Below are 143,387 nucleotides of genomic sequence, written 5' to 3'. Positions count from 1 at the left end.
CTTGGATGGAGTTGAAGGTAGCAGAGCATACCTAAAAGTAAATAACAGGTAATGTCAGGTTCTCAGGGATACATCCCGGCTCCCTAAAAGGCATTGCTGGCCAGCAAAGGCATTGCTGGCCCTAGATGGGCCACTGTGTGAAGCAGGATGCTGGACTGGATGGGCCTTGGGCATGATCCAGAAGGGTTGCTCTTATGTTCTTCTTATAACTTCTAGGGGTGTGCACAAAAATGGAAAACCCAGTTCAGTTCAAGTAGAACCAGACTTGAACTGAACCGGGTTCGGTCAGGTTCTATGCACACTACAGGCGGGCCTGGTCCAGCTTTAGTCTGAACTGGTTTGGGCCTGACTCAGGGAAGAAAATTATTATTTTTTTAAAGAACAAAATGGCAGACTTACCACTATTGTCTGGCTCTGGAGCGGGGTGCTGCTGCGGCAGCCGCAGAGGGTCCCCTGATGTCCCCCTGCTGCCCCCCCGGTCATTTTCAACCCATTATGGCCCTTTTTTGGCCTGTTTCAGCCAGTTTTCATGCCATTACAGTCCTCTCTGTGGTGGGTCATGACTTGGCCACACAGATGGCCATTGGGCATGTGCAATGGCCTCCAAAAAGGCTACCACCACTGCCGAGAGGCTCATAATGTGCCAAAAATGGGCCAGAACAGCCCAAAAAAGGCCCACAATGAGCTAAAAATGACTGGGGGGTGGCAGGGGGAAGGGGACATCAGGAGACCCTCCCCTGCAACTGTGACAGCACCCCCTAGAGCCCAGCAATGGTGGTAAGTCCACCATTTTTGTTCTTTAAAAAAAACCAAACAAACTGGCCCCAGACTGGCCTGGTGGGTGCGGCTTGACTTGAGCTGAACTGGGCCTGGTTCAGGTTGAGGGTGAGCCCTCAGTCCAGCCCAGTTCGATGTCAGACCGGCTCGAGGTCTGACATCGAGATCCCTAATCACTTCCACCTCCAAGCTGGAAGGTGCCAATTGGTTGTCTGCCAACAATTAGATGGCCAGGTTTTCTTGCCCTAACACAACTTGCTTGTGGCACAAGCACAGCATAAGGGAGAATGCCTGCCACTCTGTTCACGACAGAATTGCTGCAACTCCAACACCTTCAGCAACATATTATCTAGATAGGTTGTTGTGGGGCCAGATGGAAGGGAAGCAAGTGAAGATGAACAAGATGAAAAGTTCTTTTGAAAAACATCCCTAAAAGGCATAACAGGGACAGGCACCAAGGAATAGAGACAGTTGGAGCTTCTGCTTATGATATGTCAGTCCTGGCCTATTTTTATACAATCTGCTCCAGTCATTTCCAATAGCAGGTAGTGCAATCAACACTTAATACCCAATTTGCACCACACCTGCAGACTTGTTAGCTGTAAATTTAGTATTTCATTCAATCAGGGATGTAATGGGGAGGGGACATGAGGGTGTTTGCCTCTTGCCAGAAGATTCCTGTCACTTTCCCTGAGACTTCAGCTTTCATATTTGGCATGTTCAGAGTTAAATCTCTTGCCCAATTACTTCAAAGGTGTAGGGGAACTTGCGACAGAAGTATTGGATGCTGGTGCACACTAAAAGTATTTCTGCTCATTAGGACTTTAAAAAAAGGGAAATTCCAAACTGCACAATGGACATTTGGACGCCTACATGGAGTGGGAGAAAATCCTCAGAACTGGGAATTAGTTGGTACTTCTGTGGAAGGGAGTTTTGGTGGGGAGTAGAAGTGGAGTCTGCAGGAAGCGTCTTTGGCAGAGAAGGAGAAATAGGTACATGTGATCAGGGTCTGTGTTCTAGAGGAGCCTGGGTAACTCACTGTTATTAGTCATTGGTCACTTTTTAGATCATCTAACACAAAAGCCTTCTCTGTTTTTCAAGCGGTGGTTACTTTGGCAAAAAACATTCAGTTGGAGAGCCATTTCCTACTGTGCTGACCCCCACACAATACCACCGTTTTCTCCGTGCTGGGAGGGCCCTTTAAGAGAGACAGAGCACTCACTCGGGAGCTCTAGGAAGAAAGCCCTGGGAAGGGCTACACTTCCCAGCACTCTGTGTACACCTTCCAGGATGGTGCAGAGGCTCAAGAAGGCTCTGTTTCCCTTAAAGGAGCCCTGCTGGCACTGTGCAGCACTGTGAGAATGGCCATCTCTGCATGGGGCCAAGGGGACTCTGCAGAGTATTCAGCTTTGGCCAAAGCTTCACACAGTTCTAATGAACAGCCAGGGAGCCACACTTAGGGCTGATGTGGGCCACCACTGTCCCCGGGGCCTTTACAGTGAAGAACTTTTTCATGGCTTGAATTTTTGAATTGCACAAATGGTCTTTTAGAAACACACACACACACACCCCTTTTTTTTTTTTTTTTTAGAACAGCACATTTTGTGTCTGGCTGCACATTAAAAAAAAAAAGCCCTGATGCTTTGGGTGTTCTGATCCAGGAATCAAAAGGCATCGGGATAACTGAGAGGTGTTTAGAATGTTCAAATGTATGGAAATTTTGTGTTGTTAAAATTATTTGATCAAATAAAGATTTCTGTTTCCAGAGATACTTTGATTGGGGATTGAATCTGAGACCTTCTGCAGTGCTCTGCTGCTGAGCTAATGGCTCGCAACCGGGGTGTAGCTATAATTGAGCAGATGGGTTCAAAGAACCGGCGGGACCCAGCTCCTGAGGGCCCCCAGCTCCACGCCTCCCTATTTTCTTCATTATCTCCTTCACTCCAAGGGGCCACCAGGGAAAGGGGTGAACACAGGCCCCTTCTCCCCTAGCTATGCCCCTGGCTCGCAGTGCCCCCTGGTAACTAATAAAAAGTTAACTTACGAAGTTATCTGACTAATGAAAAGTTAAGGATTGTAACTGAGATGTATTGAGAGCAAAAAACCTTTCATTTGTTCTTTGGTCTAGCTTGTTTGTATAGCCTTCCTGTGGTTTTGAGATAGGGATGTGCGAACAGGTTCGACATTGAACCTGTTCGGTTCGACAATCCAATGTCAGCCCTCCCAAGCCCCAGCCTTGATGGTCTTGTGAACGACCTTAGTGTGACTTGCGGAGCCGCTGATGCAGAGATGGAAGCAGTGGTAGAGAAATTTGTGAGAATGGGAAGAAATATAGTGACGGTGTTAATGCTGCTGCCCATTCTCAACAGTGGTGGTGCTGCTCCCATTCCTGTAGCAACGCCTCCATGAGTCGCTCTTGTCGCTAAGAACTAAGCATTATGTCAGCGAGTCTGTCAGACACTGAGGTCATTCTCGTGACCATCCTTTTGTGGGTAGTGGAGGGTTAAGCCTAGTACAGAGGCTTGACTGGAGCCACAGGAACCTCTCGTACCCAAGTGGGTATCCTAGCTTTTGGATCCGCACTTTAACCGAAGTAAGACAGACCCCACCCACCCCCACTGTCTTACCTGGCTTTTGATTGGGTGAGTGATCAGAGCTGGCGGCCATGTTTACAAGAGAGTCCAAAAGGAAGCAGGGCCAAGGAGAGGCATGCTGCTGTGTCCTCTCTGCAGCCTGGGTGGTTGTCATGGGCATGCTGGAAGACTCCAAGGAGGAGTTGGAGGCGGAGACAGAGCTGACAGCAGAGGAGAGTGGGCAAGGACCAGAAGTTGCAAAGGAGAGTGGGTCCAACACACAGGGAGTTGAAGATGAGTTAGAGCCGGGTGAGGCAGCTCTTGTGGTGGAGGCGCGACCCGTCTCAGCTGTGGAGAGGCGCCGCTCCAAGAGACAGCAAGAGTTAAGGAGCCACATGCGTAGAACAACAGGCAAAGCTGCTGACTCAGCAACTCTTAATTAACAGCACCGGGGGTCAGCCTATTCAAGACGCCTGTAACATAGCTACCCTGCTGATAACAACAACAGTTTCCTGTGAGCTAATCATCTGTGTTCGTGTATTACCTTGACCGTGTTTGGACCCTGGACTGTGCTGACCTTGCCTGTGGATTTCGCTTTGGACTCTGTTGGATTTACTGGACTGACTTGGACTGGACCTGGTTTGGATAATTTATTCCTGTTAGACTTTGCTGTTCTGCTTCTGCCTCTGTTACTCTTCGTCTGGCTAGCCTGACAGATTTACGACAGTGGTGTATTGTGGGATACAGGAGGACTTCCATCTCCCGATCCCACTTCAGAACTCTGCCTCTGCGCCAGTCGTATGGGTACACAAGCTGCAGAGCCCAGAGGATGCTCCGCTCAGCTAAGAGAAGGCACGTAGGATCCTGCTTTCCTGATTCAGATTCATATTCCCTGGGGGTTCCCTTCACCCATAAGGCATGTTCTGGCATAGCTCCTCCCAGTTTCCTCAGGGCTGGGTGCAGGGCAAGCCTTGCCTCCTCAGAGCCTCCTTGCTATCTCACATTGCAACAAGTACATGGGCTCCTCCTCCTCCATCCGGAGCACAGCAGTTACAGGTGGGCCCAGCACAAAAGCCATCTCTTCACCTTAAAGTGTAGAGTTTTAACAAAAGGGAAAATGACCTGCTCCTTGCTTTACTAGTAACGGGCCCTAAAAGGGCCCTAAACAACAACAACAAAAGACTTTTTCCTGGCTAGTTGACAGCCTTACTTCTTCACTACAGTAATTCAAAGAGAGAGATGTATTTACTAACATGATTATTTTCCTTTTCTTTCATAGCAGCCAGTGCTGTTATATTCTCCACCTAAATCTTGAATGCTCATGATGCCATTTCTGAACTCAAAAGAAATTATGGACATCGTAAATTCTCCATACTAGCAATGGCTCCACCGACTGACAGTTAAGGAAAGAATAAGTGCAGAGTGTATCTTAACGTTGTCCATTTATGGCCAAAGTCTCTTTGTTAACGACAATGCATTTTTAACAAAGGTAGTGGGTGCTTGCACTGTCAGTGCCACTGAACTGAGAATACTTTCCAATAGGTCTTTAATTACAGCATGCTGTTATGAAGTGAGCTTCATCATGGCAGCATCATAAGCCTCGCAATACAAAATGGAAACAAGAGGAACAAAACAAGGTCCCATTAAGTAGAAGAGGACTTGCACTTTGCAGGAAAATTTCTGCTGCGCAGAGGGATATCACAAGGGGGATGAAAAAGAGGGGTGTTGCTAGAAGGAGAGTATTCCATTTTCAGGCATTCCGGTAACCAGAATGCATACCTTTATTATGACCACATCTCTTCCTCCCTGGGACTCCCATCTTTGAAGCCAAAGCTGCTTAGGAAGATTTCCCACCATCTTGCATATTGCCATCTCAGTGCTTACTGAGATGCCATCTCCTCCTGACTTACACTGAATCAGACCATTGTTCCATCCAGCTCAATATGATCTATTCTACAACAACTGGCAGGAGCTTTTTAGGGCAGGAGTAGGCAACCTTGGTCCCCCAGCTGTTGCTGAACTACACCTTCTCTCATCCTCAGACACAATAAATGCTGGTTGGGGGTGATGGGAGTTGTAGCTCAACAACAGCTAGAGAGCCAAAGTGACCCAGCCCTGCTCTAGGGTTTCAGACGGGGCTCTTTCCTAAGCCATATCATCTACAATATCTTTGGGAGGGCTCTTGGATAGGGATGCTCATGAACTTTCATGAAACCATGAAATTTCACGGGCCTCCAAACAGGTCCAAACACTGGGAGGTTCGAAGGTGGGGGGGTGTCAGACTTCAAGGGCAGGGGAGAGTGCACTTACCCCTCCCTCCACTCTCCTCTGCCCTGCCAGCACTCAGTTTTTGTAAAGTCCTTTGGGGCGGCAGCATACCTCCTTGCCGCCCCATTCCCTTCTTCAGCCGGAAGCGGCCAGAAGTACGCTGCCGCCCCGAAGGACTTTACAAAAACCGAGCGCCAGCGGGAGGAAAGTGGAGGGAGGGATAAGTGCATCCTCCCTCACCCTTAAAGTTCCACCCCTCCCCACCTTTGAACCACCCGCACCCGGTTCTATGCACATCCCTACACTTGGAGGTTAACTTCACAATATATGGTTGCACTTCCCTCAAATCTCACACACTCTGGCTATAAATAATAATGACCCATTTCATATTTCAATCCATGGAGAATGTTTTATTGACCCAAACATGCTGCTCACCGTACTAACATCAGCATTAGACTTTCACAAATGAATATGTGAAAATCTCCTAGAAAATACTGGGGAAAGCCCAGCCCTCCCCCCCCCCGCACTTGACTTTAAGCCCTGATCTTTGATCTTTCCCAGCCCTACCTGATTGTTCTGGAGCCTTCTATGTGCAAAGCAGGTGTTCTGTCACTGAGCTCTGGCCTCATCCCCTTTGGAAAGGCAAATTCTCCTTCTCAGCTACATCCGCCCATCTGAGATCCAGCCAGTCATGCAAACATTGTGGCATCTCTCAAATTCACATGACGCATTGTGACATTATGATGGGAGCAGCATCAGACTGGGATGCTGCCTGTGTCACATTTCAGCTGTATTGCGGGCGTGATGGAACCACAAGACTTCACTTTGGAGGTTCTCCTGGGTTGGCAAAACAACTGCAAGAGCACTGGAAAGTTTGCAGCTGTAATGGTGATGGCAGTTTTGGAAGCAAGCCGAATCCAAAAATTCACCAGATATTTTTGCAACATCCCTGGCTCTGAGCCCCAACTGTTCAGATAAATTTTTACACAAAGCAAACAGTGAAGAACCAAAGCAGGGCTCATTTTGCTGCACTGAGGTGGCACGCTGCTACCTTTTGGATATGCTCAGTCAACATGACATCATTTCCTCTTGGCTGCTCTTGGGGCAACTTCCCAGAGCTCCAGACAGGCTTGGCTGAGCTGTGGGAGCTCTGCAGTGCAGAGATCACAGGCCAGTGCTGGGATCACAAAAAGCCCTTGGATTCAGTCTGTTCTTGACAGAGAGTATAACGCTTTCTGACCACATCATGTCCACAGCCTTCACTTCTCCAGAAGGATCATTTACAGAATTTCTTCTGGTTTTTATCCAAGCCCCCGAGAACAGACTGTCACATCCTGAGAGATCAATCATCAGACTGCAACTGGTCAAAAGCCATTAGAAAAGAAAACTCTCACTCAGTGAAGTGCAGGACCTTAGTTCAAATATCCATAAGAACATGGGCTTAAATCCCCAAAAAGGCAGACACCTACATTGACCAGCTTCCAGTATCCCTACCTTTTAAACAATGAACTCCACTATTGGAGGTTCTAGACATCTGTAAGATGGAATAAAGTTTCCAATGTACAATATGCTATTTGCATACTGAGCTTTCCAATGCACAATCTGAATTTTCACTTTCAAAAACCTCCTGAGTTTCCAGTCCTCAGTTTTGTGTTTTGTTTTTTTAAAAAGACACCACACCACACCACCACCCCCGGGTAATTCCTGCATATTGGAATTTAGCTTACAATTTTGATTAGGGCTTACAGTAGTCCAGGAGGGTTATTTTCAAAGCTATATATACCGTTCATACTCTTTTCTACAGAATCCAAAAGGGAAAATCTGTATAATCAAAATTAACAATATGTAGCAGACTTATATAAGATGAATATTGTACATGTGTATTGCATATATCTCGGTGTAAACCGCCTTGAGCCATTTTTGGAAGGGCGATATAGAAATCGAATAAATAATAATAAAAAATAATAATATGTGTGTGGAATAGTTTATATAGTATAAACATACACATGTCTGCAATCATTATTACTTACTTATTATTATTGTTGTTGTTATGTTATAATAATAATAATTATTATGTTATAATAAGGAGAGACTGGGGCAGGAGGGTGAGAGGGAGGGAAGGGTGAGAGAGAGGGGTGGGAGGGGGAGGGAGGGAGGGCAAGAGAGAGTGGGGTGGAAGGGAGGGGAAGAGAGGCAAAAGTGTGGGGCAGAAGGGAGGGAGGGAGAGTGGGGCAGGAGGGAGAAGGGAACAGCCAGCCCCAAAGAGCGCACAGATGCTCTGTGTGGGTTGGCTAGTAAGATCTATTTCATTAAACTGTTAATATTCCTGATTCCACTCCTCTGCCTTGTCCCTGCATACCACAACTCTTTCCCTTGGATTCAACAAGTATCTTGAGATGGGCATTTAAGTAGGGGTGTAGTAGAGGAGGGATGTGCAGGGACAGGGCACCAGTATGTCTTGGCTTCTCTGGCTGTTGGGAGGGGCATGGCCATGGGGGCTGGCATACAGAGCACCTGCACTTGTGAATCTGCAACTACATCACGGCATTTAAGGTCCAAATACTTGTAAAGGTTTACTAAGGAAATTACATATTTGGACAGAAAGCCTGTGTCCCTGAGCTTTAAGTCTTCATAGTGCAAGAACAAAACGAGGAAAAGTGGAAAGGTAAAAATTCAACAAGCAGGTACATAGAGGAGAGAGGGAACTGGAGACTATCAGTCTACTAATCAGAAGCTGGGGGGTGGGGTGGGGGGAGAGAGAACAAGAGTGGTGAAACAAAGAGGGAGAGCCTTGCTTACTATCTCTATTTCCAATGCCCCTTGTGGTCAATAGGATAGAAAGTGTAAAAACTCAAAGCTGCTGGAGCTGTTTCCCCAACAGATTGGCGTATCACCCAAGTGGTTCTTTTACTGGGTCGCTGAGCCAAAAAACATCACCAGCGGAGAAGTTTAAAAGACTTTATTTGCCCTATAGAATCAAGGGTTCTGGTCAGCTACTGCCCGATTCCCAGAACCCCGATCATCAGTTACAATAGGCTTTTATACATTACACGTCACGTATGCAGGCAACACCCAGATTATCAAATAAAGACTAGCACTTTCCCTGCACATGCGTAAGCCTAATCATACTTTCTTTCTGCTTGCGTGGCTGTTTCTGCCAAGGAGAAAGGCAATTCCTTATCAGAACCAGTTTCATCTCGCCGGTTCTTTTGATATATCCCTAGGTTAAACATGAAATTAGTATGGCTAAGCTAACTTAGTTTTATTAATTGTATCAAGATGATGTGCTGTGTGACATACTTCCATTTCCTACCAATCAGTTTCATTGGATGACTCATTTTGTCTTAATCACAAGCAGTGACATGCTATATAACCAAGCAATGTTAATTAGAATAGCAACCATGGATGTCAATGGAGTGACATCACCAGCCGGCATGGTGTAGTGGTTAAAGTGCTGGACTAGGATCGGAGAGACCTGAGTTCAAATCCCCATTCAGCCATGATACTAGCTGGGTGACTCTGGGCCAGTCACTTCTCTCTCAGCCTAACCTACTTCACAGGGTTGTTGTGAAGAGAAACCCAAGTATGTAGTACACTGCTCTGGGCTCCTTGGAGGAAGAGCGGGATATAAAATGTAAAAAAAACCAACACAAAAACTGCAGCTTCTTCATTAATCAGTCCATCAAGACTTTCCTCGCAAGCTTTTAATTAGCATTTTAATCATTTTAATAATTTGTTTTATATTGTTTTTATTGTGTTTTAACCTTAATTTTTAATATTAAAATTTGTACACCGCCTAGAGATTTATATATCAGGCAGTATAAAAATATGATTAATTAATTAATAATTAAACATTAATTAATTAACAGATCAACATGTAACCTCAAGACATATGGGAGTGGAACAGTTAATCAAATACAGCCTGTAAAACTGACTTCCTAAAAGAAGCATGCTTGTGAGCTCTAACATCTAAAGCATAATACTTTTTGAACGATGAAGGCGATGCCCAAGTAGCTGCCTGGCAGATCGATTCCAGTGATAGACCTCTGTCAAATGCAGTAGATGTTGCTACAGCCCTGGTAGAATGAGCACATAGCTGACTCAGAGAGGTCCATCAAGCCACTTGGTACACTAATTTATGGCCTGTACAATCCAAGAGGAGATGGATTGCGAGGAAGCTCTACAGCCATTATGCGGCTCTCCGTAAGTTATAAACAAGGAGGTAGAGGTTCTGAAAGACTGTTCTATCAAGATAAAAGGCCAGAACTCTCCTGACATCCAGCATATGCCACCTATGTTCCAAGGCTGTTGAAGGATTGGGAAAGAACACAGGCAATGACAGGTTGGGATCTGTGAAAGGAAGACACAACCTTAGGAAGGAATGAAACGTAACACAACCTTCTCCTTCTGAAATAGGAGGAATGGTGGATCACATTGTAAAGCTCTTCATTCTCCCACCCTCCTGGCCGAGGTGATAGCAACCAGAAAGACCATCTTAAGAGTCAGTAGTCTAATATCACAGGTCGCCATCGGCTCAAAGGGTTTACCCATAAGAGTCATGAGCACACACTGCAGGTCCCAGGAGGGTGCTGTCAAGGGTGCATCAGGGTGCAGGTGAGCAAGACCTTTTAAGAATCTCTTAACCCTCAAGATGAACAAGGAGGGGCTATGGTCGGCAGTCTCCTGGTTGGCTAAAACAGCCGCCAAATGGACCCTCATCAAGGACACAGAGAGTCCTGACTTCTTCAACTCCAGTAGATATGCGAGGATTACTGGAAGTTCTGCATGTGCAGGGTCAGGTAATTCTTGCCAAGCAGTGAATGTCGAAAAACGTTTCCATTTTGCTGCATACGATCTCACCGTAGACGGCTTCCTACTTGCTGCTAAAACTTCTTTCAATTCCAATGACCAGACAGCCATATTCTCCATGCCGTCAGCCGCAACATTTGTATGTCAGGATGGAGAATTCAACCGTCTTGTAACGTCAACAGGCTTGGGCTGAGAGGAAGACATAAGAAGCGACCCCTCGAGAGGTTCAGGAGGCATGGCAACCATGGATGGCATGGGCACCAAGGGGCTATCAGGATGCAGTCTGCCTGCTCCAGGTCCAACTTTTGGAGAACTCATGGTAGAAGGGGAATCAGAGGAAACAAGTACAGTAGCTCCCCCAACCATGTTGACACAAAGGCGTCGCCCAGAGAACCGACACCGATGCCCGCTCTGGAGTGGGAGTGGCAACACTGACAGTTGTCCTCACTGGCGATAAGGTCGACTTCTGGAAACCCCCAGTGTCTGAAGATGGCATGTAAAACGTCCAGATCTATTCATGAGACATATGGTTGGAACGGCTTAAGGAGTCTGCCAAAGAATTGTCTAGTCAGCATGGTGTAGTGCTTAGAGTGCTGGACTAGGACTGGGGAGACCCGAATTCAAATCCCCATTCAGCCATGAAACAAGCTGGGTGACTCTGGGCCAGTCACTTCTCTCTCTAACCTACTTCACAGGGTTGTTGTGAAAGAGAAACTTAAGTATGTAGTACACCGCTCTGGGCTCCTTGGAGGAAGAGCGGGATATGATGTAAAAATCATCATCATCATCATCATCATCCCTTGACATGGACAGCAGAAAGGACCATGTGATGTTCCAGGGCCCAATGCCACAGATCGAGTGTTAGGGCCAGCAGGGCACGAGACCTGGTCCCTCCCTGCCTGTTGATATAGGCCTTGGTTGTAGTATTGTCTGTTAATATTTGTATGTGACGGCCTTCCAACTCTGGCAGAAAACCTTTTAAGGCCTTGAATACAGCTAAGAGTTCCAGATAGTTTATATGATGGAAGGACTCCTCTTTGGACTCTTGGCCATTTAGGCAAAGGTCTCACAAATGTGCCCCCCAGCCTTCTTCTGAGGCATCCGTAGTCACCTGTTATTGTGGAGAAGGTCTCTGGAAAGGTGTAGACTGTTCCAAGTTCCTGACAGTCATCCACCTCCGCAGCAAACTGCGTTTGCATATCCATGCAGGGACCCATAACGTCTTGGAATTGTAGTCTTTCCCTGATCGAAAGACATCGAGGAACCAGCGCTGAAGAGGTCTCATACGAAGTCTGGCTGTAGGCAAGGTGGCCGTCGTAGAGGCCATGAAACCTAGCATTCTTTGTAAGTTCCTTGCAGGGTGGAGAGTAGTGATGTGCAGTTCGGTTCGGATCCGAACTGGTTCGGATCCGGCGGCTCGATCCCGGACCAAATCCGGACCGGTTCAGATCCGAACCAGTTCGGATTTTCCGAACCTGTTCGGATGTCGCAGAGGCTTCTATTGACTGTCTTCAGTGTCTCTTGTAAGTTAGAAGTGTGTCCTCCATTTTGTGGCTCCTTCCCGAAACTTTTGCTCCTGGCATCCATTTTGTGAGGCTATTTTCAGGCATTGCATTGGCTGCACTATTGATCCTTTGATTGGCCAGAATGAGTCCTTTGGTCTGGTAGGCTGCTTGGCTGTTGTACTGTTGAGAGCTGGCACCCTGTTGGCCGTGGGGGGAGTGCAAAGGTGGGGGCTCCCAAAGGAGGGAATTTCAAAACCTATATAAACCCAAGCCTCTTGTCTGGAAAGTTCTCTTGGCTGCAGTTGTGGGATCATCTCTGAGACCTGCTACTTGCCCTTTGCTGGCTGCTGGTGTCTCTGTGAGTCCTGTCCCTGACTGTGTCCTGTGTCTCTCTGTCTGTGTGCTCTAATCCTTTGTCCACCTGCCCCTTGTGACTCTCTGTGTGTCTCTGTCTGTCTTTTCTCTGTACTGTTACTTTACTTTACTTTCTTCTTAATTTTCCCCAAATTTCCCTGTTTCTTTGTCTGTCTGCTTTTCTCCCCCCCTCCCCCCCTTTCCCTTCTCATTCCTCCCTTGGGCCTACCCTCCCCACTCCCACCCACTGCATTCTCATTGCTTTAAAAGTTCTTCTATTTATTATTGCTCTTTGTGTCCTGCCTTGTTTTTGTTCAACTTTTTGATTTTCACATTCCATTGGTTTTTCATTTATATATTGCTTGCTGGTTTTGCTTAAATTGTGTAGTAGCATTTTGTTTGTTTCTGCTGCTGCCCTGCGAGTTGGTTCCCTTCCCCACACCCCAGAGGATTCTGTTGTTGTTTTTTGTTGTCCCATATAATCAATTTTGGTTCTCTTGTTGGTTGTGTGCTCCTCCATTGCCTTGATTTGATAATATTGGTTCTGTGTGTTCAGCTTTTTAAGTTGCTCCTTGTTCTGTGTGGTGCCCCCCCCACTCCTAACTTGCCCCTCCAAGTCCAAACCAAACACACCTCACCCCAACCCCACCCCATCCAGCCTTCTCCCAATCGCTGCTGCCCAACAGAGTCCAGGATTTTTTGCTTGCAGTACCACTTATTTATTTGCTATTATTTGCAGCAATTGTTGTTTCGTTGTTGTCTCTGTTTAATTAGTGCCCCCCCCCAGTCAGTGTTTGGTTCCCCTCCCCCTCCCCACACCCCCACCCACGAGTTTCTTTCTGCAGTGGTTTTGGTTTAAAGAGTCAGGCTTTCTTATTGTGTTTTTTAAAACTTGCATGTGTTCTTGATAATATATTGCTTTATACATTTTGCTCCCCTCCTCCTCCTCCCCCCTGTCTGCCCCCCACCCTCCCTCCTCCAAGACCCTAGCCCAGCTCCTCCCCCCCACCCCATCCATCCAGCCTTCTCCCAATCGCTGCTGCCAAACAAAGTCCAGGTTTTTTTGCTTGTACCACTTATTTATTTGCTATTATTTGCAGCAATTGTGGTTTCATTGTTGTCTCTGTTTAATTAGTGCCCCCCCCACAGAGTCAGTGTTTGGTTCCCCTCCCCCTCCCCACACCCACGAGTTTCTTTCTGCAGTGGTTTTGGTTTAAAGAGTCAGTCTTTCTTATTGTGTTTTTTTAAACTTGCTTGTGTTCTTGATAATATATTGCTTTATATATTTTGCTCCCCTCCTCCTCCTCCTCCCCCCTGCCTGCCCCCCCACTCTCCCTCCTCCAAGACCCTAGCCCAGCTCCTCCCCCCACCCCATCCAGCCTAATCGCTGCTGCTACCCGCCCGAGTTGTTCTAGTTTCTCCTTTGCTGTTTGTTGCCCCCTCCCCTTCCCCCCAACACCCCTCTGCCACACACTAGCCCCCCAACCCACACACCCTCCGCTCCCCCCACCTTTCCTTCTTCTTGCCCCTGACTCCCTCTACTTACCCCAGGCCCCCTGCCACACACTAGCCCCCCAACCCACACACCCTCTGCTTCCCCCACCTCTCCTTCTTCTTCCCCTGACTCCCTCTACTTACCCCAGGCCCCCTGCCACACACTAGCCCCCCAACCCACACACCCTCTGCTTCCCCCACCTCTCCTTCTTCTTGCCCCTGACTCCCTCTACTTACCCCAGGCCCCCTGCCACACACTAGCCCCCCAACCCACACACCCTCCGCTCCCCCCACCTCTCCTTCTTCTTCCCCTGACTCCCTCTACTTACCCCAGGCCCCCTGCCACACACTAGCCCCCCAACCCACACACCCTCCGCTCCCCCCACCTCTCCTTCTTCTTGCCCCTGACTCCCTCTACTTACCCCAGGCCCCCTGCCACACACTAGCCCCCCAACCCACACACCCTCCGCTCCCCCCACCTCTTGGGACCGCTGCTACTGCTGTCCTCCCCCACACCTGAATCCCCCCTCTCTGCTGCGCTGCACTCCTCCTCTCTCCTCTCTCTCTCTCTCCCTGCCCCCCTTTTTTCTCTCTCTCTTCTCTCTTTCTCCGCTCTCTCTCTTTTCTCTCTTTCTCTTTGTCCCTGCCGCCCCCCTCTCTCTTTTCTCTCTCTCTTTGACTTTTCTCTCTCTGCTCTCCTTCACTTTCCACCTCCTCCCACAGCTGCAGCCGCACACAGTAGCCTACCCACCTGGCGGCTGCCATCGGTTTTTTTTTTCTTTTGAAAGTTTTTGGTTGATTTGTCTCTGCTTGGGGGTGAGTTGAGCGACACAAATAGTGTTGTCTCCTCACTTCTGCCCCCCTCCAGCGTTGACCTACCCCGGTTGCCTGTGCCTCGTGCGGCCGCCCTGCCTGTGTTTCAGCCCAGGGTGGCTGGCTGGCGGTGGCGCATCCGTGACCAGCAGTGAGTGGCAGGAGAAGGACCGGAAGAAGAGGGGTTAGTGCGTGTGCAGTTGTGCACCTTTTGTTGCCCCCTTTCCCTCCCTAGTTGGCGGTTTTAAATAGGGACACCCCTATTTTGAAATGCATTTGGGTGTGGGGAGGAGGGAGGAGATGTACTGTTGGATACTCCTTGGAGAGGAGATGTACTGTTGTAACTTGTGTCTTTCTTGCTCAATGAAGAAATTGCTGCTGTGTGCTGCGTTGCATTGCATGCGTCTTGCACTGCAGTTGGTTTTTGAACAGGTGCCTTCCAGAGAGTTTCCTGGCCTCTGGGTGGGGCAGAGTGGGGTCATGGGTTCTGATCTGATGCTTGCTGCTACTACATGGCTGCTGTGCCAATACACATATATGATGATGATGTTCCATCCATGCTGCCATCACGTGTTTGCTGCTGCTTGCTTGCCATGGTGGGCAGAGTCACAGTGTGGGTGTGTTCAACTTCTGTGCAGGTGCGACTGGGTTCTGGTTTTTGTTGTGTGCAATTTAAAGTCACTAAATAGGCTGCATTGAGGTTGATGCTCCCCCCACAGGAGCATTACTTGAAAACCATTCCCCAGAACCATACCACACTGTGTGTTTCAGTTCACTAAATAAGGGTTTCCTCCTTTGATCTGCAGGTGCCCAAGCTTTGACTGCGTCCCTCCCCCCATCCACTCTCCCCAAAAATAATAAAAAGACCTGCCACCCACACCACAACTACTCCACCCAACTGCCCGTGCCACCCACACCAGGGGTCCACCCTTTAATCCCCAATTTTAAAAAAAACTTCCCAGCCCCATCTCCCCAATTGGCTTGAAACCCAAATTCTAAAAGGTCACCCTCCCCCTCACTTCAATTGGCTTCCCCCCCATATCAAAAAGTCTTCCTTTCCCCCCTAATTGGCTTACTTTTTCAAAACAGACTCCCCCCCCCCCCGCCGGCTCCCAATCGATTGGGGTTTTTTTTGCCCCTTTCAACCCCCTCCAAATTATTTTTTTGCCCCTTTCTGGCCTTACTCTTAAAGTCTCCCTCCCTCCTCCTAGATAACAACTAGGATGCCTGGCAAAGGCGATCGCCATGTTCCGGCCAGGCCTTCCGCTAGCTTGCCAGGCAGAGGACGTGGGAGAGGCCAGGTGCAGGGTGCGCCTGCGGCACTGAGAGGGAGAGGACGCGGGGAGCCTGAGGACACCCCGCTCCTCCCCATTGGGCAAATCTTTGCCCCGGCTCCGAGTTCTGTCCGCAGGATGAATTTGCCCACGCCGCCTGCTGCTGGCAATCGTGGCAGAGGTGTTAGGGCTGTGGCGGGTCCCTCCTCGGCGGCGGCACCAGGTGCTGCTGAGGTACCGCCTGTTGTGGTGGTGGAGGAGACTGAGGGTGTGGAAGAGCAGGAAGAGGGCAGTGAGGACCGTGCAGCCAGGTTCTCCCTCCCTCTGGGGCCCCTTCCCCCAGCCCTTTCGCCACTCAGTGGGCCCCCCCTCGTGAAGCCCGACACTGGTGGGGAGCGGTCTGGTGAGCTGGTGGAGGAGAGGCCTGCCTCTCCGATGCCAGTGGAGCCAGGCCCTTCCTCTGGTGTGGAGGGCGGAAGGGGCGGGCTGGGTGGCAGCAGTGGGCAGGCAGCGGCGGCCCCCCCCCAGGACTGCAGCCACCCATGGAAAAACGGCCTAGGACGGCGCCCAGGGCACAGGAGGCCAAGGGCAGTGGTGTGTGGGTGCATTTTGAGGTCCCTCAAGATGACCCATTCCACGCCCGCTGTGTCCACTGCAGGATGCAGGTCAGCCATGGCAGGGACCCTGCGCACCTGGGTACGACGCCTATGTGGAGAAACATAGAGCGTCACCACCCAGGTCTCAGGGGACAGGCTGGCAGCGCTAGCGCGCCTTGTGCATCTGCCACTAGGCCGGGCAGCGGAAGTGTGCCAGCCAGCAGGCAGGCTACACTGCCAGTCCAGCGGTGGACGCAGTCGTCGGGCAGCCAGCGTACTGTTCGTGTGGACCATCATCACCTCACCCGCCTCATAGGGGAGATGATTTCCACCGACGACCAGCCATTTCAGGTGGTCGAGAACTCCGGCTTCCGCCGGATTATCCAGTACATGGCTCCCGATTACGTTATCCCCTCAAGGACCACGTTCAGCCGGAACGTGGTCCCCTCCCTGTACCGCAAGTGCAGGGAGCTCGTGTCAGCCGGGCTGCGTGCAGCTCCGCCGGGCACCGGCGTGCATTTCACGACTGACCTCTGGACCAGTGTCAGTGGGATGCACGCTGCTTTCCTGACCCTCACTGCCCACTAGTGGGGACCGGAGAGTGAGGGGACCTCCTCGGGCGATGCTTCCGGGTCCTGCGCGGCTCCCGCTGCACTATGGCACAGGTGGGCCGTCCTGCACATGGAGACGATGGACACGAGGCACACCGGGGAGGAGGTGGCGGCCGTACTCGACCGCCAGATAGAGGAGTGGATTGGCGGGTGTCTACACCTCTCCCGCGGCTTCATTGTCACCGACAATGGAGCCAACGTTACCGCCGCTGTCAAGACAGTCATGGACTGTGTGAACATATGGTGTATGGCACACACGCTCCATCTGACCGTCAGGGACGCCCTTGGCCTTAAGGAGCTGAAGGCGTCCCAGGAGAGGGGTGGCCACCCCATCCCAGTTGCTGTTGCTGCCACGGCCATGCTTGTGGATAAGTCTCTCAAGCTGGCTGCCCACTTCCACCGCAGCAAGAAGTCCAGGAGACTGCTTCGCCACAAGCAGTATGAGCTTGGGCTTCCTCGCCATCTCATCCCTTCAGATGTTGAGACGCGGTGGAACTCCACCTTTCTCCTGTTCCAGCGCCTGTTGGAGCAGGAGAGAGCCCTTGTCGCCCTGGCGAGGGATGAGTCCTTGGATGTCTGCGACCTCTCAAACGCAGAGTGGAAGCAGATGTCCGAGGCGGTGTCGGCACTCCAGCCCTTCCAATTTGCCACGAAGGGCTTGTGTGCCGACACCACTCCCTTGAGCCAGGCGCTGCCCACAGCTATGGGTCTGGATAAGTTGATGGGTGAACTCCAGATTTCTATGACCACGCCAGAGGGTCGTGCTCTGGCTGGGAGGCTGAAGTCTGGGGTTGACAGGCAGCTCATTGGGGTGCTGGGAGAGAGGGAGGAGTATGTCCTCGCTTGTCTCTGTCACCCAGCCCTCAAGGGCAATGCCGTGAGTGCCGACGAATTGCCCAGGTGGAGGGGCATCCTGGTAGAGAAGGTTAGGGAGGAGGAGGCCGCTAGGGCCCGCAGAGACCAGGATGTTGGTAGTGGTGCGGGGGCAGCCCTCGCGGCCCAACCCGCACCCAGCAGCAGCATGGGCGGCCAGCCAGCGTCAGCTTCCCCTTCCTCTTCCCAGTCCAGCAGCGCGGCATCCCAGGCGGCGCCATCGCAGCAGCCACTTGCTACCGACTCGGGATCCGCCCAGTGGTTTCAGCGGTTCTGCTATGGCGCCATGCCTGGTATGCGGGAGGCTTGACCTGCCAGGCCCCCCTCCAGTGCTAAGCAATGCGTTGCGCAGTACTTGGAGGAGCCTATGGAGGAAGACGGCATGGACTGCACACAGTTCTGGGCGAGCCGCCGCCAAGTCTGGCCGGACCTGGCGGTGGTGGCTGTGCGCCTCCTCTCCTGCCCCCCAACCAGTGTCCAGAGCGAGCGGGTGTTTTCACGTGCCGGGGACATGGTGACACCCGCTCGCTCCCACTTGGACCCTGGTCTGGTGGAGCAGCTGGTCTTCCTTAAGGTGAACCTCCCCCTGTTGGGCTACCCCAAGCTGGAGTTTGAGCCGGGCGAGTGATTACCGTGGGTTGCCCTATGGTTGGTCACCTGCCTGGCTTGACCTCTGTGCTTATCCCTCCCCTCCCCCCATCCACCTCTAGCTGAGCTGACGTGACAGATGCTGAGTCATGCCAGCCAGTCGCAGCGTGTAGTGTGCCCACACAGAGATGCATTGGTAGTAGTTGTTGTAGTGCTGCAACTGGCCAGACGTTTACAATGCCCACGCCCACCTAAAAAGAAAGCCAATGCTGACCAGCAGCAGCACAGGCCCTTATCTCTCCACCTGTCAGCATTTGGGGACCTGGCGTGGGCACGGCACACACCCCAAAAGTAGCACAGCCCAAATAGTACTAGACTCAGCGGCAGCGGCGGGTATACGTTCTAACGCAGTGTAAATATTGTAAATACTTGTATGTAAATAAACATGTAAATATTTTTTTCTTTAAAACCCCATGTTAAAATCAACCCTCAAAATTGTCCAAAAGGGGGGGGGGGAAAGGTAACAAAGGGAGAACAAAATGATGAATGCCAAATGAATTGATTTTATTAAAAATGTTACCAGAAATCATGTGTGGGGGACTTGGTTTACATGGAGAAAATGACTGGATGATTTTTTTCTAATGAAACGAATGAATTATTATCATCTTATGTTCATCTTGATTGTGGTCACTGTTGATGTTGGCTGATGGCAAAAAAACAAAAACCATCAGAATAATAATGAACTGGCTGCCAACACAACATATTGATTGATAACTATGCAGGGGGGGAATTGGGTCTGTGTGTGTGTGTGTGGTGCAGGCTCAGTCTGTCTCTCTTCCTGTTGTCTGTCTGTCTGTCTGTCTGTGTGAATGGATGCCTAGCACTATCTGTGTGTGTGGATGCTTTCTGTAGTGTGCTGTCTGTCTGTCTGTGCTGTATGTCTACATGTTGTGTGTGCTGTGTGTCTACATGTCTCCAAGACTCCCTCCATCCCTCCCTCCCCCCATCCTCCCTCCTCCCTCTTCATCACCCTCCTCCATCCTCCCTTCCACACCCACCTCACCTGCCCCCAAACCCCGGTCTGGCAAGATGATGAGAATCTGGTCTCTCCCACCGAAGCACACACGTGACCACGTGTGTGCATAATATGTGGCTGACCAACTCTGAGCCGGACCCTCCTCCCCCTTCAATCCCCTCTGCTACATCCCTCTCCCCCTCCAACTCCCCCTCCCCTTTCCTCCCCCCTTCCCTCCCTCCCTCCCCCCTCCTAGCTAGCAGCACACACACACACACACACACACACACACACACACACACACACACACACACGCACCTGGTGGCAAACACCAGCACACATGCACTCACACTGGTGCCGCCACCACCACCTGCCTTGGGCCTCTCTGTGTCCTCGAGCAAATATGTGGTGGACCAGAGAACCATTTCTTTTCAAGTAAGGCAAAAGGCATGCACTCACTGCGCACACACGAAGAAGAGGTGAAGACAAGAGACAACTACTAGAACCAGCAGCAGCAGGTGAGTGTTGTCGTGTTGTGTTGCTTGCCAAATGCCATTGCCCATGCTCAATGCTATCAGTCTGCTGAAACTAACTAACTAGTATCATCATCCTTCCTCACACTCAAGTCAGCTGCACTCAATGCACTCACCACACTACACTACAGCTGGTGGTAGAAGATGTACTGGATTTCAACTTCAAAATCTGTGCTAGGATTGCCCCGCCTCCTCCTGCCTGTAATTGTACCCTGCCCTCTCCTCTTGCAGTTGCGCGTCGTGACGGGTTGGTGTGCGTGCGCTGTCTACTCAGCTCTCCTCTTGTTGGCTTGGCTTGCTAGGCACTGGCTGGCAGCAGCTGTTGGCTGTGTGCCATGCTCAGGCTGTGGTGCGTGTGACTGGCAATGTTGGCGTAGCGTAGCAACACTGGTTGTGGGGGTAGTAGTAATAGTAGTACTACTAGTAGTAGTTGTTGTTGTTGTTGTTGCTGGCCGGCCTCTGGCCAGGCCAGATGTGGGGTGTGTGTGCATCATCCATGGGGAGGAGGAGCAGCAGAGCAGAGCAGGTTGGCTGGCTTGGCTTCTGTCTGTCAGGCCTCAGTGGCAGGCACTGAGTGAGGCGGTGGCTTCTTTGGGCATCATCACATCACCCATCATGCAGAGCAGCAGGTCTGCGGCTCTGCTCCGCCTCCTGCTTCTTCTCTGTGTGTGTGCTTAGTGTGCTGCTCCACTGCTGGCAGGCAGCAGCAGCGGCGGCAGTGGCCTTTTTGTTAGATCAGGGAGTTGGTGTTGTCTCTCTGAGTGTCATCTTAGTTGCTTGGGTAGGTGGTAGGTAGGTATTAAGGTGGACTGACTGGGTGTTACGTGTAGGGCGCCCAGAGAGAGAGGGGCAAAGAAGCTCGGGTGGCAATTGATAGGTGCCCCTAGCATTGTTGGTGGGTTTCTTGAAGAGAAAAAAAAATTCCCATTGGCTAGAATGGGGATTTGGGGCAGCCCCGTGTACCCGCCTCTGTGGGGTGGCAGCACCCCCAAAGTGGGTCCGGGGCCATGGCAAAAATGGCCTCAGTCCCTCACGGCAATCCCCGGAGAGATAGGAGTGATGGTTTTTTTATTAGGATTTCCTAAGGCATTAAATAACTGTCTCTCTATGTGGCTTTTACCTTTCACCCAGTGACACACATTCTATTCTTTCCAATTAGATATTATTTAATGCCTTAGAAAATCTTAATTAAAAAAAACCATCACTCCTATCTCTCCGGAGATTGCTGGGAGGGACTGAGACCATTTTTGCCATGGCCCCAGACCCACTTTGGGGGTGCTGCTGCCCCACAAAGGCGGGTCTGGGGCAGCCCAAAACCCCCATTCTAGCCAATGGGAAATTTCCCCCCCAAAAAATTCACCAATAATACTGGGAGAAACCAATTGCCTTGGGATTGTTGGGGTGGAGGACACCCATGGGTGGCTACCACCCACCCCAGCTTTTTGCCCCTAAGTGCTCCACCTAGGGAGTTACGGGCAAAAATTGAAAATTTAAAAAAATTGTAAAAAAACAGAGGAAGGTGCAATTGTCTTGAAATTTGGGTGGCAGGTAGAACACAAGGTCCCCTTTCAAACCAGCAATTTTTTGAGATCCGAACCAGTTCGGTTCGGATGCGAACCAGTTCGGATCCAAACCGGACCGGGGGGTGGTTCGGCAAAACCAAACTGAACCACCCCGGTCCGGTTCGGACCCAGTTAGGATCCGAACCGAACCAGGAGAACCGGTTTTATGCACATCCCTAGTGGAGAGCCCGATCATAAATTTGGTGAGCTAACCATTGGATGTTCCAAATACAGTCATCTGATAGACACGCTGTTGTAGAGATGGAGTCCAACATGACACCCAGGAACCTGATACGGCGTGAAGGTTGAAGTTGTGACTTTTTGTAAGTGACCAACAGTCCCAGATCTTCTAGTAGGGCTGTAGTCATGCGGAGGTCTTTCATGAGGCGGTCTGGGGACCCTGCAGCCAGCAACCAGTCATCGAGATATGGAAATATCTGCACACCTTTCTCTTATAGATGCCCCACTATGACCACTATACATTTTGTGAAGACCCTCGGTGCTGAGGAGAGTCCGAAAGGCATGGCTCTGAACTGGTAAGTTTCCTCGTCTACCTGGAAGCGGAGGTATTTCCAGTGTTGAGGGCAAATAGAAATGTGGTAGTAAGCATCTTCCAGATTGATGGACACAAACCACACAGTCCCTTGGACAAGAGGGCCATAATGTCTGAAATCGTGAGCATCCTGAAATGTTGGTACTAGACGTAAGTATTTAGTAAACGGAGATCCAGGATTGGCCTCCAGCCTCCGTCCCTTTTCAGGATGGTAAAATAGCGGGAGAAGAAGCCTCTTCTCAGTAGGGAGGCACATGTTCTATTGCTCCTTGGCAAAGAAGGGCCCTTTTTTCCTCTTGGATTATGGGGTTCATAGGGGTAGATCTCTTGCCTGAGTCTGGAGGTCATTGTAAGAACTCTATGGCATAGCCCATTGTGATAATGGTGAGGACCCAGCGTCCATAGTTATGTCCTCTCATCAACTCAGGAAGGGCCTCAGTCTTGAGCCAAGCCAGGGATAGTCATGCCCTTTTCTGGAAGGGCATGGGCTTGGACTTCTGGTGGGCTGGCTTGGTGTTTTGATACTGTCGCTTTTTGAAATGTTGGTTAAACTGGGAGTAGCGCTGTTGATGAAAGAAGTGGTCGTAACCTTGAGGCACAGATGGATGATGTTGGTAGGCCCGCTGTGCACAAAAGGACCTATTAAACCTAGGAGCAGAAGAAGTTGATGTGACGCTCATGGACTTCGCTGTTTTTTGTAACTTCTGTACATGCTCCATCATTTCATCTGTCTGAGCACTGAATAAGGCTAAGCCATCGAACGAGAGGTCTTCAATCCTGGTGCACACTTCTGTATGCAAGCCCGACGATCGAAGCCAGGCATGACGACGCAGAGAAATCAATGTGGCGAGAAACCTGGCAGAGGAGTCTGTCAAATATTTGGAAGTATGGAGGAGCTGTTTACTCAGCTTGTAACCCTCCTTCTGCAAAGAGATGATCGCCTCACTCTGTGGAGACTGGAGGGACCCCAGATGCTCCAAAAGTCTCTCCCATAAGAGATGATTATATCTGGACAAACAAGCTTGATAGTTTGCAATCTTAATCTGCATTGCAGCACCTGAGTAAACCCGTTTGCCCATGGCATCCAATCTGCAGCCCTCCCTGTCAACTGGCATAGACAGGAGCTTATTTTTAGATTTTGTTTGTGCCACTTCTACTATAATAGAGTTTAGTATTGGATGTTTATGCAAGAACACAGAGTCTTTGGCTTGAATCTTGTACAGATTCTCCATCTTCTGAGAGACTGCCTGGACAGAAGACAGTTTCCCCCCAAAACTCTGGGCGATGTCTAATAGAGCTTGATTCATGGGGACTGCTATAAATTGAGACAAACCCTCCTCTAAAACATCAAACAAAGGGTTAGTGGATGGCTTAGGTACTTCTTGTATCTGGATGCCAAGGGTGCTAGCCATCTTGAACATGTAGGTAGGAATTGTCCTATAGTCCCCAGGTGGAGAAGAGGGATCTGATGGCTCCTTCAGCTGGTCATGCTTTGAGTCAGGGGCACCTTCACTCGAGGAGGAGGTATTTGAGTCTGGTTCAGAGTCACTTGAAGAGTCTGTGGATTCCAGAATTTTTTCTGGTGGGACCGGACATACCAGGTCCAAGGACAATTCAATAACCATCCCCAAAGGCTGAGCCGAAGTTGGAGCAGGTTCAGCCCTTTTGCCTGCGATCGGCAATACAGCTGGTGAGCTCTCATGCTGAGCAGGGACAGTTGGAGCATCCCGAGAATAGTCATTGGTCAAGGCGAGGTGGTCTGAGCGGGACCGAACTTGGGAGGCTGCAGCATCTGCTGCTTCATAGGAAAAGTAACGTCTTCTCTTGGATGGAGGAGATTCCCTTCTAAGATGAGAGGACGACCTACCCTCATATTGATAGAGAGATTCAGAGCCAGAACCATAACTTTTTCCTGGTGTCCTGGATCGCCCCCTATAGCCCCCATTTCTATAGTCTTGGTCTCGATAGGAGCCCCTATTGTGACCTATATATTCAGCCTGAGGGTCATTCTCATCAGTGAAATCATAGTCATGTATTAGGTAGTATTTTATTGAGTGGTATGGAGAACGTGTTTGCTCTGGGCACATAAACATCGGGACTACAGTCCTCCTCAGAGTAAACAGAATGCCAGCGCTCTGATCCTGACTCCAAAAAATTGGACTCATAGGCAGGAGCGGTGCCGAAGTGAGCGCTCCAATCCCGACGGGAAACTCTCCGTCTTCCGGGATAGGAGGAAAGGGGCTTCGCTGACTGCCCCCACCACCCGCTCATGCTCTCGGACGTGGGAATGAGAAGGTACTCCCAACCATTCAGTGGCAGGCTGTTGCTCCAGTTCTGGACGGTCTCGACCAGGTTTGCCGTGCTTCTTTTTGTCTGGCTCTGTAGAAGGCTCGGAGCATATCGGCATGGCAGTGGTTGGCACATGCGTGTCTGCCGACACTCGGCCCTTCACAGCAGGAGTCGTTTTTGCTTTTGGAGCCAAGGTAGCCCTTGCCTTTTCTTTTTTCTTATGTTTTTTGGGGGGGCTGCAGTAACATCAGAGGTGCCAGCAGGGGTCGATGTCGCAGCCGGGATGGCACAGAGCACTGGAGTCACCTCAGGAGCTTTTTGTAGCACCGTGACAGGACCCAGTATAACGGAGGCAGAGGGAGTCCCCGAGGGAGTCCCAGGCCCTCCCAGTGGCTGAGCCAGCGCCACAGCCAACACAGCCTGCTCGGTATGGCTAAGAGCAGATCCACAGTCAGACGGTTCCATGACTTCAGCTGACATGGCACGCTCCCACAAATATAAGTGAAGTCGAGATGCCCTGTTCCTCCTTGCCTGTTTGGAAAATTTCTGACAGTGTGGGCAGGAGGCAGTAACGTGAGACTCCCCCAGACAGAACAAACACAAATTATGTCCGTCTGAGGAGAGAAAGGCTGATCTGCACTGTTGACAGCCTTTAAAGGCCAACCTACAGGCCATATAGTGCTTTAAGGCCCCTCAGCATTCGCTTCAGTAAGAGGAACGTGAAGCGAAATGGGGACACTAAACTGAATAAAAGAAAAACACGCAAAATGATAAAGGAAGAAGTATAATCAAAGTATTGCTGAAGAGCAGAAAGAATACATTTAAAATCATAAATCCTGACAGAATAAACCAGTGAGGTATCTGAAGATGTCTCTCCTTAGGCAGACAAAAAAGAACTGAGGGTGAGAGTCAGGTGACTAAGGTGTATGGGGGTAGAGCCTATCTATCTATACTAAGCAGAAAGATAGAAAGAAAGATCAGCTTGTGAGGGTTCTGGATGCTTCTCGCGCTGCGTGGAAGCCCATCTGTGTGATGGACAGAGACCACTTAGAAGAACCAAAGTTACAGGTAAGCAACCTGTTGTTCTTTGACGTGGGCTCTGTGCTCTACATGAATGGGCGCATAACAAGTTGAACCCTGTGGTAACCCTACCTGGAGGTGGGAGTCAGGCGAAGAGTGAGTGTAACACAGCCGTGCCAAAAGCAGCATCCTTGCGGGCACGGATGTCCAAGGCATAGTGTTGCATAAAGGAGTGAGGAGGTGCCCACATGGCGGCCTGGCAGATAACATCCAGTGGCACCGCTCTATCGAAGGCTGTAAATGCTGCCATGGCCCGTGTGGAATGAGCCTTAACTGAGGACAGCAAGGGCCTTTTTGCTATCTGGTAGCATAAGGTGAGAGTCCTAATGATCCAACAAGAGATAGTTTGAGGAGAGGCTTGAGAACCTCTATTGGGTCCCAAGTGCATGAGGAAAAGGGACTGGGCGGTGCGGTGAACATAGTATGCCAGTGCCCGGTGGACATCAAGGGTATGTAGCGGTCTGGTGAACATAGTACAGCTGTGCCCGGCAGACATCAATGGTGTTGGGCATTGTCCAAAGGATTGGCGAAGAACACTGGTAAGGTAAGAGGTTGGGATTGGTGAAAAGAGGAGACCACTTTAGGTAAAAAGGAGATGTCCGTGCGAAGAACCACCTTGTCCTTTTGGAACGTTAGGTAAGGTGAGTCTATCCTAAGAGCCCTGAGCTCACTAACACATCTGGCAGAGGTTATAGCAATGAGGAAGGCAACCTTACAAGAGAGTAAGTCCAAGGAGGTGGAGGCTCGAGGCTCGAGGCTCCCCATCAGGCAGGTGAGTACCAAGTGAAGATCCCAAGCAGGGGCCATGATGGGGGCAGCAGGGTACAGGTTGGATAGACCTTTTAAGAAGTTCTTGACAATAGAATATTGGAACCAGGAGCATGAGCAAGGTGGGGAATGGGCAACGATGGTGGCTAGGTTGACCCTGAGGGAAGACATCTTCAAGCCAGATTCCTTAAGTGTGAGGAGGTAAGTATAGACTTGTTGAGTAGAAACTGCTTCCAGAGAAACCATCCGGGAAGTTAGAAACTTGAGGAAGCAGTCCCCCTTGTGACGATAGGATTTTATAGTTGCAGGTTTTCAGGCCACAAAGAGGACTTGCTGGAGTCTGTGGGAAGGAGGTCTGATCCACCAAGCTGTGAGGTGGAGCTGAAGGACGTCCGGATGAAGGAGACGCCTGGATCGCTCGGTAAGCCGGTGCGGGATTTCTGGGAGATGTTTGTAATGGCTGTTGGAGAGGTGGAGGAGGTGAGGGAACCAGGGACGTCTGGGTCACCAGGGAGTGATAAGAATGCACTCTGGCCGGTCCTGAAGAATCTTTAGTAGGATCTTGGGTATTAGAGGTATGGATGGGAAGGGGTACACCGAAAGGCCTGTCCAGGGCACAGCGAAGGCATCGCTGAGGGAATGGTGACCTATCCCTGCTCTGGAGCAGTACTGTGGGCATTGCATGTTGTGTTGAGACGCGAACAGGTCTATTGTTGGTGCAAACCAAAGCGGAATAGAGATTTCAGCATTGCTCGGTCCATCTGCCATTCATGGGAGATTCGGCCTGTTCTGCTGAGGGCATCTGCCTGTATGTTGGACTTGCCCTGGATGTGGATGGCTGTCGGAGTGATGGCATGTTGGATGTACCATAGCTAGAGCTTTATTGAGAGGTGGACGAGAATAGGGGAGGATGTAACACCCTGTTTAGATAGGCTTTTGCTGTTGTATTATCTGTCTGAATTGTTACAGTAGAATGAGCGATGAGGAGGAGAAAGTCTTTCAGGGCCTTGAAGATAGCTAAGAGTTCCAGGAAGCTGATGTGATGAGAGGCTTTGATCCTGGACCATAGACCGTGTATGTGAAAATCTAGCATGTGAGCTCCCCAGCCCGTCTCCGAGGCATCGGTGGTGATGATGAATTGAGGTTGCTGTGGGTGGAATAGTGAGCCTACGATCAGGTCGCTGGGGTCTACCCACCAACGAAGTGAGTGGCGTACGTGTGTAGGTATGCGTAGGCAGCAGGACTGAGAGTCTGTCTGAGGGTGGAAGTTCTGGAGGAACCATTGTAGTAGGCTCCTGGATCGGAGTTGGGCGTGAGCAAGCACATGGGTTGTGGAAGCCATGTATCCCAGGAGTTGTTGGATTCAGAATCAGAATCATTTTATTTGTGGCCATAAGCCAAACAAAATTAAAACTATTGGCTATATACAACATAAAATAACTAAAAGATACACAATTGGTCTCATAAAACCCCATGACGAGAGGTCAATTTCATAGCCCTATATCTAACCTTCTGAATTTATAAGACACAACTCCTTCCAACTCCACATAGGAGGAGATTGTCGCCTCATCCGACTGAGCCAGTAAAACTGTGGAGCGAAGAGCAATACCAGGAGAAGAGGAATATAAGATATTCAGTTCATTCTCCACTGCTAGAGACCACTTCAACCTTCCCCACGCCCTAGGAGGAGAGGAGGAAGTAAAAAATGGTCCAGCCTAGGCTGGGGCAAATTGAGGAATGTATGAAGAGGTAGATGGTCACTAAAAGCTTGCTCCCCCACCACAAACCCCCCACCCTAGAAAAAAGCTGGGGGGAGCCCAAAATGTAGTCAATCACACTACAGCCATGGGAGGACAGATACGTGAATTTACCCGGGATATCAGGAGAGATGGAGCCATTTAGGAAACTCAGGTTATGTGAGCGAACAAGATGTAACAAAAGAGACCCCACCTTATTGATAACTGTATCTTTGGAAAGACGAGTGGAAGCCTGGGGGCCCTCAGTGAAATCCCCCCCACACCATAGGGAGGAGGAATATACAGAGGGATTGTTGGGGCCACATCTTGAATTAAAATCACCCTCAAGCAAAATAGCTGCATGCGGGGAGCTCAGGGAAATATCCAAAATATAGCTATCCAGTTGCTCCCATATATGAACACGTGAACTATGCAAGGAACCAGGAGATAATAAACATTGATCAACACTAGTTCCTCGTGTCGAATTTGAATGACAGCCATAGTGTAATGAGAAAAGTCAGGAAGCTGAGTGGAAAACATGTTTAAAGAAAGGGAAATACAGCAGGCCAAGCCTCCTTTAGTTCTCCCTCTAGAACATTCAACATAGGCGGCCAGTTGGTAAACCACATACCCATTAATATATAAATCGTCTTTAGCCCAGGTTTCTTGAAGCAATGACACATTCCATTTGCATAGAAAGGAAATAAATGCGGGATCTGAGCTTTTCGCAGCCCATCCGTCAATGTTCCAGCTGGTCAAAGACCACTTGGGATGGCTGCTGACCCGAAGACAAACATCCAAGCTCTTAGTAGGGGGAGAGACCAAAGACAGGGGGACAGACAGATACTCATGTGAGTCATATGGAGGGACTGTTTGGGGGATGGGAAAACTATGTGGATTTGCATAAGAAAATAAACGGACAATAGGGTCAGGGACGACACAAACCCGGCCGCTACCAACAGCCCTCCAAGGTATCAGAGCTGATTGGGGTGTGTGTGCGGCTGGATCAGGGCATCTGGATGGTCATGGCCTACAAAGAAAAATCTGGTAATTTTAATTTGAGTTAGATGAGAAACTGGGAAATTAAATTCTGTACTAGAATAGATCATCCCACAAGGGAGCAAAGCTGAAGATCCTTCCAAAGCAGAGCCTGGGAAGGAAATTGGGCTCCCAGAAGAAACAGTGAGAAAATCTTTCCTCTCCTGAGTGTGGACTCTGTGGAAGTTCTCAAGTTTCTTGGTAGGGTGCGGCAAGGAGGATGGTTTTTGCCAACACAATCTAGAGATGTCCATAAGAGCTGAGTTCCTGGGAAGAGACACCGGGGCACACAGGTCTGCTTCAGTTAGGCTGAAAAGAGGATCAGGATCTGTCTTAGATTGTTGAGATAATTTTACTCCTAAGGAAGTGGCCATACGGGAGATGTAATCAGCATAAAGTTTATAGTCCTCTGAGGGAGAGCCTGGCTTTTGGTCAGACATTAGGTCCTGAGGGGATGATCCAAAGGAGGTTATGTGAGGACTTGGCCTCTGGGTCTTCATAGACTGATTCCTGATCAGAGGAGCTCCTCCTCGGGGCCTGGTTGAGCCAGGTCTTTTCCAGCATCAGGGACCTCTTGATGAATAGGAGTAGGTTGTGTGGAAGATGGGGCCTGATTTGGGTGGTTACTTGGCAGGACCTTAGGTGGTAAGAGCGACATGGACTGCGGTGGTGGAGGCGATGCCCTCTGTGGGTTGTTTGGTTGTACATGGCAGGTCAGTCTAGCGTCTCTAGGAGCGGGAGGTACCCCTCTTGCTGGTTGCAGAGTCTGGCGGCGGGGTGGATTGGGGAACGGGAACGGTTTCTGGGAAGTCTTATATAATCCCACTGGTCCAGCTGGGAAGAGTGGGGATGTAAAAACTGGTCTCTAGGCTGAGGATGCCCCGCAGGGTCATATCGATCCCCTTGTCTGGAGTAATAACACGGCTCGATGTAGTTTAGTGAATTTAGCCCAATGTGTGTAAGCATCCACCTTGTGAGCCTCGCCGAGGCAGAAAAGGCAAAGTTTGTGCCCGTCAGTGGAGGCGATCTTAGCCCTGCACCGGACACACCATTTGAATGTGGCCGTGCTGGCCATAAGCGGCAGGGAACAAAGCAAAAACGCTGAGCCCCGAAGGGGCGTGGGGAGACTAAAGAAATAAACATGCTGCCTAATAGAGGAAGATTTTTTTTAAAAAACTGAAAATAGAAAGAGGGAGAAGTAAAATAAGAAGGGGAGATTATTTACAGTTCACAGTGAATTTAGCTCGGAGTCATTCAGAAGAAGTTGATCTGTCTGCAGACGAAAGATTGAGGAGGGAATCGCACACAGCCGCATATCACCAAAGGAGGCGGGGCTACTGCTAGAATTCTGGAGAAACAATTTAGCTTGGAAAAACTCCAATGAGATTTCTGCACAGGCGCAAAGCCCATTCGTGTAGAGCACAGAGACCACATCAAAGAAGGAAAATATCTAGGTATCCTTACAAATCCACACAATACTGTAAGCGTTGATTTTAAAATGAACTCACCCCACCACACACACACACACACACACACACACACACACACACACACACACACACACACCACCTTTATTTCATACAACGCCAACTTTCCAAGAAAGCAGGTGAATGGAAACATGATGCCCTGTGCCATTACAAGACAAGCTGTGAAAAAACTGCAGGCATCTCAATGTCTGCAGTTTGGCCAAAATCCAACAATAAGTGCAACTATTTCCAGGTGCCTAGAGGGAGTTTGGACTTGTGTTTCATGAACAGCAGTTTCCCATTCCACACAGTTAGCTGGTTTTCAAAGAGAGGGAAATTTCAAAAGCAGCTGGAGATGCGGCTTGTGGATCTGTTTTGCCGAGTCAAAAGCAACTTGTGTCTTAATCTTTACTGTTGGTTAGCCATAGGATACTACAGCTCACTTGAGATCAAGCAGCATGCAGAACATCCTGTACTTATATGACAAACAGGCCAAAGACTATCTATATATTTATTTTTCCTAGGCTTACCCATTGCTAATCCTATGTGTGGCAGCTCTGGTGAGAGTTCGTGAGCAGTTGCCAATTAGCGACGGGACGGGGGAGAAAACTGGGATGTGGCTGCTGGTGCGCTGGGAGCAGGCGGTGACGGGCTGGGGGAGCTGCCGGGAATTAGCGGGTGGGCAGGAGGAGGTGGTGGCGGGCCGGCTTTCCTACCGGCCAGCCAGCCAGCCAGAAACCACAGGCAGGCAAAGAGGCAGGCTGCTCCCACCAGTGGCCAGCTGGCCGGCAGGAGCAGGTGGCGGGAGCAGGCGGCAAACTGCCAGGAGCAACAGGTGGCAGCGGGTTGGGCTGGCCACCGGGAATTGGCGGGTGGGAGGACGGGAGTAGATGGCAGGCTGGCTTTTTGGCCGGCTCGCCAGTCAGAAACCGCACGGGGGTAGGGGAGGAGAGAAGCGGGTTGAGGGGAGAAGCGGGCCAGAGGAGGCACAGATGCTCTGCGCCCAGCCCAGCTAGTTATTATTATCTGTCTAGCAGCAACCATGTGCACAGAGCTTTACAAAGTATGAAGTGTGGTGCAGTGGTTAGAGTGCTGGACTTGAATCGGGGAAACCCGAGTTCAAATCCCTGTTCAGCCATGAAACTCATGGGGTGACTGTAGAATCCAAGGGAAAGAGTTTTGATATGCAAGGACAAGGCAGTGGAGTTGAATGAGGAATATTAACAGTTTAATAAAATATGTACAGAGAGGCAAGTGCAGACTGCTTTTCAGTGCTCTTGCTGCAGGCTGCTTGTTAGTCCCACCTCTACACCAGGACTGGAATACAAGTTTAAAAAGCCCCATTCAAAAGTTGGGATCAAGGAATGGGTTAACCAAAAACACCACAGTGACCATGGGCCAGTCACTTACCTTTCAGCTTAACCTATCTCACAGGATGGTTGTGAGGATAACCATAATGATGTACACTACTGGCGGTTCCTTGGAGGAAGAGCAGGATATAAATATAGTAAGTAAGTAAAAGGCAGGTCTTTGCTCTGAGGAGCTTACAGTCTAAAATCTGGCATTATCCTTAACTCTAGAGCATTTATAAACAAGTTAAAAAGCACCAGTCCCCCTTCTTTCCTCGCTCCATTCTGAAAATTGTCCACTTATTCCTACCCTTTGTTTCCTGCCCTTTAACCAGTAAAAAGATCTGTCCTCTTATCTCTTGACTGTTGCTTATTCAAGTGTCATTGGTGAGAGACTTTGTCAAAAAACTTTTTGAAAGTCCAAGTATACAGTATCAACCAGATGACCTCTATTCCCATTCAAAGAACTCTAAAAGGTTCGTGACGTAGGATTTCCCTTTTCAGAAGCCACTCTGATTCCCCTTCAGCAAAGTTTGTTCTTCCATATGCTCAATAACTTTAATTATGCTTTCCACAAGTTTATTCAGAACATACATTGTGCTAATGGACCTATACTTTTTTGGATCTCACCTTGTAAAAATCTTGTGCTACATTGGCTGCCTTCCAGTCCTTTGGCACAGAGGCCAATTTCCGGGATAAGTTGTATCTTTTTTGTTAGAAGACCAGCAATTTCACATCTGAGTTCCTGAATAACTCTTGAGTGGATGCCTTCTGGACCCAGTGATTGTTCATTTTTATTTGATATACCCTAGATTAGATCATCATCTCTTGTCACTTCTGTTTCACTCAGTTCTTCAGACTCACCCCACCCCTTAGAACATCAGTTCATGTGTGGGTATCTGCCCTGTTTCTTATGGAGTAAATAATGATGCAAAGATTTCATTCAGCTTCTCTACCCTTGAGCGGGGCTGCACATCTTCAGCCCTCCAGCTATTTATGGACTACAACTCCCATCATCCCCAACCACAGTGATGAATATCCAGGGCTGATGGGAGTTGTAGTCCATAATCTGCAGGAGGGCCAAAGTTGTGCAGCCCTGTCTTTGTGCATCCCTTTCACTCCCTTGTCTTCTAATGGTCCAATCACTGCCCTGGCAGATTTCCTGTTTCTAATATATTTAAATATTTTTAAATTGTTCAGTTTTATGTTTTTAGCCATAAAACTGTAGCAGGTGGAAGCCATAGGTTATTTTCAAGGGAATCTGAGGAGGAGACTAAAGAATCCAAATGAACGCTTGGATGAAACCAGAAACTACATTTATATTTTAAGACTTTAGGGTTGTTGTTGTTTTTACTATTTTTTCCTTTCCCTTGAAACCAAATATACTACCCCATTGTTCACAGCACTCGGTCCAATAGTGTACATTATTTATTTATTACATTTATATCCTGCTCTTCCTCCAAGGAGCTCAGAGGTACATGGTCATTTTTATCCTCCCAACAACCCTGTGAGGTAGGTTAGGTTGAGAGACACATGACTGGCCCAGAGTCACCCAGTGAGTTTCATGGTTGAATAAGGATTCAGACTCAGGTCTTCCTGGTCCTAGTCCAACACTCTAACCACTACACTATGCTGGCTCAGTTGGTCCCAGTTGGTACAGAACAGCAGTTGAAAGTTTCACCACCTGGGTCTATTAAGGTGCTTCTGTGGCAGGTCTTCTGCCTGCTCCTCACAGCCATTCTGTTCCCTCACTGATCTTCTGATGCTCCACCAAAATGCCAGCTCTTCACTTCACCAAGACATTCCTTTCCCCCTCTTCCTCTTCTCTGAACCCAGCTGTCCTGATCTCCCTCCATCCCACACCTCTTGGCGATGGTTGCCTAGCACCTGTTGCCTGGACTCTCCCTCCAATATCAGTCACACAACCCTCACATTCTCCCCCCGCCCCACATCTCTTTATTGTCAGTTTAAATTTCTTTAACCAGGATTTGTGTTGCTTTTTGTTCTCCCCATTTGGGCAGGACTTCCAGTTCCTGACGGAAGCCTTCTTACCTTTTATAGCTTCCTTGATTCTACTCTTTAGCCATGCTGGCATCCTCCTGCACTTTAGTGACATCTTTCCTACTTGGTGTATATGTTCTACTGTAGCTGAGTTTCTGTCATAGTGGTTTAAATAACCTCCAAAGTCAAGAGAGATTTGGCCCTCTTGACTTTCCCTCTCATGCTTCATTTTTACCAGTCCTCTCAGGAGTGATTGATCTGATCATATCCAGTGCAGAAAGACAGCAAAATTACCCACTCCCTCGCTGACTGAAATGAGGCAACGCCAGTATAATGAATCACACAGAGAGGCAGCAGGCATCCTCCTCTGTGGATGGGTACTTCAGGCTCACAAAAGCCTTTAATTATTTAAAGGTACACTAACAGTTCTTTCACAGCACACAGTTGGGAAATGCCTGCCTCAGGCCTTGTGCTGACCTATTTGTAGGTGGGGTGGGGAAACAATGTGAAATTGTACTACTCCAGTAAAGCGATTCTTTCTGTTACTTAAAGGTGGTTCTCTGGGAGTTAATTCAACCAAGGAGCATATTTTTCACCTGTGATTATTCTTGTCCCAGATAACTAGTTCAATTTGTGTCCCTTAGCCTAGCAGAGACACAGATTACATATATACATAAGTGGCACCAAAGAGGTGGCGGAGGGAGAGAAGAGCATCCTCCTTTGCTCCCCCTACCTGCACCCCACCTCGTTGCTGGACTCATTGCCTAATTGTACACTAGAAATTACAATAAGGCTGTAATCTTAAGCAGAACAATTTGAAAGTAAGTGTAATCAAAATCAAATGGATTTTCTTCAGAGAAAATATATTTGGAATGGGAGCATTAACATGAAATACACCACCACTTCTTTTTCAGAAATTGGGGGAAGGTTCAGCACTGCTGAAACATACTTCTGTCTCTTATGTGCCACTTCTCCTATTTTATTCCAATGCCACCACTGCATTTATGGTGTTAATATGTAACCTGAATGCTGACTCATGTGTTTCTAAGGATATCTAGGTCTGCATGAAATGCTTCATTCATTTCATTGCATTTTTGATGTTACATACTGCTTTTCTACATTGCTGTACTCAAGATGGTTGACAGCCCACTGAACCCTTAGGAACATGTGCCTTCAATCCCTAGGGCAGACTGTTTTGAAATAAAAACAAACCAAGTTTTATCTTACCACCTAAAGTCGTTCTGTTAGCGCTGCTGCCTTTCCAATTGACTTCTGTTCCTTGATGTGCAGATATTGAGAAGGAGATAATGCTTATCTCCATACCATGAAAAGTTTCATTTCCTGATTTCTGTAGATCACCTGTGATTAACGCGAGGGACAGTTCTTGGCTGCAGGAGCTCCTGGGAAACTGCCTTTCATGGGCCCCCTCCAACCTGCATGAGCCCCAAGAGAGCCACTCTGCCCCCCCCACACACACACACAAAGGCTATGAGCAAAGAGATGGTCTCAGGGCTCAACAGCTCACCCTTCTGAAGGTTCTGGGCCCTCAGCAGCTGACCCATGATGCCAACTCTTTCACTGGATGTGGTTAAAGGTACAAAAAAGCACACCAGACCATTATTTCCTGCTCAGTTGGCAACTCTGCAGGGGAAATCCTGGGAGGCTTGGTTGGCCATTACAGCAGCTGTAACGGCCAAGAGCAACACTTGAGGAGTCCATATTTATGATGCCATAGCATTAGTGGTTTTACGGACATCACTCCTCCCCAAACCTGAACCAAGGAGGAAGTCCCCGGTACTTCTAGTGCATCTAAAGCCAAATACAAGGTGGAAAGTTGCACCTTATGCTCTCTGCAGAATGTGCCCACGTCTCAGAACAGAACAGAACCCCTTACACATGAGGAGGAGGAGGAAGAGGAAAGCTCAAATAGCAGCCTCTCTTAAATCCTGTGGATGGAGGTCACAATCCTGTAATAACTCACAGTTGGTGATCACACCTGTAGCCTTGTTCAATGCGGATTTGATGACATGTAATGGATAACCTCTTGGATGGAAGTGACCTAGAAAACAATTGTGCAGAAAACTATACTGTTCTCCCTCTCTGCAATTCTGCTAGAAACACAGACAATGTCCTACTGATAAATTCCTCTTGATGTGTACTGGATGATGGCTATCACAATAAAAGTATAGGGTTCCTAGTATGATGTCTGAACCTGCCAAAACATAAATGTCCTCCCACCACCACCTCTGAGTTTCATGGCCACAAATAGCAAGAGAGATTTGTAGAAGTGTTGCTAATCGTAACTATTAATGTAGGTCATAAGTCTGGTCTGAGGGATAATTTTTTAATGTCTAGTCTGTGCATGTCTGTACTCTTATTGCACAAGCCTCTGTTATGTGCTGGAAAAATCCTTTTATTTCTTCATATTGTATGTTGATATAAAATTGCAAATAAAAGACATTGAAAGTATAGAATTCCTTTGTGTTAAGTTGCCATACACCCTGACTTCATACACAATAGTACTTTGAAACAGGATGGAATCTGTTATGAAGGCTGTGTTGGATGCCGCAATTCCAAAGAATGGAGCACAGAATGTGGCTGCAGGTACAGAATAGACCAACGTTCCCGAGACTCTCAGCTTTCCATTTAAATGGCTGCAAAGCTGTGGATGGGTAATGCCTACTGAACGCTCAGAAGCCATGCAGGGCTGAATAAAGGTTTTCAGTAATATTCAGGTGGGTCAGTAGACTCAATAAAATACACAAAGCAGCAATCATCACAGCATTATGAAGAGGGGATATTATGTAAATTTGTTTTGCATATTTTATATAGGGCACAGAATCCAGCTTTTATTTTTTTAGTGCAGAGTTTTATATACAATTCTGTACAGAAACATGAACCAGATAGAATATATTCATGCATTATGGTGTCCAGATTTCTCCCAGCATGATTTGTTTGGATTCCATGTAGGCTTTTATCCCTGCAACCACAAGGTCTAGAAACTTCCCTTTAAAGTGAACCTTCAAAAAACAAGCCTATGAAATCCTCAAGCACCTGAATTCTGTCCTATGAACTGAAATTATTCTAGAAAGCCCAGATTTTGAGTGACTATCTAAAACCTTGGATCCTAAATTGGACAGTAGCACTTAAGATTTGGATGAATATTTAGTGTGTCTCTATGGGAGGAAAGAGTTTTAGTTTTTGACGACTCTTGGGACAATTAAGAAACCGAGGGGAAATGATCCAGAGAATGGTGAACACAGGAAGCTGCCTTATCCCGAGTCAGACTATTGGTCCATCTAGTACTGTGTTTACTTCGACTGGCAGCAACTCTCCACAGCCTCAGTGAGAGGTCTCAACCAACCCTAGTGGATAATGTACTTCTGATTGCAGTTAAGCAGGCCTGGCCCTATAGGCTGCCTTGATGCTATGAGTGAGTAATAAGCAGTACAGTGTTGAGCAGTGGTGGCAGAAAAGGTGCCTGCCCTTTCTAGGGACAGAAATCCAAGCATCTAGGATTACATATGTGAACAGGCTGGGCTGTAATAGAGCCAACAGGTTCAAAGAACCTGCCATGCCCTGCGTCAGGGAGCAACTGGCCCAGCTCTGCTCCTCCTCCGCCCATCAGCCAGTAGCCCCAATGGAAGGAGGATGGAGTTCACATGCACACATCGCCAGCAGGGGGGGGAAGCATGGTGAGGTCAGCCACTGGCATAGTGAACATGATGGGCCCACTCTCCTCTTCCTAAGCCCCTGCATAGAAATAAAACAAACTGAGGGGAAAGCGTTGGAATGCTTCTCAAACGTCTCCTACTCAAGCTCCATTGACACAAATAGCTTCCCAAATGGATTGCCAGCCTTCCAAAGCTTTCACTTGTGTCAACAGAGCGTGTGCAAACCCCTTTTGCTGCAGTATGCCTCATACTTCTATATACAGCGGTTTGCGCCCAGCCAGTTACTTTTGTGTGAGGGAAGGAGAGTCCTGCAATCCTGACTTGGTCAATTCAGTGGCCAAACTACTCCCTTGAAATCCGACAAAGCTAAAAGCTATGCTCCAAGCCTACTTCAGGAATTAATCTGCCTGCCAGTACTTAAACCCAGCTCATTTTTTATGAAGAGGTTACCTCCACTTCCCTTTCCCCTTTCATCCTGTTTTCACATCAGTCATTGGGGGTAATTTTCCTTTCTTCTGCATTTCACCTGCTTGTCACCCTGCAGCCAGGAGATTTATATTTTAAAAAATAAAGAAATCAATGTGTTGCTATGGAGACAAACTTTCATCCAGTATGCTGCTCTAATTTTCCCAACAAGCTTGGTGCGAGAGAGAGAACATGAAGATGAAAATGTGTGATGTATATGTCCCTCTTTGCTTTGGCTGACCATCCAAAAATCTTCAGTTGGGCAGCTCTTCCAGTGACTTCTATGCAAGGCTCTAACAAAGTTAGCAAGAGCCATTTTCAATCAGTGAATCGAGAAATTGATATGAAAGTTCTGGATTCAAGTCTTATCCCAAAACCAACTTGGGCAAGGGACACAGAGTTGGCTCATTTAGGACAGGAGTAATTAGAACACCAACATTAACCAGGTGGATGTCAGGAGACGAAGACCTTCACAGGTACAAGGATCTAATTGGATACCATAGGGTGGAAAGCAAACAATGGCCTTCGAAGATACTTTTAGGAGCTACACAGTTTTTCTAAGTGGCACCTAAATGGTCCTCCTAGTCCACCTCATGCAAAACAAAGTTCTATTTTAGTGTAAATGCGAGAGTAGAAATTACCCAAGAGGCAAAAAACCCCTATGTACTGCATTATTTGACCGATTTCGGTTAATGAAAAAGGCACACAGACTTTTGAGTTCTGTGAAGCCTTGCTAAATTCAAGGAGCTGGCAGATGTGTTAATCTATTTAATACAGGTTCTGGGCTACAATACCAGGAAAAAGCAGAAACCCTGGAAGTCACAGAACACATGCAAAACAAATTCTTCCTCCACATCACTTGAGCAAAAACAGAAACATGCACAAATTGAAAGGCTAATTTTGCCAACCATTCAACTCCTTGGAAAATTGAGTTTTAAACCACTGAAGGCGCCAGAGGGGCTCCAATGGGTGCATTAGGTCCTTAATTGCTTGTGTTCCCCCCTTATTTGTTGCACTGTTGCCTGGATTATGTGGGCCACTGGATGCGAGAAGTGGCTGGGGCTCTAAACTTGGGTTTGTTACTTCCTGCTTTATTCAGTTCTCAACAATCCAAGTCTTACTCCCAAAACGCAAGCACTCAGAAGTTAAATGTTTAGTGGCAGTGGTCAATTTAATGTGTCAAAATTTTATATTTTAAAATTTAGATCTTGAAATGCAGATTTGTTTGTAAATTTGAAATAAGAATGTATTTCCACCCCCCACCTCAAAATTAGTTGAAGCATTTATTCTAAGAGTCAGAATTCATAGGACTAGTGAGAGGGCTTCTCCCCTTATTCCACCACATTGGAGAATGTATTTTATATGGGGGGGGGGTTTAAATAAAAAAAAATCCATGTTTTACAAAGCTGATTGAGGTCTGGCCACATTAAATCATAGGGTTTAGAACCCCCAAAGTCTTCCCAATAACAAGCCATCCAAATACCTGGACACAGGCCCGTGTCAGAACTTCCATTAGGCTGGTGCAGCAGTGTCCTGTACAACAGGAATCCAAAGAAATTTTGTTTCCAGGGCTATGCTAAAGATACTGCTACACCAGCACCTGATAAGGTGCCGATCTGAGGCCTTCCCATCACCCCCAAAGCTGCCAAGTATGTAGACTTAGGGAAGTGGAAGGGGGCAGCTGCAGTGGTGGTGATGAATGGTTCTAATCTAGAGCAAACCAGCTGTGAATCTGCCACAAGTTCAGTGGGCTTGCAATGCTTCCTGCTTGGGCTTGGGGGCAGAGAGGGAATGCTTGTCTGCTGTAGCGAAACACACCACCATCACTACTCAGTGACCCAGTATGAGGCAATAACCTCTGCAGTGTTGGTTGCTACCTGTTGGCTCATGTGTCCAATTTCTTCTAGTTCCTCCTGAATCCCAGTTACACTATTTGACAAAACATGACCAGTCCCAGGCATGTGACCATCCTAAAAAGGGCCCTCTTACCTTTCATTCTCCAGTGAGTTGGTCATTGACAAGTGGGACAAACTGCTCATTTATTCAATTGATAGCTTCAGCCTTGCCTGTTCAAAACACTATGGTGAGAAGTCCCATAGGACAACACTTAGACTCAATTTTTTGCTTCTCCTTTGCACCAGAACTCTTCCCATCAATTTTTATTTTTATTTTAGCATCAGCCTGCACAGTTTGTAACCCATCAAGCTGAACGTAACCCAGCAGTCCGGTATGGTGGTCCAACAGTTTCAATCAACCCTGTTTTTGCAGCCTGCTCCATGGTGTAAAAAGGGCGAAGGGGTTGTTAAGCATCTAGCAGACCACAGCTCACGGGGGAGGGCCTCCATTGCACTTGATGGGTCACAGGTCATACAGGCATGCACTAAAAACTTGAGAAGTCCTATTCACAACAGAGTTCCATCTTATGTAGAAAGCTTTCAGAAGGAATATCAAAGACAGACATGTACCATCAAGCAATAAGAAAAAAAGCTCAACACTCTGGTGGTATTTCATTGGCGAGGGCTTTTTTTAATTTCTTCTTGCATAAGAGAACTGGAACACACTCTCTCTATACATATATATATACACACACAAAGCTTGCTTGCATCCGACCAAAGCAGTTAACTTGGTGGGAATCTTATTGATTTTACTAAACAAAGCAATGCAGCATAACTGAAAGAGTGACTTTACAATTTTAAAACCACAAATGGATCATGTCCTGCCTCTTCAGGAAACAAAAACAAAAACCTGGAACTCTAATAGCCCTCCCTTGGGATGGCACTTCAACATCAAGAACCACACACAGGAATGGTCAACACACAGTTTATCCTAAGGTAATTTTACTTGTACAAACTTTGAGGGTGGGGAGAGCTGCATGGGAAGGGTACCGATAGTTAACCTCTTTTGCTTGTCTTAAAAAAGGCATCTTCAAGTTTTAAGTCGAAGCATATTGGAAGCCAACAGCAGGTTAAAAACCAGACCTCTGGATCCAGAGTCCTGGGTGTGCTCCGATACGCTAAATTCTTGTTCAAGGCGACCTTAACCATTCACTTCCACAGAGAGGGCAGGGCCACCTACGCATCCCTTTGCATGCACACATAAAAGGTCCCCTCTGCGGAAGTAAACACAAGAGCCCTGTGGGCAGTGGGCTCCGTGTATGCATTGTCACGGCTCTGTATGTTTTTTGAATTATAATAGCTTTAATCTGCCAGGCGATGCTGAAGGACGGCTCTTGTTACATATCCAAGAGCAATTTAGCAGTGATTGGCCAGTTAGAAAACTGAATACCCCTGAATTCTGGGCAACCAAGCTGTGGAGTGGGGGTTGTAATTACTTTTTAACCTAAACACAGATGGACACTGGCAGAACAAATTTTCATTCTATCTAAAACACCAAGAGCTACATTTTGCCATCAGCAGAGCGGAGGCCTGTAATAAATAACTCTATTATAAGTTGGATGTGGAATGAAAGCGTTGAAGTATGACCCTGTAGCACAGACGCTGTCTCCTGAACTGGAGGAATCGTCAATATCAAACTCAAGCGGCTGTGGATTTATTTTTTCTTTAAGACCTCCTCCTTGCTGTGCCCTATGAAAGATGCTAGTGTCTCTTCATTTCGATTGTGTTTTCAGCCTTGGCTAACCATGCATCTCTACAGCTGGGGAAAAACATTGTGTCAAGGTGCCAAGGAAGGTACTGAGATATGAAATTAGGGGAGGTTTTTTATATAAAAAATAAAAATTAAAAAAAGCTAGATATGAAGTTTGTTCAGGGATAGAGAGCACACAGAGGGTTGGAAAAAAGGTTCTCTTGTTCCTTTGTCCCGCCACCCTTTCCTTTCCAAGCGTGTTGCCAAGGCACTTTCACTCCGTACGTAGGATGATATGGATCCCTGAATCTGTGAATACTGGACCACTCATCTCACCAGTCCTCAGCGCAAATGAGGCATCTTCAAAAGGTTTTTGCATTTGACCTGCCAGATGGAAGAGATTTCAATTAAAAGTTAGTTCAAGAGCATCTTGGACCAAGCCACGGACACACACATTAAGAGCTAGCAGACCTGGCCCTCACTGGTTCCTCAAGACACCAAGAGTAACATAAGAAAAGAGTCAGATACATGGTTACTTATTGCAAAGTTATCAATCAGCTAGACACCAAAAACATGGATAAAGAGGTCCATGGAACGGGATTCTGAATATTTATAGCACAAAGTAGAGTCTGCTTTGGCTCTGCTCATCCCATGGAGGAAAAATACCCCTACATTTTCCCCGTAGAATGAGTGCAAACATTATGACAAACTGGATAATAATCAGGAAGGACAATTCTTCCTCAGTGTTTTGCATGCTCTTGCTCAGCAAATCTCCAGCTGTACCATTCTACAACACCAGACAACATTTTCTCTCTGCAGTCACCACTTAATGCTCCAAAGACCATTTCAATCACCTGAGATAGAAAATCTGGCCCCTTTCTCCTCCAAGCACATGCCAGTCCTCCGTTTCTCCACCTCAAATGCCCTCCCCCTGCACAGAAGGAAATAAAGCGTGCGACACTGTATGTTTCCAGCACAGTTCAAACATTTATGAGGCATGAAGGCAATGTTAAAAACCTAGACAGGGTGTGCATTTTAACACTCTGGCTTCTAAATTGAGCACTCCTAGTTTAAAACAATGGAATTCTGGATCCTTGAACCACACGTGTCAGTTTACTTTGCCACCTAATCCATTCTTGCTACTCATTGGTCAGACTAAGTTTACAAAGGAAGTAGTAGTAAGTAGCCGAATGGACTGTATCACTTCAGTCAACAGGTTGCGGATTCCGCTTTTGAGCATTCCCCTAGGGTCCCCACCGCCACACACACTTTTTGGTGTGTGTGTTTCCCCCCCCCCAAAAAAACACAAGCCACCTCCCTACAAGTAGAAAGCAGAATTCTAGCCCAGCCCACTTCTTGCCGTGCTTTTTTCTAGTTACAAGGTGTTTTTTTTCAAGAGCAAAAAAATGTGCCCCCCAAGCCTGCATTTAGAAGTGGTACCGTCCATTCTACCATCTCTTTCTGCTGCACGTGTAGAGCAGGTCTCAGTTGCTGACCTATCCCACAACTGCTTTGCTTGCCTAATATCAACAAGAAATCCGACAAGCAGAATGCAACATTTCTTCATTCCATACAGCTAACACCTTGTAGACTAAGTGGCAAGCAGTGGTGACAACATGCAACATCCAACATCTGCTGGACACATGGAGTGGGAAACTCATTCTGCTCTAGCTCCCCTGGCAGGCTGATGATTTGGCCCTAGCCATGACTGCCCTTGATCAAAGTCCATGGGAAAACTGTCTTGGGGTTAGTGGCCTGCCTGACACTCCTTTCGGTGCCTGGGTCTCAATGGCCCCCATCCAGACAGCAGCAAAAGAAAACAGGAATAGGTTACTGACAGGGTGATTAACAGTATTACTGAATGCATCAGACACAGCTATCACTCACAGCACCTTCCGTTTACAACTCTGCTTCTCCTTGCCCTGCCCCTTTGGCAAGCTTTTCTTAAAGCCAGTGTGCCTGCCCCAGATCTAATCAAACCTCCAACCTGCTCTCTCTCACCCAGTTTCTGGACTCATGGCCCTGTTCTATAGATGCTACTCCTTCCTCAGCCAGTCCTGGAAGCAGAGGATTTGTTCTGCAAGGACAGACAGACCTAAGGAACACGTGGGAAAAGGAAACTGCGGCAGCAGAGCAGAGCACAAATGGTATATGCATCCAATTTAAGGAGGTCCACGAGTCTGCAGCTCCCAGCTTAAAATAATGAGGCTCTTGACTATTGCAAAAGGGCACCACCTCCACAGGAGACTCATGCGCCAGGAGTCAGGAGTCGAGGAGGAACAAGCAAGGAGGCAGCTCTGCCTCCTGCACTCCACATCAATGGTCTTTGCAGGTACTTGCTGCCTCGAGATGCCTGCCATGGCATGGATCAGCCTGGAAAGACCAAGTAAATCTCATGGAAGTTTATGACCCTTGTCTACAGGCTGCAAGCCACTGCTGTAGGAGATGAGTGCAGAAAGCTTAAAAACAACATGATGGATTAATTTCCGACAATATATCCCTGCTCTCCATCCACAAACCCCCCTGCCCCCCCTACGCCATTTTGGTGATATATTAATTGCAGATGCATTGTGCGCCTGAGGAGACTGGGCAGAATTTCTGTGTTTTATTTTAAGTTTTAAATCAATCTGCACTTTTCCGACTGCATCTCTCCACTTCCTCTCCCAGGATTAGTCACAATGGCTTTGGCCCATTTCCCACAAGCCTTGACTGAAAAAAATGACATTGATACATACCACAGAATAGGAGTTCTATTTTTGTTTTAGCTTTGGGGGCAGGCAGCACTCAAACTATGAACACATTTTGCCTCCCCCCACACCAATATATGGGAGTGTGGAATATCAGTTCAGTCCCCCAGTGTCTGAATCCAGCTCCATTTGTTCCATGTGGGCTCACCCAAGAGTAGACATCAGCAGTTGGTCTATACAATTGTGCTAACCCAATACCACACCCCAAGTTAGAATGATGCTGTGGATTAAACACTGGATGTGGATTAGGGAAACAAGAATTTGTGCCCTTGCTCAGTCATGAAAGTTGCCATGGTCTTGGGGCCATGGCTTTGCATAGATCTATGGTGGGACCATGTTGGACACCTCATCTAAAAAAAAGACAAAAAGGGACTTCAAAAACTATCAAGGGCAGTGGAACAGCTTCCTTCTGAAGAAAAGGCAAAGCATTGGGGTCTTTTTAGTTTAGAGAAAAGACTAGTAAGGGAGCAGGCATGATGGAGGTTTACAAAGTTATGGGTGAGTAGAGGGAAATTTTCTTCCCTTTCCCCTAAAGCTACAGCTTTCTTCTGCTACTATTTCACTCAGCACAGATCTCAAGGAATTCATAAGACATGGCAATGACCACTAGATAACATGGCTTTAAAAAGGAGACTGGATAAGTTTATAGAGCAGAGGTCCAGGGTAGACCAATTTGAATCAATCCCATTTAAATTGCTGCCAAAAAAAGTTCGACTCACTAATGATTTATCTCTCTTTTTATGGTGATTTATACTGTCTCACATTTTGTTATTGAGCTTGTAATTAATTGTAATTAAGTTTCTCATTTTGTAATTCACATACGTGGAACAAATATGGATATTAATGGGTTGCCATAAACAAAATATATTAGTTTGCACTGAGTGGATGGATTTCTTTGTACACATGCACTAAGCAAGGTAACTTAACTGAAGACTTGGGCTGCAATCCTCTGCATGCTTAGCTGGACGCAAATCCCATGGAATACAATGGGACTTACTTCCAAGTACACATGCATAGGAATGTGCAAGTGCCTGGAACTTTCCAAAAGTAACTACATGTAGTTACATGCCAAAAACAGCATTTCTCAATGAAAAATATCCAGGCCATTTGGTAAACTCCAGCATTCATAATCTGATAAATGAACACATTACTATCCTCTCTAATAAAACGCTTGGTGTCCGTCCGTGGACGGACACCAAGCGTGTGTCCGTGCCTCCCTGCCCTGTTCTGCGCCTGCGCAAAGCGCAGGCCCAGAACAGGGCAAGGGAGACACGCTCGCCGGTACCCGGCAGCCATCTTGGGCAGCCAGAAGCGGCCGCCCCGAAGAAGCCGGAAAACCGGCGCCGGGGTAAACTGAGCGAGGCAGCGGCAGAGCCGCTGGCAGAGCCGCTGCCTCGGCCAAAAGAGACGGAGGCCGGGGGCAGAGCAGAGGCCACTTAAATATTTTTTAAAAGGCACCCGCAGCCGACGCCGCCGACCCTCCCTCCCAGCTGACCCCCCCCCCATTAAGGGCCAAATCGGCCCAGCCACTTGCCCCCGCAGCTTCCGCCGCCGACCAACCGGCCGCCCACCCAGCTGCCGATACCTCCTTACCGCCAGCACACGTCCTCTGCTTGATCCGCTGATCAATTAACAGAAGGAGAGAGGTGCTTGCATGCAGAGCTCTACTCTCTTTAAAGTCTCTTCCCGAACTGGCGCTTTGCGTCCTTGCTGCCCAAACCGCCAGTTCGGGAAGAGACTTTAAAGAGAGTAGAGCTCTGCATGCGAGCACCTCTCTCCTTCTGTTAATTGATCAGCGCATCAAGCGGAGGACGTGTGCCGGCGGTAAGGAGGTATTGGCAGCTGGGTGGGCGGCCGGTTGGTCGGCGGCGGAAGCTGCGGGGGCAAGTGGCTGGGCCAATTTGGCCCTTAATGGGGGGGGTCAGCTGGGAGGGAGGGAGGGAGGGAGGGGGAATAGCAGCGGGGGGACAGGAGAGCCGTTACTAGGGCCCGTTGTTCAACGGGCCAAAATTCACTAGTGTTCATAACATAAGCACAGAAGATCAACTTGGTAGCCTTAGGAACAAACTAGACACAATATCCATCATCCCACCCCACTTTTTAAAAAAGCAGTCCCAGGGCTCCGGCAATTCAGATTGGGACTGCAGAATGGAAGGAAGGGGTGTTTTTTTTTAACCCTTTGATACGTTTGCAGCCCCAATCCAGTCATAAGACCCCACAGCTATTTGCTCTGGGAGGAAAATTCCCACAGGCACCAACTGATCCAGTAGGTGGATCATACCTACATACATATTTGCAATGCCTAACCGCAAAAGTCACGTGTTTCTCCATTGTTTATTCTTGTGCACAAAACAGCAGTCTCCAATTCAGTGCCTTTGACAGGGTGTCAGGGATTCAGTTTAAGAGATTAGAGTTATCAACTTCGACATGTTTGTTTATAAGTGTAGATTTTATTTTAAAAACGCATTTGAATGCACTATAGTTGAAACATAAAAACATCTGATATAAGCACATTGTTTTCCATTGTAGTTTTGGAAAACAAAGCTACAATGGAAAAAACATCATCAGTCATGATATCTAACTGGACCATCTTCAAAGAAAGGGTACTGCTTGCTGCATTTCTGTTACTGGGGGAAGGCCTTCTTGTGTGCTTCCCAGAGGCAACCGGCTGCCTGCTTTTGGAAACTGGATGATGGACTGGATAGATGGCTGATATAATCCATCAAGGCTGCTCTTGTGTTTTATTTCTCTCTCAACCTAGCTTATCTTGCAAGGTTGTTGTAAGGAATAAAATGGAATAACCTCATGTACACTGCCTTAAGCCACCTAATGGTGCAGTGGGGAAATAATTCACCTAGAGAGCCAGAGGTTGCCAGTTCGAATCCCTGCTGCTATGTTTTACAGACTATGGGAAACACCTATATCGAGCAGCAGCAATATAGGAAGATGCTGAAAGGCATCATCTCATATTGCGCAGGAGGAGGCAATGGCAAACCCCTCCTGTATTCTACCAAAGAAAAGCACAGGGCTCTGTGGGTGCCAGGAGTTGACACTGACTCAACTGTGCAACTTTACCCTGCCTTAAGCAGCTTGAAAGAAAGGGGAGATCTCAATATAATAAAACTATTGTAGGGATGAAATGTTTAGCCTAATTGGTTGGATTCATCTATGAAAAGTATCCCACTTAAACTGAGCAACACATTTTCTACAAAGAACTTTAGTACAAACAGATTGTGGCCACCGTCTCAGAAGAACCAGTATGCTCCCCCTGCCCTGCCAAAAAAATCATGCAAATATATGAAGATTTACAACTCATACAACTGACTAGGAGTCTTCAACTTGGAATACAGCCCTATTTTAAGTAGTAGGGCTTCTCAAAGGAACTTACAGTTAACACCCCCAAATCAATGGGTTGGTTTTGGGGTTTTTTTTAAGAGTCTGCAGTCATAAAACAGGGGATACCAACACTACAAGAGCATATATATTTATTATTTATTTATTTTATTTAAAATATGTCTATACCGCCCAAAACATGCGTCTCTGGGCAGCTTAGAGTAAGCTGCCCCCTTTGCTATGGGTCCCCAAAAGATGCCTTAAAAAACTGCTGCTCCAAACAAGATTCTCTGCACTGTCATGAAGTCACAATTCCCAAGATTCTCTGAAGGAAGCCATGGCAGTTGCAGCAATTTACATTGTGACATTGATGTGCCTTCCAAAGTCCATCTGTGTTCTCATTCTTAGAGAAACTGGCAGCTGCTGCTAAGGATTCCCAGGAATTGTTTTTGGTTCATCCTCCTGTATTTGAAGCACATCTTATATCCTCTCATGATCTGACGAATGCTGGGAAAATACAAGTCTGATTGGCAACAGATTTATTGAAGCACTAGACTTCAGGGTTTCAAGTGAGTGGGTTATAGGGTCCTCGACTGTTGTAGACCCAGTTAACAGGCTGGAAATGCATAGGGGGAAATGGTATGCCAGAGCTGGCAAGGAGAATTAGTGTATATACAGGAGATGAGAAAATTGAGTCAAAGTGCTCAGGGGGAAGGGACAGATATTCCCCATGAGGTTTGTAGTGTGGGTATATATATACATCCATGTGCAGAAGTTCTTTAGTTTTTATAACTCTCAGTTTTTAGCTTTTAAACTAATTTTTAATTTGAAACTTAATACTGATTGTGGTTTCTAGCCTGATTTTCAACTTGTTTACTTAATCTGGTTAATTTTATTACTTTTATTTTACATTGTATCTACTTTATTGTTGGGAACTGCCCCGAGCAGTAGTGTACTGGAGGGATGGGGTATAAATATTTTAAATAAATAAAATCTATGGGGGAGACCCCCTTTTAGAGGAATGGGGGAGGGAGAGACCATTTCATAACATAAAACACACAATGCCTGAAACTCTAGCAGTACATGTTTCTCTGTCTTCCTTTTCTGAGTTGGATGATTGGGTTTTAGACAAATTTCACCCTCAAATCAGGAGGACTTTATTTCAGGATGTGGAAAACACAACTTTCATCTCCCTGCCTGGGTTTCAAAATTGCTGAAGAGGAAGTGTCAATTACTTGGGGATTTTTGAAGAAGATAAATTGCAACATTCGAGCTGCTTTGCCTCTAAATGTAACCAGGATTCATAGTTCTAATAAATTACGCTTTTCAACCCACCAAAAAATGAGTGCAGAGAAAAAGCCGGAGACAGAACGTGGTGGTGCTGTGTCAGAAGAGCAGAGCAGCTGCTTGTGCTGCGTGTGTGCCACCTAGTGGAGAGAGAGAGTTCAGCAGCTTTGCATTACTGGCCCATCTCAACCATCTCCTTCCCTAAGTCACCCAGGATCACAGCTGAGCTGACAGTTTCTAAATGAGACCAAACTACCAATCACTGGCAGCACAAGATTAATGGCCGTTTCATTACTTCCCAATCCATAGAGTGCCAATATTAGCACCATCCTTTAAAACAAAAAAAGAGGAAATATTTGACTGAGGAAGAAATTGCTGCCAGTGATAGCAGGGGAGCGCTCTCCATGGAAATGAAGACAAAGAGCAATTAAAGCAGCGCCTCCATGCAAATCAAGATCTAAATTCCCCATGACATGCAAGCTGAAGCGAGATAAAGTTAGCAACCCTCTCTGCTGAGGCTGAACAATCCTTGCTACTCATGAGTAGTCAGGTCTTTTATTATTTCAAGTGGGAATTGCATCTTTGGAGATGTCCAAGAAGCGTTACAGCTATGCTAAGCTACCCGTGAGTCAAGTCCCTTATTCCCTATCCTGCAAATTGATATTAGGTACCAGCACCAATGCAGATCTGCTTATTCCAAGCAAGAGCTGCAGAAATCAGAGGGCTCTATTCTGAAACTATATGTGAAGGCTACAGATTCCATAATGGAGCTGGAAAAGCCTGAACACTCTTCTAGGTCCCAGAGCATTTCCTATGAAACACCAGAAGCACGCTTGGGATTAGAGATCTCAGTTTCCCATGCCCCTCTCAGGGAAGATCAGCACATCCCCACCCCGTGTCTACTCTTCACTGCACATATGCACCCACACACATGCCCCTCCACTGGGAAGTAATGCAACATGGCAATGTGCAGTCAAGTCAGGAGAGGGTGCAGGTTGAAGAGATGTCTTTAGACCTCAGCATGCTCCTTGATATCACTGGGAGTGTACCTAGGCCTAGAGAAGCCCTACCCACCCAGAATTGGCCTATTAAAATATTTAGATGGCTCCCAAATTAACCTGGTTCAGTTCCAAATTGGGTGCACTGAGTTATCCCCCCATCACGATTCTAAAACAGGTAATTAAAATCTCTAAGCTTGCCTGATAAGAGGCTCACAATCCGAGGCTACTTTAATATTCCATAGCCTACAGAAGAAGAGAGTCTGTTTTCTTGGAGAATCACATTCCAAACGACAAACAGACAATTGCTCCAGAGCCCAATGGTCAAACTGCAGCTGCTTGCCTGTATGAACAAGGGGACCTAGGTTGGAGGAATGCAGTTTGACTGCAGAGCCAGGAATGATGCAGCCTGATTTCATCATCCCCCCTTCTCTCTCTCTTCTCATAGTTCCAAGGCAGGGGAGGAAACACTAAGGAGCTGACGAGAGAGCAGCTTCTTGAGGGCAGGCAGGTAGAAGATATCCTTCTTTGTCCTATCCGCAACCTAACTGTGTCCATCAGATTCCCAAGGTTTCCTTTTCATAGGTCATTTTTGTGAAAGCAAGCTTCAATGTATGAACACAAAGGCTCCAAGGAGAGGTGTAGTCCAGTGTTAGAGAGAGGGAGGGCTATTCACTCAACAGCTCCCTGGCTCTACCTGTTGATCATAGTTCCAGCTCACCTGCCCAATGTCCTCTCATGGCCTATTCTCCACTTCTGTATTCTGCACCTGCGATGTGAGTGTCAGGAAATGGCATCAGGCATGACACACTGCATCCTGAGGATGTCTGCTTTTTAGTTCGAGCCCTTAGGGCCATCATAAAAAAAACCTGAAAAGGCAAATACTTGTGGAATTCAGAAGCTTTGGGGGAGGTGAGAACTGGCAAACTGGGAGGGATTCAGCGCTCCTGCTCACACTGAGCAGAAGCGGAACAGATGTGTACAATAAGTTAATGTGTGCGATCAGCATCATTTCTATAGGTAGCAGAATTCAGATCCACCTTGGGGAACATGTGGAGTTAGGGGTTCAGAGTCAGACCACTCGTCCACCTACCCCACTACTGTTTACTTCAAGTTGAGCTATTCTCAAAGTCTTGGGGAGGGAGTGGTCTTTCCTAGTCAGGCTAACCAGAATTCCTTTTTACTAGAGATATTGGGAGTGGGGGAGTCCATGGAAAGGACATGCTCCACCACTGAACTACTGCCCCTTGTAAATTTTAAGCATAAGATAATTCCAGACAGGAAGTTATTAGAGAGCTGAGCAAAGCAGTGAAGCCCCATCTATGAGCAACATAAACCCTTATTCACCATCTCTGGATACTACTCTATGTTCCAAGCTTCTCTCTCTAATCCTGGACAAAAGCAATGAGAAAAGGAAGCACCCTGACACACTCAAAGTATCAAGTTTCTGCATTTTCAGGATTAAAAGCCACAGAAATGCAGGACACAATAGTCCTAGCTAGCATTCCTAAGGGTAGGGTTAGATGACCCACAACATCCCTTCCAGGTCTATTAAGCAATGTCAAAGGCTAGGGTGGATGTCTAATACAGAAGGAGGAATAATCTCCATGTCTAATACAGAAGGAGGAATAATCTCCATGAAATCATTAGAGAGCAGGTATCCTTTCACAAAATACACACAGTGGAAGGCAAGTGGAGAGGGAAAGCCAGGCCTCAGCTGGTGCGATACAGCAGAAAGAAAGCTTAATCATATGGAATGAAGCAGAGAAAGGCCTTAAGTTGTAACAGATGGAAAATACCAGTCACTTCTCTGATCCTTTTGGGAACAAGAGTCCCAGCAACACTGCACTCTGCCTACAATGCCCAGAACACAATAAAACTTCTGCATTGCTTTGTTCCAGAGCAAAGACCCCAGAAGGCATGGGCTGAAGTCAGCTAAGGGCCCCTCTTTTGAAACGGGTCCAAACTCTTTCCAATTTCAAGAGCACACAAATGCACAGCAAGATGACAGAGTCTGGAGAAGAGCCTTTGAACCAAGCAAGCATCACAACAGTGTGGTCTCAGAACAACACAGTGTACTGCTCCTTGATTTAGTCACTAAGTAAGACATCACCAAGAAGGAATGGAGGAGAAGGGAGATCACAAACTTGCAATACCCACAGCAGACTGGGTCGATATCCCAAGGTGCCCTTCTTCTGCAAGCAGCCACATCAGAGGGAGCTTCCTGTTGACTTGGCCAAAAATGATATAATGCTTCTGGCACTGGCACCCGAGCATTCCAATACCCTCCTTCCCCTGCCTCTACAGAAGCAGAGAGCCAAAGGAGAAGACAACTGTGACAGCTGTAAAATGCGCAGAGAGCTGAAGAGTGTGGACAGAGCCAAGGTACTGTCTAGGGACAGGAACAAATAGCCATTCCAACAGATGTGAAAAAGGATGCGTGGGAAATGTCTTGTATACCCAGGAGTTATCACCAACCAGGACTGTGTTTGGCAGCGGGGAGGGTTATCTTTAAGGAGCAGGGAGGGTGCACTTACCCCTGCTTCCACTTTTGGTACTACGCTGACTGGGGCAGCAACAAGGTATGCTGCCACCCTGCACCAGCGATTTTGGCAAACAGCGCCGGTGGGAGGGGATAAGGGCATTCTCTCTGCTTCTCTAAAATGATTTTTAAAAACCTGCCGCCAGACCTCCGAACTGGTTCTGTAAAAGGACCACCAAACTGGTTCGTGTACATCCCTACCTCATATTTCAAGTAGGGTAATAAGGAGACTCCTTTCTCAACACCATATGAGATGCACCAACTGGGGGAGCGAGGAGGTCTGCTGCCCAACATCAACTGCCCAGCATCTTCCAGTAATCCTCTCTACCCATGCAGGGTATCCAGTAATCTAGCTATCCATTTAGTTTGGGTTTCAGCACTGAGTTGTCTTCAGCCAATATGTACCTCTTCAAAGGAGAACCCAAAGTTCCCAGGCTTGCCTAGAATGTGAAAAAAGGGACGCTAAAATTCCCTTTTTGATTTATATTTGGGGATTGCCTCCACCAGAGAATCCCAACTGTTTTAGTTTCTTGGTTTAAATTTGTTACATTTGCTGCTCAGGAGGTATTCAGACAGAAGCTTCTCTCATCGAAGGGAAAGACTTCTTGTCAGTCCCTGCATCCTCCCTCGGGAGCGGGAGGAAGAGTACAACCATGTAAAACCCTTGCTTGACTCACCTCTTCCAAAAGTACCCAGGTCTCCTCCTGCCTTGGCTGAGCTGCAGTCGCTGAACTGCGATGCCAGGGATTCAAAATCTTCCTCCCCGGATTTAATTTTCTGAATGTAGCCTGTTGACAAGAGAAGAATTTAGAAGAGTCATGACAACAGAGCCAGGAATCTGAGAGCTCTAGCAGAGACAGATAGTTGGAAGACATTTTAGGTTACACATACACAGGAATTTTGGGTTGTATATGGCTAAAATGGAGACCTAAAAGGCACATGAGCAGTGCTACCCAGGTTAAGGAACCTACGTGGGTAGGGCTAAATGTGTGCTCCGCCGGGATCGAGCCCAATTCCAGCACTGCCCTCATGCTAAGCCCAACTTTTAACCCTGGCCTTTAGCTAGGGTTAAGGGCGCGAGTGTATCCTTAACCCTGATGCTGGGGTCATGTTTCTCCATGGGCTGCATACAGCCAGAGCATACACCGAGCAAGAGCACCCGGCTGAGGGATGATCCCTCAACACACCATGCTTGTGGTGGTGCACTGTGGGATATCCAGAGGCCAGGACGCATTGTCCTGGCCTCTCAAGATCTGTACTGCTCCAAGAAGCATGTGGGAGCATAGTTAGCGTGTTCCCACCAACATGGAAGAATCATCCGGGGCGGCAGGGGGGAGCGAAGTTCGACGTAGCCTTTCCCCTGCCTGCCCACCCTCCCCACCTCCTGGTCGTGTAAACAGCCTTCTAGTTTTCACAGATACAGTAAATCGGTTTCTAGGCTATATCCACTGCCATCATTTATTTCAGTAATTCTATAATGTCTATTGCCCTCGACAGCAGAGGAATGCTATAGGTAAAAGGTGTGTGACTTTACTATAGAAAGTCCGAATATTTTTAAAATTTTATGTTTCATAAAGACAGACAAAATGAATACAACCAGTGTATCCTTTCCAAGAAACACAGAGGTGTTTTTTGCTTTAGATTGTGAGCCCTTTGAGGGACAGGGATCCATTTTATTTATTTCTCTATATAAACTGCTTTGGAAACTTTTGTTGAAAAGCGGTATATAAATATTTGTTGTTGTTGTTGTTGAAGTTCACTATCTTACAGACCAAGTGTCTCTTTGTCAGCTACTCCCTCAGCAGTGAGCTTCCAACTGACTCTACTTCGTAGGCTTCAAGATCCATGGAACTCTCCCTACCAATCCCAGAACCTAGCAACAGTTGCCATGTTTACCTCACTAACCCCTAGACCAGGCAAGATATAAATGCATACACAATTCTTGACCAGTCGGTTATTCATAGGTGCTACTACTTCAGACTGCAGGTAGGGGCTCACATCACTAGTATGGAGAAGCATTCAAGTATCCTCCACATGGGAAGCTTGATATGTGACAGAAATGTTCTAGTCTATTTTCCTCCTCAGCAGTGCTCCCTCTCTAAAATGATTTTTAAAAACCTGCCGCCAGACCAATTTATTTATTTATAATTTATTTCATCTGTGCACAGAATGAGGTGTGCGGTTTTTTTTGCGGTGGGGGGGGGCGTAGTATCAAGGCAGTGTGTGCACATGCACATTCAGAAGGGGGCCTTCCTGATTCAACCTGAGAGGGATCTAAAATTAATTGAGCGGACATAAAAAATGTGTGTCCGCACACACACACACACACACACACACACACACACACACACACACACGCCTTAGAGGGAACACTGCTCCCCAGCCTATCTGGAGGAAGTTGGTTTTGTTTTTTAAACAGAGGAACATTCAATCAAGACTTCTGGTCTTTCTGTAGTTGTACACATGAGAAAAGGCTTACCATCTAAGTGGGAACCTGATCATAGCTGTCAAGTGTACTCCAATCACACCAAGCCCCCTAAAAAAGCATTCATAAATGAACCTTCATAGACCAAGAATGCTTTGTTGACTTTTGTGCTCTGTCACCCAAACCAAGCCTCTGCAATGGGGTGGTCTTTATCTTGGACACAGAGCCGATTAAGTTGTATTACTTTGAAACATGAAGTGAAAAGGAACATTGGTACTCAGCATGGACATTTCTTCGTGCTGGCGTAACGGAGATCACCCATTATGGGTTATCCCCACACACATGGTCCAGAAGGCAGGATTGTGTAAATGAGGAAAACTTTCATAGACCCCTGGTGGGCAGTGCCCTCCAGTTCCCTTGAAAAACTCGAAGCATAAGCAAGCACCACACACAATACAGTAAAAGTCAAACATTAAACAAAGAGGACATGATCAGAAAGACGACAGGGAAGGGCGGAGCAGAGCTACACCTCTAAGGGTAGCCCAAGTGACAGACCAGCAGTATACCCAGAAAAAAACCACAGGAGGGCATGGGTGACCTCCATTTCACCAGCAAAGAAATCTTCAGGGAGCGTACTGACGTTCCTTTCTCTGCTGGTGTGGGTGGTCACCCATCATGGGTAAATACTGCAGCAACAGGGTGGAAACCGATTTCCCCAAGTCTACTGTTGGAGAAGCACCTGCTGAATAACCCTGCGGAAAATGCCATCCTCACTGCTGCAGCAATATCCAGTTTATAGTGCTTCAAGAACATGGATGGAGACTTCCACATGGCTGCCCTGCAAATCTCATCCAGAGGTGCGGTGGTAGAAAAAGCTGCTGAAGTAGCTGATCTCATAAAGTGCACTGTGACCCTGGAAGGAGGTGGCAAACGTTGCAATTCATACACTAAGGTACATGCCTTGACCCAGCGTCCTATAGTGGCGGCAGACACTCTTGCCCATAGTAGGTGGCTGGAATGAGACAGAGTCAGACTTGTGGAAAGCAGCAGAATGTTAGATGCAGATACGTAGTGCCTTCTGAACATCCAGCTTGTGCCACTATTGTTCCTTTGAATGGCTGGGTTGAGGGCTGAACAAGGGAAATATATCTCTTCTGACCTATTGAAAGTGGAATTTACCTTCAGGATGAATGATCAGGTATGAGCCTGAACACATCCTTGGAGAACATCCTTAACAGAGAGGACTTATAGCTCCGAAACCCATCTGGCCAATGTAACAACAACAAGGAAAGCAACTTTATGAGAAAGTAACCTAAGGAAGGCTTCACTCAGAGGTTCAAATGGAGACTGATGAAGAACCCTGAACACTGTGTGCAAATCCCATGTGGGAAAGCAGTGGCACACTGGTGGAGATAGATGTGTGGCACCCCAAGAATGTTTTGCAGTAAAGAGTGTCTAAGCATATTCCCTTGGGAAACATCTGAGCAAGCAAGTGGCTTGCCGTCATAAGGTGTTGGCCTTCAACCCCATGGAGAGACCTTCCTGGAGAAAAGTCAACAGCTCTTTCAGTTTACATGCATGGACTTGCAAGGAGCAGCGAAATGCTGATATGATAAAAGTCTTCCACCTAAGTGATAGAAACAGAGTTAGTAGAGGGTTTATGAGAAGCCAGAATGGTGTAGACTTCAGGCGACAGACCCTGGAGGCTCAGGCCATCCCTCTCAGCCTCCAGGCAGTCAATTTTATCCATGTTGGGTCTAGGTGAAATATCAATCCTCGAGACAGGAGATCTACCCTCTGCCGGAGGAACAGTGGGCCTTTCACAGTCATGACCATGACATCCAAGAACCAAGGCCTCCTGGGCCAAAAGAGAGCAATCAAGATTGCCCTTGTTACCTGCAATTTCCTGAGGCATCTGATTAGGAGTGGAACTGGAGGAAAGATGTAGAGAAGTGAAGGTGGCCAAGGCACGGACAGTGCATCCGATGCCTCTGCCCCTCATTCTGGAATTCAAGAGAATAGCAGCAGTTTTGTATTGGTGGGTGACGCAAACAGGTCCACGTGGTTACCCCAGAAGCTGCATTATCCAACAGAATACCACCGGATGAAGACTCCATTCTGCCAGATGAACTAATCTGCCTGAACGTTTGTAGTCCTTCTGACGTGGTGTGCCACTATCGATCCCAGATTTGCTTCCACCCACTGGAGCGGCTCTGAAGTTGGACATAGAGACCAAGATCTTATCCCTCACTGACATTTTATGTGGTCATGTTGTCCATGTGGATCATGACGTGGGAATCCCTGACAATGTCCTGAAATACAAGTAGGTCCGGGTGCACTGCCCTCCATTCTAGCCAATTTATACTGTGGCATTGTCAGTTGGCATCCACCTGCCCTGAGTGTGGAATTAGAGGCAGTGGGCTCCACAACCAGAGAGGATCACATCCATGGTCACCCTGATGCGGCTTGTCTCTGTGAACAGTTTGCCCCTGGACATGTTCACTGGTAGAATCCACCAACTGAAGGAGTGTCTTAGGGGCTCTTTGATGGTGATAGACAACTGACACAAGCAATGTCCATCTGATGTGGAAGCATGGAACCTGGTCCACAGAACTGAATCTATAACTGCGACCATCAGGCCCAGTAAATGTGCTAGATCAAAGCAGGTCCATTGATAGGCTCTGCAAGACTTCCTGAGCCAATCCCATCAGGACTCTCAGGTGGGCCCGAGGCAGAAAAAGCCAGTCCTTGGATGTGCTGATGGCCATGCCCAGGTGAACAATCTGCTGAGATGATATAAAGTGGCTCTTCTCCCAATTGACCAGAAACCCATGTGCCTTGAGGCATGATAGAGTCCTTGTCCAGCTGCCATGGACGACCTCATGCAGATCAAAAGATAGGTGAATCCCCTGGGAGGCAAAGGTGGTGCCAAGATTTTGGTAAATATTCTGGGTGCCAAGGATAGGCTGAAAGGCAGAGCTCTGTATTGGAAGTGATGGTTTGGGTAGGTGAACCAGAGAAGGTGTTGGCTGTCTGGGCAGATAGTTGCCTGTAGGTGTCCTTCAGGTCTATGGACACCAAGTAATCCTGAAGTACCTCTGCAACTGGTCATAAGGTTTCCATCCAAAATTTTATTTTCACTACGAATTGATTCAAACGTCAGATCCTGGAGGGATCCATCTTTCTCGGATAGTGTAGAATATGGAGCACATGCTCTTCCCCCTTTAGTCAGTGGGTACTGTTTCTAGAACCTCTGTTTGAATGAGATGCTGAATGGCTTGGAGTAGGCCTACTTGTTTTAAAAGACTGCAATCTTTGAGTGGGTAAGAATTTGTCCCTGGAAGGATGGCTAAGCTCTATTTTGTAACCTTCTGAGACCAGAGAATACCCATTGGTCTGAAGCTGAAGAATCCCAGATGTACCAGATGTCCATGATACAGCCTCCCACCTTTAGCGGTTGACCATCAGGACTGCTATCTGGGTCTCTTGGCGCAAGATGGAAAACTAGATCTGGGCTGGGGCTGAAACACCTGTCTGCCCTGATTGTGTGATCTGTTCCAGTACTGCCCGTTTCCTCTAGAAGCCTCTCTGGATGGCCGGAAGGCCTTGTAGGGTTGGCTAAGTTTACATGGACTTTGTATCTTCCCTTTTAAAGGAAGAGGTGAGCGCTTTCCTCTTGTCCCTTGTTTCAACTGAAATGTTTAAGTGCTTCATCCCCAAAGGGCTTGGAGCCCAAGTAAGGCACGGAGGTAAGGTTGGACTTAGAAGTGTTATCTACATACCAGTGTTTTAAACCAATTTTCCTCCTGACTATGATTTTGGCGCTTACAGCCCTGGTGGAAAGCCTAATATTGTCTAGGGTAGCATCAGCCATAAAGGTTGCCACTCTCTATAGCCTTAGTAGTCTACCACCTCAGACGCACAGGATCTGAGGGGTTAATTATTCAGTAGTTCATCAATCCATGAGAGAGCCGATGGACACCAAAGAGGCCATGGTATCTGCCTTAATTGCCCTGGACTCTGCCTCATGTGACCTGCATATAACTGCCTCGACCTGTTTATCTGTAGGTTATTTAAGGGTGGAATTCCCATCCTTCAGCACCACCGTTCCACTGCGAAGGGCTATGACGGGGCATCGGTAAGAGGAACTCCAATGAAGTCCAAAACCTCATCAGATAGGTTATACAACTTATTGGCTCTAGTATTAGGTCTCTTACTGAAAGTGGGCCTATGCCATTCCTGTTTAAGAGCATTTCTAAAGAAAGCCCTCAGACATGGGAACCTTCACCTTGGGGTATTTTGAAGTTGGTAGGTCCGGAGAACCCTTGGATTGGGTTCCTGGGATTCAGCCTGTAAGTCCTCCAACTCTGACGCTGAAATGGCCTGTGATATGGGGGACTGAAAACCTTGAAGGAAAGGTGTTGATTGGCCAAAGCAGTGAAGGCCTTATCCGAAATCTCTCCCTCCTCTGACTCAGATATTTCAGGCATAGAGTCTGGACAGGCACTAAAAGCATCTAGGTCCCCAGGTGGCAATTAGATGTCAGGAGATTCACCCCAACAGTTCAGAAGCATGGTGAAGGGAAGATATCCTCTTCTTATTGGCCATTTTCTTAATAGACTTTTAACGCTTTTCCCTAGGTGCTGGGGAGGAAGAGGAGACCTCTTGCGTTTACAGTGAGCCTTGTGTGCCTTATGGCTCTCCTGCACTGACTGGTAGACCAAATGCCTTATCTATTCCTGCCAGTCAAATGGGTTACCTGGCCTGGGGTGAGTGGGTGTAAAGGGCCTGCAGGAGGTGATGGCATAGATGCAGGGAGGGAGGGGTATTAGGCTCCAGACCCAACCCCCTCGTCTCACATGCCCAACATCTTGTGAGACGTACTCAGGGACATCTTCCCCACTTTCTGGGCACTCCATGTCATCTCTCACTGCCTTGGACTCCAGTTACAGCTGCAGCCTCAGTCGCCTGTGGTAGCAGGGTGGGTTGTTTAGGTGCTGGCCACGTGTTCTCCGTGGAGGACTGTAATGGTGGAGGGCACGGCTGCTTCAGAGAGGGGGCAACGAAACTATCAGGGAGAAATGCCTCACTGGAGACAGATTGGTAGTGGCAGTAGTACACCTCTACCAGATGTGGGCACTTGCTCAGCACACCCAGAGTTGTCCTCTGATATTGGGCGCTTCCTCTTTGGTAGGGCACTCCTCCTTGCACTATAGTTGGTTTGCCAACGGGCTTTGGTGGCTAGTATCATGCCAGGAGCCATGGCTACCACCCTCTGTATTCTCAGTGGTCGTGTTGGGGGGAAGCAGCTCAGGCCTAATGGAGCTTGCGGATCTCCCTCTAGAGGCTGAAGATGTAGAGGCCTGCATGACTGATGGGCAAGAAGAGCACCCTTACCTGTTTTACCCTAACTGCTAAAACTTTCATCCTTCCCTGCTCCGAAGCCATAGAAAGAAAAATGGAGAGGTGGGAAAGGATAGGAAGGACTGAAATACAAACATAAGTTTTTTTCCCCCAAGGAAGAAAAAAAGGAGAATACCAGAACACAGAAAAGGATAGTGCAGATGAGAAACAAAAACAGATGTGGGTCCAGAGAGCAAGGTAGGCCCTATGAAGCTTAAGAGCAAGTAGGTGCTATCGGAAGTGAGGACAGGACATGAACTGGAGGGAACCGCCCATGAGGGGGGTCTATTAAAGGTTCTCCTCATTCACATAATCTTGCCTTCTGGAGCATGTGAGTAGGGATAACCCATGACGGGTGACCTCCTACACCAGCAGAGAATGTTTTTCTTCCTGCCTCCCTGGAAAAATAGTTGCAGCACAAGGCCTACATTGGCCATAAGTGAGAAACTTATGCAAACAGATTTCTACAGGAGGCAACGGCCTTCCTTGGAAAATGGTAGCTGCATAAGCACCAACTTTCACTCTATTGAGGTACCCAAATAGACAAAGCAAACACTATGCCAGTACAATATCAGGAATCACCATTTGGAAATCATTAGAAATCATCCTCAATAAATTATCACTGTCCCTGTAGTGGAATCCAGTTTCTTCTACCCCCTATAAAGACCTGTTTAATTTTTTTTGTATTTATATTTTTATTAGTTTTCTGTATGCCAATGTGACTTCCAGTTCATCTTTCAACATAGTTATACTGTAACATCCATGTTTACTCTCATATAAATATTTTCTTCATATTTATATATCTAATTATATCCTAGTCCTTATTTTCATCACCATAATAATCCTTTAGTTTCATTACTAAAACGAATTCCCCAACTGTTATTTTTACATTTCAAGCCCCGTTGATAAATCCAAATTCACATTGTTTTTCATGTACCACAGAAAGGGTTTCCAATCTTCTAGAAAACTTTCTATAAAGCCATCTCAGACCTGTTTAATTTTCAGTGATGTGTGCAAGTATGAGTTAACTTAATGTTCTTTCATACCAAAGGGCTGTAAGACAAGCCCAGTTGTGGGTAGTTATGGAAACTCTCACCTGCAATGTGCAGTGGTAGAGCCCAGAGCAATGTTTATCACCTCAGTGAAAACTAAACTGAAGCAGAAGGCTAAACTGTTGTATGTTTCAGTTATGGGAGTTACAAACAGTTAGGGTTTGCAAGCTTATTTACTTACTACATTTATATCCCATGCTTCCTCCGAGTAGCCAAGAGCGGTACACATGGTTTATCCTCACAATCCTGTGAGCTGCGTTAAGCTGAGAAAGCAATGACTGGCCCAGCATCACCCAGTGAGTCTCACTGCTGAATGGGCATTTGAACCCGAGTCTCCTTGGTTCTAGTCCACTCTAACCACGCCACCACATTGGCTTCCCTTTTGAACAGGAGGTATAATTTTTGCTCAGTTCTGGTAGTTTGCTGTGCTTTAAGTTGCTTTTACCTTTATTTAGCATGCGTAGTATGATTTGACTAGCATTGATGAGGTTCTTTTGATTGTATTTCTATGTTTACATTCAGTGCCATTTGTGTTTTGTTACCTTTGGGTCCACTGGGATCTAAAGAGCTATTTTAGACATTACCCAAGAGCCCACATATGCCCACTGGGATGAGGTTCTGTGTTTTTTACTTTTCTTCGAAAAGCAGCAGCAGCACACCTCTGGTCCATATTTTCTAAAAGCAGTTTGCTCTGCAACCGGAGGAGCCACTGTACAAGAAGTACATGTCTCCTTGGAGTGCACAGAAGTAGTTGTGCAGTTCTTTAGCTCCTGGATCCTATATTTCCTACGCACAGCTTAGCATGAGTAAACTCACTGAAATTCTAGTCTACCAGCTCCCACTGGTACATTTGTGTGAACACAGAAGTTTGACTTTTGTTAAAACATTCTACCTATCAAATTTGTTTCCTGCCATTCATCCAAGGAACTCAGGGCAGTGTACAGTTTTATCCTTACAGTTAAGAGAACTTATGTTCAGATACAATGACTGGCTCGAGGTCATACAGAGCAGGATTTGAACCCAGGTCTCCCCAGTCCTAGACCAGGACTCTAGCTACTACATCACATTGGTTTAGTCAGACTTTAGGAACTGAGAAGTGGCTCCCTTTTCTGCACTCCAGCAGAATGCTTGCAGTCTTGCCCAGACCGCCAGCCATAGACACTCCATGGCAAGGGCTTGCTACTCAAGTGGACAAAGCTATGCTTCATCTGAGTGCACTAATTGATGCCAGCAAGTCTTGCCAGGCATCCTAGTACAGTGCAGGAGAGATGGCAAAGACACGCACAGGGAATCTTCCCAACGATCTGCAAGCATTCCCTTGGCACTAGTGAGTAGCAAGGTTACAGAGAGCATGTTAGAGCACAATTGGCAGAGTAACAGAAAGCATTGAATACTTCAAAGCAGCAGCAAACTAGTAACCAAGGTCTACAAGCTGGATTTCACAAACATCTATTCCAGAAGCCAAGCTGGAATAGCTCCCCCACTTCTTTCCTGCAGTTAGGAGTGTTTGCCCAGATCAGCATCACTTGAACAGAAAGCAAATGCCACCGTGATATTTTGTGTTTACTAAGAACACTTGTTTTGAAAGAGATGAGGCACTTAGTAACCATGTGCTTCAAGTGGATCACATGTGCAAGGACTCGGAAGCTACATGATATTTTTCCATAGCGTGTGGGACCAAGATCTAGGGTAGCCGGATATGAAGCTGCCTTATACAGAATGTCAGTCCACTGGTCCAAAGTCTCTGGCAGAGGTTTTTCCTAGCTCCAAACAATACTGGACAAAATACGGAAGTGACATTCTTTTGTACTTCATTAACTCCGGCTTTAAAATAAGGTTACACAGGCCTTAAAATGCCACTTTCTGGGAGGTGGCAGTCTATGGTACGTAGGACTTCAGCCACTTATATGGCTTGAGAGTTCAATACCCCATGTCTTGCACTGCTGCTGGAAAGTTACAGGAAGCTAGCACACATACTAGAACGTTGGTGGTGCTATGTGTTCTCGATAAGGCATAGCAGTCAGGAGGCAGGGAGGGGGACACGCATAGCTCAGCAATGGGGTCTTCTGCAGGCAAAGCATGTGTTCCAAGTACAACCCTTGGCTTTGCTGGTAAGAAACCCAAGAATCAGGGCTGGGAAAGACAGCTCTCTGCCCAAACACCCTGGGAGGAGGGAATATAGCGGGGATGCTTGTGAAATCTGCAGATGACACGAAACCAAGGGGAAGGGGATGACAGCTAACACCTTAGAAGACAGAATCAAGATTCAAACTGATATGGGCAGGTTCAAGCACTGGGCCAAAACTAACAAGATGAAGTTCAACAGAACTTCAGAAAGTCAACACAATGCACAAGTCCTGCATTTGGGTAGGGTCTGGAAACCAAGTCCCATAAGGAACTGTTAAAGACACTGAGTAAGTTTATCCTGGAGAAGATTAGGCAAAGGGGAGATATGATCTTCAGCTATCTGAAGAATGGTTACTTAGAAGGTGGTGCAGATTTCTTCTCAGTTGTTCCTGAGGGAGAGAATTTAAACCAACAGGTTTAAATTAAAAGGAAGCAGATTCAGGCTAGACACTAGAACTCTCTGACAATGGAGCAGTCTTGCCTTGTGCAGTGGTGGGCTGTCCTTCACTAGAGGTTTTCAAACAGAGGCTGGACAACTGTCTGTCAGGCATGATGTAGCAGTTTTCTGCCCTGGGGAGGGAACTGGACTAGCAGACCTCCCGTTTTAAGTCCCTTCTTATTTTAACATTCTATGATCTGGAGAACAGCTGTCAGTAAAGGCAGACAATACTGGGCTAGATGGTCTGACTTATATAAGGTAGATTCCTACAATGGTAAAAACTTATCCCATGATAAACAGTCTTGCAAACAAGTCCACAATAGCAACTAGCCCACAAATGTGTTTTGTTTTTGTTTTTTAAACTAGCACAGGCATGCATTTATGGCAACTCAGATCACCCCACAAAATGATTTTTAAAAATGCTTACTTGCCTGGTCACCTGCAACTGATGATTACTTGCCACAGGAGATCAGGCAAGTAGCCGTTTACAAGCCTGGATAAATGCTGCAAAAGAATTTCATATGCTCATAAGCCCTTGAACAACTCCCAACCCTCACAATGGTGTTTAACAAAAACAGTAATACTGGAGTTAAAATTCTCTAAACAAAAATGAGAGAGGTGATGATGATACGCCTGTCAAACTGATGCTTCCCAAGGGATCTATTTAAACAATTCTGGGCTATAATTATGTTCATCAGGTACGGTATGTCTGTTCATAGAAATTCAATGAGGCTCAGCTGTTTGATTGTGGCTAAGGTGGGCATTCATGCAATAAATTCTTTAGTGCTTTCTTTGTTTATAATTTCACTTGCTCATTTTTGGGAAGATAATAACAGACTGTTCTCACCAAGTCAACAGTATCAATCTCTCTTCATACCCTTATCGAGTCTAAATGCACACTGCCAATTTTAAATAATTATATGCACGTTCTTATGACCTTTACCGCAAATGGTGTCTATCAAGGACAGATGGAGGTGTTGACAGAAAATAGATTTCCCCCCACTCCTGATCATGGCATTTCATACTTGGGAGAATAGAAAAAAATAAATGATAATAAAAGTGACAAATGAATGAATTCCTAATGGGCTTTATCAACCCCACAGCAGGGTAGTTAAATGAAATAAGTTTTAATCACGTCTTTCCCTCTGTCCTTAAGGTGACACAAAAGATTGCTTTAACACAGAAATTATCTGATAGCAGGAGGACTTTCGTCTCAGGGGCTATCAAACCGGTACTATAATAGATTTTAAACATCACTTGAATATAAGAATTACATCTGGATCCCATACGGAAAAGATTAAAATGTCTCTCTCCATAACCGTATCAGATGACGGAGACCTTCTATTGCTGCACCCAACGACAACTTTTCATTTACTTGGCCTTCTATCGGAGAAAGATAACATGCACAGAAAAGCTGGTATCAGAACTTTAATTGAAGATGAGGTTCTGGGACATCAGTTGGCAGATAAGCATCCTTGTGGTCTGTGTTCACATTAAACTTCTAATGATCTTAAGCTACTGAAGTTTGTTCAGTAGAGAGGATGTGATGACAATATGTCCTTCCTTTACGAAAGCACAGCCTTATTCTATGCTTAAGGAGTTCAAGAAAATCCAAGTTCTACAACACCTCGACACTAGAACTGAAGCAGCCCTCTTTTGCGGGGTGGGTGGGTGGAGTTTTGATGAGCCTGAGTATACATTAGTTATAATTAATAATATCTGGCCTGAATGAAGCCATTTTAAAAAGTATAGTTCTATTTCCTGTGTATGTGTGAGGGTAAAAATAGTGTCTTACCAAGAATAGGGATGTGCGAACCGGTTCGAATTCGAACCAGGGTGGTTTGATGGTTCGAATTCGAACAAACCAGCCATCAGGTTCGAGCTGCAGGTTCAAATTCGAACCAAACTGGGGGTGGTTCAATTTGAACTGGTTCAAACTGGTACGGACCTCCAAAAATGGGTGGGGTGGTAGCTGGCACCCATGGGTACCTACCTTCCAAACCTCAAAGCAATCGGACATTCGTACAATTTTTTATGAATTTTTGAAATTTATTTTTATTTTTCTCTCATAGGGTATAATGGGACTCGAACCAGCCCATTATTCCTTATTGTGGAACACCCATGGGTGCCAACAACCACGCAAACCCCGAAGCAATCGGACACTCCTACGATTTTTTATGAATATTTGAAATATTTTTAATTATTTTTCTCAGAGGGTATAATGGGACCGAACCAGCCCATATCCCCTATTGTGGAGCACCTAGGGGCACAAAAGTGGGGTGGGTGGTAGACACCCAGGGGTGCCTACCACCCACAAAGCCCCAAGGCAATCGGACACTCCTCTGATTATTGGTGAATTTTAAAATTATTTTAGAATTCCTCATAGGGTATAATGAGGATTGCAGCAAATCTATAGCTTCATGTCAGGAGGAAAGGGGTGTTCTAGAGCGGAGTGTGGTGGGTGGTAGTGCCCAAGGAAGGCCAGGCAGCTAACAGAATTATTTGAAAGGAATTGGGCAAAAGGCTGATTTTTAAGTGATTTTTGAAGTTTATGTGTCTTTAAAGTTAGCAATGAGAGTGGATTCATGGTTTGTCATTGAAAATCTTATATGCTACCAAAGAATCTACACTCAGAACACTTCAGAAACAAAACCCAGTACCCCATGGGTTAGTAACCTATGGGGGTGGTTAGCACCCTCTGTTCACTATACCACCACTCACTCTGGGCCACCCCAGCACCCCACAAGTAGCGTTACAGTTTTTCACCATAGGGAAAAATGGAGGTTTCAGCAGCCCAACTGCACTTGGGGGGTGCTGGGGTGGCCCAGAGAGAGGGTGCCAACCACCCCCATGGGCTGCTAACCCATGGGGTACTGGGTTTTGTTCGAACTGAACCAGGGGGAGGTTCGAGCAAAACCAAAATCGAACCACGCCCTCATGGTTCGAACCTGGTTCGAATTTGAACCGAACTGGGCAAACCAGTTTTGTGCACATCCCTAACCAAGAAAGCAAAATCTAGTTTTCTCTGTCCGTCTTGTTTACACCAAATGACTATGACCATTCAGTCATAACCATTCAGTTTTAATGTAAACCGCCCTGAGCCTCTTGGAAGGGCGGTATAAAAGTTTTAATAAACAAACAAACAAACAAACAAACACTTTTAAAGTGTTGACTAGGATTACCATGGTTGACCGGACTACTTTGAGGAAATTAAGGTTATATATTTTGCCCTTTCTGGAATTGCTAATAATCCAAGACAGATTATTTAAATAGGCTCAGTTAACGTGGAAAATGAGACACTCACCTTACAATAAACTTCTGATTGTTTTTCCACAAGCTCTATCTCTTGCTATCATTATGACTTGCAAGCCCTTAACTGGTTTATGTAACAAGGGGCAGTGGGCTCTCTATGCTAAGCAAGGAGGCACCTTTTAAAGTGGTGATTCTCTTATATTTTGCAAGGGGAGAGCAACTGTACCTATTCAACCCCAGCACAGCATCCCTCCAACGGCTGTTGCTGGTGTCTACCTTAGGTTTCCTTTTAGACTGTGAGCCCTTTGGGGACAAGGAACCATCTTGTTTATTTTTCTACACAAACTGTGCTGAGCATTGTTGTTGGAAAGCAGATTATAAAATATTCATAGTAACTACCTCAAATCTCAAACATTTTTTCCTTTTGAAATATGGGACTGAAGTTAGCCAGTTCTTTTAGTAAGGCAAGACTTTGCTATCTAGTAGATTCCAGTTTTCTTTTGTATTCTTCTCAAAAATATTACAAAGGGAAGGGAGAGAAACTTTTGGTTCTTGGATCTAGCTTTGGAAATAGATGTGCTAAAAAAAAAACCTGCCACACATACATGGACCCTATCCCATGCGCCAAAACACAATTTAAAGATAGGTCATTATGGCTTAATTAAAAATGATCCAATTCTGGTTTTTAAAAACATCATTCACACATTGTAAGCCTCCTCCAGATTAGAATATGCATCTACTCACTTGCTTTGATACACTGCGATATAAACTATTGTTATAAGCAACATTTTATTTGTACAAGTTTAATAGATTTCCCAAAGACAATGACAATGACCTTTTCTTGGAATATGATGGAAAACAAAGAGGAAAGAATTGCCAGAGTGGTGACAGAGGGTCCCAGTTGTTATTACCTGCTAGTACAAGTGGCATTTGTTTGAATCCTTTTGAACTTTCTGGGAATACAAGTCATGAGATATAAAGGAAACTGCTGGTTAAGAACAACCTTGCTTGGATACAATTCCTAATAAGGACTCTTACAGCGCTTGGCCTAGCAGAGTTCCTTAACTGACAAGATTGGTGGGGTGGGGTTGGAGGTCAGAGAACAATCCTAACTGACGAACAGAAGGGAGCAGGGCATGCATTTAGAAAAAGTGTCCAAGAGCCCCCAGGGATGTTACAGGTCTCTGGCAAATACTCAGAATCCAATAGGTGTCAGTTCTACAGCAGAACGGAAGTTCAGACTATCTCCGATATGCCCTTTGCGTTGATCTACCACAAAAACAGAGTAAGGCTGGGCAGGAAGCAAAATGGTGACAAGATCTCTGCAGATTCTTGTACTTCTGGTTCTCATTTGTGCAATACAAGCTCTGCCCATTTATGGGCAGAAAATAGTTAAGAGGGACAGCCAGCAAAGTGCTATTACTTTTCTTGTGCACAACATTTGTATTACAGAATCCCCTGGCACACTTATGACAATCAGGAATTATGACAATCAAGAAATTCACCTCAAGCATTTAAATTACATCTTGCTACAATTCTGCATGATATCCAATTACAAATTCCTTCTTCTAGAATGAGAGGGGAAGGAGGCGAAGGATTCATTTGTATTGCCTTCACTGGCAACTGACAGGTACATTGGGAGAAGACTGTGGGACTACTGGAAGGAAAATGTGCTGAAGACCAAATATTTGGGTCACCGGAAGTTGCTCCCAAATGCATACACGCTTCATTTTCTGAGCCTTTGGAAGGTACGAGGGTAGGTGTGGGGGGAGGTCTCAAACAAGGGCTCCCAGCAACTATGCTCAAGCATCTTGCCTCTTGCGCTATGCCAACCCCCAGGTCTGGCAGAGACTGAGCTTTCTGCTTCAAAGGCACCACTGAGGCTGTAGTACTGGCCCAACCAGCCGAGTACTCAACCAGCTAAACCCGCCCCCCTCCACCAAGGACCAATCTCTGTCCACCAGGTGCTGTTAAGCTCCAGCCTCCAAATTTACTCTTCAGTTTGAGCAACTTCTCTCACCAGAGAAGACCTTGCCTGGTGAAGCACCTGCTTCCAGAACCACCCACCCACCGCTTGCCTCTCTTGGGCTATGTTACCTGCCTCTAGCCCCTTTGTTTCCTACCTCTTAAATTTGTCCTGTGTCTGCTCTAGACCACCTTACTCACTTGTGGCCCTTCAGGGGACCACCAGTATTCCGCATGAGCTCTGAAACCAGACTGATTTATCTTTCATCTTATCCACTTTGTATCATGGTGGCTAGCAAAATACTGACAACACTACTGCAATCATTAAACACATAAAGCAACACACAAGAATCAAACGACAGCAGCCAAGAACACTGTAAAACCACTAAAAACCAGCTGATTACAACCATTAAGCAAAAACAAGGCTGCTGTTCTAAAACCCCCAAGAGAACAGGACAGACTTTGCCTAGTGCTGGGTGGGGGTGGGGTTGCAAAAATGCTAGGCATATATATCTTGGGCTGAAATCGAAGTTTGGGCACTACTGGAAAAAAAGTCTTTTCCCCAGTTGCCACCAATTTCACCTCCAAGGCCATGGGCACTCAGAGAAGGGACTCAGAAGAAGCCCTCAACTGTCAAACAGTTTATCTATTTGGGGGCTGTTCGCACTGGGCTCTGACACCCTGAGCAGAACCCATTGGGGCCTTTTAATACAGCTCTCTGCAATCATGAGGGTTGGAGAAGTGTACCTTATAAAGTTAAAAGTCTCAGAAAGATCCATCAGCCAAGCATGATTTCTCCCTTACAACCCCTAAACCAACCTTCCCTCCATCTATATTGCAAGCTTGTACTTGGGGAATGAGGACTCTTTGCTTTTTAGCCACTCCTCTGTGAAGCAGCAATTTCACCTGACAAAAATCGAAGACATATTGCTTAGCTATGTGGTTTTAGTGAACCATTTTTCAGTGTTCAAAGAAAAGGGGAGAAGACTGCCACAATGCCATTCAGTTATCCCCTTGCACATATGGAAATACTGACAAGCTGCAATCTTTCTAAAGATCAAAAGTTTATGATAAAGTATACCCACGCCACAAGAGATAAAGGGTACTTCATATGCCGCACCTTTAAAAAAAATGATTTCAAAAGGCGTCTGTGGATGGAAGTTTTTAAAAGGTAGAATTCTGTGCTTTTAAAAAACATATCAAATACAAAGCTTAGAAGTTGTAAAGTAGCGCACCTATGAGCAGAGCTGCTTGTATGCCAGAATTCTGCGTGTGCGCAAAAAAAGTCATGGAACTCAGTTTCCTAGGCATCTCAGCAATCTTTAAAGTGTAGATGTGTCTGAAAATGAGGGTGATGCCTGGTGAACTCTCCAAAAGCAAAGAAGTTGCTGAACAGGTTTTCGGGGGTCGGGGTAAAGTTTCCAGACTTTATATAGTTGCTTGCACCTTCTGCTATGCAAGCAGAACACAGTATTACATTTGCTGTATATTACGTCTGCTGTAATCTATTGCAGAATTAGGCAAGTTTATTTTGATTTGCATAACTTATATGGATTGTAGAACTCTCGCTTTTCTTTTCACAAAGATTTAAGTTAACTTGGTGGAAGGTTTCCGTTCTTTTTCAGCTGCACCACTTCAGCCCTTCAGCTATTGGACTACAACTCCCATCATCCCTGGCTATTCGCCACTGGGGCATGGATGAACAAAGTTGTATTCAAACAGCTGGAGGGCTAAAGCTGTAATGCCCTGACAAGGTATGCATCAGTGCCTGCAGGATTCCACAGAAAATGCAAGCTTCTTCGAAGAGTAGCTTTAGCATTACCACCAAGCACCAACAAAATGCACTGACACTTCCTCATTCAGCTGGCTGAGCTTCTTGTAATGCTTATAAGGCAACACAAGCATTGCAACTAGAGCAAATCTATTTAACACAATATGTTCCTTTGAACTGGTTGCTATAACAATTTAAAGATTTGTTTGTGACTTAGAACCTTTACCTACAGCCCAATCCTAGAAAGTCAACCCCACAGAGTACCATGAAAACTTTCTTTCAGACAAGTGTGCACTAGTTTGCTGCTCCAGAAGCAAAATGTAATCCATATATGCTATAATGCTGCACTACAGAATTATAACTATTTGACTAAATCCTATATTCCTACTAAATATTCAGAGCTGTCTTTGTATATGATTACTGCAGCCAGGATTGTATATGCTGCTAAATGGAGACAACAAATAAGCCCGACAATAGATGAGTGGTTATTAAAATTATGGGAATATGCCTCAATGGCTAAGGTTACTGCTTATTTACGGAATATTTCAGATGCAACATTTATTTCTATTTGGGAGCCTTTCATAATTTACAATTTAGCATGGGGTCAACACCTTCATCCAAGATTTGGTTTTTCTTCTAGAATATGCAGTTAATTAAAGTGGTATTTCTGTGGTGTTTTTTTTTTTTAAATATTTGTTTTTACAATTCTTGGCAAGGGCGGTTTCATGTGGGTGGGTGTTTTTTGAAAGGTGGAGAACAGAGGGCTGTTAAACCTCCTGACTGATGTATGTTGTTATGAGATGTTTAAGAACTGCTAATTGTAAAGTTACTTTTATCTTTTTTCTTTCTTTCTACGGTTCTTTTCTATTTCTGTTACCTTGTTGAAATACAAAAATATAATTAAAAAAGAGTTATATCTATTTAGGAGACAAGGGATGTCAGGGAGGCATCATGAAATTAATGAATTATGGTTTGAATTTCTTACTGTCCTTGCAAGTGGAAATACATGTCCTAAAGTTTCCAGAAGCAAGGGCTAATAGTTACAGCCAGAAAAGCATTTCTCCATGAGGTGAAATTAGGTTTTTCATATTGAGTTGGCAGAGTATGAGTGTGTGGCCCTATGCAAAAAAATGCCGCCCCCACCCCTGCCACAACACCTCCCCATAGAAAGCTAGTACCATTGAGGAGGAGGTATTAAACCTAGCCTTATCCCAAACATGTTTGCTTTTCAATGTGCAGGGAATCTTGTAAGGGAACAACTTGAGCTTGTACTCAAGGTAAAAGAAATCAAGTTTAACAACTGATTTCTGTTAAATCAATTTATTTCAATAACACATGCTTAATTCTCTCCCACAGAGATCTGTGGGACCACAAGAGTAATTCATCCAATTTCAGAGGGAGTGTGTTCAACATAAACAAGGCTCCAAATCAACGCCACGTGCCACTCTTGTGGGCTGAAGTATGGGAGGCTTGGCTCAGCAGCTGTAACTCTTGTCCTCCCTGCTGTGTGCTGGTAACATGCAAAGGTTGGCACCAAGCTAATCCCATGCCTCTATCACCTCAAGCAACCTGGAAGAGATTTTACCAAAAGCCCCAGGGGCTTTGTTTGCCAACATAAGCATGCCTACTTTCACCAGGAACGCCACCCTCACCCCCTCCACTGCCAAACACATCATCATGCAATACAATCATTCTCCATCCTGATGCTGGGTTTCCAACCCAATTCTCCCCTTCCCAAATAAGAACTTTTACTTAAGAACTTCTACAAACTTCCCAAATAAGAACTGCCCCATACCAGCTTCCTTTGTAGCAGCACCAAGATGCTCTGTCAATCCCTGATGAATGTGCAGATACCCCATACCATTTGCATGCTTTGTCATCTTTGACTATTTAAAGCTTTGCTAGAGAGGTCCCAAGAGGTAATGTAATTGTATCTAATATGAGTGCAACTCATAATGCAACTGAAAGGCACATGGGAGGAATGGGTGGGGTGGGGGAGATAGAAACTCTGCCCACTGAATCCTGGCAGCTGATTTGCAATCAATTTTGCACAGCAATCGATAGAGGTTTCTACCTCTCTCCAAGAGAGATGGCATTGATGAGCAGTAGATGGCTGTAGCACAAGGCTAAGGTACGAATCAGGAACTCCTGGTTACATAGGAAATTGTCATATACTGAGTCAGACCTTTGGTCTATCTAGCCCAGTATTGTCTTCACAGACTGGCAGCGGCTTCTCCAAGGTTGCAGGCAGGAATCTCTCTCAGCCCTATCTTGGAGAAGCCAGGGGGGAACCTGGAACCTTCTGCTCTTCCCAGAGCGGCTTCATCCTCTGAGGGGAAGATCTTGCAGTGCTCACACATCAAGTCTCCCATTCATATGCAACCAGGGCAGACCCTGCTTAGCTATGGGGACAAGTCATGCTTGCTACCACAAGACCAGCTTTCCTCTCCTGAGGAGAGGTTCAAATCTCACCTCTGCCATGTTTCAGCCTCAGTTCTCCATATGCAAGATGGGGTTACTATCTTACAGTGGGTGCTGCAAACACACCACATGCAAAGTACTTTGCACAGTTAAAAGGACCATAACAGATGCAAGGAGAGGATGCAGGATGTGACCACATAACTAGAAATGGGTGAGTAGCATCTGCAACCAAATGAGCAGAGGGAGAGATCAAGCTCCAGAAGAAAAGCAGCCTCATTCCTTGGCTGAGGCAGAAGCCCTGATCCCAACTTCAACCTATGACAACTGCACTGAAGAAGAAGGAGGAGGAGGAGGAGAAAGCAGGGCGTGTTTCTTCTCTACTCTTCCAATCCCAGCAGTGTCACTTCTGCCACACAGCACTCAAGCTTGGATATGGGAGGGCCTATCTGATGCATGCAAAACATGGAACGTGCCCCAAAAACACCAATAAAACGACTGGAATGGTAGGGAACACTAGACTAGGCATACGAGGAGCAGCAGGAGGATGGGAAACCGAGAGCCCAAACCGTTTGCCTTTGAAGGGGTAATGCTATGGCTGCCCCAATGAGATTTAAAGCCACTAAGCAATTCAAGGGCTGTGCTTTAGACACACTGTTTACTGTCCCCACAAGCCTGACTGCATTTCTGTTCACCTCTTGCATATCAAATGCTGCAGAGTGTCTAGCTAAATATCACTGTTCTATTCCTTCTACAAATGCAGGTGCAATGGAAACACCATGGATTTTCTCAGTCCTATTAGGAGCTGAGTTGTAATGCTGGCAGGTAACACAAATGAGGAGTCCAGAGTTTTCAGTAGAACAGGTTTAGGACACTTAACTGATTTAATCGGATGTCTGATTAAGTTAAGCTGAGAAATGTTAAGTGTCATGGGCTACACCAGATTCCATAAGGAAGATATGCAAGCCTACAGTATCCTGCTCTCCCATGCTACTACCCTGTAACTTCTGTTCTCCCTCACCACACACTCCCCCCACCCTCATTCCACTGGTGAAATGAAATATTCAGCAAAGGAAGATGTGTTGAACATTGGTTTCGGCTTCAAATAAATTTTATTTTATTTTCAGTATAAAAATACACATTTTAAACAAAAAATACAAGCAAACCCCTCACATGGCTTTACAAGTTAAAATGCTAGAGTAAGAGTGAGGCAAGAGAACAAGCTAGGAACTGAGGCAACTGATATTTCAGTCCCCACCTCACCCAACAGCGATTGAAGAGCTTTTCCCAAGTGGTTGTGGTGCATGAGTCTGCAATCAAATCCTCAACTCCGAGGACATTCTTAATCAGTGGTCCCTCTAATTTTGTTCATCTCTGTGTGGAAGTGTTTTGTTCTGGGTGGCAGTATCAAGGCAGTGTGCGCGCACATGCATTCAGAGTGGGGCCTTCCTAATTCAACCTCAGCGGAATCTAAAATGAACTGAGCAGACATCCAAAAACTTGTGAGGGTGCACACCTTAGAGGGAACAATGTTCTCGATACCAGTAAATGAAGGCTCCCTCTTGTTTGTTCAACTGAGTCCTAAAACACACAGTCTGGCATTCTAACAATGGCTGTCCTTTTTTGGAACTCTACAGACTCTTAAAGGGAGTCAGGCAAATTGTATTGGTAGCACACCACTTTCTGCCCTCCCAACAAAAATCTAGGCTTTTGGGGAGGTTTCCAGAAATTAAGGTAATTCTACCCACTTCCAGCGGATTCTACTGACAATACATTTTGGTCATCATGGCATACCAGCTGAAAGTGGATGGGTGACATTACAGGTAGTATATTGGGAGTGAAAATGTAGTTGTCTCCATAGTACATATCAGAGTCCAGAACTTACGCTGGTGGTTCCAAAACCGTGTGTGAAATGTTTCCACAACATGAATTGCCCATTTCTTTTCTAGCCAAACCAAATAAATATTTGCAGAATTGAGGGCTAGATCATGCAAACAGCAAGCAAGGACTGAACACTCATTTTCACTCCCTGTAACTAGAAAACTAGATGCTGGGTGAGGGGTGGGGAAAAAGAGTTCTCATCTAGGCTCCTTATCATTATGTTAGGTTTGTATGAGCTATAAATTACACCACCACCCCCACCCACCCTCACACACGGGCAGGGGAGGGGAAAAGTTAATCTTTCCCAAATGAGTCAGAAGCAGGTTTCACCACTTCCTCTGCGTGAAGCAGGCTTTAAAAGCTCTAGAGACCCAGATTCAATGCCTCACTCCACCATGAATTTCACTTGGCAACCCTGGGCCAGTCGCTCTCTGTGCCTAACCCACCTCATAGGGATGCTGAGGATAAAAAGGGAAGAACCACCATATGCATCACCCTAAGCTCCCTGGAGGACGGGCAGGATATAAATGCAGTAAGATAGAGCTCTTGCTTTAAGCAATACCTTTCATATTTCGTACTAAAGCATCTATATATGATGTCCCAAATCATGCAAATTAACTTGGCCTTCTATAATCAAAATCCACCAACCTATGAATTCAGCGTCCCTTGCCAACTGTGAGGGTTCCGTTCTGGGAAAACCTCACGGTTGCCAAATCTGCAGTGGAGAATCATTGCAAACGGGGTTAGGGGAATCACGGGCAAAAAAAGGTAAAATAAGAATCCCCAGGCCCCCAGAAATGCCCCCCCAAATCATTTTTTTAAAAGACACCTCACCAAACCACGAATACTGGGGGCACAGTTGGTGAGGGCTGTGACAATTTCCCAGTCACAGATACTCATATCCGTGATTGGGGAAACCGCAATCAACAAGGGACAGTACTGAACACAACATTTGAGGGTGGGTGTTTTTTTGTTTTTTGTTTGCAGTTGAGATTCTTGGTAAGGAATAATGAATGAAGTGACTAAGTTACATGAACTGAGAAACATGAATAGCTGGCAATGAAGGGAAAGATAGCCATGGACAGTTTGAAAAAGCATTTCCAAATATTATTCCACAATTCTAAAGGCTAGAATGAAAGACAAGTTGTTCAGGAATCCGAGTCCTCTGCTACAGAATCAGAAACCTACCATGCACAGAAAATTTGTAGAAAAACAAAATGGCCTTAAGAGGCAGCTGCAATACCTAGACTGAGATCCCTGAAAAGTAAGACAACAGATCTTTTGGGTCTACAGGTTGCTGGGCTCCACCAGAAAAAGTGAAAGGAAACCATTGCAACATGTGCTAGACCATCTGGTGTGAAAAGGAGAGCTTCAGTGTATTAAGCTCTCAATTTCCCTTGCTTTTTACTTGCCATTAATTAGTTCCAGGGCCTCCTCCTTGCTCCGAGTGATCTTATCCTCCCTCCACGACGCAGGTCTCCTAGACTGGTTGTGTTTTACCAAGAGGTGTGAGCATCGCACTTTCGTCGGCTCCCCTTGGCCATTCTTGCTGTTTCCAGTGGGGCGCTCCCACTGGCTAGCATTTGTGATGTGGTTGAAATAATAGACACGTCCTGCAAAAAGAAGGAGAAAGGTTTGAGTTGTAAGACAGGGCAGGTCCCTGAGAGATCCAAGGAAATCTCAGATTACCCAAAGGTATTACTCACCCATGCCAATATTTCACTTTAGTATCATACTCTCTCACACTTCAGATATAGGAGCTTATTGTACTTCCTCTCAACCCTCACTCTTCCAAGGGCAAGCCCCTCCCATGTCTGTGCCATGCCAATCCAGACAGTGTGCTACCTTGTGATGTCACAGACCAGATATGACACACAGAGTTACAGCCAAGACTGAATAGATCTCCAAACAGATATCAACCACCACTTCCTCAAATAAGCCTTTGAGTACTTTTTGACTTCAGTAACTTCAGTTATTGGTTAATGCTAAGCTGAAACTCTGGCAGTTTTATAGAGTTCATTCCAGCACACAAAAGCCTTCTTCCCCTTTCCTTTATACACTTAAAAAAAAAAAAATCTTACAAACTGTCAGGCTGGAATTCTTATTATTTTTTAAACGCACAGGATTTGTTTTTTTTTAACCATTTCAATTCCTATAATTTGCTTTAAAAACTAAAATTAGTGATTGTTTATAGTTAAGTGCCTTCTCTTAAAAATAAAGCGAATGTTGAGGTTAACACACTTTTTCTATGCAGAAGAACTACAGAAGGAAATACTAGACTGAGATCAAACTTACAAAGATGGCTATAGCTGCAATTCTATGCAACCTATCTGGGAGTAAGTCCCATCAAACTCAGAGGGACTTAATTTGTACTGGATAAGGCAACAAGTCCTGTGGAGTTTTTTTTAACTTATTGTTGTGCACTTCTACATGGCTCTGAGACACAGAGGTCATCACAGAATTGAGACCAAGGAGGTGCCATCCTGTACCTCACCAGGACCATCCACTGAAATAACATAAGTAACCTTGTAACCTTAATTCATATTCAGAAGTGCATAGCCAACTTTTCAATTACTTCAATTCAAGCAGGTAAGAGCAAAGCAACACAATTCATAAAGATACAATGTGTTGCGAGTTAAACCATCGCAGTCTACAGAAAATATCAGATAGTACTGAAACAACTTCCCAACCTCACCTACAGACCAAAGTCTTATCTAAAAAGTAAAATCTTTATAACTCTTCTATAAAGCTCAAGCAGACAGATCTGGGCGCTTTCCAGACTAGACCCTACAAAGGGGTCAGGATGTGTCTCGAAAGTGTGCTTCCACACTTTCTGCGTCGTGACACTGCAGTACCTACTGGGACCGCAGGGTGCCACTCACATTTCCAATGCCTTGTTGCAAATTTAATAGCTGCGTACATCCAGCGTGAAAAAGTTGCTGTTTTTTCGGGTTGTTAGCTGCTGCAAGACTGCTCCCCCTGCTGTTTACATCCCGAATACGACTTGCCACAATTGAGGCATTTTGGGGCTGTTCCAGCAGCTAGTCTGGAAAGCACCCTGCTGTACTTTAGATAAAAGTTAAACTTTACTTCAGACAGGAAGTGACTTCCCCAGTCAGGGAGGCACTATTGAAAAAGCTCAATTACACACAGAGGTCAAGTTTATCTCTGAATATAGCAGTGCTTGCAAAGAGATCTCATTGCAAGATCTCAATGAAAAGGCATATATGGGAAAAGGCACTCCCCCAAATACCTTAGACCCAAACCATTTAGAGCGTCAAGTCAAAACACAGCACTTTAAATTAGCCCCAAAACAAATTGACAGTCAAAGCTTTTGCAATCTGATCTCATGCAAATAGCATTGGTCACCAGCCAGGCTGCCATATTCTGGACCAGCTGAAGTTCCCAGACAGTCTTCAAGAATAGTCTAAAGAACAGCACATTACAGTAGTTTCTGCTAACTACTAGAGCTGCGCAAAGCAGCCTGTACAGATGTTGGGCAGAGGCCACTTCACTACTTCGGCATCAGCCTCGTTTCAGTGGCTCAGGCGGTCAGGTATATTCAATTTGCCCCCAAACTGAAAAGCCACTTTGATTCAGGGCAAGAACATTAGTGACTCGAAAGCTCTCTCTCCAACGTATGTACCAGGCAGGCCTCATCTTTTTCTCTCCTGGCAGCAGGGGAGTAGCAGCTGTCAAGCACGAGTTCTATTTTAAAAGGACTGCTGGATGACTTTTTGTTCTTGATCCTTTGCAATCCTAGGAATCGTAGTCTTTTCAGTTACTGCAGACATTACAGAAGCCCCTAAAAAAATAAAATAAAACCATGATTCCTAGGACTGCAAAGGACCAAGAAAAGTCTTCCAGCAATCCTTTTGAAATCAACGCCATGCTTGGCAGCTGCTGCTCCTTTATCCAGGAGCAAAAAAGGTTAGAGAGAGAGACCTACCTGGGAAATACAGGAATTGGAGGCTGTGCAAAACTTCAGAGGCCAATTTGACCCAATCTGATTTCAGCTCAGGTCCAATTAGAACCAAATGTGATGGTGCTTTGCTTCAAGTCTAACTGTGTCTAAGTGGGCCCATTTGCTTCAGGGCTGAATGGACCTACAATGTTTCACACAGTCCAACTAACTACACCTTTGCAATGCATCCTGTTCTCAGATATTTGTGACTGCCAACTGCATAGGCATTTACGTTCCATCTCGGGCAAAAACACTGCTCTGTCAAGTAATTACCCACTCTGGCTTCTGACTAGTTCTAGGCAATTGGTCTTCAGATAAGCAATCTTACCTACTGTCTCTGAATGTGGACAGAGGGAGCCAAATAAAAATCAATTAAATTCACAGTTGTCCTTCTTGCCCCAAGACATACACACTTCTAGAATGAACAAATCATTGGGGCGGGTTGCATGACCAAGTATTTTGGATTACATTCTTAGGTAGAATGAAGCCTATTTAGCTGCAAACAAATGGATATAAAATGGTTGTTATAAAATGTGTGAAGAGGCAATACATGGATTGCAAAACAGGAAACCCAGTTTAAGGTAGTGCCGCCACCCCCCTTAATTTAAGCCAACAAACCCTGCAACCTGTACAGTGTTTATACACGTTGGACTTGGATTTGTGGTTTTCAACATGTTCTAGGGAACACTTGGGTTTTATGGAAACTTACTGGAGGTTCTCACTAAAAACAGTAATGGAAGACAAGCAGCCCCGCAAGACAGCTAGCTTGTCATACATATCTCCCCCTGCAAGAAACAGCCACAAGAAAGTTCTGAGTGTGTTTTACGGCATATTTTCAGGAAACTAGGATGACCAACAGCCTAATATCCTAGGCTAACTAAACTAAAAATTAGCACACAGCCCAATGTGAGCTGTGTGCACCCTAGAATCCCTTGCGAACCAAGCAGAGGCACCTTTCAAAATGGTGATTCTATTTATATTAAGCAAGGGGAGCACAACTGGTCCTATCCAACACCAGCACAACATCTTGCTGGTGGCTGTTGCTGGTGTCTATCTTATTTCTTTTAGATTGTGAGCTCTTTGGGGACAAGGAACCATCTTTGCTTGTTTTTCTATGTAAACTGCTTTGAGAACTTGGTTGAAGAGTAAAATATAAATAACAGTAGTAGTACAATACCATTCAGAATCCTCTGCAATGCACAGAGGTTCCTTGGCAGACACATTGCTGTGGAAATTGTTCCTTGAATGTAGAAAATTTGAAACACACTGAACGAGATATATTCTTACATCTTTCAGTGATAACTGTTAAATCAGTGATAGCAAGAACATGGTGATAGGCTTACTCAAAGCCTTTTCATCACTATCAGACAGTTAAAAGCTTCCTTCTGGCTAGGGATGTGCACGGTCCGGAGCAGTCCGGACCGGCACCGAAGGGGGGCCTTTCTTTAAGGGCGGGGAGGGCTTGCTTACCCCTCCCGCCTCTTTGCCCCCTCCAGCGCCCGTATTTAACAGACTAACGGGGTGCTGGAAACCAGCCGCCCCCGCCCCCGCCCCGAGCAGATTTACCCCCAAAACTACCAATACCCCTGCCGTCGCCCGCCAGGCCTCCCTCCCTCCCTCCCAGCTGCCCGCCCGAGTCCTCACCCGATGCTTTAGTAAAAAACGAGAGGAGCTACCGGACAGAGCTCCTCTCGCTAGGAAGGCCTGCTGCATACTGAAGGTGCTTTACGCGCACGCGCATGCGCGCGCTGCAAAGGACGCCAATCGCCGGAGGCCCGGTCTACCCGGCCCGGCAGGTAGACCGGGCCTCCGGCGATTGGAGGCCCGGTCTACCCGGCCTTTTCCCGGTGGGTAGACCGGGCCTCCGGCGATCAGCGCGCGCATGTGCGCGCGCGCAAAGCGCCTTCAGTATGCAGCAGGCCTTCCTAGCGAGAGGAGCTCTGTCCGGTAGCTCCTCTCGTTTTTTACTAAAGCATCGGGTGAGGACTCGGGCGGGCGGGCGGGCAGCTGGGAGGGAGGGAGGGAGGGAGGGAGGGAGGGCTGGCGGGCGACGGCAGGGGTATTGGTAGTTTTGGGGGTAAATCTGCTCGCGGCGGCTGGTTTCCAGCGCCCCGTTAGTCTGTTAAATACGGGCGCTGGAGGGGGCAAAGAGGCGGGAGGAGTAAGCAAGCCCACCCGCAAAAGCAATGCCCCCCCACCCGGACCCGGACCAGCAAGGGCCGAACCGGTCCGGCAGTTCGGCCATTCTTTAGAATGGCCGCCGGACTGGTTCGGACTCACCCCTACTTCTGGCCCCCTGCTTATCCTAGCAATCTAAAAGACGGCAGATTACTGCAAGTGAGAGCAACTGCAACCAAAACTGCTGCAAAGCCTGGAAGCAATTCCGTAAGAAGGCAACATCATGGCAGTGCCTGTGCAAATTTTGTTTGCAGACAGCTCCTTCCTCATCCCAATTATCATAGAAAGAGAAGACACAGAGGATGCTTACACATTTCACTGTCATCCAAGCACAATTACATCATGACCTGGAAAGAGGAATGCCCACTTACAGTGAGGGAAATAAGTATTTGATCCCCTGCTGATTTTGTCCGTTTGCCCTCTGACACAGAAATGACCAGGCTATAATTGGAATGGTAGGTTTATTGTAGCTGTGAGAGACAGAATAACAACAAACAAACCCTCAAAAGCCCAGTGCCCAAAAGTCAGCGATGGATTTGCATTGTAGTGAGGGAAATAAGTATTCGATCCCTTCACAAAAGATGTCTTAGTACTTGGTGGCAAAACCCTTGCTGGCAATCACAGAGGTCAGACGTTTCTTGTAGTTGGCCACCAGGTTTGCACACAACCCAGGAGGGATGTTGTCCCACTCCTCTTTGCAGATCCTCTCCAAGTCAGAAAGGTTTCGAGGCTGATGTCTGGCAACCCTCACCTTCAGCTCCCTCCACAGATTTTCTATGGGATTAAGGTCTGGAGACTGGCTGGGCCACTCCAGGACCTTCATGTGCTTCTTCTTGAGCCACTCCTTTGTTGCCTTGGCTGTGTGTTTTGGGTCATTGTCATGCTGGAATACCCATCCACGACCCATTCTCAATGCCCTGGCTGAGGGAAGGAGGTGCTCACCCAAGATCTGACGGTACATGGTCCCGTCCATCGTCCCTTCGATGCGGTGAAGGTGTCCTGTCCCCTTAGCAGAAAAACACCCCCAAAGCATAATGTGTCCACCTCCATGTTTGACGGTGGGGATGGTGTTCTTGGGCTCATAGGCAGCATTCCTCCTCCTCCACACACGGCGAGTTGAGTTGATGCCAAAGAGCTCGATTTTGGTCTCATCTGACCACAACACTTTCGCCCAGTTCTCCTCTGGATCATTCAGATGTGCATTGACAAACTGCAGACGGGCCTGTACATGTGCAGCCTTAAGCAGGGGGACCTTGCAGGCACTGCAAGATTTCAGTCCTTCACGGCGTAGTGTGTTACCAATTGTTTTCTTGGTGACTATGGTTCCAGCTGCCCTGAGATCATTGACAAGTTCCGCCCGTGTAGTTCTGGGCTGCTTTGTCACCGTTCTCATGATCATTGCAACTCCACGAGGTGAGATCTTGCATGGAGCCCCAGACCGAGGGAGATTGACAGTTATTTTGTGTTTCTTCCATTTGCGAGTTATCGTGCCACCTGTAGTCACCTTCTCACCAAGCTGCTTGGCGATAGTCTTGTAGCCCAGTCCAGCCTTGTGCAGGTCTACAACCTTGTCCCTGACATCCTTCGACAGCTCTTTGGTCTTGGGCATGGTGGTGAGTTTGGAAGCTGAGTGATTGCTTGCTTCTATGGACAGGTGTCTTTTATACAGGTACTGTAACAAGCTGGGATTAGGAGCACTCCCTTACAGAGGGTATTCCTCATCTCAGCTCGTTACCTGCATATAGTGAAAAGACACCTGGGAGCCTGAAATCTTGCTGATTGATAGGGGATCGAATACTTATTTCCCTCACTACAATGCAAATCCATCGCTGACTTTTGGGCACTGGGCTTTTGAGGGTTTGTTTGTTGTTATTCTGTCTCTCACAGCTACAATAAACCTACCATTCCAATTATAGCCTGGTCATTTCTGTGTCAGAGGGCAAACGGACAAAATCAGCAGGGGATCAAATACTTATTTCCCTCACTGTATTTATTACATTTATAAACCGCCCTGACCAGAAGCTCTGGGCATTGTACAACAACTTCTAACAAGTCATTAAAAACACACAATTCAAAACACAGTGCTGAAAACAATATAAAACCAATTCAAACACAATTAAAACCATTTAAAACCAATTAAAATACTTTTAAAATAACAACAACACTTTACAAGCCTTGGAAGGTCAGGCCAAATAAATAAGTTTTTAGGGCTCTCTTAAAGGCCAAAAGCGAGCCTCCTGGAGGCCTGCATTACTCTCCCACCTGGTGCCCTCTTTCTGCCCAAAGATGAACGACTAGGGGCTTGCCTCTGCCCCAGCCAGAAGAAGGAAGTTAAAGTAAAAAATGAACAAAGAACAGAGCGACTGGAGTGGACCCTGCTCGAGATGGCAAGAACTGGAGACTGAGATCGCCCCGCCCTCCTAGGAGAGCAGTCTCTGATTGGCCCTGTCTCAGCAGGGGTTCGTAAGTGATCCCCATGGTCCACGGATACAACCCTCTTCTGAGGGAGAAGGCACTCTCAGCACTTTGTATTTCTCCCGGAAACATATTGGCAGCTAGTGCAGTTGTTTTAAGACAGGCATAATACGGTCTCTCCGGGTTACCCCAGAGACCAATCTGTTTGCTGCATTTTGAACTAACTGAAGTTTCCAAACTACGTACAAAGGCAGCCCCACGTAGAGTGCATTGCAGTCATCAAGCCTGGAGGTTACCAGCTGCTGTACCACTGTTTTGAGGTCGTCCTCTTCAAGGAATGGACACAGCTGTCGAATCAGTCAAAGCTGATAGAAAGCGTTCCTGGCCATAGCCTCCACCTGAGAAACCATGGTGAGGCCTGGATCCAAGAGCACTCCCAAGCTGCGTACCTGTTCCTTCTGGAGGAGTGTAACCCCATCCAGCATAGTAAGATCTAACTCATCTCACCTGCTGAGAACATAACAGCCCTGCTGGATCCAGCCCAAGGCCTATCTAAGTCCAGCAGGCTGTTTCACACAGTGGTCCAGCGGATGCCTCTGAGAAGTCCACAGGCAGGAGGTGAGGGTATGCCCTCTCACCGGCTGTTGCTCCCCACAACTGGTATTTAGCAGCATCTTGCCTCTGAAGCTGGAGGTGGCCTATAGCCACCACGCTAATAGCCACTGATAGACCTGTCCTCCATTACTCTGTTTAAATGCCTTTTAAAACCATCCAAACTTGTGGTCATCACCACATCCTGTGGCAGAGACTTCCAGAGGTTAATGAAGTAGCTACTTACACAGCACATGGTTCGTGTTTAAGCAAGGCAGCAGAGCCACCCAAAATCTGGCTGCTATAGAAGAGCAATCAGTTGTGCAGCAAGTGTTCTGTGCTTGCGAGAATGAACTAAAGGGTATCAACAACAGAGAGATGGCACTCCACTCTGAAATCAACAGCCCTTCGGACCTTCATCCCAGCCATGTCCCACATTCAGGGCTGTATTAATCCAAAGTGTGAAAGAGGAGGCATGGTGAGAAAGTAAAGTGTACAACTGCAGCTTATTATTGTCATGTGACCACAGCCCATCTTTCAGAATACAACCACACAGAAAGACTATTTTAGACTGGCATTAAAGATGAAGGGTGCTGAGTTGTTTGGTACAGGGAAATTGTATTTCCCTTAACCCAAAGAGATCAGTCAAAAAAGAAATGCATACAGAGGGAAAATGAAAAACCTGGATGTTGCAGAAATTGGTACTACCTTTTAAATGCACTGCAGTCATGTACAGATCTTTGGTGGGGGGGAGCCAAGGAGCCTAATCAATAATGGAGAAATCCAAACCACATCCATATATAAAAAAAGGTTAAGCTAATGCCCAGGACTTTAAGATTGCTGGTTAGCAGGGTGGATTTGATTTAAATCAAACTGATTTAAATCATGATTTAAATCACGATTTAAATCACTAGCAGGGTGGATAAAAATAAAAAAAAATCCAATTTAAATCAAAAAAACTGATTTAAATCAAAAATCCAATTTAAATTAAAAAAATCTGATTTTTTTTATTTAAATCGGATTTTTTTTATTTAAATCGGATTTTTTTTATTTTTATCCACCCTGCTAGTGATTTAAATTGTGATTTAAATCGTGATTTAAATCAAATCCACCCTGCTGGTTAGGGATTTCTACCTCAACATTCTTTGATGGTTTGGAACTGTAGGTGAGATAGTAAATGGACCACATGGACCAGGTCACTGGAACTTCTGGGCCTAGTGATGCCTCCTTTTCCACCTCAACTTGTTCTGCAACCTGAAAAAGCTCTAAAGTGGGCTCCCTCCCACTATTAACATTTCCCATAATAGGCTACTTGCAGGTTCTTAGTTTAGGCCCCACTGGTTAACTCATCTGCTCTTTTCATGACTGATGAGATCATTTGCTTAATACTTAAGCCAGGCCCTGACAAGCTCTCTTTGGATCTACAAGCCAGCACACAGATTTAGGAGCCAGACAATAGACACTTGACAAAATTACCAGACTAAGTGACACACATTATGGGGGAAGATAAATGACCTTCCCTTTATCCACTTTATAAGTAACATACTTAGAGCAGAAACAGGGCTGCCTTGAACAAATAAATATTTCATTAAATAACTCTACCACTGAATAGCCTAGTCTAGGTGTCATAGTTGTGTTTTTAGGCAACATGGCTCCCTGTTGCTTGGGACTTGTCAAGTCCTTACTTAAGTCCATCCTGCCTCCCTCTAGCCTCTTTGCTCGAATCAGTACTTTCTATTCCTGAAGCAGCAGCAATGTGTATGTCAAATGGACCACCCTTTCATTCCTCAGGCACCTGCATATTGTAAGGCTAGTCCTGATCTACATTAAACCAGGTTTGTGACACAGTCACTTGCCTGGCCACTTGTGGCAGTAAGAACTGACTGCAGGCAACTAAGCAGGGAAGCTATTATAAACTGGAAAATAATTTGTCCGTTTTTCTTATGAGCTATCAATGTGCTGTAAGTTACTAACATGTTTTTGTTGACAAGTGGTTATTAAAATATGTTGGATAATAATATTCATGGCTTTGCAGAGCCACAAAATATCAGGATTTCAGCTTCCTTTTAAAGCAGTTCTGCTTTATGGTAGGCATATAATCAACTAGTGGCAAATGGTCTGCCAGTTAGCAACTCATCCACTTGCCCTACTCATGTATTGGCTGTCATCTATCTGCTCACCAGACCATAGCTATCCCAGTTATTAATATTTATATACCACATTTCTAAAAAGGAATAGAAAAAGGAATACAATAGTTTCCATCCCAGAAGGGCTCACAATCTTAAGAAACAACACAAGATAGGCACCAGCAGGGTGGATTTGATTTAAATCAAACTGATTTAAATCATGATTTAAATCACTAGCAGGGTGGATAAAAATAAAAATCCGATTTAAATCAAAAAAATCGGATTTAAATAAAAAAAATCAGATTTTTTTGATTTAAATCGGATTTTTGACTTAAATCGGATTTTTTGATTTAAATCGGATTTTTTTTATTTTTATCCACCCTGCTAGTGATTTAAATCAGTTTGATTTAAATCAAATCCACCCTGGGCACCAGCCACTGGTGGGCTGGATAAGGACAGTTCTATCCCTGCTAGATATAAAGAGCCATCACTTTCAAAAATGACTTTGGTTTTAAATAGTTCTGAACCTGAACCATGAATTACCTTTTGCTTTGGTTTCCAACTTGGAGACATATCAACTCATCAGCTGAGTGGCTTCCCTTCTGCTTTAAAGGGCCAACAGTCCTTCAAGGAAAGAGACTACCCTACAGCATAGGGTACCTGCAGTTACAATAGCACTATACAGAGCACGACCTTGCTTTGAACAGCTGGGGCAAGATCCTGCAGCAGGGAAAGAGGCAAAACAGCAGAGCAGGCAAATGGAGCAAAGGTGGGCAACTGCCCTGTGAATTTTTACTGCAAGGTTGACTTATGACTTGCATGAATCCTATAATTATAAAGCCCAAATTGACAGTTCTATCACTCAACTCCATCAGAGTGGAACAAGATAGAACATTTTGTTTTTCTAGCCAAAGAACCAAGATACTCTCCCAAGGTCAACTCAGCAGGTCCACAACTGCAATGAAATCTGCATTGTACTACTAGCCTTGGCCTACACTGTAGTCTTTCCAAAGTACAGGACAACCCGTTAAATGTACAAAACGCAACTAACAGGGAATAATGAATAGCTTTGCAACTTTTGGGGTAATCCGAGCTTCTAAAAGCTTTAGGAGAAACCATATATTTCAACAGCACATACCATATAAATCATTCTCCCCAGTGTTCAAGAAGCCAACAAAGCTGAACTTCCTTTGGGAACCCAGCAGTAGATCTAAAGTTGCAAAGGAGACTAAAGACTGAAGTTAGACAGCCTGTTACCTAAACAAGTTCTTCCTAGATAAAACTGCATCATCCTCACAAATGATGCAATACCCAAGAAGGGTCATGTGCCATATGAAGAATGGGACTGGACTGAAAAAAAGAAAAAATGGGTGGCCACAGCAAACATGCACGGCCCAGATATCATCCAGAAGACCTCTCTGGTTACCCTAACAAGACACCTCATTATCCAAATATAGTTAAGTGAAATTTGAATATAGGTGAAAGAAGATCATAACAGAAAATGCCTACCTCCTATCATGTCAAGGTAACATGTTCTAACATGATCAAGTTACGTTTGCACTGAGCAAACATATGAAAGTAATTCAGATTGAGGCAGGATACTAATGAACATGCTTTATTTAGTAGGCAACTGGCTTACATACACAGCTGCCTGCCTTTATACCTACTCTGTTACAGTAACTTACCAACTCTGTGCAGTCTTCAGGCTTAAAAATAAGTAGTACTAATGCAATCACTACAATATGAAGCTGAGTTACACTTACAGTATAGTCAAACCACTGGTCCCTATAGGTCAGTACACTACACTAGTGTGTACACTAGGGCTGCACAGCTTCAACCCTCCTGCAGATATTGGCCTACAACTCCCATCATCCCTGATAATTGACCACTGTGGCTAGGGATGATGGGAGTTGTAGTCCAAAAACAGCTGGTGGGCCAAAATTGTGCAACCACGGTCTACACTAACTGGCAGTGGCTCTCCAGGGTTTCAGACAGTAGTCTTTTCTAAGCATATCTAGAGATACTAGAGACAGATTCTGGAACCTTCTGCACACAAAGCAGAAGCTCTACCACTGAGCTACAGCCCTTGCCCAATGTGAAAGTGGATTCCTGTTAACAGCAATTAGAGCTACATTGTCACACAGCCCCACTTAAACAAGGCAGAAAACTCTCATAATGGGATAATACCATCAGCCAGTGACCTATTCACTTGCTCATTTTTCAAGAGCCAGTTCCCACAACACTAACTGCCAATGTTCAAAAACATGGTAGGACCTGTCCCCATCAAACTGTGAAGCAAGGGAACAAAGAAGAGGAAGACATTTATAAATATGACTGCAGTCCCAGATAACTTACACTAGAATCATCCCCAGAGTAGAAATTTTTACTTCAAACAGATACGAATAAACTATTCCACTTCAAGCAGATTACTACAGTTAGCAAGGACTGCAACAGTATCTGCAAGTTCCCAGACAAGGCAGCTGTATCAAGTGGTAACTCCCCTGCCAACTGGGCAAAGAGGCACCTTTTACAGTGGTGTTTCTCTTTATTTAGCAGGGGGAGAGTAACTGGCCCTATCCACCCCCAGCACAGTACCTCCAGTGACTGTTGCTGGTGTCTATCTTGTGTTTCTTTTTAGAATATGAGCCCTTTGGGGACAGGGAGCCATCTTAATTGCTTATTATTTCTCTGTGTAAACCACCTTGAGCCATTTCTGGAAGGGCGGTATAGAAATCAAAATAACAACAATAAACTTTTGCAAATGCTATTGGTGTGACTGGCAAGCTAACCTAAATGCTGAACACCCCCCATCCCCATTTTAAGAGAAAATATTAAAATAAGTATATGATTTCTTGTGCTGGTGAATATGCTAACCATTTTGCAAGGACAGGACACCCCACAACTGCAGAAAGGAAGGAAGAAGTGGTTATCAAATAGAGAAGTGCACTAATTACATATAAGCAGAGCAAGTAAAGAATTTCTCCCCTTCATTTTCATACTCTTTCATGCACATTCATAGTAATGTATAACATAGTTTACAGCAATACTTAACTCCTCAATGCAAAGGACACACCCAAAATAATATTTCCCACACTATACCCTGCAGCAGTAGAGACCTTCACAGATGGCAAGAATGCCATTCCCATCATTTCAGAGCTCACTGTAAGGAAACTCAAGAGTTTCAAAGCCATCCTTCAAGGTATCAGAGGACCAGATTGTCCAACTCCACCCATACATTCCATGAACTCCCAACACTATCTAGCCTTGCTTTTACACATGAGATGGAATCTGTGGAGAATCTAATATTCAAGGGTGTAGCGATGAAAGAACAGAAATCTTTTTAGGACTTTGCTACTTTCACACTCATTTTTGACATTGTTTTCAGGTTTTAAAAAAACCTTAGTGTTTCAATATGTTGCAACTCACCTGGATCTATTAAAGATTAAAAAGGGATGTTGTTGACTAGCCATTGCTGCTGGGGATTCTGGGAGTTGTAGTCAACAACATCTGGGAGTCCCTGTTAGAGGGTACACTGAACTGCAGGCCTACCTCTTACTAGCCACTCAATTCTACCTTTTTAAAGCTAGGCCAAGTGACTCCAGCAATGGAAGCATGAGGAAGCTCCAGCAACTAGGCATCGAGGCCTAGTTTGAGTACCGGTACAATTTCAGCAGCAGGCCAAGAAGGTCAAAGCAGTGAAGCTCCCCCTCCCCCGCAACAAAGACAGTAAGCTTAAATACAAACTGCATACTACAAGACTTAGTTGTAAAAAGAACACTGAAGACAAAACATAATCATTCAGTCAGGATACAGCAGGGGTTATTCAGGATTTTGCTTAGAATATATATGTACAATTACCTGTTTGCTGGCAGAGATCACAGAGAACTGCTCAGTGCAGTGAGTAGGGGTGGGTCCGGACCGGTCCAGAGGCCATTGTAAAGGCCTCCGGACCGTCCGGACCTGGTCGGTCCGGGTGGAGGGGGTCCCTTTAAGGATGGGGAGGGTTTACTTACCCCTCCCGCCGCTTTGCCCCCTCCAGCGCCCGTATTTTCTGTAGAAATTGGGGTGGCAGGATACCTACCCGCCGCCCCTTCTGCCTCCTCATTCCAAAAGGCTGCAACAAGCCTTCTGCGCACGCGGCGCGGCAGCTTCATGTTCACCCGACGCAATGGGTAGACCAGGCCTCCGACCGCCGGAGGCCCGGTCTACCCGTCACGTCGGGTGAACGTGAAGCTCGCACGCCGCGTGCGCAGAAGGCTTGTTGCAGCCTTTTGGAATGAGGAGGCAGAAGGGGCGGCGGGTAGGTATCCTGCCGCCCCAATTTCTACAGAAAATACGGGCGCTGGAGGGGGCAAAGCGGCGGGAGGGGTAAGTAAACCCTCCCCATCCTTAAAGGGACCCCCTCCACAGTGCCGGACCGCAACTGTGCGGTTCCGTGCACACCCCTAGCAGTGAGTCCCTGCAAATTGGCAAGATTTGTTTCAAAGGTGGAACACTTGGAGAAGCAATGTAGATGAGACCCTCAGGAATGTGGTAGACAGGACCCACCCGCATGTCAACAGATCCTTCACAAGAGTGAAGGTCTTTGGGTCATGGCCAGTGTTCTCTCTAATTTTTTTTCATCTGTGTGCAGAATTAGATTTGTTCTGGGCAGCAGTATCAACGCAGTGTGCATGCACATGCATTCAGGGTGGGGCCTTCCCGATTCAACTTGAGCAGGATCTAAAATTAACTGACCCAACAATTTAAAAAATGTGTGAGCGCATGCACATGCACACGCCTTAGAGGGGACACTAATCAAGGCCACACAGTAAGAAAGCTGAAAACAGCCCTGTGAAAAGAACCCATTTGGGAGATAGTGACCTGATGCCCTATTGTACCAAGGGCAAAGCTCCAGAATGGGAGCCTGCTTGTAGTGGAAGATTTAATAGTTAGGAGCAGAAACAAATGAATATTTATGATGACTAGTGTGCTGCATCATGACGAACCTGGCTGGTGTAAGAGCGTGAGTATTATGTACTGCCTTGCAGAGAGAGCTAGTGTAAGAAGGAAGTGTTTACACAAAGGCACACATTGATAACAACAACATTGAAATATATAATAATGACGTCCTCAATTAAAAATTGACATAAAATTTTAGGATGCTAGATAGTAAATCCAGGACCTTCAAAGCAATCTTCTATCTATATAATCTTCTATATGATTAATTCTCTTAGCCATCTACATATTTATGTGTGTGTGCGTGTGTGTGTGTATTATGCACACACACATTGCGCCACCATGTCGAGAGGAGCCCGGCTGGGCGGGCAGCTGTGCTGTGCTGGGCAGGGAGGGAGCCAAGGAGGAGGATGGAGGGCCGGGACAGAGGAGGACAGAGGAAGGAGGGCAGGAGAGACTGAGGCAGAAGGTAGGGGGAGTGTATTGTCACACAGATGCTCTGTGCGAGGTCAGCTAGTGTTTTTTGTTTTTTTAAATGCTACCTGTTCCACACAGTACCAGCTAAACAGGCACAGCTGTGAGATTTCAATTTGCAGATGATACCATGGCATCAGGTGGAAGGATTTGGGAGTTACTAGGCACTGGGCCATAATGGAACTCTATTACGGCCCAGTGCTTAGTATACAGTATACATATATCGTATACCTTTGGGCCATAATGGGACTAAACCGTGGGTGCTTAACATCAAAAAGGTCTATTTTTACACTGACTTCTGGCAAGAGACAAGGAAGGTTTGATTTGGGATAACACACACCAATAAATGTATATTCAGGTCATAGCAAAAAGGCAAGACAACACAAGTGGAAAGTTACTCAAGGAGTCCAACAGGTTTACACTGAATGTCAAGGGAGGAAGCTTCAAGATTAGGGGAGAAAGTGCTGGTAGGAGAAGGGGTCACATTTCTTCAAGATGCTTGGAGATTATTTAAGAAAATGATAAAAGCTCATAAAATGTATACCACAGATTAGGAAAAATAACAAAAGTTCAAAAGGATACCAGTTTGATTAATAAGCATGAGGAAACTACAAAAGGCAAGATGATTTCCTTTTTTTAAAAAAGGAGAAATCTAGCCCAAACAAATGTAAACTGACCATAAGGCAAATGGAAAAAGAACGAGAAATATATTGCTAGACAACCCATAATAATACATCAGAGGCAAAAAAAGCTGGAAGGCAAGTGGTTGGACTGCTAGAAATAGGAGGAAGGAGAGGATTAAAAAGGATGATAGTGAAAGTGCAGAGATGCCGACTTCTTTTTTTGTATTGGCCTTCACTATGGAAGATGTTGGACAGACAGCTATGCCTGAACCATTCCCTCCCACCAAAGGGTTTTTGGAAAAGCACATTTATTAAAGTGATTATGTTCTAGACCTAACTGGCAAATTCAAAACTAATCAGTCACTGGATATGGATGGAATACATGCAGCAGTTCTAGAGTGTAAAATGGTTGGTCTTCAAATATGCAATTTGTCGTTACAAATGGCCCTTCCCAGAGCACTGAGAATAACAGTTTTTTAAAAGGGGACACAGGAAAATACAGGAAATCGCAAGCCTGTTTGCCTAACTTCTGTCCAAGAAAAAATGGTGGAAAATATTATTCAAGCTAGTAATAGAACAATATAGAAGAAAAAGTCTTGTTGAGAAAATCAGCATGGCTCTGCAAAGGGAAATAATGGCTCACTAACCTTTTAGAATTCTCTAAGAGCATCAACAGACATGTAGACAGGATATCCAAAAAGCTTTTGACAAAGTCCATTATCAAAAGCTCTTGAATCAACTTAGCAGTCAGGCATGAGAACATGCCCTTTTATAAATTGAAAATTGGTTCAGCAGAAATAAAAGGCAAGCATAAACTGACAGTTTTCACAAGCGAGAAGCAAGCCATCGTCCCCACCCCCCACCACCACCACCCTCAGCATCTGCAATGGGAGGACTAGTGCTATTTGACTTACTCATGTACTATTTAACGGCTCATGACCTGTAATAAGGAATGAACAGTGAGGTGCCCAGATCTGACAATTACAGCAAATTATTCAGAATAAGAACTTGTGCAAATTGTAAAAAGCTCCAGAAAGTTCTCTCCAAACTGGATGAATGGACACAAAATATAAACATGTAACCTTAGTGATGAACATGGGAGGAAAACTCCCAAATTCATATATACACTGATAGATTTTGAACTGTTCAGGAAAGATCTCAGGGTTGCAGTGGATGCAACAAGACCTTCAATTCTAAGTGCAGCAGCAAAAAACCACAATTCTATATTGGCAATTATTAAGAAAAGGGTTGAGATATTGGCAATTATTAAGAAAAGGATTGAGATATTGGCAATTATTAAGAAAAGGGTTGAGAACAGCCAGCATCCATTAACATTTACATAAATCTATGATGTGGCTGCATTCAAAATATTGCATACTGTTCTAGTTGCCTCTACTGGAGAAGATCACACAATATGCACAGAGAGCAACCAATATTTCAAGGGTTGTAGTACCACCTTTGTGAGAAAAGGCTAACACACTGAGTTTGAGGTTTAAAAAAATGAAAACTAAGGGGGGGGGACAGTAGAGGTTTATAAAAGGTATACCGCCCCCCCCATTTCTCATAATACTAGAAGATCACCCAATAAAATTCAATAGATTCCCAATAACCAGAAGAAACATATTTCTGTATTTTATGGTTTCATTTGTGCATGTTCTTTAATTTTTTAAATTAGATTTGTATTTTTAATGATTCCAATTTGATATTGTTGTTGTGTAGCTGTTTTAGTTTTATATTGTTTTAAGTTTTATAAACTGCCTTGAGATTGTTTTAATGAAAGACGGTATAACAATCCAATAATTGAATAAAAATAAACAAATAAATAAAATTCTTGAACACCCAATGCATAACTTTGCTGTGATAAGATGGGGTGAAGTCCACTAGCTAAGATGGTCTAACAATGGATTAGACACATTCATGAAGAGTGGTCTATCAACAGCTATTAATATTTACAGCTAAAGTGAATCTTCATCCTCTCTCTGACTAGCAGGCGCTATGGTCAAACAGCAGGAGATTGCTCATGCCTTAATACAAAGCAAGATCCTTTTTTTAAAAAATGCACCACCCCTCTCATAGGTTTCTCCGACGCTGCTAGCTAGCTGCCCTCGGAAACAAGATGCTGAATAAAAATCCTTGATCTAATGCAGCAGGGCTCTTATACTCAACCAAGATTTTCAGGGCAGTGTTCTTTAGGTCTCTACCCTGTACCTCAGGACTATTAGCTCGATTAAAACTAAAACAGATTTACAGGAATAGAGGTTATCAGCAGAAATTCGGAGCTGTGATGTTGGAAATAGGACACACGTTAGATGGTCTACTGGAACAGATGGGCTCAGAGTGATTTGCTTATGGCCAACAGCGTGGAGCTCTTCATCTGAGAGGGGGCAACAAACGATGGGAAGGCCTGCACTTGCGCTGACACTATTTTTTGTTGTGTACAACTATCAAAGGCTTGGAAGAGGCTGTCGTAGGAAGGGCAAGAAGACGGTGGGGTGAGGGGGAGACAAAGCACCCCAGGCCTTAAGGATGGGGAGTCAAATCGAGACACATAAACGTGGGAAAGGGACGGAAAAAATAGCCATTCTTTTTCCATGGAAACGCACAATATTTGGAGGACGACGCATCTGGCTTTCTCCTCTTATTCTATAATCCTGCAGAGAAGAGTCCCTCGTCAGTCACAATGACCCAATTTCTTCCCCTACTCCCCCACAAAAAGACCCCATAACCCCACATTTAAAGAAAATATACCACGCAGAAGCCCGCCCCTCCGAAGCTCTGCATTCTCCCGGTGGCTGCCACTCCCTCGGGCTGAAGGGCCTGGCAGACCCCAAACCACGGGCAGGCCCCCTCTTCCCTCCCGCCACCCGACGCTTCCCTCGGGATTAGTCTCAATTTTCGAGTCTGACGAGATACACCACCCCCACCCGCGCGGGACCTCAGAGCCCCCAGCCCCACTCCCTGCGCGGGGGTACCAGAGCTGCGGCTCATGCGCTTCTCCCAGCCTGCGGGGAGCTTCTCCTCCTCCGCCATCTTTCTTCCTCTCACACAGCTGCAGCGAGCGGCGGCAAAGCGCAGAGCCAGCCACGCCCACTTATCCTGGCAACGCCGCCACCGCTGCACGCGCACAATGGCTTCACCAGCTCTCTCGCGACACCAGTGCTCCTCCCGCTATTGGCCTTCCGAGCGGCGAAAGCGTGCTTCTATTGGTTAGCCTTTCAAGGAGGGCGGGAGGTCCCGCCCAAGGAAAAGGCGTCCAACCCGCTCGCGTCCCGAAACTATTGGCAGGGGAAGGGCAGTATGGAGGCTGCGGAGGGACTAAGAGGGTGGGGCTTGGAGAGATGGTTCAATGGAGAGCATACAATTTATTTGTAAAGTGTGTGAACACGCACAGTAAACCGCGCAAACCCTCTGCACGTTTACTGGGAAGTAAGGCCTATTGGGTTCAAAGGGGATTACTCCCCGATAAGAGCGCTTAAGACTGCAGCTGTGAGTGGGGAGTTCTCGTCAGGTCCGCAGTGCATGCAAGGAAATCGAATGCGTTGCAATTCAGATCGATTTGCCAAGTCACGGAATTAAGGCCTGCGGCTGCAGTGCAGGTGTAATAGAATCTGGTGTCATGCAGGCTGCAATGCTACTCGCGCTTAGACGGCAGTAATAAGCCCCATTGGGAGGGTCATGGGCTTCTGCTGCCTTACTGAAAGGATAACGTGACAACTTCAACTGTGGTTAATTTACAGCAACATATTAAACTGATTTATACTGCCAGTTCATTGGTCCATTTAGTCCTGTATTATCTGCCCAACTAACTTGGACTCTCTTCTGGGTATCTGGCAAAGCTCTTTCCCTGCTTGGGATACTTTTAGCATAATATACCAAGGGATAGTCCGCAAGTGTGTGTGTTCTCTGATAATTCTCAGAGAAAGAGGCAACGGCCTTCTTTCAAATGCCCAGCAGAGCATGTGTAGTAACCACATTCACATACTTCCATTTGTATGCCTTAACTCCAGAGGTGTGTGTAAACTTAGGTCATGGCTACCCCCACACAGAGTCGTAGAGTTGCAAGAGGGCATCTATGCCGTCTCTCGCCCATGCTCCTCAATGCAGGAAAGCTAGAGCATCTCCAATAGATAGCCATCCAGTCTCTGCTTGAAGATCTCCAGCAAGGCAGGAGATCCCATCACCCTCCTAGGGAATTGGTTCATATTTTGCTCTTAAGAAGTTTATCTAATGTTTAACTGAAATCTACCCTTTGGTAACTTGAGCCCATTAGATCTAGACCAGCCTTCTGGGCAGCAGAGAAGTCTTTCCCCTCTTCTATAAAACAGCCCGTCAGGTATCTGAGAAGTGTCATCATCTATATAATTAATTCTCTTAGTCGGCATGCATGTCCAAGATTTGGCAGTGGAACTCTCGCGACACGCTGCAAGAGTTCTGGCGAGAGGCCCGGCTGAATAAGGAGGGAGGAGGAAGAAAGTGGCAGCGGTGGGCAGAGGAGGGGGGAGAGAAGAGCAGTGGGGGCGGCAGGCGGGCGGGGAGAGAAAAGGCGGGTAGGGAGAGAAAAGAGGCAGCGGTGGCAGGACGATGTGAGGGAGAAAAAATGGCGGAGGCGGGTGGGCAGCAGGGCCCTTTTTGGTTGCCCGCTGCCAGGTGAGGCTCTGTGTGGGGGGAGGAACAGGAGGGGGGAGGGCTGGAGAGCGCAGGGCTAGAGGGAAGGGGAAGAGAGGAGAGACCAAGGGAGGGGGAGGGGGAAACAGCCAGCCTCAAAGTGCCGCACTGATGCTCTGTGCAGGGTCGGCTAGACTCGGTTTACTTATTTTCTTACACTTATAAGGGGTGGGAGGAGAGAACCCTAAAACACCACTCTGAAAGCAAATTGTGCACGTCACGAAGTATTTTTGCTTGTATGATCTATACAGTACTCCCAAGAGAGCCAGCGTGGTGTAGTGGTTAGAGTGCTGGACTAGGACCGGGGAGACCCGAGTTCAAATCCCCATTCAGCCCTGAAACTAGCTGGGTGACTCTGGGCCAGTCACTTCTCTCTCAGCCTCACCTACTTCACAAGGTTGTTGTGAAAGAGAAACTCAAGTAAGTAGTACACTGCTCTGGGCTCCTTGCAGGAAGAGCGGGATATAAATGTAAAAGTAGTAATAATTCTGAATGCAATTACTGAACTTTAAAACCTTGGCAATGAAGTCCTGTCAACTGGGCAAGGAGGCATCAATTGAAAGCGATGGCTCTCATAACTAGCATTTGACTAAATTCAGCCCAGCATAGTATTGCCCCCAGTGATTGTTGCTGCTGTCACCCTTTATTTTATTTTAGACTGTGATCAGCTTTGAGACAGAAAACCCATTTTCCATTCTCTTTGCTGCTATTGCAGTCAAGGAAGAGGCACTTCTTACAGTTAAGCAAGCTGTCCAACTTATACCTGGCTTTGTTTTGTTTTTTTATAAATTTACAAGCCTTGTTATAAGCTAAAGCAGGTCTATAGCTAAAGATATACCAGCTTTTGTATAGCAAAATGAGAATCTTCTCCAGACAACTAAGATAAACCTTCCCCAATTAAAAGAGTTGGTTCCTTTCCTCCACCCACTCTGGAAGACCACTGATGTACAAAATATAGCTATAGTATACAGCAGTTGGGCTAGCCAAAGTGTTTTTGCAGGCTCTTTCTGTCAACTTATTTGCAAAGCTGATCACCAATATCACTTTTTAAGATTTCTTGGTGCTTTAAAGACAAGCTGGAAACATGTTGTCAGGTCCATTTATTATAAATATTCATAGCTTAAAAAACAATCGGGGGAAACAGCTCAAAAACAGGTTTTTCTCATTTATTGCCATTGGGATAAAATTTCTTAACCAAACCTCATGCCACAAAATAAAACTATCAATATTTTCAGCCAAATAAGAAATTAAGAACAGTAATACCACATTAGAAAAGGTAGCACCTCCATATGGAGTTTTAGCCAAGACTACTGGTAATACAATTCCAGGTTCATGCCATCATGAATTTCATCTGAAAGGAAGGAGTTAAGGTGAGTTCCCATTGGAAAAGATTCAAGTGTAATGGTTATACAGGTGCTAAGTGTTGGACAAAATCTACCATAATGCCAGAACAGTGATAGTTTAGGAAATACCACAGGTACTGAAATTTGTATTTCATGTAAAGCCTTGTAATTAAGTCACCAAATTCATTTACCACCAAAATTCTGTTTTCATCTGCATTGGGAGGCTTTTCCCTCTTGCTGGTATGGCTTTGTTTTTTGTGCTCCATGCCTTTAGTGGGTAGCAGCAGCTTCAGCAGCACTTGAAGTACTAATAATATTCATAATGGCTAGATTGTGTGGGTTGTCATCCCACCCCCACAAGAATGCATCTAGAAAGAATCCCGAGTCACATCTTGGTGTGTTCTGGGCCGGCGGGGATGGTGACTGGCAGGAGCTACAGTAGCTACCAGGAATATTATGACAATTTTAAAGAAGAATTCTTCTCTGACACCACTCACCGCAATATAAATTCCAAATCGCTTGTTGTAACCAGGCTAACAGAGACAAAACGGTCTAAACATACACCCATCCCTACAGAGTCAGTCTAAAAACTAAATAACACAGTTGAGTAGAGACAGTCCGGGAGAACACTATCAGGGCCATTTCATCCATTTTCTGACTTGCTATTCCAAATTTTCCCCAGCTCCCACTGGTAAGTGGGAAAGAGAAATAGCTGTGCAGGGATCAAGCTCAAGGGGTGGACAAGTCCTAGAAGCAGGGTTCCACATTTCTGCTTGCCATAGCAAGTGTGCTATTGCCCTCTGCCAAACTTGAGAACCCTCTTAACTTTTCTCCCAACTGTGGGGGTGTAGGGAGCATCCCTGCTATTACACAATGATTCTCATTCCCACCCCAGCTCCAAAGTTTGGAGGAAGACTTAGGTATTGCCGAGGTGGTCAGAGCAACTCAGAAGTACAGATCCAAACCAGGATGGTGCCATCCTTTCCAGTCTCAAACTTGGATCTGGGGCGGGGGAAAGAGAATGGTCTCCAACTTTGCACAGAAACACAGAGTGAGGTCAGGGAACAATGGATGGACAGGTTCCTGAAAACAGTTAATTTTTGGCTTGGCTATGAAGGGCAGTCAAGACGCAGCAAACCCTTGCAGAGAAGGAGCAGAAAACAGGGAGGTGGGAAACATATAAACAATCTGCATCTCAAGGGCTTGTCAATTAAGGTCATGCTTTATCTGTTTAAATAACAGCAAGACAAAAAGATTTGTACTGCTGAATATTCTGATACCTAGGAACCACAATGCCTACTATACTGCCTGAGAGGGGTAAATACAGGAGACTCATTGGCCCAGCAGCTGAATGTACTTACAGGCCTGCTCAACTGTGGCCCTCCTGCAGATGTTGGCCTACAACTTCCATAATCCCTGGCTATTGGCCACTGTGGCTGGGGATTATGGGAGTTGTAGTACAAAAACAGCTGGAGGGTCAAAGTTGAGAAGGCCTGGCCTAGAACTATATAACAATGTCAACACACAATTTAATGCATATTTTAATTCTCACTGGATTCAGTGAAACTTCCTCTCCAGTAAGTATGCATAGGATTACAACAGGTAAGGATTCTGACAATGCAGACAATTTTAAAGAGTACTGTCCTCCAGTGTTCCCTCTAAGGCGTGCACATGTGTTTTTTGATGTCCACTCAGTTACTTTTAGATCCCGCTCAGGTTGATTCAGGAAGGCCCCATTCTGAATGTACGTGTGTACATGCTGCCTTGATATTGCCCCCCAGAACAAAACTCATCCTGCACACAGATGAAAAAAAAATAGAGGGAACACTGCTGTCCTCTTCCTCTCCCTACGCAAACCCCACCTTTTTACTGCCAAATACCAGGAGTGTTTAAGGATACAATCTGCCAGTGACACATGGTCCTTGAAAATTGTGTACCTGCAGGTTTTAAAAAGAATCACCATTAACTTTTATACAATGCAAAACAAAAACACACACAAAGCACTTGCAACCAACATGACTGTTACAAAAAAAAAAAAAGGTTTTCATGGGCCAATGGAGACAGAAGTCAGTAAACTTAAGGTCAGTAAACCAAGCAATGCAATGCATGCCATGGTTTGTAACCATGTGCAGTGTCCTGGGGATCATGTGCAGGCACCAGGATCCAAACTGGGTCCTCTTGCATTCAAAGCATATATTCTGCCACTGAGTTACGGAACTTTAAAATAAGCTGAGAGGGTGCCTGCAGGAATCCAATACTATATGAGTGTTGTTCATTGTAAGGCCCAGGGTTCAGTGGCAGCCCCCATCAACCCTATGTGCAGTTTCCTGACTAATTAATTAATTCAATTAACAAACACACACACACACACACACACACACACACACACACACACATATTTGGGCGGGGGTGGATGGGCGTTGGTCTCCGCAAAGCTTCGGTTGAAGATGAACACTCTGCACAGGCTCCCTGGCACCATAAAGAGACTACCATTCTCACGGTGCAGTGCTGTGCATTGTCCAGCACCAGGGGGGTTCCCTTAAGGAAAATGGAGTCCTCTTGAGCCCCTGCACCATCCTGGAAGGAACGCATAGATTGCTGGAAAGTGTAGCCTTCCCCAGTTCTTTCCTGCTAGAGCTTTTAAGAGGGGGCTCCATCTCTCTTAAAGGGCCCTCTCAACACTGAGAAAAATGTTGTACTATGAAGAGAGAAGCACATTCAAAGGTGGTTGGTTTGTTTGTTTGTCTAAAGTGGCCCTTGCTTGAAAAATAGTGAAGATCATTGCTACATGAGAGTCTGCCTTAGAGAATGGATCTCTTTGTTTGAAGACAGACCTTCCCTTTTATTGTTATTAACAATACACACTGCATTTTTAAAATTACAAAGCAGTTTGCATAGCAGAAGGAATGAAAACAAGAATAAGAAAGTGGATCCCTATCCCGAAGGGGCTCAGAATTTCCTCACTTCTACTCACCATTTCTTTAGTACGATCTTGTCCCATCGAGTGCCAGTCTGGGCGGCGATGAGCTTTTTCAGGTCCCTAATGGTGTCATCAGGGCTGAGGAGCAATACCAGTTAAGGAAAATGTTTTCAAATGGGGCCCTGTCTATCATAACAATTAAGCAGACTCTGCTTTTTTTCGTTTCTTTTCTTTAAATATTTCTATACCGCCCAAAACCCATGTCTCTGGGCGGTTTACAATTAAAATCATTCAAAACATTAAATCAATTAACAATTAAAATAATGTAAAAGATTAAAAACATTTAAAACCCAGTAATAAAATTATTTAAAACTATAAATCTAATTAAAAGCCTGGGTGAATAAATGTGTTTTCAGCGCCTTTTTAAAAGTTGCCAGAGATGCTCTTATTTCAATAGGGAGCACATTCACAAGTCCAGGGGCTGCAATGGAGAAGGCCCGTTCCCGAGTAGCCACCAGATGAGTTGGCAGCAGCCGCAGGCGAACCTCTCCAGATGATCTTAGTAGGCAGTGGGGCTCATGGCGAAGAAGACGTTCTCTTAAATACCCAGGGCCTAAGCTATTCAGGGCTTTAGAGGTAATGACCAGCACCTTGTATTTTGCCCAGAAACGTATCAGCAGCCAGTACAATTCCTTCAAGACAGGAGTAATATGGTCTCTCCTAGATAATCCAGAGACCAACCTGGCTGTCGTGTTCTGAACCAACTGCAGTTTCCGGACTACGTACAAAGGCAGACCCACAAAGAGCGTATTGCAGTAATCCAGCCTAGAGGTTACCACCAGATGTACCACTGTTTTGAGATCATTTATCTCAAGAAACAGATGCAGCTGGTGTATCAGCCAAAGCTGATAAAAAGCACCTCTAGCTACCACCTTAACCTGGGACACCAGGGAGAGGTTTGGATCCAGAAGCACCCCTAGACTGCATACCTGTTCCTTCTAGGGGAGCGTGACCCCATTCAGAACAGGCAGTTCAAACTCGTCTCCCGAGTTTCGAGCCCACACAATAAGTACCTCCGTCTTATCTGGATTGAGCCTGTTTGTTATCCCTCAACCAGCCTATTACTGCCTCCAGGCAGGCGTTTAGGGAGGTTATGCTTTCTCCTGATGATGCTGACATGGGGAAATAGATTTGGACGTCATCAGCATACTGATAACACCCTGCACCAAATCTCCTGATGATCTCTCCCAGCAGTTTTATGTAGATGTTAAACATTGGAGACAATACGGAGCCCTGAAGGACACCATACGAAAGTTCTGATTTTGAAGAACAGTCTCCAAGAGACACCATCTGGCATCTTCTCATGAGGTAGGAGTGGAACCACTACAAAGCAGTGCCTCCCAACCGCAACCCCCTCAGATGTTTCAGAAGGATACTATGGTCAATAGTATCAAAAGCCATTGAGAGATCCAAAAGGATCAACAGAGTCACACTCCCTCTGTCAATGCCCAATTGGAGATCATCCATTAGGCCAACCAAGGCAGTCTCCACCCCATAGCCTGCCCGAAAGCCAGTTTGAAATGGGTCTAGATTATCAGTTTCCTCCAAGACCGCCTGGAGCTGGGAGGCCACCACCTTCTCAATCACCTTGCCCAACAATGGAAAGTTGGAGACAGACCTGTAATTATTTAACTCTGTGGGATCCAAGGCAGGCTTCTTCAGAAGCGGTCTAATGATTGCCTCCTTAAGGCAAGGAGGCATCCTGCCCTCCCTCAGCGAAGCATTTATAATATCTACTGGACCCTCTACAACAGCCTCCCTGCCAGATAGTATAAGCCATGTCAGGCAAGGATCAAGAGGGCAGGTGGTACACCGCACCATTCCAAGCAACCTGTCCACATCCTCAGGAGTCATGAACTGAAGCTGATTCAAGGTCATCACATAAGAGGAGCTGCTGGACACCTCGGCATCAGACTCTGTAACAACTGTGGAGTTTGAATCCAAGTCGGCCTGAATACGAGACATTTTGTCCATAAAGAAATTATTTTAAAAACATCTCAGCGAATAATTATTGGTTCTAAGTACTGATTAAAGGGGGAAGGGCACACAATAGCCCCTTCACGACCCTGAACAACTCCACCAGATGTGAACTTGTGGACACAATATGGGAGGAAAAGAATCACTTCTTTGCCGCACGTATCGCCTGAGCATTGGTCTTCAACTGCTCTCTATGTAATAATCTGTTGGATTCGAGTCAAGTTTTCCTCCACTTACACTCTAGTCATCTACCTCGCCGCTTCAGCCCCCATAGTTCTTCCACATACCAAGGGGCCAGTTTCGAAGTGGGTCAGAGAGGATGCTTAGGAGCGATCGTGTCCACTGCCCTGTCCAATTCTTCACCAGATTGTCAACAGGTTCACCAGCACAGCCAACACTAAATCCCCTCAAGGCTTCTTGGAATCCTATTGGATCCAGTAACTTTCTCAGGCGGACCATCCTAATGGACCCTCTGCCCCTGCGGAGGTGGGACGTGGTTGTGAGTCCAACCTTAACCAGATGGTGGTCCGTCCATGACAATGGGGAAATCACAGGAGTCTTCACCCACAAAACACCTCCCTGTTCAGAGTGAAAGACCAGATAAAGCATGTGACCAGGAATATGTGTCAGTCCCGAGACCACATGGGATAGGCCCATAGTTGTCATGGCCACTATGAATTCCTGAGCCACCCCAGACAAATTGGTCCCAAAGTGAACATTTAAGTCCCCCAACGTCACAAGACTGGGAGACTCTAAAACCAAGCCAGAGGCCAAGTCCATCAGCTCAGTTAGGGACTCCGTCGGGCAGTGGGGCAATCAGTACACCAACAGAAGTCCCAGTCTATCCCTGGTCCCCAGATTTAGGTACACACATTCAATATGGTCAGACACTTCGACAATTATCCTGGCAAGGGAAATATTGTTCTTGTAGACCACAGCCAAACCACCTCCCCGCCCACTTCCCCTCCCCTGCTCCTCAATAGAATACCCTGGAGGAAGAAGCCAAGACCAACCAAGTCTCCGTAATACATACCAGATCGGCCCCTTCATCCAGAATCAAATCATGGATGATTTCAGGTTTATTCTGGACCAACCTGGCATTACAAAGGAGCAAGACAAGGCTCTGTGGGTGGTTAGCATTGCTTTCCAAGGTCAACTGTCAGGACAGCCGGAAGGGGAGACAGCAATTAAGTTTCTGATTTCCCTTCCCCTGCAATGGCCTGCTTACCAGTCTACATTACTTCTTCTATTCCCTACCACCACTGGAATAGCTGCCCCATAATCAGTGGATACACCCCGTCTCCCCATCTCCAGACAGACCCAGACACATTAACACAACTCACCCAGGATTTCAAAAAGAAGCAGAGTTCAAATACCCACCCACCTTTACACACCCACAAGGGACCTTGAGCCAAACAGTCTGGCCCTTGCCCTCATCCCCCAAAGTGGCTCCCCCAAAGGGGCCACAGGCAGCACCCCTATAAAGGCCCAAAGCTGGGCAGGTGACCCCAGGAACTGCTGAGTCATTCCAGAGCTGGTCCCAGTCCTGCACGCACTCCCCACAGATGTTACACAGAGGCAGCAGGCCACAGCCCCAAAGGGGAAGCAGGAGCAGGCACATAACAGCAGAAGGAACCAGCAGCACCCACCTGGCCTCTCACCCCAGGCAGCACTGAAGGGGGAAGCAGCTGGACATTTCCTCAGCTCTGTTTGGCTTCTAGCAAAAACAAAAACAAAAACCAACAACACAACTGGCCTTCACAGTACCAACTTCTACCAGTTTCCAAGCAACGGAGTACCCTGGAGAAGGATGTGATGGCATTGTTCACACATGTACATCTCTCACTCACTCACTGGTCTGGAATAATTTCATCTCCAAAAATTTCAGAGAGAGGGAGGGGGGCGGGCGGGTACATATTTGGATGTTACAACCTATCCTCAAAAGCTCAGAGTCAGTAATGTTTAGATGTGCATAATCCAAACAGTTCATTAATTTTAAAAAATCCTCTAATTAAAATAATGATTTTGCTAATCTTTGGTCACAAACCTTTTGCCCCAATTAAAGGAAAGCAGAAAGCATCAGTTCCAAAAGATCTTCAGGCTTGTACTCCTTTAGACTTGTTCTTCAGCCACTCCAGATTTCCTGCTCCCTTTAACAATTACACCCTTTCTCCCAGAAATCCCTCTCTTCCGATTCAAATCCCTCTTCAACATCCATCTTTTCCATATGACCCTTGGCTTTAAAGAGTGAAGCCAAGGGTGATATGGAAAAGATGAAGAGAGATTTGAAGACTTTCATACACAACAGAGCTCCAGCATTTGTAACTGCATCCATCCCTGATTATGCATTACTTGTCTCATTCCTCCCTCTATAGTTGTTCCCATTCCTCTTTTAAGCTTCCTATTATTGTCTCCCTACAGTCAAAACTGTCTTAAGGCAAAGACCCGTCTTCTTTGTTTACGTTACTCTATAGTAGTAGAGGTGGGCAGAAAGAACATCATGGCCTGCTTAGTGAACCACTGTCCAACTTCTAGCAGTCCACTTAGCGGCTGCTTGTTAGAATTCGTGCAAAGAATACTAGACCTTCATTTGTCCAGGAAAACACTTAAGCAAGAGTGCAGACTCAGGATCATTCACCACAGAGGAGTCATGCCTTAACTGCTAAATAGGCACTCTTGTTTTGTACATTTAACATTTCAGTGGACCATGGGGATTTTAGAAGAAGAAAAGAGAAACCGTACACATCTGAAGTCAGCTCACCTTTGGTGCAAAGCACCATGTACATAGTTAACTATGTAAATTGCCACCACCATTTCTTCAGGAAGTTCCAAGCCTAGGGAGCAGTCACTGAAAAATGCCCCTTTATGCAGTTCTCCTGCCATTTGAACTTGGCTTACAAAAAGCATCAACAGCAGACTATGCTTCAAGACAAGAGAGTATGATGAGATCCAGAAGTGGGTGCTCTCAAAGATGTGTTGCTAAAAGATATTCTCTCACCAGCTAGAAGATAGCAGCAGCATATTTGTGCATCTATTCTCTCTTTTCCTCACCCAGAGAGGCAACTACAACTTTTTCTGCAAACACAGGCACCCACACAAGATGAGGGCCCAGGGAACGCAGAGAAACCTGCTTTCCCCATTAATCATTTCACTTTGACAGTGTAGCCAAAGTATCACTGGACACTTCACAGAAAGAAAGAACAAACAGTGTGATGAATACACCAATCTGATGAAAAATCCTACCACTTCCACAACCACTCAGAAAGTGTCCTGGATATACAGGGCAAATATCATTAATATCAGCCACAGCTACCCAAGATGGTGATTAATAGAGACTATAACGTGTTCCCCACTCACCATGCAGAGCACTCAACAGAAAATATTTGTGGTCACACAACTCGTTTGTGGGACATCGATTGTTCCCAGTCTCCTGCCACCTCTGGGAACCAAGAAGAGTGATATATAGTGTCAAAAATGAGAAAGACTTCTTTCCCATCATACTCATATGCCAGGCAAACAGCACCTATAGCAAATATCTCCCCTGTCTTGTACCCTTTTCTGAAGCATCAGAGGCCTTACACACAAGACGTAAAAGCTGCCCAGGAAAATACCACCCAGCTTTCCTCAGGTAGGCAGACTATACATCATGGATACTTGCACTTCACTCTCACTTTCTTGCCCAGCCGGTCATTGCAAACCACTTCGATCATCCCGATCTGGCGTTAACACCAACCTGAGCACAACTGACTGTTAAGCACAGAGATTTCTGGCCTCCTCCCTCTGGAGGTGCTGTCGAAAGAGAAAAGAAAGAAATCTGAAGTCACATGATTTAAAAGTAAAATGCTTTTATATTAGAAAAAACAAAAGGTCATATAATAGGCTATCATAGATAAGAGCTCAAGATAAACTTTATCAACAGAAGCATGTGAAATAGCAATTTATCGCATAATACAGTACCTAAACATTTGCCAGCATGTACTCTATAATCATCTGTTCCCCACTCAAAAACTTCTGGAAACTCAGGTTTAGATCTCAAGAACACTAGCGATAAGACATGAACATGCACACTTTTTTTTTTTAAAACCCCATCCCCATCATTTCCCCAAAAGCAAAACAAACAACTAGGGGCAGTGAGTCACTAGCATGAGGGGTTGTTCAAGTACATGTCTGGGTATGTGCTTCTTTTCAGCCATCACCATTAACTGTTTATCAGCTATTCAGTTCCAGAGGATGCAGCGATAAGAGATATACAAGGTTTCCACTCAAAGACAAATAAAGATTGGGGGCACAGGCACTATACGAATAGTGAGAATAGGGTAAGGGAAAAGTTTGCAAAACACGATCCTTAAACGCACGAAAACCTTTTGCAAGACCAGTCTTTTGCAAACGAACGAAGTGGTGGTGAAAAACGAAGGAAAAACTGCGTTACTTCAAATTAGTTAATCTGGAACAAGCTAAAGAGTTCTGGCGCATGTGCTAAGAATTCCCTGACTCTCGTGCTCCTCCTTCCCAACACAAGTCACTGAAAAGTAAGTACCCGCTCCAGGGATAGGAAGGGACACCAACCAGCATTACCCACCCCAACAGACCCTCACTGAAGCAGAGAAGCCACCTGAATTCAACTAAGCCTTGTCCTAAAGGGACAGGCGGAAGCGGAGGTCGCTGAATAACACAGGAAGCGGAAGTTCTTCACGCCTCCAAAGGGTTCCTTTTCAGAAGAAAAAAGAGGGTAGTAGAGGAAACAGTAGGGATGCCGACTCAGACTCTCGCCGCTCTCCCGGACTCGGTTCTGCTCCAGATTCTGGCTTTCCTACCGCCACGTGATCGACTGGGCGGGGCCAGGTGGGCGCATTGACTTCTCTCCACTCTTCCCCTAGTTTCATGATTCCCTCTCTCCTCCTATCTTCTCCACGCAATGGTTCGGTCCATCCTTTGTCCCTCCCTCCCTCCCTCCCTCCCTCCTAGGACCGCTGTATCTTAAAAACTGCAATAGTTGCAGTTGCGAGGACGATTTGGCTGTCATGGTACTGCCCCCATTATTATAATTGTTATCTACCTAGTGTCATCGTTGCGCCGTTATTATAATTGTTGTCTATAATGTCATCATAGCAAAAAAGCCAAACCCCTTATTAAAGACACGGGAGCGGGGCGGGAGAGGAGTGATACCTACCCACTCTTGTATCTATTTATTTATGTCTTCCAAGGGGCTTATTCTCCTTTTACAGATGGCAGGTCTTCAGCGTAACGGTTTTGCGCTAGTTTTTCTCGCAGCGATTGCATATTTGCTCAAAAGCAAGTGTGCCTAGAATTGCCGCCAAAAAGATACAAGGGGCGGGCAGAATAGGCTGAGATACAGCCCAATAGCAAAACATGTGAATCCTCTTTATGGTAGAAATATGAAACCGCCTGTCTTGCTGGCAGATCTTGTAGGCTTTCGGGAGTTCGGCAAGACAAGCATTGCCCCGTCCATTAACTATTGTTTCTGCAGTGTGTTTGGGTTGCAAAGTGCTTTACAATCGACAATTGCACTATGATCCAGATCGGGTCTCCCACTTTTTTAAGGGTTTTTTTAAGGGTTTTGTTTTTTTTAAGGGTTCAAAAAGAAATGCAGTGATGAATTTCTCTTAACTAGTTTCTCACTATGATATAGTGATTTGCCCAGGGCAAGCAATGGCTGGTTCACTCATTCTCCCCTAGATAAGGAAACATAGCATCAAGCCTCGTTGTGCTCCCATTTGTGTCTTTGCTGTGTGTGAATCCATATCTCTCACATACATACATACATCAACAATGGGGCTTTGCCCTGCAGATGTCCTCATGACAGGATTCCTAATGATGACAACTTAGAATCTAAGTCAATTAAGATCTCTCCTTTCTGTAGAGTCTGCAGGCGCTGGCACTGCTTGGTGAAGGACAAGTTCCTGTGGAGGCACTTGGACCTAACTCCTTACAAGGTAGAATGCCCACCCTGACTATTCTTTGAGTGAATTTGGGTGGGGGTGTCGGGGTGGGGCGGGCACCAGAAGGTGGAGAGTAGGATATTCTAGGACAGTTTCAGTACAAAAATGCGGGAGGATATTTTTAACCTGGAGTCTGATGTGCTGGAACAAAGTGAGCTGATTGGACGGACATGAGCCTTTCTAACGACTATATAAATTATGCATTTTAAATCAGCTTATTTAAATGCTTGACTAACAAGCAGAAGGCTGCCGGTTCGAATCCCCTCTGGTATGTTTCCCAGAATACGGGAAACACCTATAACAGGCAGCAGTTATATAGGAAGATGCTGAAAGGCATTATCTCATACTGCGCAGGAGGCTGCAATGGTAAACCTCTCCTGTATTCTACGAAAGAAAACCACAGGGCTCTGTGGGCGCCAGGAGTCAGAATTGACTTGATGGCACACTTTACCCTTTTATCTATTTTACTCAATTTTGCAATTTTAAACTATTTGCACAATAGTTTATCTATTGCGCACAGAGAACGAAACCCTGGTCATTGCATATGCAGAAAAAGCAAGAAGGCAGAATAGTGCCTACTAAAATATCTATTTGGGGGATTGAAAGGAACCTGCAAAGGAGGAAAATGAAGGAAGCTTTATTTATAGAAAAATTGAGACCTGACATTAATGCCTGGGAGGCACTGGCTGATGCCATAAGGTTTATTAGCCTTTGAGAAAAATCAGGTGATTATCCTTCTCTCTCCCCACTTCCACCCATTATCTCTCCACCAGACAGAGTGTTATCACGTTTAAGGAATTTAACTGCTGGTGAATGGAGCAGGTTTTTATCTGTGCTCATTTGTTTACTTAACTGAGGATGGTGTGTTACACCTTAACATTTTATTTATTATGTATACCAACTTTTAGTTTTTCTTTTTTTGCACAATAACGGGACTTTTTGTTGAGAGTTGAGGAGTTATTAGCTCATTGCATCATCGACCTATCAACTTATACTATTTGCATAATTTATTCTGGTTTTGCTCGCTATAGGGAAGGGCAGTGGGCAAGGCAAGGCAAAGAGCTCCATCCACCGGAAACCTTATTTAGTTGCTCCTCAGGCTTCCAAAATGCATGACTCTTTCAAGCGTATCTTTGTAGCCTTGAAGACCACAAAACTGCTGAGGTGCTTTTTTTTTGGTGGTGGTGGTTCTTTCCATTAAGGCTAAGACTCTCAAGGAGCTGAATATTGGATATTTTCCTAACTCTCAGACTTCTGTGTCAGTCCCATAACTGCATTCAGTAACACAATTAGTAGGTGGTGGTGGTGGTGGGTGGGTATGTTTTAACTTCTGTAGTTTTCAGGAAAACATACTTTAAAGTTTGCTTAGCAGCCATGGAGACTGAAAATGCACCTCATTGGCTAACATGATTATGACATCACTTTTCTCTTCTGCTCTGGGGGCAGAGATACTGCAGCTTATTCTGCTGGGTTTTCTTGCCTTCTTTGCTGCTAATTATTTTATTTATTTTATTTTTTACATGTTATCTCCCACTCTTCCTCCAAGGAGCCCAGAGCAGTGCACGACATACTTGAGTTTCTCTTTCACAACAACCCTGTGAAGTAGGTTAGGCTGAGAGAGAAGTGACTGGCCCAGAGTCACATCCAGCTAGTATCATGGCTGAATGGGGATTTGAACTCGGGTCTCCCCGGTCCTAGTCCAGCACTCTAGCCACTACACCACTCTGGCTCCTTAACAGGGCCCAACATTACTGAGGTGAGAAACTGTGGGGGCGGGGGGAGGCATTCATCCAACTTTGCTAACAACTAATCAGGAAGTTGCAGCTCTGTTTTTGGTGGGATACTGCTGCAACAGGGGAACTGAGGAACTCTCTCTGATACTGCAGGCCTTTGGTGTGTGAGATGGGATACTGGAGGGGGCCAGAGCAACTCTTTCTCTACCAAAGTTTCTAGTGATCCTGGGGGTAGGGTCGAGGTGTGGGGGGAGCAGAAAGCAAGCTACAGATAACATTTTCGCAAGCGGGTGTTTACTTAGCTACACTGAAAGATCAAGGAAGCTGTGTTTCCTAATCTCCTGGGCTGGGAGGGCCAAGAACATGATGAAGATAGGAGCAGAGGAGAAGGGGGTTGGCTAACAAGTGTGTGGAGAATAAAGTGCCTTTTACTTTTGGTGGTGGGGTGGGGCCCTAATCTTATGGTACTTCAGCTCCAGAGGTATTGGGCAGATCTGTGGCACTTAAATTAAGGTAAGGATGAAAATACCCCTACCATCTACCACCCTTGCCAAGAATGATTCTATCTGCCTTGGAATCCCTGTTCATTAATCCCTGGTATATGAAGGGAGGGCACTCTGTAGTTATCAGTAATGCAAGAAACACAGTTCTCCAGTTAATGGTGGAAGGAAGGAAGAGCCCAAGAATAATTAACAATGGTGCCAACACATGTGCAGAGTGCCTTTTTTTCTTTCTACCACCATTAACTGTAGAGTTACTCCTGCTCTGCTCCTAGCTTCATCTTCTTGGCCTTCCTAGATCAGGGTATTTTCCCTTTAGGAGACTCAGGAAACAGCTTCCTTAGTTTTTCAGTGTCACTAAGTAAACACCCCATTGTGAAGAAGATGCTGCTGTCTGTAGCTTGCCTTCTACTCCCCCTATACTCCAACCCCACCCCCAGGATCACTAGAGACATTGGTAGAGAAAGAGTTCCCCGGCCCCTCTCCATTATCCCACCACCACCACCAAATCAGAGCTGCTACTGCCTTATACACCATAGGCCTGCTGTATGCGACAAAGTTCCTCGGTTCCCCCACCTGAGCAGTATCCCACCCAAATCAGAGCTGTAACCTCCTCATTAGTTGTTAGCAAAGTTGGATGGATCCCCTCCCACACCCCATGTCTTTTCTTACCTTAATAATTTTACCGCCTTTTAGTTGGCAACAAAGAAGGCAGAGAAAACCCAGCAGAATAAGCTGCAGTATCTCTGCCCCAGAGCAGAACAGGAAAGTGATGTCATAATCACATCAGCCACTGGGGTGCATTTTCAGTCTCTTTCCGGGATAGCAGTTTTCAGTTTTTAAAGTACTTTTTAAGGAAAACTATAACAGCTAGAGCACTGGTTTGTTTGTTTTTCTATGGGTATTGTATGTGTAACAGTTGACAACACAATAAATTATAAAATTTAGGGAAACGCCTCATTCTGCAGCCAACACCACATTCTTTCCTCCAGCAGAATCTCAGGTGGGATTGGAACTTGGGGCTTGTAGAACTCACTGCAGAGCTTAAGGCAGATCTGTCCCCCTGTACTCACATGTTTGCACTGACAGCTAGGGATGTGCACGGAACTGGGCAGAGAAGTTCAAAGGTGGGGGGGTGGGTGTAGCACTTTAAGGGTGGTGGAGGGTGCACTTACCCGTCCCCCCTCTTTCCCCCCGCTCTGTTGTCAAAGGCTCCTTCGGGGCGGCAGCATACCTCCCTGCCAGTGTTTGCTCTAATTTTTTTCACCTGTGTGCAGAATGAGTTTCGTTCTGGGTGGCAGTATCAAGACAGTGTGTTCGCACATGCATTCAGAATGGGGCCTTCCTGATTCAACCTGAGTGGGATTTAAAATGAACTGAGCAGATGTCAAAAAACGTGTGAGTGCAGACACCCACACCCACACACCTTAGAGGGAACACTGCCGCCCTGTCCCCTCTTTGCCTGGAAGTAGCAAGAAGTACCTGGCGCATGCACTTCCTGCTACTTACACGCATGCCAGGTACTTCCTGCTATTTCCAGGCAAAGAGGGGATGGGGCAGCAGGGAAGTATGCTGCCACCCCGAAGGCTCCTTTGACCACGAAGTGCCGGCGGGGGGGAAGCAGAGGGAGGGGTAAGTGACTCCCCCGCCCTTAAAGTGTGACACACACACACCCCACCTTCGAACAAGCCGAACAGCAGATTGTTCAAACCAGTTTGGAAGCCCATAAAAGGCCTAAAGGAGCTGGCAGCAACTTTACCTATCATGGATCTGTCACTGCATTCAGGAAGCAGCCATCTTAAACTGACAAGTTAGACTTTATTGGCCAGTTCTGCCTGTTTTATGTTTCAATTTATCCTAACCCAAAGGCTCAGACCAGATTATAATATTACAAGGCAAGCCTTGCCTCTCTTGAAAAGTGTTCCACCCAAGTTATGCAGAGCCCTCCTTTCTCCCCCAAACTCATCCATATCTTTGGCTCTACTATGAGACACACCTAGACTATAAACACACACCAGTGTTTAAGAATCTTGGGAAGCATTATTCTGTGGGGAAGATAAGATTATCCAACCACGGCTTCTTGGCATCCACACTAAACTACAGTTCCAGTGGCTGCTTTGAGGGAAGCCACAATACTTTTGTATACTGATGTGTATTATAACCAGTCTAATCATCCCACACTTCTCATTTGTTTCCAATATATATTTTAAAAATTAGTCACTAAACTAAGATTTTTTTCATTGGAAAGATTCTCTTTTGGAGAATCTCAAAAATGTGCGAATTGGATTTTGACTTTAAATGTGAGTACTGTGCAGCCTGATCCTATACAGGCAATTAACTTTTTATCGATTGTAGCCCCCACCCTCTTCTCATTGGCTTATGTATTTCACAGAATCCTGCTGATCCAAGAGCAGGGTATGCACATTGGTTCTGTATGATTTCAAACTCCAACCACATTGCCAGTGAGCTCAGAGAGGCTCTGTGGCAACCAAGAATTGGGTCATTCCCATCATTCCTGATGGGAGAAACTTCAGTGCTAATGCCATTCTTAGTTGCTATGGAGCCTCTCCGAACTCATTAACCCTGTGAACCAGCTCATGTGCCCCACTCTTGGATTGGTGAGGTGCTGCACAGTAAGCCACTATCATTTGTCTTTTAATTTGCACATCTTCCTGGTGAAATCTAATTCTCTGTATTCAGATGTCATCTAAGGCCCTGTGGAGCCTGCTGCGGAACCATCTCCGAGGCAGCCTGCGAACACTGAAGGTGCGAGGATCCCTCCACTCTGCTCGGAAACAAGAAGTGTTCTCCCCAGCATTGATGCAGGCCTTGGGCAAGCAGTGCCCCGGTCTCCACCGCCTGTGCCTGACTGAGACAGACCTCCGCTCACTCCCCTATGATTGTATTCCCTCGACTCTCACAACCCTAGAACTGAGCTGCTGTGAGATCGCTTCTGCATGGTTCCAAGTGCCTGCAGCCTCTCCGAACTCCCAGGCCTTCCCCCAGATCCAGCACCTTGTGATCCGGAATGTCCCTGCTTTCTCCAACCAGCACCTGCTGAATGTTTCAATCCAGGGCACGCTCAAGACTCTTGTCCTGTCTGAGGCCTACCGGGTAACAGATGTGGGAATCCAGACAGCAGCGCCACATCTGGGAGACCTGGAGTTGCTTGCCCTTCGCCAGTGTAGCATCGGTGATTCAGCCACCCATTTCATCGGGCGTCATATGAAGCGCCTGCATAATTTAGACCTCGGAGGCAGCCCTTCCCTGACAGATGCAGGTCTTGCTTGCCTAACCAGCTTGCTAGGCTTGGAGGAGCTTGGTCTGGAATCCTGCTGCAGCCTGTCTCCAGAGGCCATTGTAGCTGTTTGCCAGGCACTGCCCCAGCTTAGGCACATTGATTTAAGCAGGATAGCGTTTGAGGTCCAGATGATCCACAAAATCCAAGCAGGTCTGCCAAAGTGTGTGGTGACAAACACGGTCTCCAGCTCAGATTCCAATGCGGAATCTGAGCAACTGGAGAGTTGAGCACACAGTTGAACAAAGCAAAAGATGGCAGCGACAGAAGGAAACAGTCCTTTCATTGTAGTGCATCTGTGCTAAACTGGAAACACGAGAGAGAGGACAAAAGAAGTCCCTTCAAAAGCCGGTAGTTCCTCCGAGGCTAAAAATTAAAGTGCTGTTGCACAAACTGCATAGCCAGCATTGGTATTTCAGGTTGTCCCCAATTTTGGTATGGGGATAAGTGAGCGTTTGTGGGCTGCAGGCATCAGACAGGCTGCACTTTTATTTGTGCCCTTTCACTACAGCCATGCAGACCTAACCTTGCTTGGAGTTCCTGGATTTGTTATTCAAACAGCCCACTGCAGCCCATCCCTTCCCAATACTATTCTTTTGAATTATTCAGGAAAAGTGCTCTCTCTCTCTCTCTCTCTCTCTCTCTCTCTCTCTCTCAACAAGCAGGGCTATTGCACCTCTAGAACAGCATATGCTTCTATTTCAAGGGCTTAAATACCTGCCTCTTCACCTGATGTGCCAGCTCTTAAATCTAACACACATTGGTAATAAATTACCTGTGCTGAAATCTGTATTCCAAGACTTGTGCTTTAAAAAGATTTAACGTGTTGCACTGATTAGCTTTCGCACAATAGTAAATGCAATGGCTATGATTCTGGATAATCTAATGAAATTTATTTTATTTTAGCTTTCTAATAAAAATAACTCACCAGCTCATGGCTCCGGGCTCCGTTGAATGCTGTTCCGGCTCCTAAATTAGAACAAAAAGGCACAGAATGCCATGTTTCCGCTAAAAAAAATTCTCACAAAATATTTGAGTCTGATATGCATGTGCATATGCATGTGCGCATGTGCACATGTGCAAACTAGTTTGAAATGGGTCCAGATAATCAGTTTCCTCCAAGACCACCTGGAGCTGAGAAGCCACTACCCTACTAACTACCAATGTACACGTGTGTGTGGTGGCATATGTGTGTGTGCATATGTGCATGTCCATATGCATGTGTGCATATGTGCGTGTGCTGGTGCATATGCCCGTGAGTGTGTGCATGTTCGTGTGCGCATGTGCATATGCCTGTGTGCTAGTGCGCGTGTTGAAATGCGCGTGTGCACGTATGCATATGCGCTTGAGAGTGTGCATATGCATGAGCATGTGTGCATATTCGCATGTATGTGTGTTAGCTTGTGCGTATGTGCATGCACATGCCCGTGCATGTGTGCATATGCGTGTGTGCATTTTTGCCTATGCCAGTGTGTGTGCGTATGCGTGTGCATATTGGTGTGCACATGTGCGTTTTTTGCATATTCATGTGTTCGTCCATATGCGCGTGAGGGTGTGCAAATGCACATGTGCATATGCACATTGCATTCTTGCATGTGTGCGTGCACATATGCCCGTGTGCGTGTACCCGTGTGCGTATGCGCGTGTGCATTTGCATATGCACGTGTGAGGGTGCGACATATGCACATAAGCATATGCGTGTGTGCTTATGCATATGTGAGTGTGTGTGCACATATTGTGCTTTTGCATATGTGCATATGCACTTGTGCATGTGCATATTTACGTTTGCGTCTGCAAATGCATGTGTGCATCTGCAAATGCACGTGTGCATGTACGCGTGCGCATACATCTGTGTGTGTGCATATGCGCATGTGCGTTATTGCATATGCGCGTGTGGGTGTGCGTGTGTATGCAAGTGTGCCTGTGTTCATATGCGTGTGTGGGTGTGCATATGTGCATGTTATATGCGTGCAAATGCACACTCGCACGTGCAGATGCTGACACAGACATATACACGTGCATATGCACAAGTGCACATGCACACACTCGCAGATGCACATGCACGTGGGCATACGCCAGCACACACGCGCATATTGGTAATTGTGAGGGTGGTGGCAGTGGTCTTGGAGGAAACCGATTATCTAGACCCATTTCAAACTGGTTTGCATATGCACAAGCATATGAACAAACATGTGCATATGCAAAATAGCACACACGAATATGAACACATGCATATGCACGGGCATAGGCGTGTGTGTGCATATGCGCGGGTGCATTTTTGCATATGCATGTGCGTGTACATATGCATGTGTGCATATGCAGTCTGTGCACATATGTGTGTGTGCATATGTGCGTGAGCTTGTGCTCACATGCACACACGCATAAGTATATGCACACCCATGCGCATAGGCACACACGCGTTTTTGCATGTGCTTGTGTGTGTGTGCGCGCGCTTGTGTGTGTGTGCGCGCGCTTGTGTGTGTGTGCGCGCGCTTGTGTGTGTGTGCGCGCGCTTGTGTGTGTGTGCGCGCGCTTGTGTGTGCGCACGCTTGTGTGTGTGCGCGCGCGCTTGTGTGTGTGTGCGCGCTTGTGTGTGTGCGCGCGCTTGTGTGTGCGCGCGCTTGTGTGTGCGCGCGCTTGTGTGTGCGCGCGCTTGTGTGTGCGCGCGCGCTTGTGTGTGTGCGCGCGCTTGTGTGTGTGCGCGCGCTTGTGTGTGTGCGCGTGCGCGCGCTTGTGTGTGTGCGCGTGCGCGCGCTTGTGTGTGTGCGTGTGCGCGCGCTTGTGTGTGTGTGTGTGCGCGCGCTTGTGTGTGTGTGTGCGCGCGCTTGTGTGTGTGTGTGTGTGCGCGCGCTTGTGTGTGTGTGTGTGCGCGCTTGTGTGTGTGTGTGTGCGCGCTTGTGTGTGTGTGTGTGCGCGCTTGTGTGTGTGTGTGCGCGCGCTTGTGTGTGTGTGTGCGCGCGCTTGTGTGTGTGTGTGCGCGCGCTTGTGTGTGTGCGCGCGCGCTTGTGTGTGTGTGTGTGCGCGCTCTTGTGTGTGTGTGTGCGCGCGCTCTTGTGTGTGTGTGCGCGCGCGCTCTTGTGTGTGTGTGCGCGCGCGCTCTTGTGTATAAATGTGTGCCTGTGGGTGCGTGTGTTCGTGTGTTCAAAAGTTAGTGCGTCCACATGTGCGTGTGTATAAATGTTTGTATGTGCGTGTGTGTATATGCATGTGAGCACATGCACATATGCACATGCAAACGTTTTTCATATGCATGCATGTGCATGTACGTCTGTGTCCATGCATATGCGCACACGCACATGCATTTTTGCATGTGTGCATGTGCGTTTGTGTATGCATGCATGTACGCACACGTGCATATGCACGCACGCACATGCACACACATGCAAATGCACACATTTATACACATGCACAGGCGCGCACACACACATTTATACACGCATACATGGACGCACACAAACTTGAATGCACGAACACAAGCACCCACAGGCACACATTTATATACACATGCACGCCCACACATTTATACTTGTGTGTGTGCAAATGTATACATGTGTGTGTCCAAGCGTATACATGTGTGCGCGTGCGTATACCTGTGTCTGCATTCAAATACGTGTGTCTGCGTTCAAAGCTTTTGAACCTTTGTCTCTTGGAGCTTTTGAGCACGTATACGCACGTACACACGTATACGCACGCACACACGAGTATACACACACTATATGCACACACTATGAGCCCCTGGTGGTGCAGTGGTAAAACTGCTGCCCTGTAACCAGAAGGTTACAAGTTCGATCCTGACCAGGGGCTCAAGGTTGACTCAGCCTTCCATCCTTCTGAGGTCGGTAAAATGAGTACCCAGAATGTTGGGGGGCAATATGCTAAATCATTGTAAACCGCTTAGAGAGCTTCCAGCTAGAGAGCGGTATATAAATGTAAGTGCTATTGCTATTGCTATTGCTATATGCAAACGCGCACACACGTACACGTGCAAACACACACACTTATACGCACACACAGACACACATGTATACGTGCACACACACAAGTGCATGTGCAGACACATATATGCCCGCGCAGGCACATATATGCCCGCGCAGGCACGTATATACGCACAAGCAAACAGCACAAGCACACACAAACACACCTATACGTGCACGCACACACATATATGCGCACAAACACACACATGTATACACACGCACACACGTATATGCACGTGCACACACGTATACGCATGTGCATGTGCATGTGTATAAATGTGTTCATGTGCATGTGTGTTTGTGTGTGTATATAAATGTGTGTGTGCATGTACACATGTACAAGTGTTTGTATAAATCTGTATGTGCACACACACACGTATATGCATGCACACACACGTTTATGCAAACACACACATATATGTATGCGTGCATCTGCACGTGTGCCTGTGTATAAATGTGTGAATGCACGTGCGTTTGTGCATGTTTATAATTGTGTGTGCGCACGTGTGCATATATATGAAGAAATGTGTTCGTGCGCGTGTTTGTGCATCGATAGAAATGTGTACGTGCACGTATGTGCGCACATGTGTATAAATGTGTGCATGCAGGTGTGCATGTGTGTATAAATGTGTGTGTGCGCGTGTGTATAAATGTGTGCGTGCGCCTTCACGTGAGTGTTCATGTGTATTAATGTGTGTGCATGTGTGTGTGTGCATATGTGAGTGTGCGTGTGCACGTGTGAATATTCGCGTGTGCATGTGAATATGTGAGTGGGCATGTATGAGTATGCATATGCACGAGCGCATGTGCATATTCGCATGTGCGTGTGTTAGCCTGTGCGCGTGCACGTGCATATTCACGTGCATGTGTGCATATGCCCGTGTGCATTTTTGTGCATATGCCCATGTGTGTTTGCATATGTGCCTGTGCATGTGTGCATATGCGTGTGTGCGTGTGTATATGTGCATGCGTGTGTGCATATTTGGGTATACGCATGTATGTGTGAGTCTGCATATGCATGTGTGCATGTGAGTGTGAGTGCATGCATGTGTGGAAATCAGTTTGAAACTGGTTTAGATAAGTGTGCGTAAGCGTGTGTGCGTGTTCTTTTGCGCTTGCATATGCATACGTGCGCAGGCACACACACATATGCACATGTGCTTATGCAAACACACACTCACATATGTGCACAATGCACTCATATGCACATGCGCAAATGCAAAAACGCACACCTGCATATGCAAATGTGCACACGCACGCACATATGCAAAAATGGACATGCGCATATGCACATGCACACACACATGCAAAAGCAAAAGAGCACATGTGTATATGCATACATGCACACGCACATGCGCATATGCACTCCCACAAGCGCATATGCAATAATGCTCATGTGCATAGGCACACGCACACTCGCACACGTGCATATGAAGATGTACAAGCACACGTGAATATGCACATGCAGACATGCATATGCACACCCACACGCATATAAGCAAAAACGCACATGTGCATATGCGCACGTGCACACGCACGCTCATATATGCATATGCACACTTTCATATGTACACAAACAGGCATATGCACACACGCACGCGCATATGCATACCTGCGCACACTTATGCACATGTGCACTCACACCCTTGCTTATGCAAACGCAGATACACAAACACGAATATGCACACGCGTACATGTACAATCGCTTATGCACACGCACACACACGGGCATATGCACGCACACACGGGCATATGCACACGCACACCCATAAATGCATACATGCACACACATGTGCATATGGACATACGCACTATCACACGTGCATATGCACGCATGCACACACGAATATGCACACTCACACTCACACATGCACACACACATGCTTATGCACACGCACACATGTGAATATGCACACGTGCTTGTGCATATGCACTTGCATGCACACACTTATATGCACATGCACATGCGCGTATGCATACATGCACACATACACATATGGACACGCATACTCACACACATGCATATGCACATGCACACGCGCATATGCACATGCACACACACATGCACACGCACACATGCACATGCACACTCACGTGCATATGCCACCACACATGCACATATTCGTAATTGAGAGGGTGGTCTCTTAGCTCCAGGTGGTCTGGGAGGAAACTAATTATCTAGACCCATTTCAAACTGATTGGTACATGTGCACGAACACGTGCACACATGCATATGCACACTCACATGCACACACACATATGCAAATATGCACACACACATGCGCATATGCACATGCACACGTGACTATGCACACACGCACAGGCACATATGCACATGCACACGCGCATATGCACACGCACACGCGCATATGCACACCCGCATCAAAGTTTCACAAAAATTTCACTGTCTCACCAGAGTTTCACCAGTTTCACCAGAGGTTCGCCAGTTTCAGCAAAGTTTCACCAAGTTTCACCAAGTCCTGTCAAGTCTCACCAAACTTCACTAAGTTTCACAAAGTTTCACAAAGTTACACCAAACTTTCACCAATGTTTTGACCAAGTTTTGCCACGTTTCGGCCAGTTTCACCAAAGCTTCAACTCAGTTTCACCAAAGTTTTCCCAAGTCCAACCAGGTTTCACCAGTTTCACCAAGGTTTCACCAAGTTCCACCATAGTTTCACCAAATAGTCACCAGGTTTTACCAGTTTCCACCAAAGTCTCACCAAGTCTCACCAAAACGTCATCATAGCTTCACCAAAGCTTCACCAAGTTTCACCAGCTTCACCAAAGCTTCACCAAGTTTCACCAAGTCTCACCAAGCTTCACCAAAGTTTCACGAGTTTCACCAAAGTTTCACTAAATCATCACCAAAATTTCACTGTTTCACCAAGTTTCACAAAGTTATACCAAAGTTTCACCAAGTCTGACCAGGTTTTACCAGTTTCACCAAGGTTTCACCAATTTTTACCGTCTCACCAAAGTTTCACCAAAGTTTCACTAAGTCTCACCAGGTTTCACTGGTTTCACCAAAGTTTCACAAGTTTCACTAAAGTGTCACCAAAACTTCACTCAAGTTTCACCAAGTCTCACAAAGTTACACCAAAGTTTCACCAAAGTTTTGACCAGGTTTTGCCATGTTTCGGCCAGTTTCACCAAAGCTTTACCACAGTTTCACCAAAGTTTCACCAAGTCTGACCAGGTTCCACCAAGTTCCACCATAGTTCCACCAAATATTCACAGTTTCACAAAAGTTACACCAAACTTTCATCAAAGTCGCAACATAGTTTCACCAAGGTTTTGCCAGGTTTCACCAAGGTTTTGCCAGGTTTCACCAAGGTTTCGCCAGGTTTCACCAATGTTTTGCCAAATTGCACCAAAGTTTCACCATAGTTGCACCAGGTTCCACCATAGTTCTACCCAAGTTGTGACCAAGTTTCACCAAATTTCGCCAAGCTTCACCATGGTTTCACCAAAGTTTCACCAAGCCTGACACCAAAGTTTCACCAAGCCTGACCAGATTTCACCAGTTCTACCAGTTTCGCCAAAGTTTCACCAATGTTTCACCACCAGTTTGACCAGGTCTGACCAGGTTTCACCAAGTTTCAACAAAGTTTCACCAAGTTTCACCGTCTCACCAAAGCTTCACCAACGTTTCACCAAGTTGCACCAAAGTTCCAGCAGGTTCCACCATAATTTCACCAAATTTTTGTCAAGTTTCACCAAAGTTTTACCAAGTTTCACCAAGTTTCACCAAAGTATCACCTGGTTTCACCAACGACTCACCAAGGTTTCACCAAGTTGTACCAAAGTTTCACCATAGTTCCACCAGGTTCCACCAAAGTTTCTCCAGGTTCCACCATAGTTTCACCAAAGTTTTGCCATATTTTCACCAAAGTTTTACCATATTTTACCAAGTTTCACCAAGTCTCGCCAGGTATTGCCAAGCTTCACCAAATTTTCAACATTAAATACCCAGGGCCCACGCTGTTTAGGGCTTTATAGGTTATAACCAAGACCTTGTATTTTGCCCAGAAACCTATCAGCAACCAGTGTAGATCTTTTAAGATAGGAGTGATATGTTCTCTCTGAGATGACCCAGAGACCAACCTGACTGCCACATTCTGGACTAACTGCAGTTTCTGGACTACGTACAAAAGATTACATACCCTATTGGATCCAATAACCTTCTTGAGCAGACCATTCTAATGGGCCCTTTGCCTCTGCAAAGGTGGGGTGTGTCTGTGAGTCCAACCTTAACCAGATAGTGGTCCATCCATGACAATGGGGAAATCACAGAGTCCCCACCCACGGACCACCAACCTGATCAGAGTGAAAGACCAGATGAAGCATGTGACCTGCAATATGTCTCGGTCCCAAGACCCTTTGGGATAGGCCCATAGTTGTCATGGTCGCTATGAACTCCTGAACCGCCCCAGACAAATTGGCCCCAAAGTGGGCAAAGAATAAACAATCCTTTCTTACAATGAAAAAAACTATAATGCTGACGTTCATTAAAGGGCTGTTGTAATTACTGAGACAACATATGGAAAGTTTTTGAACACTAAAACATTATATAAAAGCTATTGTTGTTGATGTTCATGTTTGCTTTTTTATTATATTGACACATTCTCCAGTGACATTTTATAGTTGTCCAGTAGGAATAGTACCTGCAGGAGAGAGAAAACGGACAGGGAAGCATTCCACCTCTAACTACTGGGAGTTACTTAAGTCACCTTCTGAATTCCAGAATTTCACCAGACACTGCCCATGTGTTTTCAAAACATTTCTTTTCATCTATAAGGCTAGACTCCTGCTCTTTAAAAACAGAAACTTCTGCTAAAAACAGAAACCTTGAAATCTCTGACAGACAAGATATCAGACTTCTGCAAGATCCCATAGCCCCAGTATACACATCATCTGGAAAAGTGACCCTTCTTAACTGTTCTCTGAACTAGGAAGCATCCTAATATTTACATGTAGCCTAAACCAACAAGAACTATCGATTTCTACTCTGTTTACATTGCTCTGCTGCTGTGTTCCGCTGCAGGTGTGCTAACTGCTGGAAAGCCAAACAAGGAAGATTTAGGCTCCTCCTCGTGACTGTAAAGTCTTCATCCTTTCCCCTCAGGTGACCCATGAGTAAAGTTTTAAAAATGGGATACATATTTCAGACTTGACAAGCTGCTGCAAGAGACTGTTGGCCAAGAAGCCCAAGCAGCAGCTCCTCCATAACCAATCCTCCCCACTGGCCAATGAGCTTTCTCCCCTGCAAGAATGCATTGGCCAGTGAGGAGGTGGGGAAAGGAGAACCTGCCGCCAAGGGACTCAGCATCAGTGGCAACTCCTCTTCTCCCCATCCTCCTCCTTCTTGGTGAATGAGAGTGGAGTGGTGCAACTCCTTTTCTTCCTACTCTCCAAGGGTGGAATAGGGAGGTGGTGGTGCTGCTACCACAGATTTTTTCCCCATTTGTCAATGAGAAGAGAGCTGGTCTTGTGGTAGCAAGCATGACTTGCTCCTTTAGCTAAGCAGGGTCCACCCTGGTTGCATATGAATGGGAGACTTGATGTGTGAGCACTGTAAGATATTCCCTTTATGGAATGGAGCCACTCTGGGAAAAGTAGAAGGTTCCAAGTTAGTTCCAAGGGGCTCCTGGCAACTCCAAGATAGGGCTGAGAGATGCCTGCCTACAACCTTGGAGAAGTCGCTGCCAATCTGTGTAGACAATACTGAGCTAGATGGACCAATGGTCTGACTCAGTATATGGCAGCTTCCTATGTTCCTATGAGGGTTGGTTGGTGCCAGGATGCATGCCACACCACTGCATTTATGGCAAGGAGTTCTACATGGTTCCATTTTGTCTTCCATGCTACCTAATGTTGAAAATGAGATGGGTTAGAGGTGATACATATGCTGATAACACACAGTTCTCCCTCTCCTGTCCACCTGCTGAGGCTGTAGAGATCCTGAACAGATGTCTGGAATCCCATCCCAGCACTGAGGTGAATGAAAGGCAGCCAAAACAGAAGCTGCTCCATCCAGATAAAGCAGAGATTTGGTTGGTGAGGTAATTGAGCAGGGAACTAGGATTCGACTTCTTCTAGATGAAGGGCAAGTTTGCACTCTGGGAGTCCTATTGTATCTGGCTTTAATGATGCCTCCTCGGGTATCCTCTGTGGCTTTTAGTACCTTTTATTAACTTCAACTGATATGCCAGCTACAGCTTTTCCTGGAAAAATGAGACCTGACTACATCAAACACAGTTTGATAACATCTAGATTGCAGTCATCCAACGTCCTCGACATGGGGTTGCCTTTGAAGACTCTTTTAAAACTACAGTTGGTGCAAGATATTAGGCTAGGCTACTAACTGGTACACTAATGATAGAAAATATATTGCTGTGAGTTTTGGGTAGTTAACTGGATAACCATCTTTATGTATGGTAATGACTGTTAATGACACTAAATGGCTTCCATCCTGGAGGATGCCATTGGGATATGGGAGAGAGTCACAGACTTCCTGCCTCCTGGCAGAGACTTACTGAAAGGTATAGGACCACCTGATCCACCCTCCCCTGTAAGGTGTGTGTTTGCTAAGCTAGTATGAAAAGAGGAGGCAAACAGCTAGGTGGGAGACTCAAGGAAGGATTTCAGACAGCACCTGGAATGGGGCAGCCAAGGCAGAAAGCTGCCACATCTTGGGATGTGGTGTTTGTTTGTTTTACATATTTTTATACCACCCAACATTTACGTTTCTGGGTGGTTTCCCTCTCCAAGGTACCCTGTTACTGAGTGTGAAGGATGTTTTGAAAATTTGATTCAATGCTTAACCTGTATTTTGCTGTAAATAAACCAAATGTTATGAAGACACCATAAGACTTCAGTGACTCTCCTTCCAAAGGAAATCAGAATCCAAGGCATGCTGCAAACCCCTAGAATTTCTCACCACTGTGGAAATGGGGCAACCGAAGCCATCTGACAATAACTTGCTAATACTGAATTTGTTTCCAGGCACATTTCAAAGTGCTAGTCGAACCCTACAAAGCCCTAAATGGTTTGGGATCGGGGTATCTGGAGGACGGCCTATTCCCAATCACTGGGATCAACCCAACCTGCCCCCCAAACTGTTTCCAACCTGCCCAACCACTATCTTCAGAAGTCCACTTTCCAAAGTACTCCACCTTCCAAAACAAATTAACAAGGAACAGGGACTTTCCAATAATTAATGAGTTCCTGATTACACTACTTTCATTAATCTCATGTATTTTAAAGTTTCTACTACTGATTCACCAAAGGAGAAATCATGCATCAATTTTTTTGGATTTGTATCCAATGCAGGGGTATAGTTATAATTGAGCAAAAGGGTTCAAAGAACCTGTCCCTCAGCTCCTGAGGGCCCTCCCAACTCCACCACTCCCTATTTTCTTCATTGTCTCCCTCACTCTGGGGGCCACCAGAGAGAGGGGTGAACACGGGCCCCGTCTCCCCTAGCTACGCCCCTGGCCCAATGGATGAGCTTTCAGGGGTGGCCATATTCCAGAAAGAAGTAGTCTGAGGGTAAAAAGAGCAGGGATGAGATCTGGTCCCTCCCGAGTTATAAATTAACTTTTTATGTGGAACAACTTCTGAAACGGCAAAGTCCCTATTTCAAAAAGCATTTCAAAACTACCACAAAGGGCAGCTTCTTCCCACCTACAGCATTTCAGGATGGATGAAGACAAGTTTACAGATCAGTTCAAAAGTTTTAAAGGTAAAGATGATTTTTCTCATTCTTGATGTTTGATGTCAGCCAAAGGTGAACTATGCCACAATTGAAGAAGCTGGGTATATTTAGTCCAGAGGAAGGACAAGTGAGGGGAAGACATGGTAGCACAATTCAAATGCCTGAAAGGCTATTATATAGATGTGTCAAAATGAGTGTTACTCTATGCTTTCCTGAGATTCCTTAGATTGCTCTAATCCTAGTCTAGGAGCAATGCCACTCCTTCAAGGTAGGCTGCTATTAGTTGAAGACTGATCTAAAGCCACTGACCAGGCTTAGCAACCTACAACTGCCTAACCTGGGACTTACAAGCATTGTACCGCCAGAGTCTACACAGCCCAGCTCTAGACAATAATACATTATTCTGAAAGCAACTCAACAGTCAATAGAAATGGGCAATGGTTTGTTCTCTGCTGCCCCAGAAGGCAGGACTAGATCTAATGGGCCTAAGTTACAGGAGGGTAGATTTCAGCTGAACATAAGGAGAAACTTGTTAAAAGTAAAAGCAGTTTGAGAATAGAACCAATTACCTAAGAGAGTGATGGGCTCTCTAACCCTAAGTCCTCACTGAAGATCTTCAAGCTGAGGCAGGATAGCTACTTATTGGGGGTGCTCTAGCTTTGGTTTTCCTGCATCAAGCGGATGGCGGGATTCAATCCCCTCCAGGCCCACCTAAACAAGGCAGTCTTCACCAATCTTCCCAAGAGGGAAGAGTCAAGGTGGGCCTGCTGCTGAAGGAGGGAATTCCAAAGGCTGAGTGCCACGGCTGAAAAGGCCTGGTCCTGTCATGCCCATCAACTGTAATTTAGGCAGAGGAAGGTCATGGGGCATGGCTTTTCCATTGGCCTCCAGGGACATGCAAGATCACACAGGAGCAGATGGTTGGCTTCAGCTAGGATGGACCCCCAAATCTTAGGGCTTTAAAGGCCGGGGTTCCAAACCTCCAGGACTGGACTGAAGTCTCTGAGAACTAGCATCAGTCTCCAGGTGACTATCCTGGATATTTTAATGGCTTCGTGTTATGAAAAATATTGGGGGGAAAGCTCTAGGAATAGCTTCAGTCAGAGTTGGGATTCCTATGGTAGCCACCAGAGAGGTTTTTAACCTGAAGAGTGGGATATACATTAATATGGGATACTAATATGGGATATAATATGGCAAACTAATATGGGATATACATTAAATGGGATACACATTAAAGCAAACTAAGAAACCAGCACATAGAATGGAATTCAGAAACAAATCTGAAGTCAGTGTATATCAGACAACACTAGAGTTGCATGCTCCATAGCAGGCTTCTGTCCGCAGCCTGACAGCTCCCAAACACTCTTCAAAGGCAGCCCCAGGTATAGGATGTTCCAGTAGTCTAACTGGAATGTGACCAAGGCATGTGAACTGCCTTCTCCAGAAACATCTGCCGCTGTCCCAAACAGCCAGCCAAAGCACCCCTGGCCACAGCTGACATTTGCCCATCCAGGAACACCCATAAGCTGCAAATCTGGTTTTTGTGAGGAACTGCTGCCCCATCCAAAGAGGCTGTATTTGCAACCCCAAATCATCTTTTCACTGACCAAAGCAGTCCCATCTTATCTGGACGGTCTCAGTTTGTTAGCTCATATCCATCCTATCTCAGACTCCAGGCAGCAATACAGACCCCAAGGCCTTCACTGCCTCCCTAGATTTTGATGGAAGGGAGATATAAAGGTTATTCTCGTGACAGAAGATGCCTGGGGTAAACTGGAGCACCAGGAGCCCTCTGCCCCAGGCCGCTCCAATTGAGGGGAGCCCTGTTCTTCTACCCAGAATTTTACCAAGGTAGAAGGGACCAGAGTTCATTCTACTTGGGCAGGTGATTGTCTGGGTGATTGTCTGCATAGGTGATTGTCTGCATAGCAGGCTTCCCCTTGGCCTGCCGCAATTATGAGCAGTGAGCCGGGTGGGAGGAGTGGCCATGCCAAGTACAGCAGCTGCTTTAATGAGAACATGAGGAACTCTGGGATGCGGGAGACTTCCTCCGCCCAGTCCTAGGTTTGGCCTCTGCTATGACGCTGCTCCTGAGGGTGTGCGGTGCGGCGGAGGCAAAGATGGCTGCTGCTCATCTGCCAGGGAAGGTACTTGAGCTCCTGCCTTCCCCCTAGCCCTCCTGAGTGGCAGTGTGAGGCAGTGTGCACAACCTCATAGCATCAGGCATCATCTGTTTGTTGATGACATGGCACTTCAAATTTCTGGAGAGCCTCTCCCAATGGTTTCCTGTCAATATTCTTAGAATATTTACACTGAAATGCAAATACACTTTGTCCTAATGTCAACATTTTTAGCAGAAACACGTTTTCACCATTAATCTGAAATGGCTAGACGTATTTCATATCTTCATTTTACCTTAATGCAAATTAGAAGGAAAGGGCAGGATGTTAGGAACATTTAACTATTACCAGTATCGGTGGGAGTGTTGTGAATGCAAAATGCGTTGAGGGGTAATCCTTTGACCTAAGAGGTCAAGTTCCTCATTTCAGCAAAAATGTGGGTCTACTACAGGTGAATCCCAAACCTTGGCCTTCCCTGAAGTATCTCCAAGTACATGCAGAAGGTAGAAGAGAACATGGCTGCAGCAGCACTGCAAGGGAAGGAGGGTAGGGTAGGTTGTGCCTGCCAAAATGTTCTCTTCAAGTCTGTTAAAATCACAGCCAGGAGAGCTGCACAGAATTTTGCAACCCAACTGAGAATGGACCATGAGCAATCTGCTGCTGACAGCTTTATTCTCTGAGCTATTGGAATCAGTGCTAGAGACATAAGCACAATGCATTATAGACCTTTTCAATTGTCAAAGTTTCTAACTGTACTATTTTATTTTATTTTTAACTATAAAGAAGCTTTACCGATAGGAACATAGGAAGATGGCTTTTAATGAGTCGGGCCATTGGTCCATCTAGCCCCGTGTTTACTTCGACTGGCAGCAACTCTCCACAGTCAGACTGGCAGCGGCTTCTCCAAGGTTACAGGCAGGAGTCGCTCTCAGCCATATCTTGGAGATGCCAGGGAGGGAACTTGGAACCTTCTTCGTGCAAGCAGGCAGGTGCTCATCCCAGAGCGGCCCCATCCCCTAAGGGGAATATTTTACAGAGCTCACATGTAGTCTCCCATTCAAATGCAAGCCAGGGCAGACTTTTTTCTTCCTAACTTACCTCACAGGGTTGTTGTTTGAGGATAACAATATCCATGTACACCGCTCTGAGCTCCTCAGAGGAACAGCGGGATATAAATGTAATTAATAATGATGATGATGATGATGATGGGGACAATTCATGCTTGCTATCACAAGACCAACTCTCTTCTGATAAAGGACCCAGAGATGGGTCAAAATATAAGGGTGGAGAGAGAACAATGGGTCTAGAACGTGAGGATGAAAATTTTGTGCAAAATCTGGGACCAGGCAGGAATTCAATGTAGGGATTTAAAGACGGGAATCATGAGATCAGTGTGATGTGAGAGGTGAATGGTTTTGGCAAGAGAGTACTGGATAGAGGTGAGGGAAACAAAGTGAGACCATGGAAGACTAATTAAGTTTCCACCATTTCATTTCCTTCTTTCATTTAAAGAAAGAACTCTTCAGAGACCCTTCTTCATCATCTATGTACTGCTGGGTGTCTCTTACTTGCTGATTCTCATTGGCTTTGTGGTGGCCCTCTCCAAAGGTATGTTTCCCCCTTTAATGACTAAAACCTTGTATCTGGAAAAAGTGAACATTTAATCGAACAATATGAAAAGTATGTTGGCATTGGTTTCGTGTGGTTAATCACCTTCCCTGTCTAGAAGAATGGGGTGGGGAATAAAACCACCACAAGATTCCCAGGATATGTTCATCAGTCTCAAGGGTGCCTTTGTTTTCACATTTAGGTGCTGAGCAGGTTTGGGGAAGTGGGACCTATGCAGCTCCAAGAGGCTCTTGGAATATCTACTATGACTCTAAAAATGAAATTTAACTTGCATGCTATATCAGCATGCCATGGTCCAATATTACTTGCTTGTTTATTCTAGGGAGGTGCAAATAGGTTCAAATTTGAACCGGTTCAGTTCGAAGGTTCTAACCCGGACCAAGCAGGGCATTGAATTGGCAATGCCAGTCCAAGTTAGAACCAAACAAAGCCTGGCTCTATTTGAACCTGTTTGAAGAGGCTCATAGTCTTGGTCCTCCATTTTAGGTGCTGGTGGCCATTTTGTGACTGTTCTGTCACTTGCTGTGATTTGCCGAGCTCCTGCTTCCTTGATTGGCCAGATGTGTCTGGCCCTCTGGTAGGCTTCGCAGTGGTGCTAGTCCTGGAGAACTGGGCTGGAGGGAGGGGGGGCTTCAAAAGGAGGGAGATTCAACTTCTATTTAAAGGCAGCCCCTGGGCTTGCAAAATCTCTCTTTGCTGAGGTGAGAGAGAGAGAGCTGTAGCTGCTGCTGCTGCTGCTGCTTTTCTGGCTCTGGCTCTAGGCTCTGGCTCTAGTCTGGCTCTCTGGTCTGGTCTCTCTGCTGTGCTGGAGAGGTCTGTCCTGATTGCTTGTTGTTGGTTTGTTTGTTTTTTGCTTTCCACCCCGCAAATCCCCTTCTTTCTAAAAGTAATTTTCCTGGCTGTGTGTGGCTGCTAAGTGCTTTCCCTTTTGGATTCCCCCCGCCCCTGCAGTGCCCAATGGGCTTCTGGCCCATTTTTAAATCCCCTCTTCCTTTTTTGCTGACTGACTGACCGCTTTTGTTTTTCTGGGCTGGGTTGACTCTGTCCCCAGCCTCAGTCCCTTTCATTCTATTTTGGATGTGTGTTGGGGTGGGGGTGGGGGTGTGTGCTGCTTTTATCTGGAGCAGGTGATCCCCCCTCTCCAACCCTATTGCTTACTCCAGCAGTGGCCACAGCTGCCTCTGCCTGTCCCACAGCCTAGGCTCCCTCCTCTTTCTCTCTCTCACCTTTTCCCTAGCAGTTTTCCATATTCCCGCCCGCCAGCGCTTTATTTTATTTTACTCAGTATTTATTTTAATTTGTTTGGGTGGGTGGGTAGCCCACAGCTGCCCAGCTGCTCTCCCCCACTCACCCTGGGTGATTGTGCTGAACTGGTCAGGCTTCCCCCACCCCCCCCACCCCCGGCCTGTGTGTGTGTGCAGCATCTGGGGCAGAAGACTTCAGGACCGTGAGGGGTAAGTGATTGCTTTTTGGTACTCCCTTTCTCCTTAGTTTTTATTAAATAGGGTCTGTGCTTTAAAAAACAACCAGGTTTTCTCTTTTTGCAGGTCCCCTTTGGTTGCCCCCCATTGTATTGTGGTGGTGGTGGTGGTGGTGAGGGTGTGTAGGTTTTGCTTAATTAAGGTTTTTTTGGATAGGGTTTTTTTTAGATTCCCCCCCACCCCATTAAATTTTTAAAAAATAAAATAGGGCTTTCCTGGCCCTAACTGCTCACTGGTGGGGCCCAGAGAGAGAGGGGACCTCCGGTGCTGCCTCTGGTTCCAGCGCATCCCACACCACCTTTTGGCTCAGGTGGGCCATCTTGCACATGGAGACCTTGGATGTCAAGCACACCAAGGAGGAGGTGGCGGCCGTACTCAACCGCCAAATTGAGGAGTGGATAGGTGGGTTGCCACACCTCTCCTGGAGCTTCATTGTGACAGACAATGGCTCCGATGTCACTGCAGTGGTAGAGTCAGTGTTGGAGTGTGTGAACATCTGCTGCATGGCACACCCGCTCCGCCTGGCTGTCAGGGGTGCCCTTGGCCTCAAGGAGGCTAAGGAGACCAGGGAACAGGGCTGTCTGCTTCAGGGTGCTGTTGCCATCATGGCTGCACTTGTGGACAAGGCCTGCAAGATTGCAGCTCACTTCCAATGGAGTGAGACGTCCAGGCGCTTGCGCCGCTGCTTGCAGGAGGCTGCTTGCAGGAGGCGCTTGCACTTCCTGCTTCAGCGTCTGCTGAAGCAGGAGGTGGCCCTCGACAACCTGGCGAGGAACAAGCCCTTGGGCGTGTGTGACCTATCCAACTCAGAGTGGAAGCTCATGTCTGAGATGGTGTTAGCACTCGAGCCCTTCCTGTTTGCTGTGAAGAGCTTGAGTGCTGATGCCACTCCTCTGAGCCAGGCCCTGCCCGTGGCTATTCTCCTGAAAAAGCTGGTGGGTGAACTCCTGACCTGTCTGACCATGCCAGAAGGATGTGCACTGCCTGAATAGCTGAGGGTTGGGGTTGTTGATAGGTTGGTTGGTACGTTGGGTGACAGAGAGGATATGTCCTGGCTTGTAGGGATGTGCACGGAACCACAGAGGCGTGGTCCGGCACTGGGGGGCATGTAACTTTAAGGGGGGGTGGTAGTACTTACCCCACCCCACCCCCCGCCGCTGCTCTTCCCCCTCCAGCACTGGTGTATTTTAAAATCTTCCTGGGACAGCAGAGTTCCTCCCTGCCCCCGTCGTTGTCATCCAAAGCCTTCAAAGGAGTAAAGCTAGCGGCATGCATGTGCCCTGCGCGGAGCGCGCACTCGTCTCCGCCGCTGGCACGCACGCGCCATATACGTCATGGTGCACACGCGCCAGCGGCAAAGACGAGTGCTCACGCCGCGCAGGGCGCATGCACGCCGCTAGCTTTACTCCTTTGAAGGCTCTGGATGACGACGACGGGAGCAGGGGCGGCAGGGAGGAACTCTGCCGCCCCAAGAAGATTTTAAAACGCACCAGCGCCGGAGGGGGAAGAGTGGTGGTGGGGGGAGTACTCCCCCCCCTTAAAGTTACATGCCCCCGCCCTCCCGAACCTCCGGACCACCGGACCTCCTAACCGGTCCGGCGGTCTTTTACATTGTGCCCGGACCAAACCGTGCACACTCCTACTGGCTTGTTTCTGCGACCCAGCCATCAAGGGCAATGTTGTTTGTGTGGATGACTTGCCCAGGTGGAGGGACCTCCTGGTCAATAGGGTTAGAGAGGAGGAGGTCAGGAGGTCCAGAGACCATGAGGGCAGTGATGGTGCACCCCTGAGTGTGTGCAAGCCACACCCAGCAGCAGTGCGGGCGGCCCTTCATCTCCCACCCCTTCCCTTTCCTCTTCCCAGTCTAGCAGCGCAGCATCCCAGGCTGCGGCACCAATGCAGCAGGCAGTTCTTCCCACTAAACCAGGCCAGTGTTTTAAGCGATGTGCCTTGGCGCTTTGCCCAGTGTGTGGGAGGCTCAGCCTGCCAGGCCCCCCGCGGGTGTTGCACAATGCATTGCCCAGTACCTAGAGGAGCCTGTGGAGGAAGACCCAGAGATGGACCACATGCAGTTCTGGGCAACCCACCACCATGCCTGGCTGGACCTGGCGGTGGTCACTGTGCACCTCCTCTCCTGCCCGCCAACCAGCGTCCAGAGCAAAACCAAAACCAAACCTACCAACCCCAATTTAAGGTCAGTTTGAGTTCAAACTGAACCACCCACACTGGTTTTGTGCACACCCCAGCTTATTCACAGACACAACTTCTCACAAAGTGAAGCTATAGGGCTGCCGCAAAGATTCGATTTGCTGGCTCAGTATCTCATAAGGGGCCAGGAAATCTCCCTATCCATTGCCTTTCTTTCATACAAATGCCAGCCTTTTCTCTCCCACAGGGTGGTACATTGGTGGAGCCCAAGAGACTCCAACAGGAGCAGAGCAAATAGCAAAAGCTTTCTGTTTGTTCCTGCATCTGGCAGATACAGTGAGCTCAGGCTGTTCTTGCTTCTAGTGTGGGATGAAGGGGCTGTGCAAGACAGTGGGAGTAAGAGCAACCCTCAGAGCTGCCAAGGCTGAATGGTCACATTGCTTTGCCACCCTCACCCACCCATCCAGCCACACAAGGCTCAATGGAACCTTTGTGGAGGATATATATAGCTATGGAAGAAGCATACACCTGGGATGCTCAGCAACCTGGATCTTTAATGCACCTGTAAGGACCACAGGATCAAGCATGTGCACTACATGAAAACATAGCTGATGTCCACTTTTTAAAAACACAGTTTTACTCCAAAGATTCTGACTACCAGCTCAAACATCTGGTATACACACACACACACACACACACACATACACACACACACACACCACTCAGATATTTTTGTCAACAATTATTCTTGTGTGGTGTGGCAAAACTATAAACGGAGAGCAGGATGATGGAATACTCTGACATGATATATCCTTTCCTCCTCTTTTGCACCTGCAGTGGCAACTCTTTCATCGGATGTTAACAAAGCACGTGCTGAGCTTGCAAAGGACCCTACTGGCCATGATTTCCACTGTAAGTGTTTATATTTCCTTCACTGTCTCCACTGCATAGGGCAGTTTCTGTTCCATGTCCTTTTTGGGAACTCTGATGCTAGTCAAGTTCAAACAAGAGATGACACCACTCTAATGTACACTGGAATCCCTTTGCAATTGTATATATAACCCAGATTTACCAACTCTGATCACTGGAACAATCATCCTGCAGCATTGCTTCAGGTGGAAGACATGGTGGATCTATCAATGGCTACGAGCCTTGATGGCTATAGGCCACCTCCAGCCTCAGAGGCAAGATGCCTCTGAATATCAGTTGCAGGAGGAGCAACAGCAAAAGAAAGAGAGCACGCCTTCATCTCTTGCCTGTGGGTTTCCCAGAGGCATCTTATGGGCCACTGTGGGGAACAGGATGCTGGACTAGATGCAGGGGTGTATCTAGGGGTAGGGCAGGCAGGGCACTTGAAGGGGGGGCGCCATTTTGTAAAATTATTTTTTTTTAAAAAAATGGCTGCCAAAAACAAAATGGCCACCGTGCATGCTCAAATAGCCTCTGTGAGGCTCTAGGTCATGCCAGGCTTTTTCAGAGGCCATTTGAGCATGTGCGGCGGCCATTTTGTTTTCAGTGGCCTTAAAAAAAAAGGTTATTTTTAAAAACGGCCACTGCACATGCTCAAATGGTCCCTGCGAGGCCCTAGAGGCCAGCGGGGTGAGGGGGAATCTTTGCAAAAAAAAAAACCCAGCCTTTAGGAAGCCCCCCCAAGGGGCTATGGGTAATAATAATAATAATAATAATACAATATAAGACACTGTACACATATTCAGATTGGCACTATGTACAGAGAATCAGGGCTTGTGAATACTGAGCTGACGCTTAAGAGATAGGATTGTATTCATTTGCTCTTACTTTGCTTCTTGTGATAAGTGAGTTAAATGTGATGTCTTGCTAATATGGCTATTAATGGTGAGTTTGTCTTTGAATCAGTGTGAAATCCTTAGTATTAAGTCCACTGGGAGTTTCTTGCTCTCTTTCTCTCATTTTAACTGTCTTTCTGAAAGACTAGAATATATTCCAAGCAGTGACACAGTTTACTCTGCATATCCTTTTTACAGCGTATCTGGGAAAAGTCAAATTCTCCATTGATTTTTAAAACTTATGTAATGGTGATGCTACAATGCATAGTAGAGAATTAGACAGGCACTTCTGTTTAGTTTTCCAAGTACATCTCCACATAGTATTTGTGTAGTACATTTCCACGTACTGAAATGTGTAGTTTTCCAGCATTTTTTGGTCTGGCTAAGGCCACTGCTAAATAGTTTTTGAAATTTTAAAAGATTAACGAGCTTGACTTGTATTTTTGAGCTGATATTATGGTAAAGTTATCTGAAAGATGGGTGTCAGATGCTTGGACAGGGGGCGCAATTTCGGTGTTTGCCCTAGGCGCTATTTTCCCTAGATACGCCTCTGACTAGATGCGATCCAGCAGGGCTATTCTTATGTTCTTTTGTTATTCATTCATAAACTGCCAAGCCAGACTACCAAGGTTTGACTCTCTTTGTGTTGTATCTGTCCAGTGTTCCCATGTGGCCCTGACACCAGGCAATGGGAGTACTTCCGTGGAAAATGCTACTACTTCTCCCTGAAGGCAGTTTCTTGGCATCAGGCCAAAGCTCAGTGCGAAGGCCTTCAGTCCCAACTGGTCATCATTGATGGCTTTCCCAAACAGGTAACAAGATGGGAAACTTACCACCTTTGGGGAAACATCTCATCAGGGCAGGGTGAGTGTGATGAAGGCTCAGAGCGTTGGCCTAGAGTGCTCTCTTGGCCCCAGTATACTTTCGCTCCTTTTCAAAATGAGAACGGGAGGAACAAGTGACAGAGCGGAGGGTTCTATGCTGCAGACGATGTGTGTGAACGGAGAGAGCGGCTCATTAAGAGTACCTGGAGACTGATGCTTAAGGTCCAAAAGGTTTATTAGAGAAATGGCATGCTAGGATAGAAAGCCTGTGTCCTGCATCTAGCTACATCATGGTGCTGGGGGAAAGAGAAGGAAGAAACAGGAAGGAAGTAGCCAGAGGATATCAGTCAACTTGTCAGGTGGGCTCAGAGCAGAATCAAGGGAGATTCCCTTATTCACTATGTCTACTCCGAAAACCCTAGTGCAGGGTTTCTTAACCTTGGGCCCCCAGATGTTGTTGGACTACAACTCTCAGAATCCTCAAGCAAAAGCCATTATAGGTGGGGATTCTGGGTATTGTAGTCCAACAACATCTGGGGGCCCAAGGTTAAGAAACCCCCTGTGGGTAGTAGGATAAATAGGTGCAGAGAGCTAATCCTTGAGAAGTCACATCTCCAACATCAAGAGGAGGAAGAAGGCGGCTTGTGCTGCTGCCAGAACGGGCAAGGCAGGCTCTGCCAAGAAAGGGGGACAGGCAGGAAGGCAATAATCTAGGCTGAGGGGGTGAGAATAGCTGCTTGGCATGCTTTGTGTGCCTTGCAGGTGCAATTTGGGAAACTGGTCTGGGGCAGGAAGATGGGAGGCACAGAAAAATGAATTTTACATGCTGAAAGGGGAGACAGCAGCCCACAGCACAGCATTTCTTGCCAGTAGTTCACTTGCAGGTGTCACAGTGAAACAGACCCAGAAAATCTTGTTTGTACCACTGCCTGCAGCCACAACAGTCACAAAGCAGAGTTCCAGCAGGTCTCAGAGGGCACTGGATACTGCAAGATCTGGACCATAGTGGAGTAGGCCCCAAATTATGTCCCTCCCAGTAATACCTCTCAAAAGAAAGCCATTCTAAACAGCCCCTCAAATAGATCTGGATAGCCCTGTGAGTCCAATAATTTTTGCTTCTGGAATATGCAGTGAATTTTAAGCTCAACTTCCTCTTCTTCCTCTCCTCTGTTTTTTATGATGTCAAGGGGATATCCCCGGCACCTTTGTCACGTAGCAATGGAAACCAATATTCTCTCACTCATAGTATTTGTCGGATTTTTCCTTTGCAGAATTTCATACAGACCCGGACCAGGAATGAGCGCTTTTGGATTGGACTCTATGAAGTTCAAGAAGGAGATTGGAGGTGGCTGGATGGCAGTAATTACAGAACAGGCTTCAGGTTAGCCCTGGGGAATGCCATTGTAGTCAGCTGGGATGGCGTAATCCACTCTTGCTGGCCAAGACCCGTTTTCCTCAAACTGTTTGTAATGAGGCCCTCCTTCTGAACTTGCCCCATCCTCCTGAACTGAGCCCATCCCCATGCAAGCAGCCCTCCCCAGTGTATGCAGGGTTGGCCCTGCCTCTGTCTTGATTTCTCCATCCCATCCCCTCTCACTCTCCAGGACTGATTTTCTAGTTCTCATTTCCTAGCCTGCCCTGTTCTCCCCCCCGCTCCCCCCCCCATGTACCATTTTAGTCCTGCAGATGAATCGGTCCCTACCTAGCTTCAGTCTTTTAAGGGTATGTAAGTCTCTTTTACCCTGGTTGATCCACTTCAGGGGGGCATACGATATGCCTTTAGAGACAAAAGTGGTGAGAATAAATTGGAGGATATTGTAACTAGCTAGACCACTAATTCCAAGACTTCACACCACAGGTGTGCCATGAGACAACAGGAGTGTAAATGGATTCCCCACTACCACCTTTCATTATGCCATTTGTTTTTGTCATTAAAGCCCTAATTCATTTAGTTACTCATTCATAAACCTCGGATTTGTTTAATGATTAATGCCATATTTTGTTGATACCCCAGTTATTTTCATAAAGTTTTACCAAGCTTACCTGCAGTATGGCAGAGAAGAGAGCCCCCCCCCAACCCTTCTAAATATTTTTTACAGCTTAAAAAGTGGCAGAACTCCTCTTGGCCACTGCTCCTTGGCAGCTACCATTGTTTTCTCAGAATCGCCAAGAAGCAGCGTGTCTTCAGAGCATTGTTGGAGGGAAATGGCAGCCACCACAAAAACATGGTGCTACCTAACTAGCAGCCATCATTTGCACCCCACGCCCACAATATCTCAGAATCATGCTGTTTTCCGTGTATTTGGTGGGCAGGGTTGCCTTTAGGACTTTGAGGCCCAAGTCCGGGGCCGCAGCAGGGTCTGCCAGTGCCCACCCATACTGCAAATCTCCTCCTCGTACAGCTGTGTTCAGGAGCTCTGCACGATGCCTCCTTTGAGCCCCGCACAACGACAGGTTTGCACTGGCTATGTGGAGATTCTCAATGCATAGAGAGGCAGGCTGCTGCTGCTCTCCCCATACTCGACGATCAGCTGTTTGATGGGTGGGTAGGGCTTGTGGAGGTTTCTATCTGCCTCTTAGAACAAGCCCACCAGTGCTGGCCTAAAGCAGAGAGTGGCCCAGACAGAACAGCTTCCTCTTGTGCATGCCCTCTACCCTGATTCTGCTGCCACTTCCTCTTCAGTGTGCTGTGCATGCCTGTCCTCTGAGACATCCTCCATTAAGCCCCAAAGGTGTGTGTAAGACCATGGGGCTTCTGTGGGTTATCCCCCCATTTGTAGATTTCCTGAATGGTTTGGTCTAGGGCTTTGATATTGGGCATAGATCTTGGGCAGGGTGGAAGGGCTCTATATATGTAATTTGAAACAGATTGCTCAATTAATTGATTTTTAATAATTTGGGGAGGGGGAACTAAATTTCAAAAAAGTCCCACAAGTAGCTTGTTTCGTGGCAGAACATTAGAATAACGTCTGGAACTGAAGCCCCCTGCCCTTGGACCATCATTCCACCCCCGTGTGGAGGAATATATCCTTTGCCTTCATAAAAAAAGAGTAAAGCACTCCACATTTCTGTCCAGCCTTTATATCTCCTGGACTAGCTTGGCATAGGACTTTGAAATCAGGCAAAGATGTAGGTCAGGTTGAGAGGACCCTGTGCATTCAATCTGAAGCAGATTGGTTGATCCATAGGTTTTTAATATTTCTTTGATTTGTTTTAACTTCAAAAAATTCCCATAAGTGGCTTGTTTAATGGCAGAAAATTACAAAAACTTCTGGAACAGAAGCCCCCTCACTTGGACCATCATTCAATCCCCATGTGGAATCAGCCCTGTGATTTTTAATGCATTTTCCCCTACTGCAGTAAAGATGTCAGAAAAAGTTATCTCTATCCATAGAGTACTGCACACTTAGTGAAAGTGGAACAAACTGTTAACAACTGAACAAACAATATTTTTAAAATAAATGCACTGTGTTTAAGTTGGTTTGTGATCCCGAAGATCTGCATGAGAACTGTGAAGCAAGGAACATCTGTTAGCAATAGCATAGCAATAGCATTTACATTTATATACCGCTCTATAGCCGGAGCTCTCTAAGCGGTTTACAATGATTTAGCATATTGCCCCCCAACATTCTGGGTACTCATTTTACCGACCTCGGAAGGATGGAAGGCTGAGTCAACCTTGAGCCCCTGGTCAGGATCAAACTTGTAACCTTCTGGTTACAGGGCGGCAGTTTTACCACTGCGCCACCAGGGGCTCATTTGTGGTTTTAATCCCACCCCCCACTTACAAATGCAGTATTTGTCCAGATGGGTTTGTGATCCAGGTGTGTGTTTGAACTGTGGAACAAGGAACATGTGTTGTGTGTCCCAGTTAGCTTGTGAATGGCCAAGAAGCTGAATGAATCCATTGGGGTTCGCTCTCTCGCTCTCTCTCTCTCTCACACACACACCCACACACCCACACACACACACAAATGCACTCTGTCCCAGACCTGTGGATTTGTGGTGAATGATCACAAAAGGTGTGTGGGGGTTATTTGGGGGTTGTGTAGTCTTCACTCCCAAATTAACTCCCAAATTCACTCTGGCCCAGACTTGGGGGTTTGTAGCGAATGACTGAGAAGTGTGTGGATCTTTCCCTGCCTGCTCTCACCAATGGGAAGCTCTCGCTCTCTCTTGCGCGCGCTCTCTCTCTCTCATGTGCACAGATTCACTAATATATGCCAGTGGGGTTTTGTGAACCCACTGGCTTGACTGTGTGTGTGTGTGTGTGTGTGTGTGTGTGTGTGTGTGTGTGTGAGAGAGAGAGAGAGAGAGGGGGGGGGATGCTTATTTTGCAAGGGGGCCCCCATAAACCCACTAGGTCTAGGCTCCAAAATTACCTAGCTGCACCACTGGGCAGGGGTGATGGACACCAGGAAGCAGCTACCAAAATCTGTCACTCCTTTTTTACTTTAAATGTTGTTGTTTTTTAAGAAGAAGAAGAAAAAGCACAACATTCTGGTGCACTGGTAAGTCGCCCCCTTCGCAACAGGGAACGGGGGTCCCAAATGAAATGAAATGCCATTCATTTCATTCAGGATCTCTCTGCATTTGGGGGTGGAGATATAATTGAGTGTGTGGGTTCAAAGAACCCAGCCTCCCAGCTCCTGCGAGCTGCCTAATTGGTCCCCCTCCCCCATGGCTAGAGCCCCGGAAGGTCCACCAGAGCCCTCCAGAGTTCATTCCCAGCAGGTGTTTGCTAGATGGGTGTGAATTGTATTCATTCTCTCCACGAGGAAGAGAAGACGCAACATGTCTACTCAGCCAGCAAATTCTGGCTAGGAATGAGCCCCGGAGGGCTTGTGCGGCCCTTCCGGGGTCTCAAGTTGTGTCCCTTGCATGTAATGTCTTGCCTCAAGGGAGGAAAGGGGAATTAAATGCATCCAGCCAGCAAAAGCTGCTGGGAATGCACTCTGGGGGGTTCACACAGACCCTCCAGAAGAACTCAGGCCATACCCCTTGGACATGATGTTAAGAGCAAGTGGGGATCACTGTCACATGCACGGCACATGCCCACCGGAACCCCCAGGGCTGGGGGAGCATAAAGGCCTCCATTCCCTGGCTCTGTCACTGTTGTTCAAAAAACAATCGAGAACACTGGCTAGTGTGCCATGAGAAATCAATTCAACAAGCAAAAGGCCCTGTGATCTGTAATTACCAACTCACAGAGGAGGCAGCAGCCTTCTATATGACTAACTGCTCTGATCTCCCCTCCTTCTCACCAGCTTGCAGGGTCTCTGCACGGAGTGTGATAGGATCATCCAGTGATTCCCGATGCAGAGATGCCATAGAATTGTCTGTCCCACAAAGCTGCCTTTTGCATCATTGCATGGGTCAGTGCTCTAGGCAAAATAATGATTCCAACCTAAGTGTGCAGTACTCCTCTAAAGAGTTCTTTTAAACCCTTGGAGAGTAAACCTCTTTTTGGATGTAAGAGGGAAATGAACTGCCAGATTTAATTCAGAAAAGAAAATGGATTCAACTACCTGTAATTTAGGAAATACAGTAGTGGCCTAGACTAGCACACAAGGGTACATAAATAAGTTAGTGAATCCTCTGCTCTTAAACAATGATAACAACAATAGGCTTTGATTACAGGAACTGGAAGCAAGGGGAACCCAATAATTATCAAAACCAGAATGAAGACTGTGGCCAAGTTCGGATCAATGGGGAATGGAATGATTACACCTGCAATTCTGATTCCTACTTTATCTGCGAGAAACCTTTACCAAGCAAACCAGCAGGGTCACAAAAGGGGACCTGATCACCTGTCCTCAGCACCCCTAAGCACCCAGGAGTGAAAGGCTTATTGTGAGTGGTTACAGACTCTGACCTGTGGCAGAAGCAGAAAGAGTAATATAACTTGCTAATGGAGATCTCATGTTAAAATATGACCATTTTTTAAAATGGCAGATTACTGCCATTGCATTATTTGGGAATTCTGCAGCTAAACCAAACTGATAGCTCATATATTTTCTTAAACACCTCTTCCTTGCAATATGGGGACAGTAATACTGACCTACCTTACAAGGCTGTTCAAAGGATTACCGTGATGATGTATGAGAAGGGATTTGAAAACTATAAAATGCTATAAAAATGCTGTTGTTGCTATTGTTGTTTTTGCTATTTTATTTGTTGAACCCTGTGAAGGTAACTATCTTGAAATGCAATGGAACATTCCCTAGTAACGTTTCATGTTCATGTAGTAGGTATAATACCCACTCACAGAGGAGGAAATAGGTGTTGCATTTCACCATATGCTACCCATGAGTCGTCGTTTTTTAAAGTAAATATTCTCCTTGTTCATAAAGGCTAGGACCTTGCTTTTTAATATAAACACTAAGAGCCAAACTGTGCCATCTGTGTCAGGAGACCATACTTGTGCAAAATCCCATAAGCACAAAGTACACATCATCACTGTGACTTCCTAACTGTTTTCTGGATTAGGAAGTACCCTTATGTTTACACATAGCCTAAACCAACAAGAACTATTGATTTCTACTCTGTTCATCTTTTGCAACTGATGCCTGCCAATGGCTGGAAATCCAGAAAAGAGGAAGGTTTAAGCTGCTCCTCCAGATCTT

General features: G+C 46.3%; 4 protein-coding genes and 1 long non-coding RNA gene across 12 annotated transcripts; 3 read left to right on the top strand and 2 right to left on the bottom strand.

Annotated features, from left to right (window-relative positions):
• Positions 1-40,564: 40,564 nt before the first annotated feature.
• Positions 40,565-95,726, bottom strand: PIN1 (peptidylprolyl cis/trans isomerase, NIMA-interacting 1). The gene is made up of 4 exons (XM_053297768.1): positions 95,571-95,726; positions 76,702-76,902; positions 53,234-53,344; positions 40,565-42,033 (listed from the first exon to the last, which is right to left on the bottom strand). The coding sequence occupies exons 1-4, from the start codon at positions 95,626-95,628 to the stop codon at positions 41,924-41,926; spliced, it is 480 nt and encodes a 159-aa protein (XP_053153743.1). The 5' UTR covers positions 95,629-95,726; the 3' UTR covers positions 40,565-41,923.
• On the top strand, positions 48,115-65,647 carry LOC128345588 (uncharacterized). The gene is made up of 4 exons (XR_008316528.1): positions 48,115-48,298; positions 59,622-59,750; positions 60,501-60,582; positions 65,159-65,647. It is a non-coding gene; the product is annotated as an uncharacterized LOC128345588 (long non-coding RNA).
• A 2,620-nt stretch (positions 95,727-98,346) lies between the features above and the next one.
• On the bottom strand, positions 98,347-108,857 carry UBL5 (ubiquitin like 5). 5 transcript variants are annotated; one of them, XM_053303021.1, is made up of 5 exons: positions 108,734-108,857; positions 107,218-107,352; positions 101,581-101,664; positions 100,506-100,543; positions 98,347-98,614 (listed from the first exon to the last, which is right to left on the bottom strand). In XM_053303021.1, exons 2-5 carry the CDS (start codon positions 107,271-107,273, stop codon positions 98,571-98,573), a joined length of 222 nt encoding a protein of 73 aa, XP_053158996.1. In that variant the 5' UTR covers positions 107,274-107,352; positions 108,734-108,857; the 3' UTR covers positions 98,347-98,570. The 5 variants fall into 5 exon arrangements, with proteins under 5 accessions (XP_053158996.1, XP_053158994.1, XP_053158993.1 ...); XM_053303019.1 differs by lacking the exon at positions 108,734-108,857 and adding an exon at positions 108,176-108,313; XM_053303018.1 differs by lacking the exon at positions 108,734-108,857 and adding an exon at positions 108,143-108,265.
• On the top strand, positions 108,280-115,986 carry FBXL12 (F-box and leucine rich repeat protein 12). Of its 4 annotated transcripts, none has more exons than XM_053303013.1 (3): positions 108,280-108,405; positions 109,445-109,517; positions 114,457-115,986. In XM_053303013.1, exons 1-3 carry the CDS (start codon positions 108,314-108,316, stop codon positions 115,282-115,284), a joined length of 993 nt encoding a protein of 330 aa, XP_053158988.1. In that variant the 5' UTR covers positions 108,280-108,313; the 3' UTR covers positions 115,285-115,986. The 4 variants fall into 4 exon arrangements, with proteins under 4 accessions (XP_053158988.1, XP_053158989.1, XP_053158990.1 ...); XM_053303014.1 differs by lacking the exon at positions 108,280-108,405 and adding an exon at positions 108,518-108,587; XM_053303015.1 differs by lacking the exons at positions 108,280-108,405; positions 109,445-109,517 and adding an exon at positions 110,322-110,687.
• Positions 115,987-126,626: 10,640 nt separating this feature from the next.
• LOC128348109 (hepatic lectin-like) lies at positions 126,627-142,903 on the top strand. Its single transcript, XM_053303675.1, has 6 exons — positions 126,627-126,778; positions 130,387-130,482; positions 134,970-135,044; positions 136,598-136,749; positions 138,033-138,142; positions 142,402-142,903. Exons 1-6 carry the CDS (start codon positions 126,736-126,738, stop codon positions 142,565-142,567), a joined length of 642 nt encoding a protein of 213 aa, XP_053159650.1. The 5' UTR covers positions 126,627-126,735; the 3' UTR covers positions 142,568-142,903.
• The last annotated feature ends 484 nt before the right edge of the window (positions 142,904-143,387 follow it).

This window comes from Hemicordylus capensis, chromosome 2, assembly GCF_027244095.1.
Source record: "Hemicordylus capensis ecotype Gifberg chromosome 2, rHemCap1.1.pri, whole genome shotgun sequence".
NCBI classification, from domain to species: Eukaryota; Metazoa; Chordata; class Lepidosauria; order Squamata; family Cordylidae; genus Hemicordylus; species Hemicordylus capensis.
The sequence above is the reverse complement of the archived record's forward strand: the minus strand, read 5'-3'. Positions and strand labels throughout refer to the sequence as shown.

Coding starts and splice junctions, on each gene's coding strand:
- UBL5 (XM_053303021.1), bottom strand. CDS start 107,273: ATGATCGAAGTGGTTTGCAATGACCGGCTGGGCAAGAAAGTGAGAGTG. Junction 100,544..101,580: donor AAGATCGTACTAAAGAAATG/GTGAGTAGAAGT, acceptor TAAAACCTGCAG/GTACACAATTTTCAAGGACC. Junction 98,615..100,505: donor CCATGTGTCACTGGCAGATT/GTATCCTTAAAC, acceptor CCTTCCTTTCAG/ATGAAATTCATGATGGCATG.
- LOC128348109 (XM_053303675.1), top strand. CDS start 126,736: ATGGATGAAGACAAGTTTACAGATCAGTTCAAAAGTTTTAAAG. Junction 126,779..130,386: donor TCAGTTCAAAAGTTTTAAAG/GTAAAGATGATT, acceptor TTTCATTTAAAG/AAAGAACTCTTCAGAGACCC. Junction 135,045..136,597: donor TACTGGCCATGATTTCCACT/GTAAGTGTTTAT, acceptor GTATCTGTCCAG/TGTTCCCATGTGGCCCTGAC.
- PIN1 (XM_053297768.1), bottom strand. CDS start 95,628: ATGGCGGAGGAGGAGAAGCTCCCCGCAGGCTGGGAGAAGCGCATGAGC. Junction 53,345..76,701: donor GGCCCTGGAACTAATTAATG/GCAAGTAAAAAG, acceptor TCTTGTCAACAG/GCTACATTCAGAAAATTAAA. Junction 42,034..53,233: donor CCTGGGTACTTTTGGAAGAG/GTGAGTCAAGCA, acceptor TCCATCTGGCAG/GTCAAATGCAAAAACCTTTT.
- FBXL12 (XM_053303013.1), top strand. CDS start 108,314: ATGCCGACTCAGACTCTCGCCGCTCTCCCGGACTCGGTTCTGCTCCAG. Junction 108,406..109,444: donor GATCGACTGGGCGGGGCCAG/GTGGGCGCATTG, acceptor TCCTTTCTGTAG/AGTCTGCAGGCGCTGGCACT. Junction 109,518..114,456: donor TGGACCTAACTCCTTACAAG/GTAGAATGCCCA, acceptor CTCTGTATTCAG/ATGTCATCTAAGGCCCTGTG.